Here is a 144179-nt window from a genome sequence, read left to right as displayed (position 1 = left end):
TGGGTCCCGGCACCCCCCCTGAGGCTGTAGGGTATTTTTGTTTCCACACCAAGCTTACTCTGTTCACCTTGCGCTTAAACAGAGGAGTGTGTATATTTTCCAAATTTACTTTCTGGGCTGTTTGTTCTCTAAACCTGTCCCTGTTCTGGTAGAAGAGAAAAAGGGTTCCAAAAAAGATGTGGCTGGGAAACTTGCCCTGGTTTATAAGTGGGGAAAAAAAGTAAATATACAAACAGAAAGAATCACTTTTATTTTCACCACAAAAGATGTTTTGCTATTCTTTTCCCTCAGCAGATTGTTGCATTTACTACACAGACTACAGATTGCATTTACTACACCAAGCTGCAGGTACTGCGGGTTTCTGCTCTTCCTCCTTTTGCCTTGGGGCAACACAGAAAGAGCAAAGGAGAAACAGCAAGGCTGCTTCTGAGCCTTCTGTGTTTGTGTCTCACCCCTGTGAGAGAACTCAGGTGACTTTGTTCTCCAGCTTCATTTGTATGCTTGGAGCCAATCCTGCCATGGATCTAAAAACCAATCATTCCTATTGATTTCATTGTGAATTTGCCATGTGGAACAACAGTCATAGGAGAAAAGGTTGTCTTATAGCTAGATGCACACAAAAACAAGACCAAAAAAACAACCCACAACCCAATAATAAAGGAACCCAGAACTCTCCTTTGCTCTAGATAAGCATCTTGGCATGTTACAATTACCTTTGAGCACCTCCCACTGAAAATTAAAAGAAAGCCTTGGTTTTGTCACCAAAGCTGAAAAATGTTATTATTTAACAATGGATTGTGGGCATTGTTGGTGTTATAATATATCTCATTTCAAATCATAACAGATGAGTGATCTCTAAATTGTAGGTTCAAATGAGATAATACTCTATGATGCTTTCCTTTGCAACACAAATCTACATAACTAGCACAGTATAAATACAATCCTGGCTGGTATAAAAGCTTAAAATACTATTTTAAATCCTACAAGTATGGCTGGCACTCAAATTGACAGCTCAATGCTCTGTCAGTTCCCACTGCCAATCTCATTATGGAAGTAAATGGCTTTATCTTATTTTATCCCGTTCTATACATGATGCACTTAAAGGGACTTAAAAAATCTAGTAAATGGAAATATATGGTACAATGAACAGTTAAAAATGTCAATTGAATTAGTTGGTTTTGTGATATCTTTTCAGCATACAATGTGAACACAGATGCTGCCTTTTATAGAGGTTTATGCATACGAGGAACCTGAAGTGGAACAAATGAGATTTGAATTTTATTATTCTTTTATAGCATTGCATTGCAGATAGCTTTTTTTAATTAGCTCCTATCTCAACACCTTTGGCAACTCTAAATAATTCAGAGAATCTTGTCTTCTGTTGTTGTTGCTGTTGTGGCAGTTTCTTTTGCAGAGAAGTGGCCCTCGTGAATGGCAGGAAGCTTATCTATCACCTAGTTTAATAACGAGCCTCCAATTACACAATTAATTGCACAGGGAGTGTGTTATGGCCCACTCAGGTTCTTAAATCAGCCACTAGATGCATGGAGTGACCAATCTATCCCTAACCCTAGGAGGTGCCTGGATTGCTGAAAGTTTGCTCCACTTCTCTTGAGATTTCCTGCACGCTCCACCAAGTGGCAGGCACACAGACGTTGGTTTAACATAGCAGGGCTTGGGGAGTCAGGGCCCCATAAACCCCGCTCAGGTCACATACAGAGGGACAGGAGGGAGCCCGTGCCACCACACAGCTTCATGAACCTGTTGCTGCCTCCTTCCCTGGTGCTACACCCTTAGCAATAAAATGAGATCTCGATATAAAACAGGCACAAAACCCATCGCTCCCAGGACTTCAAAGCACAAGGCGGTATTTCAGTTCAAAATAAATAAACAAATGCACATAGACAGAAGCTGATGTTTATGCTACGCTACACAATGTGTGAGTGTGTTGGGAAGGAGGCGGGGAGAAGTCTGCCCTGCTCAATTTCTAGACAGCACATCTTTGCACAACTTCTTTGTTGAAAAACTTCAGGGACACGGTGTCTTACAAGGATTCCCTCGGGCTCCCAGCCTCTCCCTTGCTTCACAATGTGTGGGCAGGATACAGCTGTTCAGCTTCACTGCATGGTCTTCTCATCCAAACTGTTCACATAATGCAAAAATTACGTCCCTCAAGGCACTATGGAAATTCACATCCTAACACAGTTTCAAATGCCTATTTATTTCATAGCCTAGTGCAAATATTACATCTGCTATGGAGTCCACTGTTTCAAACGATACCACAGTGCCTCAGATTAAGTCTGCAGAATTTCTTTTGTACCTAAAAAGGGACAAGGAATTCTTTATTCTCTGCAGAGAAAAAATAAAAATAAATAAAAATCATTAAAAAAATCACACTGACATCATTTTCCTTCTGGTTTCTTTCAAGAAAAATCCAAAGTTGAGGAAATTTCTGAATTGCATGAAACATCATTCTGAGAGTTTGGCCCAGCTCTACCAAAAGGAGGATTTGGGGTCAGATACTGCACTGTAGTCTGCTCACCTACTGCAGCTGAGCAGCCTCCTGCATCCAGAGGAGAAACAGAAGGGATTTCTGCTGCTCTACATCACAGAAATGCAACATGATATGAAATGTTTATAGGCCTGGATTTGAGAAATTTCTAATTTAAGCTTTTAGCAATGACATTAACTTAAAAAAAATAAAAATGGCCCTTTGGTATGTTTTTGGCATCCATTTCAAGCCTGGGAAGCAAGCAGAGCAGAATGAGCCCTGCTCAGGGGATCTCAGGAACCTCTGTCCAATATCAGCCCTGGCCCAGATCCTTGTGTGGCCCCAGGACAGTCACAAAAGGCCACAGCCACAAATGAAGGGGCTCACGTGTGCTCCCACTGACACCAAGAGCTTAGCTGAGACCTGGTTTTAGGGGGCAATGAGGCACCTCACAGCTAGGAGTTAGGTGGTTTCTGAGTCTAGGTTTCTGAGTCTAGGTGGTTTCGTGGATCTGATGCTGCTCTCTTTAGGTCACCTAAGTGTTGCATTGCCAAAAGCAACAAGTTTGGCTAACTCTGGGGAGAAAACTACACAGGAAATAGTCAGAAAGGGGGTTACAGCTTGTCAGGCTGAATTGCTTAGGTAGGTAAAAGTATATTTTTTGCACTACATAAGTTCATCGGACAGTGCTAAGGTGGCTGCCTCTGACATTTCCCCCACATCCATGTGACACTCACATTTCCTGCTAGGCACAGCTACAAACCTTCACAACACACCTGTGCAGTGCTCGAGGCTTCATCCTAAAGCTGGGGAAATGAAGGGAGACAGGTTTGCACCTTAGCCTCAGCAGTGTTGTTCATATGTGTTCTTCATGTGGCCACCGTGGAAGGCAAAACACACTTGCCAGGCTAAGAAATCGGGAGTATGGGAAAAAAAAAAAAAAGTGCAATCACAAATCAAAGCTATATGAAATGGTCAACAAAGAGCCCTGGCACAGGCACCCTGTGTCAAGCTCAGAATTTAATTCAATCCAACAGGGGAAAAAAAAAAAAAAAAAAAAAAAAAAAAAAAAAAAAAAAAAAAAAAGGTGGGTGAGATGTAGGGAAGAGGATAAGAGGCTGGCATTCTGGCAGCATCTGCCTCTTCACAGGACAGCAGGTGCTGCCAAAATATTAGGCTCTCTCATCTGCTTTCCTCATTGCTTTTGTGATGGGGGAGATTAAATCCTATAGATGCAAGTGAGTAAATGTGCCAATGCTCCTTCATGATAATTGGTGATTTTCTGGATCTCCTTTTTTGAACACGTCCTGTCCCCAGATGCCCATTGTCCCTCCCAGTCTCTTGCTGGCTCCTGCACCTTAATTAGATCTTGCAGGTTCTGCTTCTGTGGTGCTTTCCTTGCTACAGGTTTAATTTCCACTCCAAGTCTGCCTTTTCTTCAGGCTCCAGCCATAGTTCAGAGGTGCTCTGCTGTTTCCCACCACTGGTCACTCACCTGAACTACCTTTTAATAGTGGTGGTTGTAGCTGTTGCCCAGTCCTCTGTGAATGGTTGCTTCACCTCAGCACCCATCAAGTGTTCCTGATAGCAAAGGGCAAGTATGAAACAGCAGCCCTGGGTTAAACCTGAAAAAGGAACTTGGACATCATGATACAGCATAGAACGTAGGTACCTGGATCACAAGGAGTTGGAAAAACTAAAGGGACTCCCAGAAACACAGCACATTGCTGTGTTATGAATTTTCTAATGATTTTCTAATGTAAAGGACAAGGACCAAGGCAGAAGCCTTCTCTCCCATATGACAGGCTTTTTCACTTGCCCAGAGTTGTGTTCTCTTTGGTTTGCTCTTGAGGTAGTCCCGTAACTGTTTCCTACCTGGCTGCAGTTTCCTAGCATCAGCATGTTGTGCAAAAAGTGGTTTTGAATGCACTTGGCTCTCCCTAGCAGCGTGGTAGGTGTGTTCTGAGCATGTTTAGTGAACCAAGGCCTGCAGGGCAGGAGATTTTGGAACTGAGAAGTCTCTACCTGTAAGTAAGTCCAAACACACACAGGTAGGAGGTAGACAGGTGGGCATCTCTTGGCCAGGATGCCAGTACACCCACTCTGGAATATACTAGCACTAAAAACATCTATAAAAGGACACTTACTTACCTTTTTTTAGGGTATGTCAGGTTCTGAGTTGATAGGGTAGAGATTTGCTGGTTCACTAGGTTTGAGAGAGGCTTTAGAGAGGCTCTTCCTCCAGAGTAGTCAGGACGTGATCACAGACACGATGCACACTTTGTGAAGAGGATGGAGAAGGCGCTGTAGACAGACTTCTCCATGGAAAGTCTGAATAAAAGGTGGTACACTGTGAGGAGGATACTGTTCAAAGCAACCCAGATCAGATGTTAGCCACAAAATTCCCCTGCCCTGCAAGTTGCCAACTACTTCCTAGGATCCTGTGATGGGGTTTGACATTTTCTACTCTGGTCCAGCCCTCAGCAAGGAGAGAAGATTGTCTGCTGGCCGAGAGCCCCTCTGGAAATGCAGGCAGCTTCCCTTCTGACTTCCTTTCCCTGGTTCCCTGCCCTGTGTTTTTTGGCAGCAGACATGGCAACTTTGAAGCAAGCGGTGGGAATGAACTTTTAAAAGGTAGGCACACAGTCGCAGCCGCATTAGCAGCTGGCTATTTCAGAGAACTTATTAAAAGAGAGGGGCCTCAGCAGCAAGGGATACATTAACAGCTACAGGGTACTTGCAGTGCAGAGAGAGCAGCCTGTTCTTTATTTATCAGGTGCCACACTGGTAACTAGCTTTGGCAGAGTGGCAGACTAAGTCAGGAGTCTGGGGAACAAAAGAGGCAGATTTCTTTCTGCAGTGTTTAGATTCTGCATTTGCAGCCCATCTTGCTAAAGACACAAAGAGCAGAGAGAGATTATGGCTGTGATAATCTACACAGTGATGCTGGATTCTATTTCAGCGGGGGCAAGGGAGGTGATGCTGAAAGGTGTTTGGATAGCAAATACAGTGCCCAATTTTACTGCAAGTGCACAGGGCTAGAGCGAGACAATGAGCCATGAAGTATTGACAGGTACTGTAGAGGGGACAGCACAGGAATAAGGACTTTTAACAGCTCTTGGTGCTTGGGGCACACCCAGCTTTTCTGAACCCATTCAGCATAGCTCCTCACGCGATTATCATAGGCACATTTTCAAGCCAATGTTATGTCAGGAGCACTCAGTATATGGAGCTCTTTGGAAAATTGGCTCCTACTTTTTGGCAGTAATTGAAAGCTGAGCTCTTAGGAAAATGGGAGGTCTGAATGCTTGGATGACATTTCTCAACTTTGCTCACAAATAGGAGAACCTGTAAGTCACAAAGGCAATGCCATCAGCCTTCCTTTAAGGACATAACCCTCAGACAGACTATTATTAAATCCGTTCTTCTATCTCCTCATGGGAACTTTAAAGACAGAGGTAGCAGAGTGACAGTGCTAAAGCATTCAGATTCTAATATCCCCTGCTTTAATACACAGCTATATCTAAACAGAAACAGCACTGATGTACATGTAGGTAACCGTATGTGTAGTGCATGCTTGTTCCTTTAAGTGAAAGTAAATGCAAGGCAGTTATCTCCATCAGATTTTATTATGTGACATAGGATGAACAATTACATACTGTGCAATAAGCTAAGTGAGGTTTTAATCGCTGCCGCATTTATGGGTGGTTTATCTTGACCTTTCATAGCCTTAAAAACTAATAACTGAAGCAAAACGAAGTTTACCAGCTCCTCTCAGAAACTAGCCATGTGAGCATAATCAAATCCCAGGCATTAGTAAAGCCTGGATTCCTGAGCTGGTGAGGAACTGAGTCACCTCCCATGTCAGATGAGAGCACAGTAGTAATGTTTTTATGGTTAAGGCCAAATCATCACCTGAAGTAAATTGCACAGGATTTTCAGCTTTCACTGTCTGCATACTTTATTTATAGGACAATCACAACTGGTGTGATATCTCTAAGGAAGAATATTTATTTTAAGATATGCAACATAACTAAGAGTAGTTATAATTGAAATAATGCTAGATTAGATAAATGTTTTGCTGAAAAGGGAGGTCTGTGTCTCACACAGATACCAATTATATGGAAATATGCTGCTAAGCAAAGAGATTTGATGAGGTCCATGGGCAGGTTAGTAGCAGAGCTGTGAACAAAACCCAAAGTCCCACCTTTTTCTCCTTAGTCATCATACCACCATGGGTTTCTGGAGGGGGTGAATGAAATGACAAAGTATGAGAGGTAGTGTTTAATGCAGTTTTCAGATTTACATTTTTCACCTCATGCCCTGAAGACACAACGGTGTTGGGACTCTCATATAGATTTGCTTCATTCCGGAGAATTTGCAGAAAGAGTTGCCTTCCCTTCCCATGTCCTTTGCATGACATTGAGTTACAGACTGACATACTTCCTGCAATCAAGTTGTGCTTTGCAACCCCAATGAATCCAGGAGGTGATCATTTCAGGTAAAGAAATAAAGAAGCAGTACCACTAAGGCAACTAATGAAATCTCTTCTTTTCACCATAGCCATATTTGTAAACATAGGAATGCAAAGTTTCCCCATTTCAGCTTATTTCAGACATGAAGGAAACAAGATACTCTGACTCTCTTTTTCCTTTTTTTGTCTCCAAGACAGAAGGCACATTTGCAAAGTTTGCCTGCAGCAAGCCCTGTCTACCTGTGTTCTACTTCAGAAACGTGGCTTTTCAAGGCCTCTCGTAGGCTGCCTCATTCCAGGCTTGGTGACAAAATTGCCTACAGCAACACTTAGCCATTTTATTTGCCACCCTCAGCTGCAAATGCAAAGGAGCAGACATGCCTCAGATTAAACTTGCGGAGAAGTTAATTGTTATGATCCGACCCACAAAAGAGAGAGAAAATGCACATATCCGATGAATTTGCCGGCATCGTTCCTTGCAGCTGCACAGCTGTCCTTCACACATGAAAGAAGTGGGACTGGCTACCAAACATCTCTTTCAGTTTTTCCTTCTGTACAGCTACATTCAGGTTTCTCCAAACCGCAGCCCTGCACGACATTACAGCTGCCTGGGCCAGGTCCTCGGCAGTTGTAACCCAACCTGGCTCCCAGCTCCTGGATTTCAAACGTCTTTTCCACCCACTGGAGAATCCGTCTACAAGTTGAAAGGACTTCCATCTCCTCCCTTCCCCACCCGCCCCACAAACATACACACGCACATCCACATACATGGTAAATGGAATGAGTCCAAAAAGTTTTTCTCAACTCTGGTAGCATTTTTTTTTTAACTAACTTGGAAAGAAAACTTTGAACGCTTTCCAATGCAAGTGTTCCTGGGGCAAGAGGGCTGAATGTAAACAACAGCTAAGGCTTGGTTCTGCAAGAGCTTTTTACGTGGAGTCCCAAGTCAAACATCCCTTCCTCCTCCTCTTCTTTGCCTCCTACAGCTAATGTGTACTGTACACAGTTGTGCATTGCTCCATCAGAGACTCCTCACAGCTGCCAGGTCAGTAAGCACATAGCAGCTTCTGCCAGGGAAGTAGAAATGTGCTGGTCTGACATTTTTGACAATGATTTTTCCCCAGTGAGTGGTGGGAAGATAGCCATTTTCCCTACTTTCGTGTGGTTTGCTGAGGAACAGGTAAGAGAAGCCAGAGAAGCATCTCCTCATTGACTATGTGGATGTGCAAACTGCTGGGAAAACCAAAGAAAAAGGATCCTATCTTGTAATAATTAGGGCGGGGGCTAGGGGTGAGGGGGAGAGAAATAGAAACTTTGGTCTCTGTTTCATAGTTTCTCTGGGCCTTGAAGTGGTCAAATCAAAGAGCTTCTGACTTTCATAGTACAATGGCAGCCCTCTCAGATCAAACATCATTACAGTGGGAGTGATCACACGATAGGATGCTGGGCAAAAGGGTAAAAAGATAACCAAGGCTTCTGTTTTGATTTGCCGAAGAAAGTTAATCTCCAGAATCGAATCTGATGAAGTCTCTCAGTTGTGTAGACCTACCTTGACTCTGCAAATAGTGCAGCTTTCCACTAGAAGAACTCCTGGTGGGCTGGGTGAGATGAACATGCCATGAAGATTCCAGGCAAAGACCAAGAACTTCAGCCACTCCATCACCTGCTGCAAATTCAGAGCATCTCTGAGCATTTAGTGAGCTCTGTGTGATTGCCCAATAACCATCCCAAAGTGAATGCATACAGAGCCACCTTCTGAGTTCACGCAGCTCTGGGGCCAATATGATCCCATCTCAACATATGTACAACGTTCAGCAGATGGGGCTTCTCAGTGCCTTGCAAGACAAACCACAGTAAGACCATTAACGAGACATTATCTTTTAAACTAATCTCCCCATTACAAATTTGTTGGGGATAGGGTATTGATGTATTTTAGATAACCATATTACCTGAGTATTTTCTGGGTAAATAAAACTCAAAGTTAGTAGCTTTGATTTAATTGTTCTCCTGCCCCTTTTCTGCTTTGCAAGGTTTTAGCACTTTTTGGCATATAGGTTGCTGTAGTTGCAAAACTTTTGTTGATTTTTTTTTTAAATTGGTTGATCAATTGGATTTGAAGGACCATAAACTTATAGGATCATTTAAGTTAGAAAAGACCTCTGAGATCATCAAGTCCAACCTTTAATGCAAGGCTGTTGGATGAAAAATGTGCTCGTTTGACTAGATACAGTTGTGAATCACACTAATGTTCTCCACAGATTGGGGTGAATTCTAAATTGATATAAAAGTAACTCCACTTGTGGAAAAGAAGATGGCCTGTTGGAAACTCCAGCCATCTGCAAGGCTGGCTTTATATATGACTGTTTCCTTTCTTCAATAAGCAACACAAGGATTTCCAGATCCAGAAAGTCAGCGTCTTCTTGTAAAGTGTGCACCAAATTCGTAACATACCACCATCTGACTTTATTAGATTAATTAAAGAAACCTATTAATTTCCAAGTAAATGAAGAATATTTTTAATCATTGCCTGTGAACCACTTAGCACATTAACTTGTCCCTCTGAAGTCATTTACTTAAGTGTGCCCTCAGTTTGCTTAATCCATAACTGGTCAATAGTATATTAATATTACAGTCTCATTTTGGATCTAAGCATGTCTGAGCCTATTAAACTGTCACCCTGGATTTACTTGCAGGAAAAAATTATCTGCATTCAGAGATAGAGGCAGAAAAGTATTAAAGTGAATCAAGCACTAATGAAATTAATCATAATCATTGTAAGTACTTTCCACTGCTATCACCCAGTGGGAGATGCTGTTACAGGAAAGTCTTCCCGCTCTATTGTTTTTATGGCTGAGCTGTGGAGCATACTTCAGCTTTTGTTTGTTCCAAAGAGACCGATAACACTATTGTGGTTCTTTGGAATCATTCCTATTTTTTTTTAGTGAGAATCAACCTTAGAGACAACCTTGAAATACAAGCCACTTCATGCAAAGCTTGTTCTACTGAACTAGTTTAATGTAGGTCAGACCTACTGTAGTTTGTGTTATAATTCACTCAAACTGTGAGACTCCATCTCTTGCTGTTTACTTTTACTGCGCTGCTTGTGAACCTAATATATATAATTTACGGGGGCAAGACAATAGGAAAGAGCAAGTCAGGAGAAAAATGATCTATTTCCCTGCAGTGTAAGATACATTTAGATATAAGGAGCCAGATCCTGAGCTGAGTAAATCAGAATAGGTATATTAAAGCCAATAAAGCTATGCTGATTTATAATAGTGCTGTAAAATTATTCTTTACAGCACTATCCTTAATTCATGCAAAAATTTAATAATCCTTTAATAATACTTGAATTTTAAAAATGCTTTTTTTTTCTACTCTTACAAATGCTGGGGTCTGTGGTGACAAGACACTAATCCATATCCTGATTAATACTTCATGAAACTTTTGAAGGGTTCCCCCATATTTCTTCTTTGAATTCCTCAGTTGTCTAGAAACTCTGGTGTTGTATGGATTAAACAGTTGACAGAAACCTCTGATGAAGAGAAACATGACAATGGGGTAGACAAAAAATAGTAGCAGATCAAAAGCAGTTATCTCTAAAAACAAATTCTGTGCTATCCACAATTAAGCATAATTTGACATTTTAAAAATATTTGATCAGTGTTTTGGCTTACAGAACTGCTTAAGGGGCACTGTGATGTGTAAATTAAATTCAAATGAAGGTTAAATATAGTTCTTTGGGAAGACTGCACGGTTTAAATTACCTAATTATTTGGACAAAATCTGTTCTCCTGTAATTAAATGTATACAAAAGAATGTGTCTTTTTACTAAGTACATTTGGAGAGATGTTTATCAGCAAATCGTTACTTCCTCTTGAAGATTGTAGAGATACTGTCATCACTCAGAACCATGTAAGGAGTGAAGTTAGTTTATACATTTATCAGAGCTCTGCTGAGGTTGGATGGAAGTGAGACAGAGCACTCCTGTATTTTCCTGTATGCAGCCCTCCTGCGGCTTCTGCAAAGCCCTTTAACATATGCTTTGCTTTAAGTCTCTTCCTTGAATTCATACCTATGCAGGAAGGTATGTGCCAGTGCAGTGTGTCCGATGTGAAAAGAGCCGATCATTCATCTGATTCATGTCTGCCACGATGCAGGATCACTCCTTGCAGCACCCGGGACCAGATTTCTGCCTTGCATCCAGCTCAGCCCCTCTCAGCCCTCAAGGATTCCCAGGCTTCAAAAGGATGACTGCTGGAGTGAGTTACGGCCCCGTGTGAGTAAGAGGATGAGAGTCTGGCTCACTGGGGTTTGTTTAGTCTATTTTTAAATGTGTTGAGTGAAGGAATTTCAACATCTTTCTGAGGGAGACTCCTCCTGAGCCTAGCAGATGTCAACAGCAGGATACCTCTTCCATGGTATTGGGCATAAACTTTCTCTTCGTCTTGTCCATTTCTCTTCGTTATGTTCTCTTTCACTTTACTCCGTCTTCACCTATATTCACACCCTTCAGTTTTCTGCTTCTTTCTACAGAGCCCACAAACTGTAGCTTTTTCATTCCATCTTTGGTATCACTCCATCTGGCTCCTTTCTGCTTTGGGAGGGCACCCTTTTCACCCATTTCTGCCTCACTCCAATTGCCAACTCAGTTCAAATCTGTTGTGTGTGGATGACAGACAGAAATGTCAGCCCTGCTTAGAGCTCTATGCCATCAATTTAATATGGCAATACAGCCATAATGCACTTAGATTGCTCCATTCCTGCTCATAAACCAAAGTCTTGCTCTCCAAAGCAAAGGAATTTAAGTCTGCATGGCATGCCTAAACTTTACAATGCCATTCACTTCAGGAGATATGTGACATGGAACAGAAGATTCTAAGAAAAAATGATAAGGTTGTAGTAATTAAATTCAGAAATATCCAATATATACCTGGAACAAAGCAAGTATCTGTAGTTTCCCAGGCTGGAAGGAAAGCATCACTTTGCATGTCTGGTCCCCAGCTGTACTATCTGTCATAATTGCACTGCGAAAGAAATTGCATGTTCATTAGAAGAAGTGCACTGGTGCACAAAACTTGTGTCTGGTGGACCCAGACCATCTGAACTGCATCTAGGAGGAATTGTTTGGGTTTCAGACATGTCAAGGAGGGATTTTCAGTGTGAGTGGGAAGTTACAGGCAGCTTATCAAACTGTCCCACAAGTTATTTTACAGTCCACTCTCTTTATTCAAATTAATTCTGCAGAACATGAGGTTACTTAAAGGAAAAGGAAAAGAAAAAGAGAAGGGGAGGGGAGGAGGGAAGAAATAGATTTATTGCTAATAGTCATAAAGGGAAACCATAAATCTACTGGGGCTGTGCAGTGAGTCTCATAGTGAGTAAGAACACATGTAATCAATATGAATGTATTCATTTTTATTTTCTCTCAGCCACAATCAATATGCATGGTATCTCACTGCTGAGTAGGAAGGCACAGCTTTTGCCCCAGTGAGTTTACAATAATTCAGCAAAACTCCCACTGAGTTTTGATTGAATAATAAGTTTGACTCTAGCTAGACAAAGAGCAGAGGCAGGCAGGCAATATGCTGACAGGGAGCGAAACTGGGAGCCAGCACTTCTAGGGAAGAGCTGGGTGCAGGAAGGCAAAGGGAGAGTGCTGAGGAGCGGCTGCGAAGAACAAAGAGAGAAGTGCTGCCGTAATTTCTCTGGATGGTGGAAAAGCTCCCTTATACAGAGCAGAAGGAAGCTGTCCCCAGCCATTGCTGCAATCTGGAAAAAAAAAAAAAAGATTCAAAGGTGACCTTTGCAGCACTGCGGGAAGGAGTTGCTGTCACGCCAGGAGCTGACCTCTGCAGAGCTTCAGCCTCCACGTGACTCCTCCAAATATTCCTTTACTGTGTCATTATTAAATGTGCCCATAACGTCCCATGGTTACGTATACCCAAAGGGCATCAAACGGCACTGACGGAGCTGCCAACAGCCAGGAGGAGCCTCAGCCCCCAGGGAAGCCTGGGAGAGAGCTGGCTCCTGCTGCCTCTCCCCAGGTAAACATCTCCATGAGCAGGCATGCACGGACGGGGCCGAGCTGCTCTGCTCCCTGCCACCAACCCTGCTGAGCAAGCAGCCTGTTGCACTCTCCACTGACTTTTAATTTGCAAATAGCCTTAAAGCATTGCAAAAAACAGCATGAGATTTTTATTTTCATTTTTAATGATGGTAACAAAGGCTCGAATGTCTGTGTAATGCCTGCATTGTAATCACTGAACAACCAAAGAGTAGACAAAGTGTCACACAGAAACAAAGGAAGGGGTCATCCTGACCAGAGCAGAGAAGAAAATCAGAAAGAAATATTCACATTCATTAAATGTAGCTTCTGTACTATTGTGCTTGGACATTGGACTTACCTGGGGCACTAACAATAATCCACACAAATAACCAAAGCGGTTTAATGTGCTCCTGAGCTTACCTGCCAGAGCAGGGGCTGTGTCCTTCTGTCAGCCACAAGCAGGCAGCCTGCAAACCAGTCAAAGGGCATTCAGGTAACCAACTTTCACTGGCATTCAGGAGAGCTGGCCATTTAGCTGCTCTTTACCCTTTGAAGACACACACTCAAGCACACGCTACTCTGTGTACAAAGCAAGTTTCTCAATGGTTTGCTCTCTTTTCCTGTGAGAAGTCCCAGAAAAATCCCCCTGGATGAGCTCTCCAGGACTAATGTCTGTGCACTGCCTACCTATTCACTTCCAAGTCTGGTGAGACCCCAGGTACTCCACTGTGTCCTGTCATGCCTTCAGTTTGTTAGCCTCCTAATGAAAAGACCTAATTCCTTCTCTGAGCACATTTGACTGGCAGGGGGGCTTGGCTAATGGTGCTGTGCAAATGAAGAAGACAGTTATTACTGTGATTATGAGTGTTACATTAATAATAACCGGGAACTGTGGTCAGGTATTTCAGATATACAGGAAATGAGAGAAAATACCTAATTTAAAAACAGGTTAAAGAAACAACTGCTTTTCATGAACTAAAGAGAGAGATTTGCATGTTAAAACAGAACATGTTGAGCTCTGAGAAAAAATAGCTATTAGCATTAATTCCAATTTAAAACTGATTTAATTTTGCCATGCATTTTAGCCCAGAGAACATTGGCTTCCTGCAGGCTCATGAATTGCTCATGGGAACATGTACAGGAAGGGAAAGTTGAGCTCATACATTTGGTGTCCACATCCAGTGAGAATTACGCTACCCTGGACTGAGTGGAGGATTCAAGGAGAGAGCTCCTCTCCCGTGCCAGAGAGGCCAATGACTAAGGGAATAAGTAAAAGGCAAGTTAAGGATGGTCTTTCTCTACTGCATTCTCACAGGTTTTGACAGTCAGGTTTTCATCTCCCTGAAAGAGCTGCAGACACAGACTAATGTGTTGATGGTCCCATTAAAGGATCTGTCCTGTATGACCCTGTCTCACTTGTTTTGTTTGCCTATCTCTACTTTTGACCGTTCTTCAATGTCCAATTGCAGTGAGGTCCCCATTTTAACCGTGTGATGCATGTAACAAAAATCAAACTCCCTTTTGCCTTTTTTAAAGATGAGCATTTCAGTGAGCAGCCCCAGTATTTGAGTTAAAAGAAACAGGAAATAATTGTTTTTTATTCACTTTCTCAAAGCTATTTATGTTACTACAGACCTCAAGCATCTCCCCTCTCCCATTTTCAGCCTCAAGACTGAAGACTACTAAGATCAATCACATTATTATCATCCAACTGACACTGGAGCTAGCAGGTGACTTGCAGAAGGACAAGGAGAACCAAGCCACACTTCCAGCCAAAGGCCAAATTAATGGGCTGCTCAACTTCCTTCACTCTTGAGCTGTGGTGTACTTGTGCAGCAGGGCCAGATGCAGCCATATTTCATACAGAGGAGTAAGGGGAAAAGCAGTACTGTAAGTCCCACCTGTAGTCCTGGGTACGGTTCTCCATGGCAGAGATACCAGCGTAGCTACCAGTTAGAGGTAGGTCCAATTTCACTGGACAAGGAGGGCTTTGGATGGTAGTGATGCAGTTATCTCCTCACAAGTGAGCTGCAGGCCCCAAGTATTTAAAACGTGACATGGCAAATACTTTTCAAATAGCAATCTGTTCACAACAGCTTGCTTGCAAAGTAAGAGGCAGTATCTTTCTCCAGTGAATGATTTCTTTAAAGTCATGCACCAAGCCCCAAGCCAAAAAAAAAAAAAAAAAAAGCCCACTTATGCCATGGAAAACTCCTTACCAGCTGTAAGGGGCTATGTGTAAAGTCCTTGTCAAACAGCGAGCTAATGTAATCACTGCGTATTACGGACCAATCCAGGCTACTCCATTCCTTCAAATCCCCAACACACCAAAAAGATGCAAGTCAGAGAAATGCTGCTGGGTCCAAATTAAACATGGATGGGGAAAGAAATGCAACAGCAAACATATCAAATCAACCACTTATTGTATTGACTTGTTTATTGTTTTTAGTTCTGATGCTCATCCAAAAACCTCATTGCAATCTATCTATACCCTAAACACTGCTTGACATATTTTTCCAGAGAAAACCAGGAAGCTCATTAGCTTTCTTTAGAAGATACAAATCTGCAGCTCAACGTAAACTTCAAGAATACATACTTGATTTCCTGTACTGGAAGGTAATTTTTGCAAAACTAATAGCAAAGTAGTAGATACATCGTCAAGACTGTTGTTTGCTCACAGTCTGTGCATGGGACACCCCAAATATCTGAATGTAGCTCTACTTCATCTCCTCTGCAAAGCCTCAGAGGAAAAAAATACAGGAAGTGGTGGAAAAGGAAGATAAAATTATATAGAGTAGCAAGAAAAGCATAGGAATTACTTCAATTAAACAGTCAAATTAAAATAATAATAATAATAAAAAAAAGTTAGTGTAGTTTCTTCATATTTTTACAGTTGGATAAAGTTTTAACAGTGGCAATTCGGTGCTTGTAGAAAAGCATCTGCACAAACAGCTGCATTTCCCTTGTGTAAAACATGCTGCATGCAGCAGCGAATTTGCTTGAACTTGCTTTCACAGGCAGCCTGTTCTAACAAAGGAATGGTTAATGATTTCTGCTAAATAATGGAAAGCTTCAGAAACGTGGCAGTGTAGGATGCGCCCTTCTCTCCCTTTGTCTAGGAGCACATCTGAAACATTGCACAACCTCAAGTCTCATCTTGGGGGAGCATAATGGACAGGCCATGAAGAGAAACCTTTATTCATTTTGCATAGATGTGGAGTAGACCACATGGTTTATCTTTTTATTTATGTTTATTCTTCTATGATTACTTGTGTTTAAAAAAATAAAAAATAAAAAATAAAAAATATGCCTATCAAAAAGATTTACATGTAATTGTCTGTAATTGTCTTGATGCTCATCTTGAAACTGATGTTGGGTGGCATACCAGTAAGTTCAATTTAAAAGTTTCTATATAGGGCAGCACCCAGTAGAAGCTACTAAAAACTGAAAAACATTTACATTATTCAGTTTCTCTGTTGTTTCTTTTTTTTTTTATTATTTTTTTACTTTCTTCCTTTTTTCCTTATTTCCTTTTATTTTCTTTCATTCTTTATTATTATTTCCTTCTGCAGAAAAAAGGTGGAATATTTCTGGACTTGATTAAGACCAGTTGGTGGAGATTTATTGGAAAGTGTTGCTGTGTGGTTTTGGTATTAACCTCTTAGATCACAGCAAGTGACTTTTGAAGTTGGCTGGGGGCTGGAGTTCTTCAGTGAGGGACCTACCACACCTGCCTCCTTCCATAGCGGAGCTGTAGGGGGAGGAGAAAAGCGGGAAAGTCACTCTGTTCTGCCTGCCACATCATGCAATAAATATTAACCACTGATGGTTATTGAATGCAAAGAAAAAAATAATAAAGAGCTCTCACAAGCCTTACAGCTTGTATGTATCTTGCTAAGATGATTAAAGAAAAGTAAGTTTAGGATGAATGATTTTGCCATACGAAATTTCACTTATTTCCTTTCTAGCGGGGTTGCAAACAAAGTGAATTGATTTAGGGCTTTATCTGTCCTTACTTCTCCCTTTCCTTCTGACTCCTCCTGACCCCTTCCAGCACCCCAGTAGCCCTGTTCCTGGAACCACGCTGACAGGTCCCCCACCAGCAGCAACTGGTTTTCCTCCCTTCTGGGTGGTGCAAAAAGAGCATCAGCACTTTCACGGTGGGAGTGTGCAGCAGTGCCACTTCTGCTGAAAGGGGACATGAAAGCAAGTCCTCTCCATCCCACCATCCAGGTGAAGGGGGACTTGCACAAGTTGTCCCACAAGGTGAAACCTGGCTGCTGCCACTGGAACTGAGAGAGCACATTAAGCCTGTGGCGTTTCAATTTCCCTGATTAAATTTCCCTATTAAAACAAAAAGAGAAAGAAAAAGAGGTTGGGATCAGACCATGGACTTCATCCCAGAGGGCACATTCTTTCCAGGCAAGGAGCAAAAAGACCTGCAGCTTTACTTTTACAATTATTAGGACAAGGGCAAATTGACAAAATTCACATTTTTGTTCAGTTTTAGGTAATGAATGTGTAGTAAGATGCATGTTTAATTGACAAATCGCCTAATTCTATTACTTTTAATGCTGGAACAAACAATCAAAGAAACTATTTGTAAGCATCTAGAAGATAACGAGGAGATGAGTTACAGCCAGCATGGATTTGTCAAGAACAAATTGTGTCACACTAATGTAATTTCCTTCCCCCACAGGATAATAGACCTTGCGGACATGGAAGAAGCAGTAGTTGTCATATATCTTGACCCTAGTAAGGTTTCTGACACTGTCTCGTATAACATTCTGATAAATAAGAGAAGAAAATGTGGACTAGGGGAAACTAGTAAAGAGTGAGTACAAAACTGGTTAGAAAGCTGTACTGAAGAAAATAATTTCCAATGGTTTGCTGCAAAGGCTGCATCAAGTGGACTGCACAGAGGTCTCTCCTGGCCTGATACTATTCATTGCTAATGAACTGGATGATAGAAGAGAACATGGTGTTATTACATTGCACGTTGCACATCGATGGGAAGGGTTCCACATCTGCTGCAGAACAGGACAAGTACTGCAGAGGGTCTTGATTGTTCTGAAATAGTCTCAAAAAATAGGATTCAAGCCAATGATCCAGCAATAAATTGTTACATAAATTAAGAATAATTGGCATGTTACTACTTTGTAAGTAAAGATCTGGGTACTACAGTTGGCCAAAAGATGAACACAAAGGTGTAAGAAAAATAGAAGTTTTTCCTTTACTCAGTACCTGAAAGACCTCAAAGTGTTATATCCAGACTAGATTTTGCACAACTAAGTCTAAGGAACATGTAGGCCAATGAGGTCCAAAGAAGAGCAACATGAATGACCAGAAAGACTTGCATAGTCTAGGGAGAAAAAAAAACACTAATGCAAAACGCAACAGGGATCTTTGAATTTGTAAATGATTTTTTTTTTAAGAGACAGCAGTCTCTTCTCTGTAACTTTGCTACACAGAACAAGAAAGAAATGGTTTATAATTCAGAAAGACTGTTTTTGGTTAGGAAAAAATTTCCAGCATGATAGAGAATTGATCAAACAGACTCCTTTGGGATGCTGTGGAGGAGATATCACTGAGAGAAGATACATGTACAACTTGATGTTGTCCTGCAGTGGGGAATGGCCTAGGTGACCTCCCAACCCACTTTTCTATAATACCATGAATTCTGTGAACACTACAATCCATCTATGTTTAATAAATTAAACTGTAAAGGAGAAAAATAATCTCCTAGACCCAGAGCTAGGCCTGAAAACACTAAACATGTTGTAGTAATAGGCCATAAATTTGCTTCCATTCCCTAAGGAGATTTTATAGCCACAAAGACTAACATACCAGAAGCCTCCTCTAATAGTTAAGTAACTCCAGCACACTGGCAGGTTCTTTGATTCATATTCTGAAAGAAGTAGTTTATGTTTATAGAAACAAATTGGTTGCATCAGAAATACAGGTTAGGTCAATCTTCTGAGCTCTATATGTCTCCAAAATGTCTCTTTGTAAATCTTCATGTGCCTCGAACAGCAAACACACAACTCCAGACCATTATTAAAGGGCACTTTGAATTATTTTCACCCTATTCCAACACTCACTGCTTCCCACTATAACATTCAAATACCCTACCATCTGAAGGAAGACAAGTATAAAGCAGACAGGATGCAGTACAGCCTCAGCAGCTAATCAGAAAACACCACAGAACTGTACCTTTCTTCAGTGTCAGGCATCCATATTTTATAAAAAGCAGAAAGCACTTCATCTGTTAGTTGATGGAAGGGACCCTGCGAGGTTTCCTTTTGGCATCATGAGTATGACAGAAAGAAAGAAACTTTCTAATTAAAATCTTCCCAAGAAAGTGTGGTTTCACAGAAAGGAGTGATTATTGCTGTAAAACGTTATTCCAGCAAAGCAATCCAAGTTATCAACCAAGGTGTTAATTTTCTTCTTGCATCACTAGGCAGATTCCATGATCCAGTTTCAGATAAATGCCTAGTTTTTATTCTTTTTCACTTAGGCTCACTATGATGTTATAGGGAAATGAGCCCCCTTTTGCTCATTTTGATGTGCAAAACCTGTCGGAGGGAAAACAGAAGCCACCGACCACTTTATGTCAGGAGCGAAACTAAATAATTCACTCAATGAGACAGAGTTTAAGAGAAAAAAAAAGGTCATAATGAACCTCCCTTGTAAAATCCTGCCCCCCAGAAGCTCATGGGGTTCATACAAGCTGCATTTGTTCAGAACAGTCCCAAGAGGACAATGCAAGTCCTGTTTTACTACCACGGGATATGAGGTGGTATCAAATAATGAACCCAAGCACTTCCTTTCTGAACTCAGCCCAAAGCACTTTTAAAGTTTTAAAGTTTTCTAATATAAAATAATATACCGTGAAGTGGAAATCTTTCTGATATTTTGTCATTTTAAGCTGTAGTAATATATTTTCCTTTGGAAAATATAACACTGTGCTCATTGTATGCTTTTTGTTTTCTGTTTAATCTGTGATGCATATCTGAATGGAATTTTTGCCTATAATTCTATAAAATTTACTCTGAAGCGCTGCTTATGCTCTACTGATCACAACTCTGTTTTAAGGATTGGCTCTTATTTTTTAATCTTCTTTTCACTGCCCTTTTGCTGTATTAGAATATGAGGAGTAAGAGGGAAGGAATTTCTGTGCATTTAACACTTTGTTTCCCTTTTATTTCTGTCTAGGGCTATGAGGCTCTTGCTACCTCGCATGAACAAGCAGGAAATTATACCACAGAAATGACGGACTTGCATAAATCTGATAGATACACACACTTATAGATAATTTTGCTTTCCAAAAATTTCAAGAGCTATCTGCTATGTTTCAGCTGTGACAGTTATGGCAAATGTTATAAAAGAAAGAGGCTAGATCTTCAGCTGGTGTAAATCTACCTAACTGAAATCTTGAGTTATGGTTTACATACCTGTATGTCAGGTCAGACTTAATGATGGTGCTAAGACCATAACCTCTTGCCATTGCCCTCTAACAGCTGCTGGTTCTAATGAGCTTATCAAAATGACATTGATTGACGAAGCCCCACGTCATTTCATTCAGCTTCTGCAGGAAATGGCTTGATTTGTTTTCAGTCCAAATGAAGCCTACAATCTCATCGGGACCATAAACCGAAAAGTATGACAATTACACCAAGGCTAAATTTGACCCTGCACTTACAATCACTTAGCAGCTTCCCAGGTGCGGAAGTATAGGATTTCATTAGCTGCTAAGAAGATGGTGCTCCCTGTGGAAGTTTAACTGTTTACACAGTCTGTTGAAGCTGCCTCAACTGGGGACTCTTTAAAAGCTCAGAAGTCATAGGAAATGCCCTGCTTCATCCATCTTGAATAAGGTTAACCTTTAACCATCTTAGGCAGAAAAGTGATGTTCAAAGATGCCATAGAAGGGACTGGCATGGACTTCGAGCTCCTCTATGTCTAAACCCAGAGCCCTTGTGATGTGGACAGAAAGGGAAGAAAGACTGGGCACTAACAGGAAAGGTGACTGAGGTAAGGATAGGTTGGAGTAAGTAATCTCGGATAGAGTTGTGAGCTTCAAGTGGGGCATTTCATGGGCAGAGTTAATGCCTGGAAGCTCCTCACTGCTCCATACATAGGACGAGAATAAAACAGATGTCTGAAGTCCCCTGCCAGAAGTAAACGGAGGACATCTGAAGTTCCTCTGCCTTTGAAGTAAACATGGCTTTAAACATGAATACATAAAACAGAGCACAGCTATTTATAGGAAATCAAATGTAAATGAAAAGGGACTGGACCTCTATGAAACAGCAAGAAAACAAAGAACACAAAGCAAACAAACGTGAATGTAAGGAAAACACAGTCAACATTTGTAAGATGGTCATTAACCATGCTTTGTACTTCTGAACGCCCTTCATTTGCTGGTCTGTCTGCAAACATTAGGATTTGCCTGCAGAGGCATTGTGGTGGTATACGATTTTGGTGTAATGCGTATGTATACAGAACAAAACAAGGACTGTCCCACAGCATGCCCATTCATAAGCAAATGGACTCTATCTGTGCAATGTACAGAAGGCACATCCACACATCCAGCACTGCAACACAGCACCAACCCCACAAGCTGACTAATGACAAACTCCACACCAGCACCAAATCCTGCTTCACACAGGTTTTCCTAGAGACCATCCCTCATGAGCATCCATCGAGCTGCCTGGGGAATCTAAGAAGATCTGCCCCAAACCCTCCCCCGCTGGGAGCTGCCAAGTTCTGCAAAGCTCTACATCCTTTTCAAAAAGTCTGGGCTTTGTGCCTGATGCTGTGGGTCTGAGATGGTGGGGAGCTCTCTCAGCCTTCAGTTCCCCACTTGTGCACAGACACCATATTTATTACTTTCTGAGCATTAGGAGCTACGGTGAGGATTACTGACACATAACTGCACTGGAAAAGAGAAATTCTAAGTGATACCAGAAGGAGAGCCTTCTTTTATTTGTGTTGGCAGGTGTTGTGTTTTGTTTTTTTTTTTTTTCTTTCACCTTTTGTGCCTATGAGAAGGGCTCAGGTATCCTGTTTTTGTAAAAAGCAGTTTGAAAAAATCAAGTATTGGTATAATGGTACAGTCAATCCCAACAGGTCACAAAAGCCTTGTCACTTTACATTACATACCCTGATGAGACACAGGCTGGAAGATCTGTATCTAAATGGTTTCATGGGTGGTAAGAGGGTCACACTTGAAAGTAGTCCCTCTCCCTGCAAGGCAGCAGGTTCTCCCAGGAGATAATCAGGATTTTCTTCCTGAAACAGTCAGCGAATCACTCTGGTTAACAGCCCAACACACACAGGAAAAAAATAGGGACACATTTTTCAGATTTGTTCACTGTGAGAGATCAGGAAAAATCAGAGGACTTAGGAGACTGGATGCACAGGAGCCTATATTCTGATATTTCTATTTTGCCGCTACCTTTGTATTTGTGCTTCCTCTCCAACAGTGATGGATTCATTACGCTGTACCACCTGCTTTAGGCATTCTGCAGCTGCCACCGCAGAAAATGGACAGATATTACATTGTCACAGAACTTACGCAGCTATTGCTTACTGCTTCCTTCCTACAAAGAGGAAGACGATAGACTTGTTTCCCCCAGCACATATCTTACATTGAGATGGTGCTTTGTTAATAAGCCAAGCCCAGTATTTTAACAACTGCAAGGTGAAGGGTTGAAGCAGTAATATGCCTTAGGGTCATGTGGCACATGGTCATATTTTAATTACCACTGCCTGAGGCTATCTCCACAGGTATGTTTCCTTCCTGCATAAAACATGAAGCCGGGAGTGATTTCAAAACACCCTGTCAAATAGTCTGTGACTCCAACAGGATGTACGCCGTATTAGACTTTAATCCAAGGGCAAATTTTATTTCAGTATTTTATCTTGGAGGCTCAGAGGGGCAAGAGAAAGAAACACTTGTCTGTTGGTAAACTAATAATGTTTAGCAACACAAGGTGTATCATATGTTCTAGAGATCTTTCATTTCCTTAATAAATATCTAAGCATAGCAAGCTCTCAACACCAATATCCTTTCAATAAAAGGTAACCTTATATGGTCACTACATGATACATGATTTATAAGATGTCATGTTAAAGTAAACTCAAACTCACCAAACACACTGAAGGAAGGAAATGGTTGTCTGGCTCCATATGGTGTTTTCATGTTTCTATTAAAACCAGACTATTCAAACGCTGTGGATACCGACACAGGTTTTAGCTCTAAAAGAAGGATAAAGAGAGTCTTATCCATACCATCTGTATCAATAGCATAAAACTTGCTGGCAGCACATGAATGTGGTTAAAACACTTAGGGTCACCTTACTGATGGGGATTAAAAAGACATTGCTCCCGCAGACTAGTTTTGCACAAAGAACTATCCTGAAAGTGAATCACTGAACCTTTTTCTAGCCAAATATCATAGAAGAAAAAAAAAAAATAGGGATAGTTAAACTTTTCTCAGAGACAATGTCCTTAGGATAAAGCATTGCAGAAACTGAAACTTAATCTTTGTTAGCATACCTGACACTTAAATTCAGGGTCCAGATTTTTGTGAAGTCATGCTCTCAGCTGTTTGGATTACAGATATTGTACTGCTTTTGCAAGCGTCTTCAATCTACAATGTTATCATATTAAATAAATAAAAGGTTGCTTATTTATAATGGATGACCAAAAAAAAAAATCTAGGGCACTGAAATCGTTTTTTTCTCTAGCTGTTCCCTCTGTTCTCATTCCCTGGCGGATCCTACAAGGCATGCTCTTGCAACAGGCCACTTCTGGGACTCCCATGCTCAGCTTCTGCCAGTCTCCACCCAGAAATCAACAGAAGAAACCTGATGTAAATGGAGGAGGTGCCTGAATTATGTTTTTCCTTCCCTATAGGGGGCAACCCTTCACCACAGCAGTGATTGAGGGGCCACAGAAAGTCTCAGTTCAGGCCCAGGCACATGCTGCATCACAGCAGCGTAAATGAAATCAAGGAGGGGAACAGATTTCAGTGCACGTCACAGCAGGTCATTGCATCTGCTTGGTAGCGTACTGCATGAAGTTCACATAGTTGCCTTTTAAGCTATTTTTGAAACCGCTCCCAAAGCATGCTGTTGTAAAGCCCAGCCGAGCTGAGAATCTGCAATAAACTCAGTGAAGTTTAAAAAGACACAGAAACTCCTGTCTTTTGCAGGGGGACTCATCCCACATATTTTCAAGGTGGTCATTCACACAGCACCTCAAGTTACACTAACACTTTCAAGCATTCCTCTTTGCTTAGAGATTAATGTATTTGTCATGTACTTTTGACTCCACAAGAGTTTGGGTTCATTCACTTCAATAGATTAGTCTTTAGCCTTGGTCATTAGCCTTTTGTGTCTACTACTACTTCTACTTTATTAACACAAGCACCTTCAACAACTTCTGTTAATGAGAATGGCGAAGACCCAGAAAATGCTCTTGATTCTTTGAACCTCACATCATATTACAAGGCTAATAATGTCACTGCTCCATTAAAATTTTAAGTATTACAGCCTTCAGAGCTAGCAGCACTTAATGACTTAAAAACCTCCTCCTCCCCTTTTTTCTTCCTACATCAAACACTATAGTATGTGGCAGCTTTTCTTTGAGTAGAAAATGCCATCTATGTTTCTAGTGTGTAATGATCCAAATGGTTTCCATTTACCTTTCCACAAACAGGACAAGTTACATGCTCACTCAGAGCTCACTCAGAAGGCAACACATCTCCATTCTCACTGCCATCTATGGCACAGAGGCAGGGGAGCTGAGTGTATGTTGATATATGAGCTGCAGCAGGCCCAGTAAAACTAGCTGCCTTCTTACTATATTATATTACAGGTCTTTCAGCTTTTTAGTTCCTACACCATTGTACAGATCTTTAGAGTTTCAGCAAGACGTTGGAAGAGATTTTGAGACATGTCTTAAAGTCTCCAATTTTGATAGTGAAGTATCTGAAGTGAGACCCCAACAGGGTGATTCAAGAGAATGAAGATACGCACATGGAGCATATCATAAAACCAACGAGGAGAGCTGGAAGGACAGTGAACAGAGCTATGTGTGGAGCTGGAGCTGCCTGGTGCTGGGCAATAGGAAATGCTGAGCACAGGGCATATCTGAGCTCCTCCTGTTTTTCAGGAGCATTGGTATCCCTGTCCACAGGATTAGGATACATACCTGGGAACTAGGACAACTTGTATTCAAACTCCTCAGAAAACCACAGGCCATAAGAAAATCTTCCTGTTACAGATGGGTTGTCAGGCCAAGCACAGGATTCCTGGGCTAAAAAAGCTCAAGCAAGAGGGCCCTAGGCTGTAATTTGTGAATTGCAGGTGGGAAACTTATGTCGCTCAAGTGACAGAAATTTGACACTGGTGAAGATGTGGCCCTGAGTCTTCCTAAGTAGGTTTGTGAAAGGGCGTACCAGGAGCTAGGGCACTTACTGGCATGTTAACACTGAAATCTCTATGACAGGGTGAACCTAGGTCTGTCTCAATTGCCAGCATAGTTTCCCTGATTTTCTTTTAATTACCCTGTGCTCTGACTGATGGGGCCACTACTACAGAGATGGGCATTTTAGGTGGGCATTGTTTTTTCAGGCTAACTGCTGTGGTCTGTTGCTGCTGTTTTGTCTATAGGCTTCTTGTGCAAGAACATTTTCCCTTCTCTTCTAAACAAGTGGCGTAAGTGGGGCAACAGAAATCTCTATGAGCTGCTGACAGGGTCCTTTATCACTTGTTCTGGACAGGACACGAGTGTGCTGTGAGCTACATTTGCAGCCACACTCACCCACCCATTATGTAAGTTAGACTAATAAATTTCAGCACAAATGAATATGTTCATCTGAACTTCACACCAATTTCATCGCAATGACACAGAAATAAAGTGACAGAGGTGCCTGCCATCAGTCTCAAGCACAGGATAACAGTATGCACAAGCATTTGGAAGAGTTTTTAAAGAATAGTATTATTCCTTAGCTTATTATCTTGCTGTTTACTACATTGGAACCGAGATTAAAATGCTTTAGTGTTTACTGAAGCAGCATATATGGTATCTAACAGCATGTTATTTTGTGCACACTGTTTAACATTCTTTATTGCTCCAACTCATAAGGTTTATTTGAAATCAGTGGAGGAATTCATCCCATCTACTATTTACTCAGTTATTATCAGCTACTGCAAAAGCGTCGTGTGGAGGGGAATAAACACCAGTTATTTATGAGCTTTTGCAAGCATGCAAACTCCTGACAGAAAATTACATTTTTAAGATCCACTATTATTTATGGCATGTGTATGTCCCTAAATACAGTTGCATTCTGCATATAGGTTGCTCCAGAGCTAAGCCTGAGAAGAACCTTATCTACCAGGTTTTACTCTGCATTCCGATTGTTTTATGTTTGATTCTACACACACACATACCCACACACACCCACACACCCCTCTTTCCTCTCTCTGCCCCTGTAGCAAGACCACTTTATCTTTTCTGGTAGCTACAATGAACATGGAGCTGATGGAGGATTACACTCTACCTAATGTTTTGATCAAATCTTAGCCATGTCAATAGGAAATCTTTCTGGGGAAGAGGGAAAGACCAAGCATAGAAAAATACCCCCAAAAGCCAATTCTTCTGGACCAGATACATAAAATGTTTGGCAGAGGCTGGTCAGGAATAATTTAGAGCCCGTTTACATAGATGTGATCGAGATGAGAGGTTCCCATGAGCCACTTGACATGGGGACACCGCTCGACTCGATCTGAGCCACAGACAAATGCCCACCTGCAGGCAATTCTTGACTGTTAGCACAGCGAAGGAAACTCTTCAAAATTCTCAAGTTAAATATGGGAACTTCGGACCTCAGTGCTCTGTATTTTTCCTATATTTCCACTTACTCCACCTGACTTTTTAAGTCTGCGTTTTCCTCCTCCACGTTTGTGAATTTTTTTCTGGTCTTGCTACCCAGCTAGAGACAACTGTGCATTTAATAGCTAGTGATTGCTTCAGATAAGCAATTTAAGTGTAAATGTTTAGCACAGCTTCGTGTTTCATCTTCCCAAAACCTTGGTGACATCTAGTCTGGAATACATGGTTTGCATCATGCCGCTGTACACGTATTCCTTGGTTTGATTATCTGAGCTCCCAGAGAAAATAAATGCCAAGAGCTATGTACCTTTGCTAACTGGCATTCATGTGCTGGTTTTGCATAATCAAGCAGCACCTTTCATCCAATAATATATTTAAAATATCTTTTAGACAAAGCTCAATTTGATGAGGCTGACTCTGCAGCAGCAGGGAACATGCATGGTACATTGGGCATTAGAGTAATGGTTTAGATCTCTCTACAGCATGTAGCACACATAAGCTTTGAAGCATAAAAATCATAAATGATTAACCTACTTGATTTCACATAAATGACAGAAATATGCTCTTCATGGTTTATTTTAATGTCTAAAAACAAAGGCATTATGTCACCATGTGATGGGGTCTTTTTATGATCTTCAACTATGCTAGTCCATTTTGTTTTAATTGCCAATTTTTCACTGTATTAATTGCTAATTATTATATATTTGTATACGTGACACTTCAATTATCATCATGTGATCATAACTGTTTGGACTGGATATTGTGTTATCTCCATGAGCTATTTTCACTATAAGCTAGGAAGCCTTAAAAATTTAGCATCCAAACATTTCTCTTTTTTTGGATTAAAAACACATTTCAAATAAAAAACAAACTCACTAAAACATCTATTTTGCAAGAAAACAACAAGAGCCTTTGTAAGAAAATCTAAAACAGTATTTGTTAACTTTTCATTAAAGCAACTGTTCAAATCAAAATTTGAACATGATTCAAATTATGATTCAGATCATAATCAGATACAATATTACTAACAGAAAAAAAAAAAAAAAGTAAAATAAAAGGTTAATGCATGCCAATATAAATATTTCCTATAGCGATAAAAAAAAAAAAAAAAAACAAATTACCACCCACTTCCCAAGAACTTCTCTGAGATGTACAAGCATCTTAAAACAAAGCAGTGCATATTTTTATATTTACCTATTTCAAAAGTAGTCGAGAAGCCTCCTTTGGAGCTTCAGGTAACGTTTGAAAAGAGGAGTGATCTTATGGACTGTTGTTCTGTTGTTTTTCACAGGAATTACTGGCTTGTAAGACATGCCAGGAGTACACTACAGGTTGGGCTCAAATAAGAAACAGAATTTGGGGGGGGGGGGGGGGAGAGAGAGAGAGAGGGAGTTGTTGGGTGGGGTTGGTTTTGTTTGGTTTATTTTCTTTGCAACTTGACTACATAGTTCTTACATTGCAATAAAATTATTTTCAGAGAACAATGACATTCCTGAGGAATTTTTGAAGCTTTACTGCAGTTGAATTTAATACCAATCACAAATCGGATTCAGTGACTACAGGAATGACGAAGCTAAGCTGACCATTTAAGGCCTAGTTTAAATACCTTTGTATGGTTCATTAGTTTATCTCCCTGCCAGGCCAGAAAACAGGTTGAAGATGGCCAAGACAATCATGGGACTCTGGAGACAACCCAAAGATGGCTCAATGTCACAAAACACATGAACTCACCCAGACAAATTATGGCAGCATCACCTACAAGACAAGTTTACTCATACATAGGACCCAAGAGAACATCATGGAGCTGGGACAGAGGAGGGTCAGGCTGGGTGTTAGGGAGAGGTTCTGCACCCAGAGGGTGGTCAGCACTGGGACAGGGTCCCCAGGACAGTGGTCATGGCACTGTGCCTGCTGGAGCTCCAGAAGCATTTGGGCACTGCCGTCAGACACATGGTCTGATTTTTGGGTGGTCCTGTGTGGAGTCAGGAGTTAGACTCAATGACCCTTGTGGGTCCCTGCCAACTTGGGATATTCTGTGATTCTATGACTCTATTATGTGTTGGTATACCTGAGCCTTTTCTGGAGGCATAATCTAAAATACACATCTCTCCTGCAAAATAAGAAGCAAAGATAAATTCCTCCACTTTGTTTAAAATGCTGTTGTTCTTGACCTCTGGGATACAGAAAGATTTATATAAATAAAATTTCTATTTTTGCTTGCTTCCCTGTCCTGGAGAAATATGTATAAATAAGAGATCAAAGATCCTGCACAAACATTAAACATAAAGCTGACAGGCTGCAAAAGCAGAGCTCCTTCCTCAGTGTCTCCGAGAACGGTGACTAAGTAAGCCCCTGGGACTTGGCAGAGCTGCTTCCTCCACTATGCCCTGTGAGAGGGGCCCTTTTTAATAATTTTAATACCTTTGAAAATATAAATATGTCAGAATGGTTAGGTGGTAAATGGTTTGTATTAGTTGCTGCAAGATATTTTTGCAGCCTATTTGGAAACACATGTGCTATCTGCTACCTGATCTTGTCATCTTTCTGGAGGCTGCTTAAATCCCACGCAACAGAGAAGACAGTGGACCGCAAAACTTTAGCTTTGGCTAGCCCCACAAAAAAATACACCAAACTTTTTTTATTCAATTGTTCATTTTAAGTTAAAATATATTCCGTCAGTCAACATGACTTTTCCTGGTTTATGTTATTTTATTTGAACCTCTCATCAGTTACCTCCTAATATCCCAGCCAGCTGTGCAGATTCAACCAAGGAAATAAGGTCCGGTAGGAAGTTATTGATGGCTTTATCAGTATGAAATAGTCACAATGCATCACCTGCATGCTTAGGAGTGTAATGTTGACAATAAATATGATAATAGTTGTCACACATCAGTGAGAGAAATGTTGAGCTTCCAAAGCACTGAATAAATTGCATTTCCTTTTATTTATTCAGTGCAATAGATGGCACAAAGATGGTAGAACCAACCAACCATTTTGACATGTTTACAAGGCTTTTAAATCATGAAATGGATTATTGCAGTGCTGAAAATATTTGGCAAATGCATTTTATGCACAGCACATTCTGCTTGAAGAGGCAGGCTTTTTAATTTACATTTGTTAGAAGTGCCTGTGAGGAAGAAGGATTGTATGTCAAAGAAGCTACACGTCTGGTAACAAGCAAAGTAACCTGCAATGTTGCACCCATGCTTCTTCAGACACAGCCACACAACAAAGCAGAGAGGATATAAAAGAGTTAATTTTGGACATCCATCTCAGCCCAGTGGGATTCAGGTGCCACAGCTGTGGAGTGCTACAGCAACTTCTTTAGTTATCAGAGCTACAGGACAGCCAGCCTACCTCACAGCACCTTTTTGGGGCAGCAGTTGCAAGGCAGGCAGCCACAGGCACCTATAACACCACCATATCCCTTTGTCAGGGCAACAGTCCCACCCTGGATGTCTAAGGTTTGATACGGATGAAGTGAATCCCTATGCAGTATCTCTGCCCACCACTTGGGATCTATCCCATACAGGACTGCAGTTCTTTAAATGCTTCTGCCTGAAAACTCACTGAATCCCACTGGTGTTACTTGTGGCAAAATCTGCTGAGCAGTCTCTAAAGAAAACAGTTTTCTTTCAAGCATTTCTTGTTCCCTTCAATTTCTGGATCAAATAAACCAGATCTTCAGCAGCTGTAAGTCAAACTCATTTCATTTCTTCTGGTTTAGGGCAGCTGATGGTGTGGTCAAAGTTTCTAAATCAGCATTTTGGTTTTATTTACTTTTTGCTCCTCTAAATATGGTGTTCAGCCATGGGAGCAGTTAACTTAAATGTGAATTGTTTGGGGAATTAAGAGGCAGAAAACAAACCTAACAAGAAACAAAAGGAACACTGTAAGCTGTTGGAAGACTTCAGTTGTACTTACAGGCTAAGTAACAGTGGCAATCTGCCAACCAGAAAGCTGTGGGTTTACAGAAGTCCCTTGGTTTTAGTTAGAACAAAAAAATAAAATAATTATATATCAAAAAAAAAAAAAAAAAGCCTTACAACAGGGGGAAATAAATTCAATATGAAACGGAATGAAAAAGGACTAAAATCCCTAAAACTCAGTTTAACAAATGAACCAAGAGCAATGGAATGTTAGGGAGTTAGGGATAGGTCAAAAATTAGAAAAATAGCTAGTTCTTCATTCCTGTAAACCAGAAATTAAAAACCAGCACAAATTTAATATTTTCCAAGTTTAGGTATGGTACTGTTCACATTGAATTAGGCATGTATGCATTATTAACACACAAACTACATTAAAGTAAAATGAATGGTCTGAATTAAAATCCAGGAATGCCTGGCATAATATATCTTCACATCAAGGAAAGAAGTAAGCAGAAACCTTTCCACAGGTTTCAAGTTCTGCTTAATAGCATTATATCCTTTGAGTGATTTCAGGGCACACTAAAATGAATTTCTCTTCTAAGTATCTTTGAGATTATGACTATTTTCTTGGCCTTAGCTTTCAAGGAAAAGGGAAATACTACCAAAAGAGTTACTTAAGGCAATGTTAGAAACTACAGGTCATTGGCAGGACAGAGAAGAGCGGCTCTGAGCAAAGCCAGTGGCTGCTGAAGACCTTCCTTCCACTGACTCTTGATGTAACAAGCAGTGAACATCTGAACAAGCAATGTTGCACAGTCTGTGTACTCTGCTGCCTGTGCACAGCAGGCTCTTACTCTAAATGGTCCCAATAAAATACTGTTTGTGCATATATTGTGCATCTATTCAAGTTTGAGATTTACTGGGCTATATGAAGGTGCAGGGAACAATTCCCTTCTCCCCCTTTTTCTCCATGTTTGCTCTGCTGCATGTGCTAGGATGCAGCCTGCACTTCACTGCCTTTCTGTAGTCTATTCAGCTACTGATCCAGAACCAGAAATTTTTTGTTTCTACTAAAGGAAAAATTTCCAGAAGTGCTCTGATAAGGAAAGATTTTTTTCATCCCTAATGCAGAGTGTGACAGTAACATTCAAGAGACACCATGGAAAAATCTGTTAAAGCAGGAAAGTACTAAATAATGGAATGAGATCCAAGAACTGTTTTCATGGGTTTCCAAAAGAATAGAAGCATATTTAATTATGTCATCTGCTTGTGTGTGCATAAATTGGTCTGTCTTTTCTGCACATTAAACCTGCTAGATACCTTCAAGTAACTATGTCTGGATGGCAGGGATCTCAAAGACATGCTTCTGCAGCTATGACAAACACAGGTAGCCAGGTAAAGAAAGATCTCTTTTATGCTTCCACTGAAGAAATGACATAAAGATAAACAAAACCATTGCTAAACAATAGAGGATAAACAAGAGAAAACAGTTTTAGTTATGCTCCAATAACAAAAGTCATTTCTGTAGGTGATCATCTTGAAAAACAGTGGAGAATCCAACACAACGCTGTAGGAAACCATACTTTATCCATTCATCTCATGGAACTGCTTATTGTCTACTCAGAGAAATGTCCTTAAACTAATTTAGAACATTGCACAGGGGAGCTATTTTGCAAGTTTCAGTCTACTGAAACAATAGCAACAAACTCTTGGAAAACACAAAAACCACAATCTGCTATTCACATACCAATCTTTAGATTTTCTGTGTTTTCTTGCAGTACCCAGAAAGTTTATCATTGCCCCTTTTGGTGTAAACTAGCATAATTTCAGGAAAATGGATACAACTCCACTTGCCTACATTAAGCAAGGCTCTGGGCTTCAGTTTGAGATACTTGGCAAGCAATCACATGAAACAGTATTAACAGGAGGTCTTTGACCTACTGGAGCTCATGTATTAGTGGCTTCGTTTGCTTTAAAATTTAAATTATGTATATTATTTATATTTTATTCTTAATTTAAATTATTAAAAATACCCCTGAAATAGAGAACAATTTGAAAAATAAAATAAAATAAAATAAAATAAAATAAAATAAAATAAAATAAAATAAATAAGAGCAACCAGCATTGCTGCTAAAGTATATAGAAAACATTCTGCTTCTCCTGGCATACTCCCCTGAGGGCAGGGGCGATGGCTGTCCTTCTAAACCCTAGTTTCTCCTGAACAGCTTCTTGCAGCAACAGCGAATCAATTCCTTATGTGCAGTTTCTTCAAGTTTTGATTCAACACAGATGCCTGATTTTCCATTGTTTTAAATTCTTCTTCCCCCATGGACACATTTTTCTTTTCCTTGCCTTCTATGGTATATCTTCAATAATCTTCCCGTTTTTTTTCAGTAGCTTTATCCCATTGCTTAATTCATTGCTTTTTTCAAGTCACATTAAACTTTTCCATCACCTGTCTGTCCAGGGTCTTTGACAAGACAGAGATAACCACCTGAGGGAGTCTAGATATCTGGATATATATGGTGCTGCCTCAGGTAGGAATTTGAAGATGTCTTGAGGTTCCTTCCAGCTTTACATTTCTGACATTTCCATTATCCTTCTTTCCCTGTTGTATTTTATTTTTCAATAGGTGACATGACCCCAAATTCAGCAAAGCTCTTAGGTACAAGTCCACATTTCTGTCTAGAAAAACAATCAGGAATAAACTTGGATCCCACTGGAATGACTTCCCAAGAACCTAGGTAAAGCCTTTTCTCTCAGTTCCCCCCTTTCCTCCTGTTGCTTCAAAGTGTCTCTCATCCCCAAATCAGTTTGTGTGTCAGACCTTCCAGTCTTGTTCACAGCCACTTTCCACTTCCTCCTTTTCCTTAGACCTCCTCTCTAAGTCCCAGAATTATCTGTTTGTACCCTGAATTAGTTCACATATGTGCTCACTATTCCAGTTCTGTTGTGCTCATACTCAGAACCTACAGGTGAGGGATCATTCAGGATTAATGTAGTTCCAGCTGTGCAATCTCTACCAAGCTGCCCTTTCAGCTTTCTCACTCCTCCACTGCTCCAAACAACAGGTTTGGTTGTTAGTGCCCAAGAAAAGAAAGGAACTGCAGAGATCTTCAAGCTGAATGTAAGCAAAGACTCTGAAGGCCCAGAAAGTGGCAGGAAAAAACTGAGGACCAAAAACCAAAGCCTGTGGTATAGGTTTCCCTGTATGGATGCAGTAAAAAAATGATCTGTAGTTACCTGCCTCTGTCTCAAGTGATGGCAATGTTTTGTTTTGCTTTCCTTTTCTTTTCTTTTAAAGCATTTAACATGATAGGAACCCAAATCTAGTAATAGTAAATAATATTCCTGTCCTAAGCCATTACATAATAAGTATGTCACCCCAGAATATGTTTTTATGGTTCATTTTGAGATGCCTGGCAATAAGATTTATAATTTAAAAGGTAGAGATGGGAATGGCACTATTGATCATTGTTATAATAACGAGGCTTGTGCTTGCAGGTTAAATCATTTTGCGCTAGGGAACAAAGACTTACCAAAGAAGAACCTCTATTGCCAGCATAAACACAAGGACATTACACTGATGCCAAGAAGGCCTGGAATCTGGAAATACTTTTCAGAATTCGTAGATTAATTTTGCTGCACCTGTGGGTTTAAGCTTTCAGTTTTAAATTATTATCATTAGATTCTTTTTTTTATGTTTTTTTTCTGAATCTGAGATGAAAAAATAGTGATCCTTCCATCTAGCAAGAATGGGCTCGTAATAGCAAAATATCAGGAAGATGATAACATGTTATAGTAAGTGACTGATTTACCCTTCTTCATGTGGACCAATTGCTTGTAATTAAAGATTGCCACTTTAGCACAAAGGTCAAAGACTAGGGCTTGTACAATCATTTTCTAAAGAAATTCTGAAGAGATGGGAGAATGAGCTCTCTGCTCTCTCTATCATTTTGTTCTGCCTCTGCATTGTTAGCAAAGCTTGTGGCTAAAATGCACGATTTGCATGCACACAAGGAGCTTAATTCCGAACTCAGTTACAGATTTGTTATTACATTCAGAGTGTATAAAAGCTGCTTTATGTAACCAAAGTTTGAACTGAGTCCTGAGGGCCAGTCCTTCAAGATGTTCCTCATATGCATTTAAATTAAACTGACCTGTTTGCAAAGGAAGATGATAGTACAGACAGGGTCATATAGAATTGGCTGCACAATTGATGCTAAAGTGCCAGGTATTCTGCTTGGTTTCAGCCCTTACCTGCAGGAATTACTCACTACCATACCTACAAGGAAACTAACTCTGAGGCACAGCTCACAGTATCCTGACCTTTGCTTAGTGTTGTGTCAAAATTATTTGATGATGTTGTCAACACTATCCCATGATGATGGAAGTAAAGAGGGATGGTATTTAGGAATTATATTCTTTGAAACCATCAGCTCAGTGTGCAGCAGCAGCAAAAAAAAAAAAAAAAAAAAAAAAAAAAAAAAAAAAGCAACTTGGGCATCTGCATCTTGAAGCAGGTTATTAAGAACAAGACAAAGGGAATCATTTTTCTTGTGTTGGAACCACATCTTGAGGATCAGTTGCTGGTCTAGTCCTGCATCTCCAGAAGGGTATAATGGAGTTAAGGAAAAGGTACAGACAGGCAGATAAATGATCAAGGAAGTGGAGCAGCCTCATAGAGAGAGATGAAAAAAGCTGTGATTCTGGTTTGGGGAGGGGAAAGCCAAGGAATGTAATCAAGGTTGTCAAAGTCTTGAAGGTATAAAGCTGAAGGATAAGCTGAATGCAGAACTCATTCACCCATATCTGCAGTATGAGGGATAGGGGTCATTCACTGAAACTAATGGTATCAGTTTAAAGGAGGTGAAAGAAAGCAAGTACTTCTTTGCGCCTGGGTAGTGAACTTGGGGAACCTGCTGACACAGGAGGTTGTAGAGGCTGAGAATATCTGCAGGGTCAGGAAGGGATTAGATACATTCATGGACAGCAGGTCCAGGAGTGGATACAAAAAGCTCCAGGCAAGGACATACATCCTAACAGAACAAACCTGGATGCTGGGAAAGCAGGGGGGCAGACCACATAAGATAGCAGATGCCAGTGCTCATCCTATACAGCATCTCCAGCCTGCACTGCTGGAGGGACAGCCTTGGGCAAGATGAACTGCAGCTCAGATCTATTTCTTATGTACTTAAAAATCAACTCAAAAGGCATATGGACAGCAGTCTTAGAAATCAAAATTTTTAGCTAAAGAGGAAGCAGTTACTGCCAAAGCCAGTCTGAGTCAGGGAAGAATTGCAAAGGAAAATAAACTGTTTGTGCTATTCCTAACAACGAAGAAACTGCAGAAATTTAAATGGAGTGGTTTATCCTGAGGATTACTGTATCAGCCATGAATGTGACAGTGTATAATAAGTCCCACAAAAAGGATGGTGTTTCCACAAGATGCAGTACTACCATAGGAAGCACTGGTTAAGCCTTCCTACAGCTCTCCCCAACCTTAGGTATATATATAAAAAAAAAAAGTGTTTTTTTTTTAATAAAAAAAAAAAAAAGTTACTTCAGTGGGTATAACAGGGAATGGAGAGTCTAAATTAGGGGATGAAAACAGTATGATGAAAAGTATGTGTTGGTCAGCCCAGCAAAACAAAGCCTGAGAGGTGAGATAATTTGTTCTCTATAAACATATTAGTGAGGTAAATGTCAGAGGAGGAAGATGAGGTAATTAAGCTAAAGGAAAATGTTGTCACAAAAACTAATGAGCAGAGACTAACCAGAAATATCCTCCGGCTGGATTTGCTAATCTTCAGAAGAGTTCAATTCTGGAAGAGCTTTCTGTTTGGAGCAGAAGGGGGGAAAGAAGTAGTTTTAAACTGGTCCTTGATCAGCTAGTGAAAGGAATAACACACGGGGGTGGTCTGCAGTAGCAAAAGACTGGACTTGATGACTCAAGAGACCGTTTCCATTGCTCTCTGTGTCCCTTAATTGTTGAGCACGGACATCAAATAAGAGTGGTGAGCCCTCTGGGATTCCTTGGGTCAGGGACCTTGAGGAAGGGGAGGAGCAGCTGCCCATTATTTTGCACAGCCCCACCATCAGGTCAGCAGCACTTCATGATCAGCAGTGTCAAAGGCGACAGACTAATCATGCATGAGACTTTGAATGGCCCTACCTTTTGCAAACTAAAATGGGGCTCGTTAGCAGGAAACTGTAGCACAGAGGATGTGGTGTGGATGGAGGACACCAAAAGCACCGGACATCACATTGTATTCTTTTTCTAGATCCAAGGTCACAAATCTTATTGAAAACCTGTACTGTATTTTCCACTGGCTATTTCACTGTTGTCCTTCCTATTGTTTTGCAATTTGCTTCACTCAAAACCTTCTATCTATTCAGTGCTTTCTCATTCTCTATTCTGAATCACTATTCTGAGGTCTGAATCACTGTCCACCCCTTTTTATCCCTTCCAGTTCTGCATCCAGAGGTAAGCAGAGATGCACTGAAGCAGCTACATCCTGCTTTGGTTCACAAACTTCCTAAGCCTTCATTTTTACATGCCAAGAAACAGAGAGAAACAGGTGGGGAATCTGCTGGGGAGGTACTTAAAGCTCACATTGCTAAAAACAGAAAGCAAAATATATGGGATATTGGCAATATTTAAAATGATGATAATTAAAACTTCACTGCTGTCTCCTGTGTTCTGCATCCCCTTTACAGGAAACCAGAGTTAATAAAGTTATCTCAAATATGGAAGTTCCCATTCTTCCAAGTTACCGAACGTAGTCCTTTGATTACTGCTGCTTAAACACATTCTAATGCAGACCATTTAAAATCTACAGAACCATTCTCAGTTTAATCCACATAACAGTACTTCAAACACCAAAGTGACAGAGAATTATGAAAAGGCCACACATATATATCTAATTAACTTTAGGAGTCTAAGAAATCTCATTAATACTATATTATATTAAGAAACATATAAGAAATCTGTTTAATATTGTATTTCGACATTATATATTTAATAGTATAGCCAAAATTTGAAAGACAAATTTTCACTGACAATGTGTCAGCCTTTCTGATATTCCTGTTACAGTCCCAAGAATGACATCTGCCCAAGTCTGTCTAAGGTGTCACTCCAAAGAGAAGATGTGCAGAAGATATTCCAGCTGACTAAGTCATTCCTCTGCAGTCCTATCTGTAAGGCCATTTCTGCTCCACATCTCCCAGGCAGGAAATGAACAGCCTAAGGAATGATGTAATGAATCTATCACTGATGCAACCTGTCAAAACAAATGGAGGGCTGAAAGTTTGCATCTGGTGCCATCGTTGCTATTCAGACTGTGTGCATGTGGTCAGAAAACAAATGGAGCAAGTATTGACATGTAAAGGTTGTGAGTACCTCTAGCCCCTAATAAAAAAATGGTATTAGCAAAGGTGTTGGTAGATGTATGGATCTAAAAATGGAAAAGCCTTGTACAGTGTGTGAGTACAGCAGATACTGGAAAACTACCAAGAGGGTAGAAGGGATAATTCTTTTGCCTGACTTCATAGATGAACAGATCTGTGATGCAGCTGTTTTCAGCTCCCTGGCAAATTGTAAAACCAAAGTTGTCATACCTTTAGGGATAAGGAGAATAACAGCCTTTTAAACTCTACTCAAAGTGTCAGGGCCTTCCCCCTCATCTACCCCCCCCCCCCCCCCCCCCCAAACCACCCTACCTTTAAATCAACAGTAAAAGGTTCACTGATTTCCAGGGTAATAGGTATTTGCTCTTATTTGAATGTGACATTAACATGGATATACTGTTCTCAGGAGAACTGACTGCTATGGGCCAGAGCTGGCCATTGATTTCACACCAAATTCTCCATTGATCAGGCATGGTAGGAAGTCTATTCATTGAATTGATAGCAGGATATAGCTATACAGTATTTGTTTTCCTTTTAATATACAGCTTCAACAGCAAGCCATGCATGAATTTAATAAAAGAAGATAATAATCTATCCATTCTAGGAGCTATAGTCTGAACCTGGGTGGTTATCAGACCTGCCCTCACTGCTATAAATCATGTCAAATAAGAGACTCATTTTAGCTTTGCGAATGAAAAGAATTCTCCTTTTTTCAATATAAGGAATCTGTGCTTTCTTCTCACTCACATTCAGTAAATCAGTAATTGCATTCAGTTATGGGTTATCAATGTAAAACCGTCAACAGAAGAGAATCAGACCTATTGTACTGCTAGACACCAAGCATTTGAGGGCAACAAAGTAGCTCTAAATAGTGCATAAAGGTATTCGCAGGATCTGTTGCAATCATCCTCAGTTGTTCAGTATGCTCTTTCAGTTGTTTCTTCATGTTTAAGACTGGAGATTTTGTTAAGGTCATCTTACAAAACAATAGAAGAAGATGCTTTGAATATGCTAATACCTCCCACAGAAGGAGAGCAGACACTGGTAATAGAGAAAATGGGCTGATATAAAAGCCACTGACAACTATAAGGAAAACTGAATGGGCGGTAACAATTGTTAGCAGACTGCTGTGTCCACTGTTCAATCTGGGAATAGATCTTCAGAACTCATTTTCTGCTAGACACATGCTTGTAAATGATGGAAGATAGGCCGGGTGAATTGCACTGATAGTGCTTTCCAGAAGAAATGATCTCTACTTTTAAACATGGGTGGAAAGTTACATTCGACATGCAGAAGTGGTGCAAATTCAGCTCCTACTCCATTCACTAAGCATCAGTAAAGCCGAGAAAGGGACACTGGGTGCAGAATGGCATAAATGCTGGACTGGTACATGTGAAGAGTGTTGTCTGGCAGACAGCATTCTCATTTCATAGCACAACAGCACAGCACAGCTGTTCCTACTACCAAAAATTAAACATCAGAGTTTTGGTAAATTATATCATTTGATTTTTCTCCTTTACCAACTCATGTGGAAAGAATTAAAGATTTGCTTTCTACTTTACCTGACCTGGCAAGTGTGATGCAGGTTTTCATAACGAACCTCTCATAACAGTACTGAATGGCATCAGACAGATGTTAAAAGTTAACTTTGGAGCTTTAAAGGCTGCTTGCTCTTACCCTAGGTCATGGCACATCAGAAACTCTACAGTAACAAAAGTAGCTTGGAAACCTGATTATGAGCTTTGCTGAACTATCTAAAGTAACCTATGAGAAAGGTAAAGGAATAAAAGTCTTTCTAACTTTCTCTTAATCATGAAGTTTTAGTAATCCTTCATAATTATTTCAAACCATAAAAGATAGAAGTATTTGAGGAAAAAATTCAAACTCACTCACAGATTCATATATTCCCTCACCTTTAGCAGATGACTGTTGTTGGTTACATGCAGTGCATTCCCCTAGTCAGCAAAAAGCGCAGGACAAGATGTTAACAGCCTAAAAAGAAGGAACAACAAGTGAACATAAATGATACAGGATGGCAGAGCACAGGACACTGGGACAAACTTACTAGTTTCAGTGCGGTTCATTCTTACCTGCAGTAACTCCAAGAATAGCTGAGACTTTGGAAAAGGTGAGGTAGGGCTCTTTGAAAAACATTTAATTGAAGGAAACAGTAAAGGCAACCTGTGGAAATCCTGCCCCAAAGTTGAATGGCTGGGTAGAGTACAGAACAGGTCAACAACATCGTGGGTGATAGCACAACTCAGAGAGTCTGAAAGATGAAAGGGAAAATCGTCTAAGTGAGATATAAGATAGAAAAGATCCTCAAGACAAAGGGGAACCAAAATAAATAAATAAATAAATAAATAAAAAAGGAAGATACAATATTTCTTAGTACTGAATAGAAAATCAGTTGCTGTAGGAATAAAAATACTTGTTTGAGACAGATACATATCAGCAGCACCTATGGCTACCAGTGTTTGCCAGACAAAATCAAAAGACATTTGTAAAACTACCTGTGTCCTCACCTATGTAAGAGCTTTAATCTATACAGCTCTAAGTGCTACTTTTTCAAAGACTCATAGTGTTTGAGGCTGGAAGGGATCATTACAAGACTTGGCTATCCCATTAAATTTTATCTAGTTACTAAGCCAAATACCTAGTGATTGTGTAAGAAATAACTCAGCTAAAACAGAAATTCTCAAAAGATCTCTTACCTTGGACTGAAAACCTTGGAAAATAGAGAATCTGTCTGTCCTGGGGGCATATTATAACATTTAATCATTCTGACAGTTAAAAAATTACTCTTAATCTAAATTCATCTAGCTACAGTTTCCAGCAATTGATTCTTCTCAGGCTTTTCTTAGATTGGCTAAAGAGTTCTTTAGTATCTTAACTTTCTCCTTGTGAAGGTACTTAAACACTGCAATGAAGTCATCTTTATCCTACTCTAATAAGATTCAGCTCTTGAAGATCCATTATTATAAGTAGGGCTGACTGGAAATGAGATCTGTGTTTTGTTAAGTGTTCAGAATTCGGGTATTTTTTCCCTACTATGAAGTAAAACAAAATCTCTGTCAGTCACACACTCCCTCTGTCACCCTAAAAGAAGGATTTTTTTCTACTTATTCCCAAATTATGGATGAACTGTTTGATAGCATTAGAACTGCCAGGAATATCTACATCCCTAAAAACTTCCATTTACCATACTTTCCCTTTGATGACTGTCACTGAAGATGAGCTGTCTGCACAAAATTGACACTGTATGTTTTAGCTTTGCAAAAACATATCACTCTCTCCTTTTGCTAAATAAAGGGATTGAGGTACAATGTGATAATGCACCAGTGGCAGGAATTTAATAGTAATCCTCCAATCCATTTGGCCTCTTGCAACACATTAACATTGCTGGTTCCTCCAAATCTCTTCCTCATTAGTCCTCTTACTTTCTCTCTTCCCGTTTTGTATGCTGACATGTGCCATTGTTCTTTATCAAGTGCAACTCAGTTCTCCTATGGAGCAGTTGTAAAATGATTATAGTTAGGAGCTAGTTCTAAGGGAATAAAGATTAAGATTAATATAAAAATCTGTAATTTAGATATGCATCTTCTATGAACGTCAGTGGGAATGCAATGAGATGTTTGAAATATTATGAATTTCCAGTTTTTAGTGGATTATTTTCCCCCAAGAGTATGATTTTGCCTGAAAAAGGAAGAACTCTATTATTTTCTAAAATGACATAGGAGTGCAGAATATAAAGACTGTTTCAGCAGGTCATGAATTCCCTATTATTTTCAGAATATCAGTTCTGTTGATTCTGTTAAATTCTGATAAGTTTTCAGAAGAATTTGAAAAATTCCCACCAGTTTATTTTCTGAATTTTTCAGAATGCTTCAGAATTCCTTTTGCAACTCAAAGCCAATGAGGAATCATTAAAATAAATAAATCTGCACAACTGTTCTGAACATAGAAACAGAGCAAGAACCAAATTCTTCTTCTCACAGATTTCAACAAATTCAACTCTTAATCATTTTTGTCAAAATAAAGTACCAAAATATTAGGATGACTAAATATCGGATGACTTCATTATTGACCTTTAAACAAGAGTGCAGAATGGGAAACAAAACCACACAATGGGAACTGATAAATATCAAAATGTCTTTTTAAAGAAAGAAGTATTTTTTCTGTTGATAATTGAGGTGACTTATGAGCTCTGAACAAAAAACAAGCTAATGCCTAAAAGCTGTTCTTACTCACTTGGCAAAATAACCCTGAATAATAAACAAATCACAATATTTTCAGTGCTGTGACAACTGGGGGGGGGGGGGCAAAGAAAATGTTAAGTGTATTAATACCCATATTTTACATCTACTTAGGCATACTTAGGCAGGAGAAAAATCTCTTCATTTCAGATTTGAGTTCATACTGAAATGCAAAATAATTTATTCTCTAGAGTTTGGTTCCAAACCATCAATATTAAAAGTAAAACAAATTAACCCTATTGAAAGCATACAGGCAAAATCATTTGAAACCATGTTTCTCCTCAATACTCAGTCCCAGACGTTAGCACTACTAAAAATCACAGTACCCAGTGGCATCAAAGAAATAGACAGAAAGAAAAGGTTTACAGACGGAAAAACATAAGATCCCTCCAGAGACAGGAGACAGGGAACAGGAGGCAACTGTAGCATGCAAAAACCTTGGCCTGTGTCAGCAGATGCTGAGAACCAGAAGCAGTTTTCAGGGGTGTGATGGAGAACAAGCTGAGGGCAATGTGTTTACCAGCTAGATTTTTGTTTTCTCCCTGCACTACAAACTAGGATAAAGTTCTGTAAAGATCATTAAAAAGCATAGGGATTGTACAATTGAAACTTGAACACTACCTTTTACTACTAGTCTATTGCTATATCGGTTATGGTTAAACCAGGAAGGCACAGTTCTGGATCCATGCTGTTGTTGCCTTCAGTTGGTGCAGAACCTAATCAAAAAGGCCGGACTTTAGAAGTTCTTAGGAACCTAAATAAAATACATCAGTATTTAACATCTCTCATTTTCAGAGTTTGGCACCTTTGAATATCATTCTTGGCATTTATCTGTATCTTCATAATGCAAAATTTCTTTTAAAAACCTAGTCCAATAAAGCGGGGGGGAGGGAGGAGGAAGAAGAGGAGGAGGAGGAGAGAGTTAAATGATACCTCAAAATAAATGTTTAGAGGAATTTATAATCCTGCCACACACTGTCATATCCTGGGCAACTATGGCTCACCACAAGCAGGTCTTCTGCTGACTGACAAGGGTTTTTTGTCCCAAAAACTCTTCCTTTCCTGAGCTGTCTGGGTTTTAGAGACTACTTGTGCATGGCAAAAAGAGTACAGATCCTTTTTTTATTGTTATTATTTTTGTTCTCTGGGGACACAAGAAGAATCTCCTGTCTTGTGCTTCTCAAGAGAAAAACAAAAACAAAAACCATTGAAAACAAAAACCATTGAAAACAGAAAGGTGCTTTGTAAAAAAAAGGGCTATGAAGAACTCTGTCTCATTTCCTATCTGTGCAGTATAGAGAATCTTATACTCAAAAGCTAGAAACTCTTCCCTAGTTCTGCTAACTTGTAGCTCTTTATGCTAGCAGAGTTCATTCCAGCAGGAGTTATTAAGAGTTGATATAAAACAGAATCTTAGGATCCTTAGTGAAATATAATTCCTATTAGTGAAATATAATTTTCCCACTGTGTAACTGTTTCCCTTAAAGAAAGCATCTATCTTATCAAAATAATTGCTGGATAATACCAACCAGTGTCCACATTTCATAGTTCATGGTATATGAGCTGAACTCAAGTATTTAGTAATCTCAGGAGAGCACCTTATCCATCTTCTGCTTCTTGTGTGTTGGGTCATTTTCATGATTGATAAACCTCATTCCTCAACATTTCTGTATTTTACAAAACCTTTCATCCCAGCCCCCTGCTTTCTTCCTGAGAAATTAGCACAGCATACACTTCTTGCAAGGAAGGACACCTTATATTCCTTTAAATGTCACTGAGAATGGAGTTAAGGTTTTGCAACATAAAACCTACAGGATTATAACTGGTCACATCAAACTCTTAGCTTCTTTTTTTTTCTTGTTTTTTTTTTTTTTTTTTCCTTAGTTTTCTGCTGCTTGCAGAGATTGGTACTTCAGCTTATGTTATAAACACGCCAAATAATGGAGTTGCTCAAAAACTTCTCTGAAAGTCTTATGTCCCAACAGCTATATAGTGTATGAACAACTCCTACTGCATAAGTTTCTTACATGAAAACAGGAATATCACTTTTCCAAGTCACCATCACACAAAACAACTTTACAGTCTATCAGGTCTGTTTCTCAGCAAAAGCATCCTGGTCAGACTACATTAATTTAACTGCTAATGAAGGTAGCAGTCAGTGGATCAGCATGTGCTAAGAGAGGAGAAAAATGGAGAAAATAAATGAAAAATACTTGAAGAAGAAACTTGTTAAAGTGTGGATTTTTTTAGAGTGCCTCCTTTTAATTATTCTTACAGAAAGCAATCAGGTTTAGACTCATCTTTTGTACTCAACCTATATTAAGTCTTTCATTTTCCTCACTGACTTAAAGCAATGTTCTTTATTCTTCCCACTTCAAATGAAATATCCACATCATTTGTTAATGCAGGTTGTTGGTTGTCAAAGCTTGTAAGGGTCCTTCAGTTTTGGGCAACTCACTTACAGAGCCTTAGGCTTCAATCCATGAGATGTAATAAGGCAAACTGTAATATACAAGCCATGAACAGACTCATATCTATGGAAAAAAGGTTTCACTTTCTAATGCTCATATAGCTCAGGGTAAATTCAACTAAAATCCCGTCTGACTCTGACATAGCATGAAAGTAATTCTTATTCATTGAAAATTAGATGGTAGAAGGAAAAAAAAAAATCCTTATTTTATATAAATATAAGTTTCCTCCAAAGTGGTTTTCATTTTTGTCCTGGGGATCCTATTCCATTTTTTCTTTCTTTTTTTCTTTCTGTATTTATGTTACTAAGTTTTTTTCTGTAATTTAGGAAGGGGAAAATTGTTCCATAACAGTGTTTTACCTAATTTTACACCCTGATCTCAAAGGACAAACTAGTGTTCATGGTTTACTATTTCTGCTTCTACTTTCATATTACAAATCTATAGAAAAAGGTTTCATGATCACTGGATGTCTCATACATCCTGATAAAGAATTCAGCCTTAAATTCACTTCTATGTCATTATTTCTGTGTGCTTTTTAACCTACTGTTCAAAGAAAGACTAACCTTCTACTAGTCACCAGTGCTAACCTACAAATTAAATCCAGGTTCCTGTTACCTGAGTTGAAAAGAGGCAGTTTCCCACTGTCAATTTTCATAACAAATTATTTTTCTAATTGTTCTTGAATAAATATTGATTTTTTAATTGCTGTGTTCTTAAATCTCCCTACTGTGGTTTATTTCTCGTATCAGGTATTATACTCTGCCCTTAGATGTCCCAAGCCATCACAAAGGCTTGTCTGGTTGTTCAGCAAGAAAAGAAATTCCCCAGAGAATCAGCTCTTCCCAAATGTCTTGACAGTATGCTCCTGTCCCGTACTGCATCCAACATGGAAGAAAGACACATAGTCCTTTATATTACAGAATAGACAGTAAAACATAGGTTTCTAAAACCAGAAATAAATCTAAGATAACTTTAGAGTCCTCAAAGCTTTGAATTATCTAGATGAAAGAATGCCAACACTTAAATGTTGATGAACTGGGAAAAGATTTGGGTTTAAAGTGACAAAACTAGTTTCAAAGCATACAGCAAATAGTAAAACTGGTTGAAAGTAATACTTGTTATTACATTTCCAGAAAAATAATATATATACATGTATATATTTCTTGGAAATTAACCAGTTTTGACCAAACTCTCTTGACTCTAACTGAAATTCACTTGAAAGAGTCCTGCAAAACCAAGGATAGCCTTGTCAGTAATGAATTAATAAAATGACATGGATGGCAACACCCCTGAGTTAGGAGCATGACTCTATTCAGCAGTGCAGTGAGCCTCCCTAGCTCTTCTGGGAGCCATTCCACTTCATTACATAGCCAGATACCATCCACAGGCAGCAGCTGCCTCGATAGTCCTGCCACAACAGCTCTCACCTGGGCCAGCAGAGGTGCGTGTTTGCCTTTCTTCCAGATCCAAAAGAGCAGAGACCTGGCCCTGCCTCTTCACTGCCATTTGAAGGGTCATTATCACTACTTGAAGACATGACATAAAGTAAGGTTTTGTTTTCAAAAAGAATTTTTAAGCAATAGCAGCATCTTCTCAACAGCAAAACTGAATTCATAGTCAAGAAGTACATGGGAAAATATGGCTGTGAGCTCAGAGAATAGTGTTCAGTGGTAAGACACACACATATCTGGGAAGTACTATGAATATTCCCCAAAATCAAGTGCTACAGCAGGAGAAAGTGGGCTACACCCTGCTGAATTCATTCACATGAATAATCCCAGGTCTGTCCATGTGACTGTTTGTGTCAATAAGACAAACAAGTTTTGGCCTGTCCTGAATACTGTTCACTACAGATTGCAATAGAGGAGATGTAATTATGTAAGTGAGAGAAAGGCAGCAGGAGCAATTTCTAAAGGCAGGACATCATTAAGATTTCACAACAGACTCATTTTCCCAAGGGATCCAAAGGAAACTAGAGCCATGGATTTCCTTAGGCCAGGCTCTATGTTTGGATTCATACATCCAAGTGCATTCTTAATTTTAATTCTTAATTGCTGCATGCACTTAAGCATAAGTTCCTTGGGAAGTGAACCAGAGTCAAGACAGGTTCTAAAAGCACGTCCAGTCCACTATCCTACACAACCTGAAGCATGCACTGGAAAATGCATTAGCTTAGGGATATGGTTTAGTGGGGACTGCTAGCGTTAGGTCAGAGGTTGGACTCGATGATCTTGAGGTCTCTTCCAACCTAGAAATTCTGTGATTCTGTGATTCTGTGAAAGAAAATCCCAGCATCTAGAACAGCCAGCCCTGGAGATTTACCACACACATTTTCTCTGGATAATAGACAAATAAATGTGTGCATTGCAAGGGGAAGCAGTTGCTGCATACCTTCAGGACCAGGGCACTGCCAATGAGAAGAACCAAGTCTGCAGGACTCTGAAACAAGTCAAGAGACATTAAGAGCGAAAGCAATCAGAGTTGGTCTAAGAGCTTAACACATCCAGCAGGAATGGAAAAAGGTATTGGCTGGGCTTGGGTTCGCATTCATTATAAGATGAGGAGTAAACAAAATACTTTGTTTTGTCTCAACATTATGGCAAATTCTATATTGCAGGTTGGAATTGGCACTCAACTCACACCCTTGGGTGAGGAAAGTTAACGTATACAGTCAGTCCAGGTATGGGTTAGATTTATTTTTTTCTTTTTTTTTCTAGTGAAAACTGTTTAGACATTTAGAAAAATCACATGGTGAGTAGCTCTAATTAAAGGAGAATGCTTTAGAACTTATTCCCTGAAGAAGGAAATTTCCTGCTGGAAATAAACCTTGAGGAAAATTGTTATGTTGCATGTCTACGTTGTGGTAACTGAAATTGTTCATATATCACAATATAACACTACCACAATGCCAACTGAGTTGCTTTGCTATAGGTAAATCAATGTTGTACCTTTGTATGAAACTGTGCTATATAGCTTTATGAATACACACACGTATACATAAGACTAATACAGTCCAGGAGCTAGAGCCCAGTTCTGGTGTGATAAAGAGAGAGCAGCTCTCTTTGGATTTAATGTGGCAGAACTCTGTGTGTGAATCTTGCTTAGCTCTGTAAGGTGGTGCTACTATTTCTGAATTGCTCCACTTCAAATTTTAATCAAATCCACTCCTTTGTGACTATAATACACTGCTTCATAAATAATGAAGCTTAATGAACAGAATTAAAAGTTGATTAATTGTAAGCATAGTTAAACACAGAAATGCTTTGCTTCTTTGCCATAAAATCTGTCTACTGTAAAAACTCGTCACTTTCTGTACTCTCTGTCTTTGGATTTTTAAACAGCTTTTACAGAGTTTTTAATTCCTGTCTACAGTTCAAATACGCTTTCGTTTTTGTCCTCCTTGGCCCTTCTACACCACAGGCAGTGAGCAGATAAATGGCTGAGGAAGCTAAAATATTTACAAAGGATGATAAAGATCAACTCTGCTGGAAAAAAATATTGAAAAAAAGCACATAGGAAATTTTATGCAGGGGTGTGTGTACGTACATTTGTGTCTGATTTAATCTCTCTTCAGTGGCCTCACCTGGATCCTGTTCCTCTCCTGGTCCTATAAGCACCAATGCATCCAAAGTTTCCACAGAAGCTTACGGAGCAGACCTCTCTCTCAAAAACAGCTGTTCTGAGACATCTGAGTCTATGTACATGCCTGGAGACTGAAGAGTTGAAGTTAGGCAAATGCTACCAAAGCCCTCTTATATACTTAAGAATCCTCATCTTCAAAATACTACCCCTTGAATGCTAAATACATTTGACCATTTAAAAATGATATTTAAAGTTCCTAAGTTACACAGCCTATCAGGAAAAGGGCTATTTTTCCTTTATAGACAGAAATCAGCAACCGTATGTTCTACTGTCTGTTTTTCAGGAGAGAAATGATATTGCCAAATAATTTCAGTGTCCAGGCATCAAACAGAGAACTATTAATTTTAAGTAAATTATTTTTATTCTCCTTACCAGATCTTCACACATAGTCAAAAAGATTTAAAAGGATTCAAAAAGATCTAAAAACTTAACCAGTAGAATTAAATAGTTTTAAGTTTAAAATGATATATTGCAATAGACATTGCTTATTTTGTGTTTCATTTATGTACTTCTCAAAGCTGTGAAAACAGATTATATGAAGTCTTAGCAAAAACATAAATGCAGTGTGCCAAGTGAAAAATAATAGTGATTAGATTAACAGCATCTTCAGTATGTATCTACCATAAGACATGATGCATTGAAAGTGTGTTTTACTAGGGCTACGGGCTACGGAATTAAACTAGTAGGAGGTCTAGTTTGAATTAATATCCAGGTTCACTGGGAAATATTGATAGACTTAAGTATGATTCCCAGTAATATGCTGTTCTATACATCTACAGTTTGGTCAGTAGGGAAAATGAGCTGCTACAGTAAGCATATACAGTATTCTTGAAACATTTAAAAGATGTTTTGAAGAAATCACAATACAACATTTGCTTTTATAAATCCAGACCTCAGTTCATGTGGCACATGAAATTGCTGTGATTTTCCTTACTGCGCGCTGTATCTTTACAAGTCTTGGAAGCACCTGTCATTTTCCAAGACAGATTCAATGGTATGCACTGCATTATCTCCTGCAAATTTGCTTTTGTTCTTGTTTTGTTGCTTTTATCTCTGATATACATAATGCATCTCCCAGGAGAGGGGGGCTTTCAGGGCAGTGAGGACAAGCAGACCACACTGGTGGCAAAGCGGAGGCTGTCCAACAAATTTCATGCAGTTCCCACATCAGCGACAAGGATATTCACCTAAGAGCACCACGTATTTCTGGGTAACATGAATCCATCTGTCATGAAACAAACCTAGAGTAACCATGAAGTGTGATAGACTACATACTGACTCAACTACCACAGAGGATCAGGAGCCCTTGCAGCACAGGGAGTAGATTGCAGTCCAATCATTGGTAGCTCTTTTCTGTAAACTGTCCACACCTCCCCTTCCCTTTGCTCTCTGACCTCAGTAGCACAAGGTTTGCAGCTATGAACTTGACGATTTAGCTAAGCAGCACTGAAAGCTGGTTACCTCTGAAGGTTGGTTACACCACTACAACAGTGCTGAAACCCATCTTTCCATCCCAGAGATCACATTTCTTTCACAGTTCAAATACCGAATATTAACACACACCCATCTACTGGCACTGAATACCAAAAGGGCTTAAAAATCAGACCCCTAAATTGAGATGGAAACAGCAGCAGCCATTACTCCGTAAAACACTTTTAATCGTCTAATTATCAGGAACAAAAGAACACAGGGATAGCACTGAGCTCTTGTCAGCCCGAGTGCCAGGTTGGAGTCAATCTGCAGCTATAGAGAAATACTGCAAATTTGCTCTAACAAAATGTCCTGCCTGCCATCAGACAGCCTGGCTGAGTGTTTCCTGTTCGGTTCCTCTCCTTACACTTGCGAGTGCCATTGTTATTTGGTGGGAAAAAAAAGAATTCATGTTAAGTGCACAAGTGAAATGACAAGCATCTCACTGTTCTCTAAAAACCCTCCCTGATTGCATGTCGCTCACTTTAAATTCTGATTAAAAGAGGGCATTGAGAATCTCAGCTGGGAATGCAAAAGGATAAATAGACTTATCATCAGCTAGATTTTGCACAAACTACCAGGCTGGGTAGCTTTCATTTCAGAGCAAAGTACTGAGGACCACCACTACCCAGGTGTTAGTGTATGGTCTCACATAGCATTCTTTACAGCAAAGCATTATTTATTCTTATTTTTTAAAGAAAACCCACCTCTCATGCAAATTAAAGTTCTCTATAAAAAACTAATGGTAATATCACCATACAGCAGTAGGGACAGTGTCATATATACCCTTGCGATGATGAAACAATACACATGGGAAACTGAGAAGTGTAGTCAGTACTGAGAGTTTAAAAGCAGGAAGACGATGTGAGTCCTGTCTTGGCATAACTTTGAAAAATATCTTGTTAAAGCTTAGAGTTAGACACTAAAGAACAATGGAGGACCAACTGGGGACAAAAGAGAAAAAAGCAGGACACAGACATGCTAATAATCAGTATAAATGGATATCTGCCATTTTTCAATTTCAGATGATTCGGAGAAGATGACATCATTTATCTACAGAGGCCAAAATGCAAGCCTTAGATGTGGTGAAGGCCAACATGGGAAGATTCATCAGCCAATATGAGCTTGGCCAAAAACTGAAAATAAACCTTCTATTGAACAAGTGTTAATCATGACTGAGGTGCAAAAGTAAATACCAAATGACAGAGGGCTTTGAAGGTGAGAAGAAATGCAGATTATCTTCTTAAATGTTCAGATCATGCAACAAAGCTTAAGTAGTTTGTTACTAAAGGGTAGAATAAGGCTCTCCAGGATGCCATTAATTGTTATTGTTATCCTCAAGCAAGTGCTTCTACACATTCACTTGATCTCAATCTCTTTCTATGCATTATGTTACTACACTGACACCCCAGCTGTATTTGGTGTTCATTGTCATTTTCTTGTAGTGAGCTAATGACACTACTATAAAACAACTAGCAGCTGGTGGCACAGTACAAATAACTATTATTCAACATGAATTATGAATAGCATGGAAGCACTAAAGAAAACTTCTTGAAATACATGTGATAATGCATCCTAACTCTTTTCCCCTTCCCAGCTGCTAACTCATCTCTGAATGCTGCTGTAGTTCAGATGCCTCTCCACAATGTGTGTACATGGCACTCTGGAGCAGTTCACTAAAGCACCAGCTTGACAACACACCACCCCAAAAGACTGATATTTCTCACCCTGCTTAGTTTGTGTGCCACTGGAGTTTTTTGCTAATATTACACCTGCTTGTATTTGGGAGTAGGTAGAAGAGGTGCTTGAGATACGGACCTATAATTGTAGAGTCCCTAGACTATTCCAGAGTCAAAAGTCAGGGAGCCATTCAGGGTTGCCCCACACAAACAGGCCTAGCAGGGAAACACTGGCAGAACCTCAAACCACATCCAGACTGCTGTGTACAGTTTTGGGCTCCCCAGTACATAAAAGATACTGTCTTTGAGCAGGATGAAGAGGGAAATCTAAATCCACCATTACCATGGAAGCAGGCATGAGAAACTACAGGCACGTTAGAGTACAGTCACAACTGATCTCTTGAGATTGGTTTCAGAAGAGCTTTGGTTTGCATTGTGGGATTCACTCTAATGTACATTTGCCGTTCAAAGGTAAGAATGGAGGTTTGAAGAGGGGGAGAGCCCCATCTGCTTTTATGTTGGCAAGTGCCACAGAGGGGAGTAATGAAAACCTTGTCTGTATAAACTATTGAACAAGGATATGTTTAATTTCAGTAGCTACTAATGACATTTAGGGAAAAGTAAATGCACCTACTTATTTGTAGCATGCCATCAGGCCTTTACACCTGGTAATTTCTTTGAAATGCATTAGGTTTGCATTTTGTAAAATAAACAAATAACTAAATAAGCTTCCCAAGCAACTTACAGTTTGTTAACCTCTAGACAATAGGCTTTTCATGATGCATAGGGTTTTTGTTTTTGTTTTTTTAACGAAATTCTGTTTTAGAAAGATGGAGAGAATTCAGGGAGAAAAAAAAAAAAAAAAAAAAAAGAAAGAAAGAAAGAAAGAAAAAAAAAAAAACCAAAAACGGGGGAAACAAAGCACTTTATTGATACAGTCAGAATACAGTCTCAGTTAAGTCTTCAAAATGGAGCCTTTAAGTTACACACTAAGGCCTTCAGCCTGCAAGGACTTCATGTATATACTTGTCTCTGTGCACTGCAGTTAGCCCCACTGATGTCACTGCAGTTACTTTCATGGATATAGTTAGTTATCTTCCATTTCTCTCAATGGATCATAGCCTGCATGTGTACACAAATACTGCATCACAATCTCGTTTATATACACAAATGGTAAAACAATTCCCTGTTCACACATTTAGATAGCCAACTCAGATGAGCAAAGATTTAATTCAAGAAAAGCTAAGAGTAAATGGGGTCTTTTACAAATGTACATCTTCCAAACAGAAATCAACTTACAATTGAAGTTGAAATGAAAACTGCTATTCAATTTGATAGCACATAAAGGGTTTCCTGGGAGAAAAGAAGGGTTTTTTTTGGTTTGTTTGTTTTCCAGATAACCAGGTATAGAATTATGTCCCATAACAGTTCTCTCAAGCAGAGATTCAGTAAGCAGCTATAGGGGAGGCATGCTACCTTCATCTGTAGATGCAGGACCTTCCTGAAGGCAGAATGAAGTACAGGTGCCTCCCTTTCCCCAAGACATTGGTATGAGCTCTGATACATTCATAAAACAAAGCAGAGCTTGATTACCACGTAGATAACACCAGGCTGCCACTGACTCTAATATAGTTTTTGTTATTTTTACTGGACCACTGGGGTACCCAGAAGTCAGGGAATTTCAATACCCACACATCCTCATTGAATATTAATGCCACAACCATAACAATAGTGGCTAATAATGAAGCTTTTCACTGCCATGTGAATTACACATCAATATTAATGAAGCCTTTGTTAACATTCAGTGTTCTTCCCTCTTTGCGTCTCTGCCAGGATTTTGGACTGGTTTATGCCAACAACACAGACTTAGATGTCAACCCTGAGTGGGTCCCAGACACTCAGAAAGGGCTTGCTTTTGCAAACATACATTTAAATTAAGAAGTATGCCATATCAACATTGGTTTAAATTGATGGTTGCTTAGTTTTTTTCTGCTTATACAGGACAGATATTGCTTTATATGTTTGCATATCCTAAAAGTAACACACAGAGGAGTGTCTTTTTATCTCAAAATGTTATTACAACAGCCTTTGTACACAAAGTCTGACAGAACCATTTACAATCATTTATGATTCTTGTTCTTCCCAGAATCAGACGTATTAAGAAAAGGCAATGGTTCAGTAATGAGAAATGAAGACAAGTAGTTTTCAGTTCTGTAACAAGTCCATGATACAGATCACTAAGCAAGTTCACCCTGAATTCTGCTCTTCTGCACAGGAAATTGTTCCAGTGCTTTGAACCTTCATATGAAATTTAAATGTAATTGCCAGAAGCATTACCTTATTAATAAAAGTAGAAAAGCATCATTACTAATTATCGTGAGCTTCATTTGCATTTTCTAAACATTTACATTATCTAATCTAACTATGTAACAGATGCTTGCATGATTTCTAACTCAGCTCTTTTCCAAAATGAATATCCGACACCAGTAAATAATAAGGGTTGCTTTGGACTCTTCCTGTCAGATGCAGTGTCTTACTCAAAAAGGAAATTCATCAGCCACAGAAGCAGTCCATTTTTAATGAATACCAAACCACCAACTTCATTTCAGTACAGCTGATCAACCTTGTTGAATGCTGTATCAACTGATCCCATTTCAATAGTAGATCCTGCAAGATATCTGCAACAAATTACCTCTTTGAAAGAAAGATCCAATTGATTTGCACTAATCTAATTTAGAGGAGGCTAGAATAAAATCATACTGGGACTTAATCTCATCTGAATACAAACAGTACAAAAATGCTGCTGATAAGTAGCTGATGTAATGCTCCAACACACCAGGGGGCTGATGTACCAATCCTGCTCCCATTGAGGAGAGCACTCTGCAATTCCCAATGGTGCCACTCAGATTAAGACTTGAAATTGCATGTTTAGCATAGAATATCTGGAACTTTATATCACAAGATAAAGAAGGGAAAGAGAGGAGAGAAGAGAGGAGAGAAAAGGCAGACTATTCTTTGCAACAGTTGTCACAAAAGGGACATGGGATGCATTGAACACAGCATATCCAGTCAGTCCAAAGAGATTATTCTCCCACTATATTTAGCATTGGTGCAATCTCACCTTGAATATTGTGTGCAGTTCTGGGCTCCACACTACAGAAAGGGTGTTAAGGTCCTTGAAAGCGTCTAGATGAGGGCAACAAGCTGGCAAGAGGGCAGGAAGGCACGTCCTGTGAAGAGAGGCTGAGGACACTGGGGCTGTCCGGGCTGGAAAGGAGGAGGCTGAGAGGTGGCCTCACAGCTCTGCACCTCCCTGAGGAGGGGGAGAGGGAAGTGCCAGTCCCTGCTCCTGGTCAGCAATGGCAGGAATAGCACAAATCATAATGCCCTTAATAACATGTTTTAAGTTTTGGTTAGCCCCGAAGTGGTCAGGCAGTTGGAATTGATCATCTCTGTAGCTCCCTTCCAACTGAATCATTCTATTCTATTCTATTCTACTCTACTCTACTCACATCTAGATCTGCAATACACAGCACCAGGCCTTTGGTGAGACAATGCCCAGGAAGAAAACAAAGCTCTACTCCTCACAGTCTAGCAAAGGAGCCATAAGTAGTGCAAGGAACCAAACCTAAAAAATCACAGGTGGTTCTTAAGCTTATTGTTGTAAGCTTAAGGTGAGAGTGATCTAGTGTCATAACTAGCAATCATCAAAAGCAAATGAAACCACTAGTGTTGCTTTTCCTTCCTTTAAAATAAGCCCTCCAGATTTTGGTAGACGGTCAGGCAGCCAAATTTCAACAAAACCACCATTTTGACCTGTGCCATCAAGTCCACTGCAGAAAAGAATGGAACCAATTTTACAGCACAGAATAGGATGCTCTAAAAGCCCATGTCAGGAGTAACTGGACTTTCAGTCAACAGATTTCATTTATAGACATTTATTTGCTGATTTACTGTGTAGATTTCGGGTAATTCAGCCCACCATCTCACTGTGTCTGTAAAACGGTGATAACAATCCCACCTCCCTGGGAAGCTCGAGGTTAAACTTACTAATATTTGCAAAACACTCTGAGGTGCTGCAATTCAGGCAGTAATATGAATATAAAACATCAAAAAACATCAGCAGCTATTGTATTTAAATTCATCAGCTTCAACCAGAAACATACTTATCTAAGGGGAAATACAATAATTCCTCCTTATTCTACACTACATGAATAACTATGTAATTATGAGGGAGCAATTATAAATGAAAATAATTGCAGCAAACTTGGAGAACTTAGAACTTGCAATAAATTCTGGTCATCTGGGACAGGAAACAAGAATAAATGGATGAAAAGACAAATAGATACAGGGATGCATATATAACTAAATTATGAAAGTGGAAAGGATATTTGGATCCAACCTCCAACCATACAAAAATGTTTTGTTTGTGACTGACTTTCTGGTTGTTCACTGTTCTGTTACTTCCATAAAATATGCTAAGAAAACAAAATTAAGTTGGTAATATCTTCAAGTCTGGGGACAGAATATGTGAAACCATTAACCACTGAAATCCTCTTCCATCTCTAAGCACACATATTCCCTCAGACTTTTGCAAATAAATGTATCTGCTATCCTATTTCTATGTTTGGATTCCATTGTTCCTAAATTAGTGTAAAGTTTCCTGGATGACCTGAAATCTTAAACTATGTTTCATGTCAAATCCCTGGAATGAAGCAAAATAGTAGATTAGCTTTCTACACAGACAAGAAGAAGAATGGAAACAAAAACCCTCATCTTTATAGTTCAAAAATGAAAGGCTATAACATTTGTCATTACTATGGCTGCAATTCAGTTAGTTTTCCTGAGTGGGAAGACAATATGGTTTCTGACAACAGGCACTGTTTTGGCATTAACAGCTGTCCAAAACCAATTCCAGTTATAAGCTCTTCATAAATGTCTGTCTTCCTGGAGTGCTCACATTTGAAATCTGTATTTTACCTTCAACGTGATTTCAGTAGCTGTTTGGAAGTATACACTCAACAGACTGACTTCCTGCTTTTATTCAGTATTCATGTATTTGAAATATACTACTGGAGAAAAAAAAAAAAAGATTTGTGTATTAAAGTGTTTACATTATTTTCATTTCTATTTTCATTGCCTCAAATAGAAAGCAGAATTTCCTGATAAACAATCCCCAACATGGACTAAAACAATTCCCACTTATTATTCACAGCAGAGGTAAAACAGGATTTCAAAGGCTAAAAGATGCCCTCAATTTGCATCCTGCTTCATTTGTCAGTAAATCTGTTTGCTGTTGGGAAGGCGTTTGCCATTCTGTTCTATTAGTCATTCAGTTAAAGCAAGGCTTGTAATTAACACTTGTGATAATTAGGTGTTGGTTTGGTTTGGTTTGGAATCAACCTCTGAGTTTTAATTAAATCTCAGGAATTGACAAAAACGGATATGGGTTTTTGTTTAGCCAAATGATTAAGCGGTATTTTCTTTATCATCTTTTTGTAGAAGCCATACTATTTTCTACCCCAAGCAAGCAGGGATGTTTCATTGTGGGTTTAAATGAGCAGTTTACAAATAATTACTATTTCTCTATTTAATGTTAATAGGAAACTCATTCTAAAAACAAATCACTAACCTCACACAGAATGCTTCCCTCAACGGACACATTATCTTTATGACAACACTAGGTCAGCCAACAGTACCATATATTACACATGACTTATTCTTTATTGGAAGATAGGGAAAAAATATCCTCACATTGAGTTAAACCTATCCCAGTAAACCTGTTACATGAACATTTTGTCCACCAGCAAACAGACAACCCAACCTGCCATGACAGATTCCAATTACAAGAAAATATATATCTTAAACAAATGAAACCCTTGTGTATCTAATGGTGCAATACAATAATTACAAAGACGATTGGACCATCTGTGCATCAGATTTATGGCCTTATCATGTACAGTCAGACCTTCCTAAAGTAGCCTGTCAAAGGAGTAGAACTTAAAAGGAAAGAGCTGAATGCGTGGCTACATTTTAAAGTAGCTTCTAAACAAACAAAGACATTATCTTGCTGATCAGTTTCAGAAGATGAAAATTCTAGGTCAAAATTGGTATGGAACTAAGAATCTGGTATTGACACCATTTTTTGCCTGGCAGAAAATCTGGTGGTAAAAGATGAGTGGCAGGGATGAGGGGATGTACCCAGGAGGCTTTCTAAGAATACCCTGCAGGGCGGTTTAGGGGCATCAAGCATCACTTCTCCTGTAGGTGGGGATGACCTGGGGAAACTATCATGCATAGAAGAGGGGTTGAAGGAGACAGAAAAATGAAGAATTTCATTTTGGGTTGTTGTTGTCATTGATGAGGTTGGAAGAGATGGAGTTTAGGAAAAGCCCAAATATCTCCTCATCAGTGACTGCAAGGGGGGACCTGGCTACAGGTGATTCACATTGTAAACTGAGCAATGTAGGGAGCAAGGTTTTGTTTGAACAAAGTAATAGTACAGTGCAGAGTACTTCTTAGGACCCAGCCCAGGTCTTTGTTCTCAAGCTGAATGTTCTTGGGAGCTACACAGCTGCAAGTAGAACTGAAAATCTTAAAATACATTTTGAAGAAGTCACCAAGCTGCACCTTGTTTCCAGAATTTGGCCAAGACTGGCAGCATTTTATACCCAAAGTTTCTCTTTTTAAACTCTAAAAAAGGCAAAATACTCATTGTTTTAGAGCAAGAACATTATAAAGCAATGGGCTGTTGCAAGAAGTGGTATACACAAGGTCCTTCCTTAGAGATGCAACTTGTCCAAGGAGGAGCTAGTATTTCAAAACCAACCAGTGCCACGTGGAGGAAAGCCAGAGTAGTAGAGCCCATCAAGCCCTTACAGCAAGTTCATACTCCAGGATTCATTACAGTGCCTCTCTAAATGGCATTATGGTGAAGACAAGGAGCCCACATAGAAAGATGAGGAAAAGATATTCTTCAGATGGGCTATTCTGCAACATCAAGCAGTCCTGTTCTCTTCCTTCTCCTTCCCCTCCCCCCCACCCCACCCAAAAGAAGAGATTAAATAGTGATGTTTCAAGCACATACTACTGTTTCTTGTTAAGTAATTTTAACTCAGAAGTTATAAATATGCCAATGGATTAAGGGACGCATGGGACAGCAGAACAATGAAAGCTAATCTGTGCACAGAAAAATGAATAAAGGCAGTTTAAATTCATTGGAAAAAGATAAAGCAAACAGAACCATCCCAGCCTCCAATGCAAATGGTTTACAGATGCATAATAAGCATAACTATTAGAGGGAGACAAGATTTCTAAAAACTCAGTTGAGTTTGCTGTAAACTCCTTTTACTTCTCTCAGTACAGTTATCAATGAAATGGAGCTTTGAAAGAGGAGAAAAAGAGAGGAGACTGTGATAAAACTAGGAGCAGAGGAAAAGAGCTAATACTGAAAAATAAAATAAAAGCAGGGAAAATACAGGAAAATCAAAATACCAAGAAAATGTACAGAAAAGCAGATAAGAAATTGGAGATAAGAAGAATGAAGGAACAGAAGCCAGAGCCAGAGATAAAGCATGGAAAATGGAGAAAAAAAAGTAGAAAACCCGGGTTAAATAAGATAGGAGAAGACATAAAGTGCAAAATGCTACACTAAGGCTGAAAATACTCCCCCTCAAAAAATAATCCAACAATAAAATCATAATATAAGCAAAAAAACATACATAATAAAGGAATAGAAGTTACAAGAGCAGCATGCCCAGAAAATGCCATCTTTCTCCAGCATGCAAGTCCTGTTTTGCATAGGCACACTGAGGCAACCGGCAATAAGGAGGCTTGCCAGTATCTTGCAGTAGTGCAAAAAATTAGACTTTTTGCTAACAAGTCCCAGTCCAGCTGCTGCCAGCCTGCCTTTGGCTGGGACTTGCCAAGAGGATATCGTTCTCTGACAAACTCTTATCTGAAAGCAAGAGGGACAACCACCAACCACTATGTGAAAATGAACCCACCCAAAGGTGGAAATGACTTAATGCCTTCTAACTTCAGGCTGGTCATGAGCTAAGCAATAGTTTTACTCAAGAAGAAAAAAGAAATAAATGACAACATTTTGGAATATGTAGAATCTATTTTCTCACCTGCCCTCTCCAGTAAGGAAACTGAATTCCAGGAATTTAACTTTGGGCACAGGTCTTTGTCATTCTTTGCTACACTCAAGGGCTCGATGCTGAGGACAGATGGGTTTCACCAACTGTTCCTTACTGTCACAAAGCTTGTTTGGATTTCTGAGCTTGCCCCCTCAATTAGACAGCAATAGTCTTCTTCACAGATTAGGTCATTTTTTTAATCATCTTTTTCTCTAAAGGACAAGCCTGTTTTATTATGTATGAGAAGATAAAGAAGCCCTGAAAAAACACAGAAGGCTGACAGAAGTGGGTGGCTTTTACATTAGATGAAGTCCCACATACAAAATAAACCTCCCGCTGACTATACTAGGAGCAGGACTGCAGCTAACGTTCATCCCTGCTTTACCTTTTCTATCTCCCTCCTTCTTTGTGTTTGATACTCAGATGCCCAATACAGCTAAACCCCAAATGACATCTTTGCTCCAAAGCTACTTTGAGATACATACATGTAGAGAGAGACAAAAGAAAAAGCCCTATACACATTTAGGAGAGTTTTGTGTATACTGCATAAGAACTGCAGCATGGTATCCCCAAGATCCTGTGCAAAAGGCAATGAATTCAATGAGACTTTTTTGCTTGCCTTTGAAGTGCTTTCAGATGAGGCTTCAGAAGAACTGTAATACTGCCAGCTCTGCATGCTCATTGTACATAGAGCAAGAGACAGTAACTTTTCCATCCCTGCGTTTGTCTTAACTTTCATACAAAGCAGAGAGAAAGCAATTATAATCTTGAAATCAAGCACAGGGTAGTGCCACACATGCCACCATTTGGGTCTTTTCAAACAGAAGCACGTGAAAATTGATATTAAAATATTTTGGAGGTGTTTTCCTCTCAATCACATTCCAACCTGTTTTTGGTTAAGAATCTGAAATCTTTAATTAATTTTTTTCACTCCCAATTGGAGAGAAATCTTTAGAAACATGAGCTAATCATGGCATGCATTTCCAGAAGGCAAAAAGACTTGAAATGACTGATATTTTAATAGCTCCTTTGTTTAAAGTCAGCTGCAAGAATTTTTGTGGCTTTAATACTAAATAATACTATGAAGAAATGACAGCCCTTTTCCCTTTCTCCTCTTATGGGTTTCAGGCCACAGCTTATCAGTGCAGAGGCTGCAGAAACGAGGGCATTTTTTAACCTGCTTTAACTTGGCTTTAACTTGCTTACCAGTAGGACAGAAAGATGCTGTTGGTGTAAGAAGAGACAGTTCCTATGCTCCAGTCCTCAGCTGTGCCCAATGGCGCTGACTGGAAGGAGTCCAACAAGATTGGGGGAAAAGTTCTGTCTGCAAGAAGCAAGAAGAAAAGGGTGGGGGAACCAAGTCAGATATGTCTCCCTCACCATCTCTCTGCCTTCTGAAATATATGTTTCTAGCCTCAGTCATCTGAACCTAAAAGAACGAGTCCACAGCACGTGGTTCTTTGTTACTTGAAGATCAACCAGAAGGCAGTACTGTGTTCTGGCTAAGGTTGAGGTGACATCCATCACCTCACTTGTTGGAAATCGGCTGAAATTGCTGGATGGGCATGTGGATACAGTGGGGTAGGATTAAAGGAGCAGAATTTTCCCACTCTGCAAACAAGTTTTAGACAGAAAACTTCATAAAGCAGAGCAAAAAGTTGTAAATTAATACTTAAAAAAAATATAAAAGTATCTCTGAGGATATAGTCTTTGGACCATGTTGTAACTTTTTCTCCCTAGCTATTATTTCTTAAACTGGAGTTCAGGGTTGCTGCACCCACTTCACACCAGCTAGGCATAGCAGCTGTTCTCTTCAGCTATGTCAGTTGGTTTAACAGAAGATACCAACTTTTTATATGTATCTTGTCTCACCACCATGATCAAAGCATTTTTCCTATGGGTATTCTTATTTTTCTTCAAAGTTCTGACAAAATATCTTAAAATACCATGATCAGTTTATGTTTCAAAGCAAAAAGTTATTCCAAAAAAGCGTCATACTAAAGTAACTTCACAAATCTGTAAAATTTTCCCAAAATACTCTTAAAACACTGTGCCTTCTAATAGCTACCACTTTTTGATATGGAATGAATTGACATTAAAAACAACCAAACATTAAAATGAGCAATTTCAACAAAGGGATTTTTTGTCTGAATAGAGAAGGAAGTAGAGAAGGATGGAAAGAAATCCTGCATCATCCTGGGAAGTAACAAAAGGAAAGGAAAGGAGGGAGAAGGAATCTCCAAAACTTGTGCTTGTCCAAGGGAAAAAGCACATAAAACATACATGTTAATGAATAACCAGATGTTTCTACAAGCCAGGAAATCTACTCTTCCCCTTGGCCAATTTCAAATTAGCATGAACTCCTTTTCTTGCTCTCAGTTCATCAGTGAACACTGGATACTCAGATGCTTTATTTGTGCCTCCTGCAATACTCACTAAATCCAAGGAAAGTCTTTGCAGTTTGGTTTTGGAGCAGTCTCTAAGCATAGCAATGCTGTGGTTAACGCAACACTTCAGTTTGCTCTGAGACGTGACACCAGATTTTCCATTACAATAAGTTTTCCCAATTGTCTTTCTTGTGGTAATTTTAATTATATACCGAATAAACTGTTCTTTTAGCTATTGAACCAGCGTTTCAGAAGATTCAAAACAGTATCCAGTATTCAGTCAGTCAGTTACTCTTCTAAATTAACATCAGAGACTGATCAAATGAACACCCCTACCATTTTTTGTTTACTTAACTATAGACTTGGGCAGGCCTGCCTGTGTAAGTTCAGCATATCCCTAAGTGTTTTCAGATCAGAGCTTCTATTTAGCATGAGACAGCAGTCTGAGGAATTAGCATGTCCTCATCTTCTTCGTGGTGTTCAGCAGACAAGATGGGTCTGTAGTATAACGTGTCAGAGAACTACAAAGTCCCTTTGGACAAGCTTCTGTGAGAATTAGATCCTTAGAATAGCTTGACAAGCGTTGTTGCTTTTTCTTTTGTTCCTCCTGTTGTCCTCTATGGCAGGTAGAAAATGAGCAATTAAAAGGATCTTATGTCTTCCTGTATTCAATAAAAAGAGATGTGTAAGAGGCTGTCATAGTGTCAACCCATTTCTTCATCACTGCCTTAAAGATGTGCTTTCTCATCTTCCACCCCAGCCATGCTTTCTCATCTCCCACCCCAGATATTAAAGGGGCAGAAACTAATTTCCTGCACAATTTCTTTGGCCAGGCCTAAGCGGCTTAAAGAGCAGACCTGGAAATGCACTCAGAAAGAAGTTCCATAGCTTCTGCCTAGAAAGGAGTTCAAATAAATTAGAGCTCATTGAGCATTATTACAGCTTGTTGCCTATGGTATTTCCTCCCCCCAGGGTAAAGGAAATAATCTTGATTAATGACACCCAAAAAAATCATTTTTCTCTTTAATTCACTAATTGGTTAATCTTTTGTGACATCAAAGAAGGCTGCAGCATTTGCAAAAAATGGTCAATGCAAAAGCCAGATTTCCTGTGCATTTTCCATGTGTGCTTTGTTTCCTGATGTAATTTCTAACTGAAAAGGAATGAAAAATTGAAATCTCCAGTTTACATGAGAAATGGCAGTTTTGAGCTCCCTATCAGACACCTCATTTTCTCTACATTAGTCACAATCAGACAGACAAGGCTCTGTCTTGTTGAGCTACATTTAGTAGTCTGTCTGAACTGCAAATTTAGATGACATCCAAATTACACAGACTCAGCCAGTAGGTTACACTAATGCAAACTAGGAGAAAAAGAATCAAGACTATTGATTTTTTTGGTCCTTTCTCTGTCATATTCCCTTAAAGGCATTTACCAAGGCTTTTAAGATCTTCAGCATTTTCACAAAGGAACAAATTACGTGCAAATAAGACTGCCTTAATCTATTCTTCCCTGCTTGGATTGTTCTTTCTGTACAGTCATTATGTGGTTTTTACGCTGCTGCTGCAGTTTACTTGATCCACTTTCATGCACCATGTGGTCAATATATATGTTGAAGAGTAACTGTGGAAAAGCACATCTCTTGCACCTGCCTATGATAATCAAAATCTTGTTTGTTAATTCCCTGCAATCCAAATACATCACACATCTCTCTGCTCTTTCTTGCAGCTGTTTCAGCAATTTGATGTCAGATTCTGCAGAAAGCTCTTCTGATCGCATTTCCATTTGCAGACAACCTGATTTTTTACAATAAATATTTACAGGGGGGGTTGTTAGAACCTCACAAATGTGAAAAGCAAAGACCACAGATTCTACTGACAAATAGAGCTGATTTTAAAATTATTGAACCTTCACAATTCTGTCAAAGCCAAACATCCCTATCCCTCTGACTACTCAGGTTAATATGACTCTACTGAAGACACACGTAGCTCTACTGAACTCATACAGTAATGTAATTAGCTGATGTGGATGGCTGAACTCCACTGAAGGCAACAAAAGTATGTATTATTTTTTGCCTACCAGTCTCTGCAGAGGAGACATAGCCAATATCCAGCTCAACATAACTGTACATTACTGAGAAAGAAACGCTCAGAAAGCACACTCCTCGGAGCAGTCAGTGCAGTTCAGTTCAGGAACAACAGGCAACACAATCAGCCAGACTTAAGTTTCCAGCTGCTATGAAAAGTAATAGAAATAATAAGAGCTTCAGAGAGTTTAAGTGCTTCCTTCTTTGAACCAGCTACCCACTGAGAGAATTAGGAAGAGCTTTTTCTATCTGATCTCACTAAGCAGCTGTATAAGCTTTTTTAGGCATAGTTAGCAAACTACAAACTCATTAGCCACTACATATGGTACTGTCACTTTCCATGAAATCTGAAGCTCACATACTTTCCTTTAAGGCTGTGCACATGCTTCCTGTCGAAGTTGAACGTATGTGCCATCAGGCAGTAACATGCCCCTTATGCATTACCATTTGTGTTTGTTTGACTTTATTTTTCATAGGCTCCTAGGCTTCTGACATTATTTGAGCCTTCAAACTTATATGCCCTGTGTTTTCTTTCCTGCACCTAAGGAAAGAAATTGATACATTTGCCCTTTTTTCCTCTTTTTCCTCTTTTTTTTTTTTTGATATGCCCACTAGGACTCCATCTTCCATCTTCTTTTCCCTCTCATATGTTATTAATCCTTATTATTATAAACTGAAGTTTAGGCTGTTTTTTGGTGCCTTTTTTTTTTTTCACCTTTACCAATTGCAGGGTTCGAGATGAGTTTTTCACAAGCAGGTAAACTGGCCAAATGCTTTCCTAGTCCTTTTTTTTTTTTTTCCCCTCTGGGAAGGCAAAGCTTCCTTCAAAGCACTAAGAAAGCCAGTTCAGCATGCTTTTCTTCCCTGTGTAAAACACAGAGCCATTTCCACCCTTCAAACTCACATTTTCCTTATCATCGATTTTTTTTTTCCCCTGATATTTCTGTACTATTAATTTTACTACTGGGCTACCCCTTTGCTAACTCTAATGGAACAAAATTGAAGCAAAGACCCAAAATTCCTTTGACGTTTGTCCCTCTTCCTTCCTTCTTTTACAGTCCTTGCAGTCTTCCTTCTTTTGCAACCTTCAACAGGCTTTTAACAATGTTTCATTCCCACTGATTTTTTCTTCTAGATCTCATTCAAATCACAGAAATAGCCTGTTTAAAGTAACTGTAAATTTTGCTGGCTTCTTATCTTCCTTTTTAATCAAAACTTCAAGTTTATACCATTACTATGGGCTCATGTAATCTCAGAATCACTGCAAGATAATGCAAAGATTGAGTTGAATTTGAATAAGCCCTAAAACTTAATTATAATTACAGAAGCATTCAGAATCATCCTCTGAACTTTTTTTTTGAACTTTTTTTTTTGTCTTTCCCAATATGTTTAGTCTGTATATTTCCAATAGAAGAGAATTTGAGCAGTTGGAGAAGACATATGAAGAGAAAAGGGATGTTTAAGTAACCAGAAATGGAAAAGATGTGGCAGCTCCAGCATATTTGACCGGAGAAAGAATGAAAAAAAAAGAAGTTGCCTGCCTACAGTAACATTAGTATTCAGAGGACTACACTAAGGCCAGTAGTTTGAGTTCTTGAGTTAAAACATAATGTACAGAACTACCACTTGTCACTGCCACCCTGAGAATTACTTAAGAGACTGGAAACAATGCTGCCATGGTGAAAAACAAATCAGCTGGCAACGGGACTTCATAGAAACACAATTCAGTAGATATGGACTGCCACACTATGGAAAAATTAGAAGTAAACCTTACTTGGATAGGGGATCCCCTACCACTTGCCATGGAGATAGGAAGTGTCACAAATGGAAAAAGAAAGCATTAAATGAGCTGCTGATAAGGATGATAGCATTTTCTAGAGCACCATTTTGGGAGAGAGGATAAGCCTCAGAGAGGATGGTCAGCAAATCCATTTCACTTCCAGCTTAACACACTGCTAGCCATAAATGGTACGGATGGCTATTGCATGGGACTTTGATACTACCTATATCTGCTTAGCACCAAAGTCAGTGATAAACCTCCATTTCAATACCAGAAGGTCACAATTTAACTCCTGCTGAATCATGAAAAAAATGCCTCAATTCTTCAGTTCCTATAATAGTTCTTCAGCACTCACAGAATATCCCATTTTACACCTTCAAAGCTCTTTGGAAAAAATAAGTATATACTGACATGGATGTTCTCTGGAGACAATTAAACGTTATTATCTTCTTTTTACCGGTGGAAACACCAAGACACAGAAAGGTGAAGTGACTCTCTATGTGCCAGAAGTTTTAAAGATATCACAGCTGAAGATCCCAAGTGTTCAGAAAACTAGTTTAATTATAATACATGTCCCAACACCACCAAAAAAAAAAAAAAAAAAAAAAAAAAAAAAAAAGGCTTAATTTGGGGGTTATTTTGAGGCCTTCAGAAAAAGGGCTAACCATAAGCAGAATTTTACAAATTATTCCTTGCAAATTTTAGAGATAACGTGCAAAATCTAGCTCCGAAGCAAACAGAACAAGTCTTAGTTTCCGTTGTTTATATGTAACAGGAATTACCTTGCCATGAGTGAATGGGGGCAGGAAGAACAATGGAAACTGGTGAATGGAATATTATGTTTCAGATGTCCAAATGTGACAACTAAGTCTTCTGATGACACTAATTGATTAGCTACAGATCTGTACAAGAGACCCCTATTTCATGGAGTATACCAAGTCTCTGAATGAAACATCAGCCAAATTAAACACCGGACTTAAAAAAAAATGTATATGATTGATACAATATATACTGTGGTATCTTGTGTGTGTCACTAAAATAATAGTTATTCATACTAAATTAAAAAAAAAAAAAAAAAAAAAAAGGAAAAAGTTCTCTTCATTTTCTAAGGTGAAATAAAATCTGTAACTAAGTAAACATTCACATTTACACTTGGTGGATGACCTTTAGTATTAAGAAGAGGTCACCTGAATCACATTATCCATATTTGAATGGTTATATAGGACTTACTTCACACAGAGGTCCCCAGGGTAATTATTTCATATCAGAACTGGGAAAGTTTAGTATCTGTATGCAGTATGTATTTACACTTCATGCCAATGCATTAAATAAAATTCTATCACATTCTGTCTTTGTCTTTGTATTTTCTTCTTTTCAAAGACATAAAGTACGTGATTGGATTACCAATTCCCTCATAGTCTGAAAGGCCCTGTCCTGTTATTGTTAAAACAAATATGAAAAAGTTGGCAAAAGATGGAAAAAAAAAAGTCAATAAAGAAACTGGAATTGTTTTAGAACAGTGTACAACATCCTCTACAACCACTTTGTCATAATTGAAAAGGCAAAAAAGAGAAAATGCACTATTATACCATTAAGGAACACACATACTTACATATATGTGAGAAATGGTAGAAAAGAAAACTTTAATGAAAACATTAGTTAAGAGAAACATCTGAGAATGATTTAGTTAAAGGCCAAGTTCAAAATCCTTAGAAGTCAATGGATATTTTTCAAAGTAACTTACACAACACTCCAAGATGTACTCAGCACAAAAAAGAGGAAAACACAAATTGAATAGCCTGAAACAGAGGGTGTTAAAGTCCTAATCAAGGGATCTAAATACCACTGCTAGAGCCAAACCAAAAGGCCTAAGACTGACTTTGATTCTGGAATGTTTGAAATCCAGATCCAGACACATCTGACTTCTGTGGGTAATGCAGACTCAGACTTGTTACGAGAGCTTGTTGAAGCACAATGCAATTTCTAAGGAGGCTGGCATGAGTGTCCTTTCAAAATTTTGACACCTGAAAATCCTGAAACCACACAGGAAATTATTCATAATAAAGCAGGTATGGTTAAAATATAAGTATCTCTTATCAAAATTTTAAGAAAGCATCTTCCTATTAATCTTTATGGACAGGAAAAAATGTCTACTGTGAGAAATACTGAAATAAACATAGCATTTTCACATTTTCCAAATACTTTCTACATTTCTTTCAGGCAGGAAGTAGTAAAACAGTGGTCAGGAGTTTTTTTCTCCCTTCTTTCTGCTCCAGTTTTCTCACCAGTTTTCAGAAGTGTCCACGTGGAAACAAGTTTTTAAAAATGAAGGATTTTTGTCAGATTCCTTAACTCCTTTTCCAAAGGAAGTTAAAGAGAAAAATAGAAAAAAAAGTAACAATAAAAAAGAAGGAATGAGGAAAACACCTACTCTGTTCAAAACATGCTTATCCTGTTCACACAAAGACACAGAGCTTTGCATGGTGACAATGCACAGCCACAAATCTGCTTCAATCCTCTCAAAATTCAGATAGTGTTTAGCAATTGGGTCACAGCTTTTAGCAAAGCCAGTCTGCAAAGAAGGGGATGGTGGGTCTAGATGCCCCGCAGGGCCTAATGCAGCTGAGCCATTTAGAAGGACAGGGTTTAGATTGCTGCTGCAGTGCTTCTACTACTTCAAAACGTAGGTGGTAACATGTAAAACATGCACAGTCCATGTGAAAACAAAATTCACCTGAAGAAAGGCCATAATCCAAAATGCAGCTGCTTCCACTGTACAGTAGCAGAGGCAAGGCATCCCAGGCTTTGGAAGCCAAACATCCTTTCCAACTTCATTCCAGCTGTTGTGTGCTTCAGAAAAACAGGAGCCCGTTTGGCACAGGGCTGGTAGGATCTGTTCCAGAGAGATGGGAAATGGGAATAGAAAAGGTGCTGAGGGTCAGGACAGAGGTATGTTCACAATGTTGACATTTGCACAGTGCTTGCCAGCATTGTGCCTGTTCTAAGCCAATACCATTAATCATTCACTAAACTCACTTGAAAAAAATTACAAATAAAAATAATTAAATAGTGTCACGGCTTTGTGTTTTTGTACCACGATCCACAAGCTTTGACCTTCATGTGCATATTACATGCAGACCATGCCTGCTTAAATAAAGTTTTGTAGCAGACAGAACATCTGTTAGGTCTATTTCATATTCATGTTTAAGATGGGATTAGTCTCTAGGCTTTGTCAAATAATGAAGAAAAACAAAAAGGAAGAAAGAAATTAAAATCTTAATTCCCCTTTGATTTAGTGAAACAATTTGAATTTGAGCTAATTAGTACAAATGCTTATAGGAAATTCTGTAAGATCTTTGCTTGAAATCTTCCAACCTTTCAGAGATTAACAACCCATCTATAGCGTAAGCCCTTTCAGAAATGCAGCACGTGTACGACTCCACAGAACTACAAGGAAAGGTACTTTTAAGTCCAAGTGCTTATGTGGTGTTAACTGGTACAGCTGTGTTGAAAGTAACATTGTTAGACCTGTTTTGCACTGGACTAGGAGCCAGCAACAGCTAAAATATTTATTTATTTATTTATTTATTTATTTTGGTGTGCAGAAAGCATTATAGCACTGTGTTTAGAAGTGATGCTGAATTAGGGATCTCCTGATTTTAAAATAATAGCCTCATAACCTCAAACTGCTGGTCAGTGCCTTAATACCCCCCTCTGAAGAGTTCACATGGTTGAGGGCGTAGAGCAGAAGAATACCTGACTGCTCAGTGGGGCTTTCAGCTCAGCAGCCACTTCAAAGCTGGTAGCAGGAAGCCAAGTGACAGGTGAGCCACTGACCATCACTCAGAGCCCACAGAGGCGGCCAAACTTGGGTGAGAAGCTGAGAAGTGTAGGTGCCAGGTAAATTGTACAGGCTCCCTGAAGGACTGGGTCTGCAGCAGGGCTGGGAGCATGTGTTGGTAATGTTGAGTTTAAAGGTTGCCCAGGTGAATATTGATTGACACGTTACCAGGAAAGGCACAGAATATCAGGAGCATGAGACTGGAAAAGATGCATCGGAAAGAGACACACAGGTAAGAAAGATCACACCCAGCTGACCAGAGAGCTCACACGGAGGAGACACCAGAGAGCTGGAGGCAGAGGAATGAGCTGTCTGCAAGCCACAGATGAATGAAAGGGTTGACACAGTGATTCTTCATCATCCCCAGTACAATTCCATTTCCCATCCACTGGGAACCACCTCCAGATCAGCCTTCACAAGGCTAGACAGGTTTCCTGTGTTAGGTTCCTAGTTTGCTAAACTGTGGGATACCAAGAGAAGAGAATCAAGCAGAAAGGGCAAGAAAACCGTCATTTTACACCACCTCCAAGTATCCTCCATTGTACACTCTGGGAGGCAGGGCCAGTTCCCATACAAGCACAGATCTATGAAACAAAACAGATTTTCACTTGCATAATCCTTTGCATGGCAGGATTTACCGCTTCTGCTACATGCAGAGCTCTGGAGTCAAGTTCTTTTCCAAGCTCTCCTCTCCCTACTTAAAACCAGGCTGGATATTCCCCAGTAATGGCTTTTACAGCAAGCACACGACAGCCAATTTGGAAGGGTCACTTCACTAGTGGGGAAGCAGATGGGAGCGAGCAATTATCAGCGGAGAAATACTGCACGTAGATAAATATCTACTGCTAGGATGACACCAGCAGAGCTCCCGTAAGAGTTAATCGTGCCCCTTCGCCTTCTAGACTGTGTTGCAGAGGTTCATAAAATACTGGGTGTAAATTATTTGCAATTTCAAAGGGCTTTTGATAGGATCCCTCACTGGAGATTATCAAAGGGAACAAATAAGCATGGGATAAAGAGCAAGTCATGTTAAGGATTAAATCCCAGTTAAATAATAGGAAACAAAGAGTTATAACTAATGGGTTTTTCCAAGAATAAAGAGAAGTTAATAACAGGACACCCTTCAGAGCATTACAAAAACTATTATGGTTCAATATAGTTATTAATAACGAAGGAGCAGGACTGTGGGGTCACAGCATATGCCTGAGACAAGAATAACCTGGGATCTTGTCTGCTGCATTTTTTATTGTGTGTGTGTCTGTTGTATTTTTTTTTTTTTTATCCCCCCGAAGCACCCTTTGAAATCAATGGGAAAGTGTGATCATGGCTCATGAAAACCAGCTCCCATTCTCAGACCTCTGTAAATAGCCAGTCATACTGGGACAGGCCGTAAATCAGTAAAAGGAGCTCCTGAAGACTGTTGCTCTAATAGCTAACAGCTTATCTGTATTTCAAAATATCTCTGGCTAGATAGTGACAAATGGGGTGTCATAGCTGCCTGGGAAAGCATAGCTGGGATGCTATAAACCACACTGCGAACATTGCATCAACAAGCACGATGCAATAATTGTTTTGCAACTAACTTTGATCAACGATTAAACTTAACACAAGAAAAGTTAGAGCTTGGGGGCATTGTTTGTTTGTTTTTTGATGCATGAGGAATTGATTATTTAAATCAAAAAGACTTACTTGTCTCTCTTTTCTGGTCCCGCTGACAATGGGAAGGCAGGGCTCTGCAGGGCTCTTGTAACCAGATACTTCGCAGTGATCCTTGTCTAGCACTTTAGGCAATTGATTTTTTCCTTTCATTTCTTTCACATACCTAAAGCTACTTTGAAGGCAGCAACCTCCCTTACTCTGTCCTCCTGCTATTCCCAACCTTCTGCCCTGGAGAGACAGAAAAGCTGCAACAGCTGCTTGCCGCAAATAACTCTTCACATACACTAATTTTAGTGTAGAGTGACTAAAGTAGCTGGGCAAGACAAGCTAGGCGTGACCTCAGATGTCACGGGCCCTGTCAAGAGTAACACCAAAGAAATGTGCTCCTGCACATCAACCCCTACATGCACAATCACAGATAGAGGAGCACCGAGAGCAAGAATCCAACTCACAATCAGTCTGAAAACTAATCTAAATTAGAAGCAGGTTAATACAGCAGTCTACAACCAAGAGAAAAAACAGAAGCAAGGCGCAGTATTCTGACTTCATCAGCAAAAGGAAAAGAATTTTAATGGGAGGATTCCCAGAAGCACTGACCGGTGCCTAAGTCCTGTTTACATCTGTGATAAAAACATCAGCTCCCACCAACCATTTCTAATATCTTGCCCTTGGGATATCATTTGTAATGTGTCCTTGTTATTTAGAAACAACACTTCCTAGAGAAAATACTGCCCACTTAAGCCCACAAGTCTGGGTCAACAGGCAGTGTAAATCATTGTTGCTTCCCCACAATTCTAATGAACAGCATCTGAAAATAGCAAAAAAAGTCACGTCACATTTTCTGAAGCATTTTCTCTGAAATTCTATAATACTGGTGGTAACTATAGTTTAATCAAATGTCTTTAAAAGTATGTTTTTAAAATTTAACTACAGGATTCAGAATCACATAGGTAGTAATATATTGATATATATGCCTGTTGACTTCAGCACATTTTTTGAAAAAGATTGCACTATTTTTGACAGTTATTAATTTTAAATGTCAGAGAGAGTCTTTAACCTGGAGTGCCTAGAGATGACTGTTTATAGTTTTCAGTGATTTTTTTTTTTCCCTGAAAAGGAATGATGAGAGCTTGAATTCTGGAATGCTAGACAGGGATTATATTTTTAGCTGTGCAAATAGGCTTATGATACTTGAATAGTATCAGCACAAAAACAGAGTTGTCCTCTTTGTAAAAGCTTTTAATATACAGCACCAAAGGTGAAAACCTTAATTGACTTTCCTATCTTGTATCTTGTGTTCCAACCAACTGTTGGAAATAAATTGAAAAGAAACAAAAGATATTCACCAGAAACAAGAGATCCTGAGAATCGTATGATAAGATTTTTTTTTTCACCTTCAAGAGAAAGTTGCAGCAGCAAAGCTTCCCTTTCCATGTCATGCTATATGTTGCGGCTGCTAACCTCTGCTAGTCCAATTCCAAATGTGCTGTTGCACTAAATAAGAATCTGGCCTTCACATTAACAATTTATTCAGATCGCTTCACTAACCAAGCGACCATTACATATACACAAATCAGCAGAAGAGTCACGCAGAATTAGGAAATGTCTTCTATTGATCAAAACAAAGCAAGCTAAGGCAATTCCAGAATAAATCACCTAGAACGTGCTGCATTTTCCACAAGCACCAATCTTCACCTGTATTTAGAAAAGTTGAAAGGTTCATTCCTTCAGTTTACTTAAAATATTTAAAACATGAAAGAGACTGCAAGATGTTTGCAAAGCAAAGCTCCTTTCTGTGGGGGTGGATTTCAGTAACTCCTATTTCACGAGCAGTTACATTGATGGGGGAAGCTGAAACTATTGGAAGAAGTAGCTGCAATAGCCCAGGAATATAAAACTGAAATAGCTATTTGGAAAGGCAGAAAAAATTTAAGAACTGGAGTTGGAGGCATTAAAAATTCATACGCTCCAGCACTTTAATTCTGATGCATTTGAAGCACTGAAACAGTTAAGGTATTTCACCAAGGCACAAAATAACCTCATTATCATTTCTAATACAGATCAATACTCTAGACTGCCCTTTGAAAAATACAGCGCTTGCTGGTCCGCACATTTATTGTGATCCTTGCATTACCTCACTAACATTAAAGCTTTTGCATAAGCCCTTTGCTAGCCTCTAGAACATGCCTCTTTCCCCCGCCCCCCTCATTTGATCAGCATATTCCTGTATCAAATTGTAAGGGAAAGAAAATGCAAATCAATACCTAACGTATTGATTATTTCTTTTCCTTTCTTCCTTGTGACATTTTGTCAGGTGGGTTTCTCTGCTCCTTGGGGCTGCCTGGTGGCATTAGAGGGCTGCTCCAGTCAAGACTAATGGCACAGGCTCTGTCCCAGGTGGACGCCGGGTATTGTTTGAAGTAACTGATTGGTGTGAGAGCCCTCTAGCTCCCTCTCCCCAGCATGTGGTCCAAAGCACAACATATGCTTCCTGCTTGCTAGATTTGTCTCCAATAATAAAAACAGGATTTCTTTTCAATTTTAGTCTTGTGCCCAATTTATCAAGCAAAATAACATCAAGGCTTCAAAAGGCTGGGTTCATAATCTGGTTCTGCATTGGATTAGTGGGAAGAGGTGTAGCACAGTGAATAGAGAATTACCGAGATAACATCTTTGGTTATACCATGAAAAATATATGTATGTGTGTACGTGTATGTGGGGTGCGTGCGTTTGTGAATTCTGACTCATTATGAGGGCTTCTCCTGCACAGAGCTGGGAATTGCAACCTGCAGCTCTATAAAATGAGCTTAAAAAAAATAATAATGCAGGGGGAGGAGAATTGAAGTCACAGTAATGTTGAGATTCTGATATTTGTTCTTTTCATTGTAAATGCTGATAAAATACGTTAGCTCCCTGGGGCGTGGGGGGATGCAATTGTTTGGTGATGTTTCATTCATGCTGCTATAGGTCTTTAAACACAGAACGGGAAGGAAAAGGGGCCCAGCTTTCTTGCTGGTTTTTGTTTGTTGTTTTCTGTTTGTTGCCTTTTTTTTTTCTGGAAGCTTGAACCATGAGAATAAAAATCTACCCTCTCAATTAACACAATGGCCCAATTTAAAGAATATTGTCATTGTTTGCTAAAACAGTAATGAACAATGCTACAGATAAATTTAGCATTTCTCCTGACAGTATATTATAATAAATAAGGCAATAATGGAAAAAGCAAACTTACTCATATTAGAATATAGCATGCAAAATATTTATCCAGGATTTTCTTAAGAAAAACAGATTAGACTTCTAATAAAAGCCCATTGTTTGGTATATGCAGTAAAGATGCACATAACTAACACAAGATGTATTTTATCTCAAGTTGTCTAGAAATCTCTCTAAATACTTTGTATTTAGATTAGAAAAAAAATGCTTTTATTGATAGAATGAATTTGGGACCAATTAGACTTCTTTTTCTTCAGTAGAGCATGCAATTAAACGTATTGCTTCAGGGGAAGTTTTAATGCTGGGTGCACATTAGGTGAGGTAATGCCAAGCCAAACACTTTCCAAGCTGCTCAAGGAACATGCTGACTTCACTAGCACTCGACTGCACAAGTATCTCAGTCTTCCAATGCAGCCACATTTGGTTTGACTGAATGAAAGCTGGAACCAGCCCTAGACATTCACTAAGCTCAATTTTAGCATGCAAGGATACCAGACATAGCTCCTGCAGAGCATCAGGCTATTCAGCGGTTTATGCTTCACATGCCATATGATCTGTCTCTGTTTGAATATCTGATTTACTCTGTATCAGTCACCCTGCGCAATAAAACTTTACCATCCCTGTTGTTCTTACGCAGAGAACTGACCCACACATGCCCACGCATGCTTTCAAAACGGCCCCATTTAAATGTAGATTGGGATTTTCTGTGCAAAGGGACTTGCAAAGTCTTTGCTAAGTATTATATTTTACTTCATCTTTTTTTTTTTTATTTTTTTTTTTTCCCCTCTAAGAAATAAGAGGTCTCCCTTGTTTTTCTTAACGATTTTCTCAACTGCTTCTATTACAGTTTAGCCCAGCAGGCAGCTCAGCACCACACAGCTACTTGCTCAGTCTCCCCAGCTGGGATGGAGGAGAGAATCAGAAAGGTAAAAGTATGAGAATTCATGAGCTGACACGCAGGTAGTTCACTAGGTAAAGCAAAAGCCACGCATGCAAACAAAGGAAGACAAGGAATTCGTTTGCTGCTTCCCATCAGCAAGCAGGTGTCAGCCACTCCCAGGACAGCAGGACTCAGCAAAAACGCCATCGCTCCGAAAGTCTCCCCTTTCCCCTTTCTTTACCCCAGGTTTTTATTGCTGAGCGTGATGCCATGTGGCGTGGAATGTCCCTTTGGCCAGCCCGGGCCAGCTGTGCTGCCTGTGTCCCCTAGCAGTCCCTAGTGTACCCCAGTCCCCTCACTGGCTGGGCAGCACAAGGAGTAGGAGAGTCCTTGGCTCTCTGTGAGCCCTGCTCTGCACCAACTAAAACACCCGTTGTTAGCACCACTATTTGCATCAAAAATCCAAAGCATAGCCTCCTATGAGCCTCTACAAAGCAAATTAACTCTACCCCAGCTAAAAGGATGATGGTATCTGATAAAGAAATGACTCCCGGGTAAATGGGGGAAAGTCTTAACTTGGAGCTCAACTATTTTATGACAAGTGGGCACAAATATCTGAAAGCTCCAGGATTGACATTCCTCTCAAGAAATAATTCATCTCATCGTAAGACTAAGGATAAAGGCTGTTTGACAAGCTTTGTTGATGCTTTGCTAAAAAGTTCAGAAAAAGTCAAAATTCTGAATTTTTTGGAACATTGCTTTGAGTCACATGGGGCATTTTCACTCACATTAGGAACTGGTTCTACACACATTTGACAGCAGACTTAACCTGCTGCAAATGGTCAAAATCACATTTAGGTTGGTGGAGAAGTAATGGCTCTGACCAGCAATACAGCTCGCATTTGGGTACTGGATACCTTCCTGCTGCATCCCAAAAGATGACAGGACACACCAGAACATTCCTGCAGATATTAGTCATTTCTCTCAGATTTTCTAATGGCCTGTTTTGCCTGTGTACAAGGAGTCTGACTTGCTCAAATGCATGCCTGTTTTTTTTTTCCTCTCAATCAGAAATCTTCACCAATATTAAAAATAAAAAATTAAAAAATGGTAAGAGAAGAGCTCATTGTGCTATGAAAGGCGTTGACTGAATGGCTTTGTATCCATGACTGTTTTACAGAAAATGGGCCTTAATCGTGGGGCCAAGTTAAACCACAGTTGCAGAGGAAAGGCATTATCCTTACTAACCATCCCTGCTCAGGCAACTGCAAGCAGCCTCGGGGTGCTCTCACTAAGCAAAGCTGTTGCTTTGTGCCATTGTAAGAGGAGAGCGTAGAGCTGACAGGGCAAGGTCCAGCTCACCATGACACAAAATAACCCAGTCTGCAGCGGGGTAATACAGAGATACAGGTGGATATAAAGGAGGTTGCAACAGCAAAAGGGTAATATTTCTGAGTGTAGTCCTGTATACATCTTGCAAAGAGAAATACTGTGATTATATTCCTGTATCGTATATAAATAACTGCACTTCATCCCAACATATCTTCTAGGAAAGGCAGGCAAAAAGTACAAATTTACAGATGCACAATCAGATGGGAATACTACACACTGAATAAAAATATTCTGCTTTGTCTGCTTTGTTTACATTTAAAAATAATGCAGAGTAAACATTACAGTGGCTGAGTTTTGAACACACCATGTGATCTATATCCAAGCTATGCTTGGGGAAAGGTTGTTTATAGTATTCATATCAAATGCAGTAGAGCAATATCCAGAAACACAACCCAGTCTAAAGCAAAGCACTACAGAGAACAGCATTCTTGTCTTTTAAGTCTCTTCTGTTCATACGTGCATCACGCAGAATCATGCATCAGAGACAGGGTCAGAGAGAAATTTTATGGGGGCAACGTGAATTATTTGTTCATTTCCCATGAAATCTAGAGTATTGTATTAAAACCTATGGGATATAGCAACTCCACTGGAAACAATTACCACTGCATGATTTGAGATATGCATTATATTTAGTTAATATGATTATTTGTTCCCAAGGATCAGCAAGAGGAGAGAGAATGACCCCTGCATGAAGGAATTTATGGTACAATAGCTACTTTCCATGATTCTCAAGCACATAAAATTCCCACTGAGTATGATAATGCTCCATGTAGTTAGGGTGCACTTAGGGATTCAACATAGGTTTATTACATGCTGTAACTCTAGGAATAAGAGTTATTTTGTGAAGTGTTGCAGGCACTACAGGTTTATATTACCGAATATTCCAAACATTCATATGATAAATGGACAAGAGTCTATTTAGTCTATAGCCTTTTAAAGGGGTGGTTTAATCATAAGTAATGCATACTAATTGCCCTCTTTATATGGATACACCTTTCACTTTGTACCTCAGAAGCTGCAGAAACTAGAAAACTATATATATATATATATATAATAAAAACACAACATATGTGGACGGAAAGAGCTAAGGAAAGAATGAATGGAGTTCCAAATTCAGTCTGGTCACTCTTACATACTACTTAACACTGTGAAGATTCACAATAATCAATCATCTGTTGCAAAGAAATGGCCATCCAGATGAAATATAAATATGTGTACATGCTAATGTGATAAGAGAGGAAGTCTTTTTTTGCTATTCCCCTTTTTTTAGGCAGGTGCATTTACTTTAATCTGCCAGTGGGTATCTTCCCCTATTGTTCTGTAGATGAAAGGTAATAGAGAAAAACCATGTACCCCCTCAAATCCTTGGATGTTTGACAATATTTCTTTAGAATAAAATATAATTTCAGTACCAAGACTGCACCCCCAATAAATTTTGAAAATGAGGAAAAATGTGATTTCATTTTGCATACGAATGCACACAGCACAGAATTCATTAACCACTAAGAAGACAAAAAACATTCTTTCCACTATTTCAAATACTAATAAGCTTCCCTTAATTTCTCTGAGATAATATTAGTCAAAAAAATGGAATATAAATGTTAATAAGACAACTGATGTCTCCAAAGCTTTGTTAAACACAATAGCCTGGGAAATTATAATTTATTTTAGATTTGATGAATCTGGTGAACACAGGCACACTAGGGAGAAGTTGCAGTCTTTAACTTGCAAGCCACATGGCAATATTTTGAGTTTGCCTCATCCTTTAAAGGAACAGATGCATGTCCTTTTTTATGTGCAGTGAAAATATTTCCCCAAAGCTTTGCTGATCACAGAAAACACTGAAATTACCAATTTGACTGGTAAGAAAGGATGTCATTGCATAAAGGAGATAGTTCAGCAGAAGTTTTCCTCCCTTGCTGTAACTGGCCTGTAAATCCTTCAGAAATAGGCTGTTTTAGAAGCTCAGTTTTCTAGAGCTTCTTGATTATATTTTTAAGATATGCGTAATGTTTCATAAGGTCATCAACAAAGGGAAGAGATCTACTAATGGGAAAACACAAAAAAACAGGCCACTTTAATAACCGATTACTCTTCCAGCTCTGCCTGCAATATTGCTGGAATCTCTTTTCTTTCCTACGGTGGAGAAGTTGCAGCTGAGACTGGTTTGAGATATAGTGGTAATGGATATTATAACCAAGTGCAGATATTTAATGGATGCCACCTGTTCCCAGCTATAAGGGAGTCATAAGATACAGTATTAGGGCTCCAACTGCATTCAGTGTTTGCTGTGGATTGGATGTCTGGTACAACAATATCGTGCCAAAGGATCATGGCACCACTATCTTGCTTTCTTCAAAACCCATGGACCATAACAACCTAAATGAAATTATGAAATAAGTACAGAACTCAGTTATCCTCATTGCACAGACAGCTACTGTTTCTACATGCTGATGCGCAGAGCAGGATATAGGGTGAGCTTTTGGCCACAAGAATTCCTCTAGACATTGGACTTCAGTGTAAATTAGAAGCTAGTGTCTCCAACAGTGTATGCTTCTCAGAGCCATCCAGCATCAATAAGCATCTGAATTCTGGAATATAGATTTCCCTGGCTATCTAAATGCAAGTGTTTTCATGCACTGGAAAAGAAAAATAGATCCAAGCAGCTAGATGCTTTAGTTTAATAAGCAACAGGATTCAGAGGTAAAGCAGGGAGGTGACCAGATGAACCCCTTGAAGGGCCGGATCCATCGGGCATGCTTAGACCAAGCTCAGCAAACACTGGATGTGCTGTGCTCAACATAAAGCACTGCATCTCAACACTGATTACATTTTTTTCCTCTGGAGACTTTTTACATTCAAAATGCATGAGCAGGCTCAGGTGTCATGGCTGGAAAACACAACTTCTTTTCCTGAACCCTCTCACTGCACTGCCCTCAAAACGCTGCCTATACAAACAAACTCTCTTGCTTCCTTTCACTCTTGAAATCTATTCTGCACAGTTTCAAAAGGATGGGTAGAGGTTGGCTGCCTCACAGCCAGGCCTATAAAATAGTAAATGGAGTCCTCTCTTTGGCCCTTTTCATGCCAGCAAATGAACAGCACAAAGTCTCCACTTCCTGAGTAACTGCATTAAGCACAAGGCCGCCTGCTAGGTTATTTCTGTTTACTGACTGTACAAGGAGCACCAAATGCCTAAAACTGGCTCAAAAACTTTCTTCAGAGGGAGAGGGAGGTCAGAGAGGAGTCTGTCTGTCTGGTAATTTTCCAATGAAACAGTTATGGTGACTGTCCCTTGAACATCACAATTTAATTTCTGCCAGCGGGGATGACACAGGCTATTCTAAAGCTCAAAGAAATGCAGCTGGCACCAACCAATTCACTATCCTTGAATCAAACCTAATTTATTTCTCCAAAAAGGAGCATTTATTTTGAGTAATGATGCATGGATGCATCTGTAACCATGAAGGTGTTCAATCAAGGCAAAGCCAGAGTTAGCTAATCCACCTCAGAAGAGCGGCAGTGTAAACCTGTCAGTTACAAGATGCACTTAGTAGCTACAGCTACTAAGGATAACAAATCTGAATTAACAGCCAAATGCTCCAGCTCACTCATACGGTGCCAGAGTTTGATCCACTGCTAATTCCAGGGCTTTTTCAAAGTTAATATATGGGGGGAAAGGTTGTGGACTGGGACGTAGGGGGATTTGGAAGGGATTGAGAGCCCCAGATGGAATTTTGCTGAGTCCTGATCAGAGAGACAGTGCCAACACTTTATGTCAAAATTATAGAGGACAAAATAGATTTGCAGCTACGCTGAAGGAACGTGATTGATGAACGCAACTATGAAAAGCTAGAATAACACAGGGAGGTCACTGGAAGTCTTTGCAATAACTCCAGTGAGGCCAGGATCAGTTAGCAATCATAAAATTGTGTCCATCACAGTGCTGATCAGCAGTTATTTATTTTTATCTACATCTAAAGCTTCACTTTATATTAAAAAAATGTCACTTAAAAGTACTCCAAAAATAGAGAGAAGCCAAGGAACTAAAAAACACAATGCAGACAAATATGCCAGATTAATTCCAGGTGGAGGTGATGTATTCTTTGATATGTGAGAAGAAAAGTAATCACTATTAGGCAGAGAAAAGTAGAAGAAAAGACAACAAAGACCTTGGGATCTTCCCAGAACAGAGAGAATACAGTATAATCAAAGGAAGATACAGGCAGGTGCAGAAATCAGAATTCTGGTGTGTGAAATTATTAATAGGACAATCATGTCTACGCCATTATTGCCTACAAACTTTGGCCAAGCAAAGAGCTCTACTGGAAGATTTGTACAAAGAGACAGTGGTCCTATCCAAACAGTTTATCATCCACATAGACAAAGTGAAGGGAGAAAAGAAATAAAACATTACCTTTACTTTGAAAATTGGAACTCTATAGATTTTTTTGGTTGTTGTTTTGTCATAGATGACATAGGAAGTTTGCAGAGAAGCTGGGATTTAACCCCTATTACATTCCTCATTTCCCAACAAAGCATTCCTCCTTCTCACACACGTGTTCAAAATCATAGTTCTTGTGGAAACAGAATTACAGGAATGGAAGAGACCACAGAAGGATGATAGATTTGTTAGAAGTACATACTCCACATAAGCCTAGTATAATACTCATACTATTACCGTTCAAAAATTGTTTCTAATGTGTAGCCTGAAATTTCCTTACTTCAGTACAAGTGCATCAATTCTTGTTTATTGCTATCAGACAAGAAGAGATAATTTCCTTCCTCCCTCCAGCAGAAGGGGTTTTATGTATTTGAAGACTATTAGCCTATCCCCATTGGACTTTTCTTCTGTAGACTAAACAATCCCTATTCATTCAATTTTTAATCATACTGTCTAGCTTGCTAATTGCTGTTTTCTGGATTTCTTCCAGTTTATCCCCTACTCACTTGTAGTAGAGAGCACAGAACTGAACAAAGTCCTGAAGCTAAGGCCTTCTCAGCACATCTCCAGAGCAACAACAAAACCACTCAATTGCCCTTCACAGAGGAGGAAGCTACACAACTGTTTTTTTTCTGTTAAAGAAAGTTAGGAAACAAGCCAGTGTTTAAGGCCAGCTTTTCTTGTACAGCATGCCTGCCTTTAGCACAGGTCAAAGAGCAGCTTGTAACAAGCTAGATGTAAAGCCAGCCCTGGCAGCTTCACTGAGACTTAAAGCTTAGTAGATCGGAAAGCCATCATACCCATACAGTTATATTCATTCCAGCACCCTGAAAGAGCTGCAGAGTAGCACACTGTGCTGTGTAAAGGTTGCCAGTATTTTGGAGATTGTTAAGAGCTGTGCTGCACCTCGATTTATGAGCTTTAGTAACCCAAAGCTGATATAACTGATGGAGAGAGGGGAAAGTGAACAGGAGACAAAATCTAATGCTGGGTTCCGGAAGCTGCAACATTCAAGTATATGGCTTTAATATCACTGGTAACTCCCATAGCTTGTTTGTCATGCATTAAATATTGTATGTTAGCTATTGCTCTTTTTAAAGAAATAAAACACCATTAATGGCCAAGCACAACTTCAAAGCTCTTAGTCAAAATCTATTAGCACATGTTCACTCTTCCCCCTAATAATGCATGTATGCAAAATGTGAACATTTGCTTTCACTGAAATTCTATTACATTTTAAAATTGTTGAGAGCAACAAAATGCACAGAGGCTGTGTAACATACATGGAGTCTCTGAGTGTTTAACAAGTCTGTCTATAAGTACTGCAGGACCGTATTCTACTGCCTTTTGTTCATCTTAGAATCACAGACTAAATTTGAGCAGGGACCTCTAAAGGTTATCTGATCCAACCAGAGGAGGGCCAATTCTGTTCAGGTTGCTGAAGGGATCATTCAGTCAACTTTTGAGCATCTCCAAGGATTGGGATTCCACAACCCCTTGCATTTATTCAAAAGTATTTCTGTTGGTTTCAAAGGGTCTTGCTGGCTAAAATATTGCTCGATACCCACAGCAGAATCTTATGTAGCCCTCTTATGTTATAAGCAGTGTCCTGGTCTGTAGCTGCGCCTCTCTTTGAATAAAAGAATTTCACCTTTATGTGTAAAGGACCAGATGATGAACTCTGTTCCCACAGCAGACATTTCAATGCAGTCAGTGAATCTCTTCTGGGGAGCATCTGGCTGTTAACAGCAGCAAAACAGACACACTTTGGCTCCTGATGGTTAAAGGAAAAAATACAATGTGTGATGTAGCATGTGGGGAAAAAAACACAACACAATGAATTAGTGAAACAGTTGCTTTCATTGTGATTCTAGAGATAGAAAGCACAAATGAAAAGCCAGTCGAAACATACCTAGGCCACAACTAGCAGCAGTAATCTTGGAAGAGTACAGTAATTCAAGTGTCCATAGTTCAAGCAATTTCAGAAATAATTCCAGCTTTACTTTTTCCTCACTAATTTCCTCCATACTCAATGCCAGCAGTCCTCATTGTTATACCACCCCATACAGCAATTTTCATCAGCAGATCTCAAAACATATTATGAAAGTGCTCATTAGCATGAGAGTCCCTCTTTCAAAATCTACCAAGATCAATGAAAAGTACGCTTTGCTGATGTCTCCCAGCTTGTTTCAGTTCTGCTATCTAGCAAGAAGTCTACTTTATCTAACATCCAGAGGGTGTAAAATCTCTTTGCCCAAGCACTACAAAATTTATAGTTTGCAATGTAATTTGACTGTTGGTGGAGCAATATGGAATAGCTCCATGAATGTCAAAATAAGGCTGAATGTTACTTTTCTGCTAAGACAGTCAGAGGGCCCTTACAAAGCCATCCACCCATACTGACAGTAAAACAACTTTGAAATATCAAGGTCAAAAGATATCTCTATCTTTCACTGTTGTCATTCTAATGGGGTGCCAGTAAGTCCAGTATCTTCAAGATTGGCTGTGAAGGACAAGTCTGAGTCCTTTATTTAAGAAATCATCCATCTTAACTGGACCAGACTTCCAAAGAATTAATTACCTTTAGATTCTGAGCATTTGCAGAACACCCCAGCTTTGGCCCGGGAAAAAATGTACAGTGTCACTGTATTTGATAGAAAGGGTCAATAGTCCCTTTAATATAGAGGGTACATTCTCCATTATCAGAGGCGTCTAGTATCAGCTGACATTTTGAATAATTACAGAGCTTGCCACCAGCCTCAGCTGTGCACAGCTCTGGATTTTTGTGCAACTTTTATCTTACAACCACTGTTCTATGCTCTGCAACAAACCGTCTAGGCAATAAGTGGCCAAGATTTCCATTACCTGGGAACTGATTCAATATTTATACATCTAGCTAGAAAAGCAGAAATACGGAGGGAAATTGCTGGGGAAAAAATAGCCAAGCAAATCTTGATTAAACCTGTATTAGCCAACTCCCAGGCAGAGTTCTAGCTGCAAAGGTATTCTTAGTCAATGGTCACCTCTTCCTAATCCGAGTTAAAAGTGTCTTCTCATATTTACATACAGAGCAAAAAGCAAAAAATTGCACTGATAACTTGGATAAACTGAAGTAGTGGATTTCTGTGTAACACTAACTTATTTGGTCTATTCATACAACAGTTAGTTTGAGCTAATCAGTCTGCAGCAAGGGTTGCATGAAATTAAGCTGAGAATTTATTTTATTGGCTACTCCCCCCCTCCCCCCACGGCATTTTTCTCCCTTCTAGATGAAAGGGGATCCCTAAGCATCCCAAGAATTGTCAGCATTTTTAAGCACCATGCACAAATATGAAGTTTGGAAAGTGGAAATCTTCTAGAAGACAGACCTTCATGTATACAGATTATTATGTTCAAGAGTAAAACACTAATCAGCTGGTCTAAACAAATATAGCTAAAAAGTATGTTTAAGGGGAATTTTTTTTTAATGGGAAACAAGATCAGGCACATCTTAAAACAAAAAGCTCTAGCAAATGAATCAGTTAGAAAATTAATCTAGAGTTGAAAGTATCTATTTACTATAATGTATAGAAACATAAAACAGTTCTGTTTTCCTGTATTTGTTGCTTTTTTTTTTTTTTTTTTTTTTTATTATTCACAAAGTATTCCAAAGCTAAAGCAATACTTTTGTCCACTGTATATCTCTGCATGTATCAAAGTAGTGGTTCACAATACAAATACAGGGCTCAAAGCCAAAATAGTTCTTATAGGCATAAACTGAGCTTACAGCTCAGGCCTCTGTATGGAGCAATCGTAACAAAGACAATGATGGAGGAAAACGATACAGTGAAAATACTGTTTTCCCAGCAGGCATCATTTCCCCAGATTTTTCTTTCACTTGATGATTGTACTCGCCAGTACAAGAGGCTGTATTCATGCTATTAACTGGTAGCCAGTCCTCTGGACAGCATAGAGAAGAAAAACCAACCACCACCACCACCGTCTCTGGTTTCCTTCTAGATTTTCACAGTCTATTTGAACATTAACATAAACATCTCTTGATCTTGTTTTAGCCCATAGACAGACAGGCTCTCACTGCTTTTTATGGATAGTTAGAAAGCATTCTCGTTTCCTTGTTTTGCATTTCTCAGTCATGCTGTGAAGATACAGTGAAAACCAGCGAAGATGCAGGGTGGTCAGGCACTGGGACAGGCTCTCCAGGACAGTGGTCGTAGCACAGCCTGATGGAGTTCAAAAAGCATTCGGACACCGCTCTCAGACATGTGGTCTCATTTTGGGATGGTCCTGTGTGGAGCCAGGTGTTGGACTTGATGACTGTGGGTCCCTTCCAATCCAGGATATTCCATGATTCTGCCATTCTAAGAAAATCTTCCATATCCACTTCCTTGACTCTGAATATGAATTCTCTCTGGCTCTGTTTATTTCATAATTGTGTTTACCTCCATGAAAAACAAACTGACTGCATGCCATCATTCATCAGCTCAATATCGACTTTGAATAAAATACCACAATACGCAACACTGTTTGTAGAAACCTAACTTCAATTTTTGCACGCAAGTATCCACACTGGTTGTGACACTGTCCAGTCAGACAAAGGAAAAAACACCGTATCATCTATGTGGCAAATTACCACTAATAAAACAGAAGTGCCAAATCTGTCCTACCAACAAAACCACACCTCTTTGATGCACTTCCAAAATAAAATGTTTATAATCATCTTCTGTCAAAAAGCTAACTATGTTTAAATAACAAGCACTGTTCAAGTAAATTACCTTCTTCTTTTTGATATTGTTCCAGAAGAAAAGCAGGACTCAAATTGTTTGAATGGATTATTCCTGGTGCATTATTTGTACTACCTGAGTGCTCCCTGTTTGCAAATGAAATAGGTAAGATTGCAGTCTTCTCGAGCCTAGCCAGTAATCATAGTTTGATTCCTTTATAAATATAATCCATTTTTAACATTTATATTCTTTTCTTATGGCACTTTTTAAAATATACCTGTTTTTATTTCTTCAGAGATAGAGGAATAACTTTCCTTCAGGCAGACCTCAGGAACCTCTTCTTCAGCTGTTCCAAGTACCCACATTCATCAAAGAGCTTTAAAGTCTCAATCAAGCAGACTCGAACAATAGTCTGATCACTGGATGGAAACTGCCTTTCGTCTACTGCACTAATCACAGATCATCACAAGATACACCAGCCTGGAATTCATTCCCATTGCAGACAGGTTGGAGGATTTGTTCCTGATTTATACCTGTGTAAGTAAGATCAGAACTAGGCCTTTCCTTCTGAGCTATTTTCTTATTTAACTGAGGCTTGATTCGAGAATGAAATTAGATATATAAATAAGTATGCAGAAAGTGAAAGAAATCCTTAGGCACATGCCCACTTCTGAAGAGCAATACAGACTTCTTAAAGGGAAAGCTCTGTATGTATCTGTGCCATCGATGGAAGCACTGCATTTTGAATCAACTCCCATTTTCCCCTTAATTGTTCTGTCAACCTGTTTGGGATCTCATCTACCTTCCTCATTATGGCCTTCAGAGGGAGGGCTCCTACCACACTGAGAGTCAAGAGCAGATCATGTCCCTCATTTAGACCCAACACATCTTTCCACAGCCCACTAATTGCATGGCAGCTCAGGCTCATTTGTCTTCCTGGATCGTTAAAATTCATCACCATGCTCTGTGAGCTCTCACTCCTGCCCTTGGATGGGCAGCTGTAGATTATTTAGCCAGACCAATCCCTAATGTTTTTAACTAGGAACTGACCCCAGCACCTGAGCACCTGCTGGGCTCTTAGTCTCTGTCATGTTAAAAGAGTGCACAGAAGGACCCAAGCCATCAAAAGCATCCTGCTGCATTACATTAAATATTGATAAAAAATATGCAAATTGTTTATTGATCTTCTCCAGGAAGGGCTGAGATAATGAGAGAGGGACTGTTTGAGATGATGCTTGGGATTTTTAACTTTAAAAAAAAAAAAAAATAGACAGTGTTGTTGATAGCTGAAGTTAATGAGGTCTTTTGGTTCACTCAGTATTTCAGACCTTACCACTGGTTTGAAGATAAAAAAAGATCAATGCACCTTTATTGTGCATCACTGCCAGCAAGTGCACTGAAAAGGGCAGGAGTATTTGTACAGGTGCAGTGCCATCACTGCTTACTAACTTTACCTGTACTGCCCTGGTTAATGTTAGACTACTCTAAATTGTCTTATCCTTCGTTGTATTTGTCTTCCAAGGCAGATATGCATCAAAAGTTGATGCTCATGCTGTCTCCAACTTATTAGCAGTTCAGTATATAATTAATACCGAGAGACTAGTTGTTTTGAATTTCCCCTTTGCTCAGAGCATTAACTGCGTTATGTATGCTTCCTACCCTTTGCATGATTGACGTGTGACAGGTTTTACTGTCTTTCTGGTGCTTTTATCCTCATGGTAGAAATTTCTTCACATTCAACATCCTTAGCCTTTTTGTTTCCTTTCTATCCCTTTCTCCTATTTTTGGGTGCTATCTGATGCCTCTGGGGAGTACGCAACAAGAAACCCAAAGCAGCTGGGCCAGAGCACGGTTGCCCCAGTACAGACCATCCATTTAAAACCATAAATCTGCAACCTGTGGTTTACCTGCAGGATGCTGCTTCTGTGACTCCATCAAGCCTAATTCCATACAGAAACACTGTGGATGTGGCTGCAAGCAGCCACCATCAGCCACTGGGCCCCCATTAAAGAAATTCCTGGAGCATCTGCAGCTTGTCCAGGAAACAGCAAGAGGCAGGTCAGGAGGGTTTGCCAATACAGAGTCCAGGATGCAATGACTGTCTGTCTAGACTGGCACTGATTTGAAAGAGAGCTTGCTTTCCCAAAGCAGCCAAAGCTTCAAATTCTCACCATAATTATTTAAAATTCCTTAGGATTTGGATAACACTGTCTAGGCCAAGATTGGTACTGTGGTTGGAGCTGTACAAACTCAATATATATTAAGTTGCAGTCTTTTCCCCAAAGAGATTACTGTTCTTAGATGAACAGAGAGGATACGGATTTGATTTGAATATGGAAGAGTTGGTAGGAGTGAAAAGGACTACACTTTCTTCTTTGTCTTTCTTTCCTTTCCCCTTAATAACCTGTACTTGGTAACACCAAAAAAAGGATGACAAAGCAAGCAAAAGCATGGAGAAGTAGGGTGACTTACTGTAAATCACAACTGATTAGTGGCAAGACTGCAAGCATAACCCAAATCTCACGGGCACCAACAACATGGGATGCCGTCCTGACTTGAACTCCTAAAAGCAAGTCTATTTTGTTAATGCTACTAGTTGGTATTTCCACACACACAAAAAAAAATATATATATATATACACACACATATATATATATTTCCTGAGAAAGGTCCCTCCAACACAAACAGAGAACAATAAATAGAAATGGAAAAACACTGTCAACAACAAGGGACAACACCCGGAGACAAGGTACCTAAATGGCACATCTAGATAAAGTCCTGGATTTGTCATGCCCAAGTTCAGGACACTACCATGTCAGATTCAGGGTAACCTGGAATTAAAACTTGGCTGTAGCTTGGTCCAAGGGTCTGATCCAGGACCTACAGTATACTCAATACACCTGCTACATGTAAATGCAGCTCTACAAATACTACTAATTCACCTGATAATCTGCAATGTGAAAGCAAATACTTCTACATCATCATATTTTTGTTTAAAATTTCTAAAGATTTGAATATACGAAATCTTGACCATACAGTCTTCAAGTATTTTCTCAAGTATATTCAGGTATATAATTGCATTCTATCCCTAGAAGCAGTTACATCCCAGCACTATTAGAAAAAAAAAAAAAAAAAAAAAAAAAAGGAGCAATTACTAAATATATCCTAATCCATACAGTGAATATGTTCTGAGATTTTTTTACCATTCAACATCAATTAAGAATATAGGAGAAAGGATTTTAATAGAGCTTTGCTTTCTCAAGGGAAAATATTCCACTGAGAGCTTGAAGAAGTTGATTTTCCAGGGCAAATCAGAAAAATAGAAATAAACAATTATTCAAAATTTGATGGAAGAACAAAGTGATTGATGGACTATGCTTCCCTCTGTACAATTACTAGACTGATGCCATACTATTGTGTATGTCAGGGTACAACAGACCTGAATTATTAATTGATTCCCATTCTGAATGATACACTCCCTCAGTGCTTCACTGAATGTATATTCTGTACATGTAAAACAAGAGCAAAGGCATTGCTGCATTCCCAGATAAACATAAGCATTTCTGGGTCTGACAGCATTTCACTGCCCCCACCAACAGAAAGAGCCAACCAATTTAGAATTGCTAAGCAGCAGGGAAAACATTTTTTCCCCTTCTATTTCACACCAGAGTATTTAATTATGAATTTATGCAAACAAAAATTTCAGAGCTCTCACTGCTCCAACAGTCTCTTGCCTGAGGTGCTTTCAAGCCCACAACTGCAGAACAGAGGGGGCGGAGTAGAGCCCCAGCATTTCAGACAATCAGCTTTGAATGCATGTTACAGCCTGTTTAGTTGCAGGGCCCTATTCATTTTCTGTGTTTCAAACAAGAGTCGTTTGCTTGAACACTGCTTTCTTAAAAAAATAATTAATTAATTAAATTAAAATAAATCCATTTATTCAAAGAAATGAAAACATATGAAAACAAGAACAAAAGCTAAATGTAAGGAGGAAACAACAGAAGGAAGCTGTTGTATGTGACCAAGGAAATCATATTTTTTTCTCTACTGGCTGCATCAAAACTGAAAACACAGACAAAGAGCCTCTTAGCTACACTTCTGTAGGCTGAGAATAAAACAATGAAGTCATAGTATCTTCCTCATTAATAAACCCAGAATAGACCCAAGATATCTTTGTGTTTCTTTACCATAGTAAATATATTTGCAGTTCAAACCCTGATTCCCATTTAAACAAAGGCCACTGTAAACATTTCAGGTGATGCAAACAGACCTCAAGGTAGGAACAAATTTACATTTTCTGAATAACCCCTTTGAAAAGGTATAAGGTGGACTTCATGACGACAGCAATCAGATCGTAAGTTCTGAAAGCAAAAAGGCAAAGACATCACTAATACATAGCTATGACCAGTATTTTAAACAGATGCTTTTAAATTAAATCTTCCAGATACTCTTCCAGGTTACAGTTTACCTTTACAGGTGGTTTAGGTTTTTCAGGTACTGGTCACACATCATGGAACAGGCTGTAGAGGAGCACACCAACTTCACCTGCACATCTGTTTGGGCAGAGGTGAGCCCATTTAAGAGAAGATTTCATTCCTGTTTGGAACAAAACCTTCAAGCCTTCTAGAAAATAGACAAGCTCCAAGTCTGTACACCAAGCGGGACAGTCTCACTGGCTGCCCAGATACCACTGACTGGCAGCAGTGGGAGCACTTTGCTGGCAAGGCCAAAGCCACGGGCCCCACTGGACCACAGGCCATCTGTGGGGTTGGCAGCTGCCCTCCGGGAGCCCTGCCCCAGTATCAGAGGTCCTGCACTCACCAGCAGGCCCCTACTCTGAGATAGCCTCCCACAGATGAAAACTCAAAGCTATGAGCCACGTGAATCCTAGGAAACAGAAGTCACAGCAGTCCCTCTGAAAAGCTGCTAAGGTCTATGAATTCAGGAGAGTCACAGAGCTGATTAAGATGATTTCTTAACTTGAAACAAGACAGCCTGAAGGGAGGTTGGAAGCCCAGCTGCAGCACAGCTCCAGGATCAGTAGCTAGCAGTCTGGGCTTTCAGGCCCCCAAACCTTTTAGGTCTCTCTGAGACAGATCTGGGCTGCTACCAGTTACTTATGGGAGCTAGGGAACTTAGTCTCCTCGGCTCTTACTGGGTGGTCAAGCTAGCAGGAAAGCAAAAGTTATCAAAACTCTTCCTGTGCTCCTCCATCTTCATAGATTACTTTGAATTTGACCAACAGGAATTTTCAGGGCAGAAAGGATTCTCTTGGGAAACACCCAGTAGAGTCCGATTTCCACTTCCCTCAAGAAACATAGCTATCTCCAGCAAACACAGCCTCAGACGCACCTGAAAGCAGAAAGTGAATGCTACTGAAAAGGCATTCCTCTCTCAGGATTCCCACACTCCTAGAGAATTAGTGAGAAAACAAACCATATCTGACAGATATTAATCACATCACTTAATACACGCACACCAGGTGTGCTAGAGATGAGATGGCAAAAGAAATGATACAGAATAAATTGTTTTCAAGTGTGCTTTTCACATCAGAAAATCCTGTAGCATATGTGTTGTTGTTGTTGTTCTTTTAATAATTGTTAGTCGTTCTTTCATCAATGAATTTTAAGTTAATATTCTGATGTCAGTTATTTGGAAAGAAGAAAAAAGGTTTGTTCAGGAATGACAAAATACTGCTCAGAGAAGAGCAGTGACAACACACCTGCAATCTGCTTTGAAAAATCACCTACAGCCCACAAATAAAGCTCTTGAGAACAGATATATAATATAGCCAGTATCACCTTTAATAGCAGGCAGCATTCCCATATCAAACACTTTCTCATCACCCCAGCAGCCCACAAGGAGCATTGCTTATCAGGGTCAACCCAGAATTGCAGGCCAAGTTTGGGTTACCAACAAGGATGTCAGAAGCCACAGCACAGGATCTGAGGCACTGTGCATTAGCTCCCCAACAGCAGGTGGTTTTCCAGCACTCCAGTCTAAGTAACTTAGCAGGGAAAAGGAAAAAAGGAAAAAAAAAAAAGTTATGGTGTGAACATTCCTCCCCCCAAGGAGACCTTTCTTGACTCCCTGGCTGAGCACCAGCCCATCTGTTTGTTTTTGTATTTGCAGGTAAGCATGGCAACAGCTGGAGTGAGGTCACTGAAGAAACGTTTAGGTTAATGTAATCATTTCATCCCTTTGAAATACAGCATGTCTTGCCAGCAAGGCCACACACTAGAGAGACAAGATATTTGTTTAAGAGCAAGGGACCTTGCTCTTCTCTTCGTTTCTGCTTGTTTTGTATTAATGCATCTCAGTACATTTCTGTGTTTGAAGGAAATTTCTAGAGACAGGCAGAGGCCCAGTGATGCCAAGACTCAGTAAAATCTATACCAGCAATACAGGTGATTGAAGACGTGCATGCAGGAGAAAGAGAGCTCTGCCACCTTCTCCAGCTGCAGCTGCAAAGAGGAGGGAGCGATCTGGCTGATCCAATCCTTGACCTCCAATAGCTCCAGATCAGCATCAGCTCCCACCTAAGTACCTGGCTACACCATCCATGGTCACAAAGATGGGGTTGGCCCCATCCAATCACAGTCTCCAGCACCCACACCACACTGTACCTGCACCATACCTGCTCACAGGCACTCTGCTGCCCCATAGCCAGCAGGACCAGAGGCAAGGGGACCTAACAGAGCACAGAGGAACTCACTCAGGTGTGACCTAGAAGCAGCAACATCCCTGAGCTCTCAGACCTGGATTTTATCTATTTATAGGCTGATGCAAACTGCATCAAGACCCATGGGAGAAGGATTTGGGAACTATGCAAGAAAATGATGGATCCTACTTTTGTTACTTAGATTTCTGCTGTAATCTAGCAGGCAGTTTCAACACTCAGAACAATGGAAGTAATGTACATAGTTTTCATTGCACTGTCCAGAAGAAGCATGTTATTTATCGACTGGGAAATAGAAAATTGAAGCATATCAACTCTCTTAATACTGCAAGAACATCATTTGATATCCAATGAAGTTTTTTTATTATTATTATCCTTAATAAGTTTTAATAATCCAGATCCATAGAATTACTTTATTAAATCAATAACAGAACTACAAGCTATTTAGCAATAGTACTGGTAGTGCTGTTTATTTCTAACCACTTTTTTCTTTTCTCTCTCCTTCCTCTTCTGTTACTTTCATATTTGTTGTCAACAGATCTTTTTTGTATCTATAACTCTGGAATGCAACAAGTCAAACCACTGATTAGAATCAGAAACTAATATTTTAATGATAAGCATATTTCCTGTTTAATAAAAAGCAGATGAACCTTTATTTGAAATATATATATATAAATCACATTAAAGGTCAAAACAAACATCCCCTTCATTATAGACACTGATAAAACCACCCATGATTTTCAGTGGCATCCAGATTCAGATTTAATGATCAAGCTGATAACCATGCAACAGAAGAATATCAGGATTTGTACTGGAAATTCAAGCCGACACTCTGACCTTAACTCATGCTGTGGTGCTTTTTGAAAGGGAGGGGAAGGAGCAGCTCTTCTCAACAAGATGAGTTCATACTGAAGTGTCAACCTGTATTTTCCTGTCCTTTGTTACGTGGTTTTATTAAACATTGCTTGAATATGTTCCAAGGTGGTTAAATATTTAAAAAGAAGCAATTCCTTGCATTAGGCAGAGTGCAATCAAAATTATTCCATTTCAAGGGGACAATGCCTTTACTCATGCAAAGTCTGCAAAGGCTTGTTTTAGTAAGAACTCATTGCTTTTCAAGGAGGGGGAAAAAAAAAGAAAAAAAAAGAAAAAAAAAAAAAAAAGCTTGTATTGCCTGTTGGTTTATCTCCAGTGATCCTTAAAATAACAGAAAATGTATTTTTCAAATGCTCAGTTTCAACCAGAAACTAGGCTTGCCAACATGAGCTCCTGATCTTGCAAGATCTAGAGATCTTGAATATATGTTTTATTTCGATATTGCCATGAGTTGCTTAAATGCATAATGCTGATGAGATTGTTTGTCTGATTTTAATGCAGGTAATGTACTTGGAGCTCAGTGATCCAAGAGAAAATTTCCCAGCAGGCCACACTTGACAAGCAGGTGTCACTCAATCATGCACGTTTTCACCTCCCTGAGAGGACAGATGGTCCCAGCCTACTTAGCAATTCCATCCTCTGTTGGCAGCCCCCTCTCCAATGCAGTGCCGTAATAAAGATGCTCTGAGATTTGTGCTAATCTGTGGTCTTTGGGGTAAACTGTAAACAAAGTGTGTAGAGTTATCGTTTCTCATTATGAGCTGGACCTCTTATCTTCTTCTCTGCCTATAGCATATAGATATCTTTAATAGCCTATACCCCTGGACTCAGCTTTCATGGAGATTAGTTTCTATCATTTTAAGCACCACAGAATTACTTTGTCTGCAGAGACTTGACCTAATCTGTTTGAGGCTTTTACTATAAAGACAGTAAGACTGCCTTTTTTCTCCAAATTAGGAGAACAATGGCTTAAATTGGCAATAGCTCCTGTTGCTGAATTTTATGCATATGCATGCATTATACTTGCTGATTTCCTGCTCTAAGATAGAAGAGGTAGTGTTATTTCTCTCATCATCATTCAGCAACAGGAACAGCAAGGACTGGGAGGGGAGGAAATAAAAAATCCTTACATCTGAACATCATGTTGAGGGGGGTTATTTGTCGATTCCTTTTTCACTGCTGTGATACATTTCCACTGCATCCAATTCCCCCCGTGTAGAACGAAGATTATCTTCTCCTCACAATCTGACAAGTGCAGGAGGGGAAAAAACAGACAGAGAGAGGGAGTGTGTGCAAGAGTTCCCAGAGTCAAGTCTGTGCCTCCTATAATTTGTGCCATTAGGGAATTTTCCAGGACTTTCTACATGCAGAAAGGAAAAAAGAGGTCAAAGGTTCAGAGTCCTTGTAACACTACTCAAAGCAAAGCCAGAGCTGCTTCCAGCACCACCATGTGCCACAGAATGAGGTTGGAAGGATATTACATCATTAAAATGAATTATCCAAACACATGCCTCTATCACAATTTTAAGTCCCTTAATCTCACCCTTCACTTGTAACAGAGATTACATGAAAAATGAGAAGCATCGTACTTCAGCTTTGGCCTGTGCCAGACACCTGAAGGGAGGGGTCTAAGAAGGATTTACAGTGATTTTAGTGTGCTTTGGATCCAGTGAGAGTGCTTGGATGGACAGAACTCAATTGATGTAAAAAGGGATTTTGTCCACAGCTTAACTGAGAAGGAAAAGGAAGACTTTAACCTGCTGAAGCTAGCATAAAGAACTAAACAAGATTTAAATTGTGTCATTTCAGAATTTCTTGGGTTTCTCATTCTTAGTCACCAACATTGAAACTCATACATAGTCCTGGAAGAGAAGAATACTTTTACGTATTATTTTGTCAAAGGTAACACTAAATACCAAATACGAGTTGAGAAGAATCATCTGACACACAGTGGCGTTGATTAGATGACAGGGGAGATGTCAGCACACAACTACAGCAAGCATTTTCTTGCTTTCTTAGCACCTACATAAGCATTGCTCACGTTATTCCTCTTGGGGAAATAGAGACTTGCAGACCTCACACAAGCTAGTTCTTACCAACCAGCAGGACAAAAGCGCTGGAAACAGCCAAGAGGGGACCGCTTAACCGACTTCATCCTCATCGCTGACCCCAAGCCATTAAAAGACTATCAAGCAAGATAGAGATGGAAATTGAAGATTTAAAAATAATAATCTGATTAAACATCTTGTATTAAAGTCTCAGCCTGTATTGAAGACTTGGCCCAGTGGTCAGAAGGACATCACACACCCCAGTGCCTATCTTCAGAATTGAAAATCAGTGAAAGGCCTCTCCAGAATAGCATAATATTTTATTAGTACAGTGACTGAGCCATTGTATCCCTCTCCATGTGAACAAATTGCCTGGCTGTTATCTGTGTTACAGTGGTGCCCAAAGGCTTTAGTAGAGGTTGGAGATTCAAGAGGCTCAGTGACATCTGGAGCAGCACATGGGGTTGAGGGCACATCGACACGAGCACATCTAGCAGTCGCAGCCCGGCTCTGCCTGATTGGTAAGGCATAACCCAGATCAGGTCCTGGAGCTATGCAGACACTTTAATTCCCATGCTGAAATATCCTGCCCTCTCTGACTTGCTTATTAGTCTGGGCTCACCAATAGCTGCAGGACTGTGCAATCAGAGCTGGCTCAACCTCAGATAGTGAGGAGGGAAGGAGAAAGGGCACCAGACTTTCCTTTCCACGTCTGACTGTGGAGATATTCCCTGAGACTGAAGACACTGAGGTTTCTTTTCCAATTTTGCTACCCATCTCCTGGGTCATGGAGCAGACTATTAGCAAGTCATTTCACTTCCTCCCCTGTAACTGGGAATGACAGAGAACTTCTTGCAGACAAAAGACACTGCCTCCCTGGGATGCTCACTGGAAGTAAAAGAAAATAAGAAATAACAGCACAGAGTAGTGACATACCACACGTGCTAGAGTATCAAGACTCTCACCTCTCAGCTCAGTGCACTGCAGTCATAAAACTGCGCCCACAGCACTTCTGTGCCTGGTTCCTCCAGCACTTTGCCCACACAGCTCAGTAGTCTCCAGTTCTCAAGAGCCACAGCACTGTTTTCACAGACATCTTGGGCATATGTTCCTTTCTTATTTTTCCTTCCTAGAAATAGAGCCTTGCTCACTTACTGCCTTAAACTTCCAAGTCCACAAAGCATCCCTGTACTTTGCAAACTCAAGCCATGTGACCAGCCTGTGAGTATATTCTGGATAAACCACTTGAATTTTCTCCTTCCCATCATTAGGAGAGCTCACAGGAAATGAGAAGCAAAGGACTCACAAGTTTATACCACTTCAAGTTGTTGCCAAATATGCCTTTCATCAGAAAGAGGAAATTATTATAGGATTATTTCCTGCAAATTCAAACCATTGTGAAGTGAAATATGAACACAAGATCAGCTACACTGGGCCACACAAAATATTTGCTTAGACATACCCTGTCTCCAGCAGTAGCTGTAAGCAGATGTCCAGGTAAGAATATGAATAAGGCAAGTAAATGGGACACTTCTTCCTGAGAGTCTCCTACCTTCAATTAGTTCAATTTAGGGACTTCTACAACTGGGAGAACAGGATAGAGGATGAACACAGAAGCAAAACCAGCAGATTCACCCTAATAGGATGAGGTAGTAAAATTACTTTCAGACATATTTGAAAGGACATTCAGAGTTTAAATTTGCAAAAGAGCTAGCATCAACTCACAGTTTGTCCTAGGATATTTTTTTTAATTATTCAGTACTATCAACAAAAATCTGTGTTTTTTTTTTTTTGTGTGTGGTTTTTTTTTTTTTTTGGTTGGTTGGTTTGTTTGTTTTTAAATGTTATAAGCTATTTTTCAGAGGAAAGGACTATATCTTTGTTCTATGTCTAGCAGCATTCAAAAATATAGAACACACCTAGTGAGAAAGAATAATGCAATTTCAGAAGAAACATGAATGAAGCATGTCAGCAATAATGTACAGGCAGCACTATACCTTCAGTAATAGGCTTGCACCCTCTGGCTCTGAATTAGAAGCTGTATGTGTATGCCTGTGTGCTAACATGCTCACACAAGTACATTTTACATGTGCAAAACCTCCTTCTATCATTGAAAGAGGCAGGGCAAATATATTCTTGATCCATTGTGCAGAACAGCATTTTCTTTTTATCCGTACATCCTAGGAATGGGGTACATAGCAGGGCAATTGTTTCTTTTCCAAGCTGTTATTCTTTTTTCCATTCTGACCAGTGCCCAATTCACTGAAGCATCTACTGACAGTAAAAACCAACTGTCTGTGATCTTATTCTGGCACAAGCAGACGGAAGGAAGCAGTGCATGCCGTAATACATTACTCAGTTGCATATGCTCTCTCTAGCTCACTCACGACCCTCTTCCCCTCCCCAAACCTCTCTTCAAATTGTATTGAGGCATGGAAGCAGGCTGCCTTCTAACACAGCTGGATTCAGTGACAGCCACAGAAGTGAAACATAACTTTCTTCTCAAACTTATGACGTCTGCCCACTTACATGGAAAGAAACAGATAAATTACTGAATACGTTGGTATTGAAATACCCCCTTATGCCTTTGGAACGAGTCATCTGAGGACCATAATCTGGCCTATGAAACAAGGCACAATGAAACCAATGAATTTAAGAGAGAGAAGAATCCTGCAAGACATTGTTATATTTAGGACTGGACCTGGAGAACACAAACGGGAAAGAGGAAAATGTTTCCTGCTCCTTAAGGACTTGCAAGGGAAGAGAGAACCTAGATTAGAAAAATGTTAGGCAGAACTGCTTCTTCACTCCTAAAGCTCCCAGGGAAAGTTACTGCTAGTAGAAAGGATCAAGGTGAATAAGGGAAGCTTTAAGATACAAACTGAATAGCTGATACAGAAATCTGCTAGACCAGAGGGAAATAAGAGACTTGGCTGTTGAATTTATTTGTGAAGTCATGGGATCTGAGATGATATATCCAAGAAAGCACAAGGGAATGCACTATGTACTAAATGGGGAGTCTAAATGGAGAGTCTGGCAAGGACCAGCTCTGGCTGTTACAGATATTGGTGGGCTCCCCAACTCCTTAACAGTGTTGAGGGGTGAATCAGTAACCAGAGATACCAAAACAGCCCCAAATCCAAGTTCCGTCCCTTGTGAAATAACGAAGTAATTCTGGGACAACTCTTACTAGAACGAATACAATACTACATATTACAGACCTCATTTCTGTTGACTTCAGAGTGTTGTCAAAGAAGCAGTAAAAATGCAGTACTGCTGGTTAGTGAAGGAAACATATAATCCCCTTGTTTGTTGATCTCTTTTTAAGACAAACATTCCAATACTTGTGGATACAAGGAATGCAGTAGCTACAATTGATTTGGATGTAGTAAAGAACTGTTTTTCAATAGCTCACTTTCGTGAAATATCAAACTACCTAAGGAGCTGGGTGGCTGGCTCCCAGATTTCCCCCTTGCTCCCCTGTGGTGCCCATCACATGGTCCATCAACTGGAGAGCTGCCAACTGAGTTTCAGATCTGCAGGCTGGAGCACAGGGGGGATCCAAAAGACAGGCCAGCCAGGTGGCTGCAGAGAGGTGGTTTGGGAGAGAACAGGACCAGGGCTGCAGCCTCAGCAAGAAGCAATTGGTAAGGCAGCACAACCAGCAGGAACTGGGGGAGCTCATAACGCTGGGAGCTGCTGAGCCTCAGCATGGCTCTGCCCTTTGTCAGGGGGGTGGATAGGTGAGTTTCTGAAGCAGCCCTGTAGTTCTCAAAGCCGTGGGCTTACTTCCCTCTTCACTACCCAGATCTTCTTGCTTGAAGACCACTAATTGCTCTCCCTCAGACTGAGGGAGTCCTGAAATAGACAAAGTATTTACTGAATCTGAGATAACCTTTGTACCATCCTTCAAAGATTTAAAACTGAAAGAGCACTGGAAATTCACCCAGAAGGCAAAAACTGTATCTAAAGCTGCAAGCTACCACATATTAGCTGCTCTCCAACAACTGCCCTTGGGCTGGAACTTTTCCACTGACAGATCCTCCTGCCTATGAGGCCCGTGGAAAGGGCAGGATCCTTCACACAGGTGATTCCAGTGGCAGCTTCTTCCTCTGAGACCTAAGTCATCCTCACCGCCTTGACCAGAGATAGCACAGCGCTCACAGCTGGTGCTGAGCTTACTGACCGAGCTCCTTGTACTCCTGTGAACAAGCACTGCGTGTAACAGAGCAGGATGATGTTTTTCTTGTCTTTGTTGTTTTAATGCAAACTGACTTCTCACCCGCCAGGGTTTTGTTTTAGTCAGAAGGTATGTTATTTGTGTAATTCCTTCTAGCAACTTTTTTCCCCCCAAAATATCTCATTTAGCTTTTGCTAAGGGAAATCACCTTATCATTGTCTTTTTATATTTTTTTTTCCTATGCTTGTTCTTCACTCAATACAGAAGGTTTTCTATGTGGGAATATTATTAAAAGATACTAACAACAAGAAAAATAAGGTTTTCTTTTTTCCAAACTACAATAGAATATAACTGTTAAAAGTAGAAAAAGCATCAAAACTATTGATAAAACTAATTTAAAACATTTTCCTTCAGCTAGCCCTGAGAACTTATGAAGTTGTTTCAGATTTAAGATCATTTGGGATTCAGTTAAATACAGTAATTGGTTGTAAGACCAGCTCATCTATGCTAAAAGCATTGCTGGAAACTCCTCATGTATTTGAAAGGAAGAAGTGAAAGAGAAAGAATAAATTAGTATATAGCTCAGAGGTATCATTAGTAGCGACAGCGTGATGTTAAGAACAGGGAAATTTAGGTTAAACAGCAGGAGAGAAGGCTGAGAGCAGTCACGGGTGTGATAAGGGGTGAGAGCCAACCTGTCATCACACAACCCCTGGCATGTTACTGCCAGGGGGCTCTCCCCTTGCTCAGCTCTTCACCTCCTTTTTCTCTACGGATAACTTCCTGCCAGTGTTAAATTGCAGGATAGCCCACAGCATTTTTAAAAACAGATTGCTCAGAAATGGGAAGTTGTCCTGCTACACTGAAAAAACACACACTTGACAAGAGACTCTGAGGTAATTTTCCTCTTGCTGCTGCCCCTCCACCATGATCACTGCTCCATGTTGACAGGTCCCTAAGTATTTCACAGATGTCCCTACCTCTAACCAAAGGAACTGGAGAGGGGTTGAAGCTCACCTGCCAGCCCTTGCTGAGCTTGCTCCTCCTCCCAATGCAGAGCAGGAGATTTTGAACCTTCTGAACTTACTAGCTTCATGTATTTTAAGACTTAATCACTTTAACACCAGATGTTGAAAAAAATAATAATAATAAAAAAAAGACAATTATCTTTCCTACTTTAAAATATTTGCACTTTTTAACAGGCAAGATAGTATTTCACTGTTGGCTCTTCTTCAGAAAAAAATAAATAAATTTAAGCACATCAACCTGACATCCACAAAACCTGCTACAAGCAAGGAAGGATTTAAGCACTGCATAATCTTTCCCAGAGACTTTTTCAAACAAAGATGCTGTGGTTTTATTTGGTTTCTATTTAACTCTCCTGAGAGGGCTCCCTTTAAATCCAGGCATGAAAAATACATTCTCAGTCCAGACACAGAGATTTTAGAAAAGAGAAATGCAGTGAGACAGCATTTCATTTGCAAGTCTTTTACATTTTAACAGTGTCTACTGCTTTCCACTCAGCAAACACTACTGAAACCACTGTTCCCTACAAAAAAAAAAAAAATCTTTTAAATTTAAATATTTTAAATAGTGTGTATATATAGTATATATGCAATATAAACTGCCTTAGCACATTTGCTAATGTGAGCACATAGGATGCATGTATTTGTGTCTATGCATGATGTATATGCACAGACACACAAACTATTCAGCAACATATATTCTATATTAACGTGTGTGTCACTGATTCTAAAGATAACGTACATAATTTCAGAAATAATGTTGAGAAAATGAACAGCTGAATACAACCAGCAAACACTTATGAATAGATACTTGGGAACATTAGAAGGGGAAAAAAAAACTTAGAGATGAGTTGTGATACATGAGGAACACAACGATATTAGTCATAAAAATAATTCAAGTTTTTCTAGCATTTAGTCATATTATTCAGGTTCTAAGAAAAGAAGGAAAATTGAATAAAAATGACTAGGGTTTGTTTGCATGTTTTGGTGAGCTTTTTTGTAATAATAAATGTAGCTCGGACCCTTTTAAGCCAAGTAATTGTGTCTGGGAGTTCTGTTTTAAATATGCTCTGGGGCATCTCATTGTTCCCACTGAGTGTAAAGTAGATTGTTTCTATACTTAAGGAACTACAGTGTGTGGGATTAAATAATACACTTAATGAAGAGGCTGAAATGACTGATTCTTGCTATTTCAAAGGGATTCCAGGAAAGAAAACCACCCAGGATCAGTGAAAACAGACTTTTACCACCTCATATTTTATTAATACACATTCGGTAGTGCTCCCTACTTAAAACTGCACTTAAAGAGTATCTAGCTATGAGATTACACACCACTGATTTCCTCGGTATAAATCTGAACATCTCATCTTTCAACTTACTTCTCCTTCCAACACAGTCCTGGCCAGATGAGTACTTGAGGTATGAAGAGAGTGAGTCACATGCTAGTGACCTGTGAAAAAGAAGAAAATTGAACCCCTGTCTCTAAATCCTAGACTATTAACCTAATCATTCAATTATGGCTACAAAAATAACAGGCTCCTGTCTCAAACTTGGTCATGGCTTTTGGCATGGCAAACAAAACTCAAACCTTTCCAGAATCCCAGACATGTGATGCCTTCCACAGTCCCACGGATGAGTGCATATTGCCTCCCATAGCTGTAATGGGGGTGCTGTGGCCATTTTTGGCCACAAAAAATGCAGAATGGCTTCTGCATTTTTTTTGTTAGGTCGCATTGCCACCAATAACCTTTGCCCAACTTGGGCATATGGGAGAGCCCCCAGCTCTGAAGGTGGGAGGCAGCCTAGCAGAGATGCACCCAAGCCACTGCTTCTCCCCAAGCACAAGGGAACCACAACTCTTTGCCCAGCACTGCACGACCATGCAATGCCACAAACATACTGTTTTGTGGGGGTATTACATAGTTGATTCCTGCAAGCCATTTAGGAGACCCTATTAACCTGCACTACTTGATAAACAAATGCTGAGGCATCAGTGGATTAATGGCCAGGTTTGGTCTATAAAACCCTAAATGGCCTGGCTTCTGACAACCCCAACTCGTTGTCCCATCTGAACTTTGTTGCCCCTTTGCATTTGATATATCACATCAAAGAGGCATGAACTGCTGTCATGTCTATTTCAACCACATTTCCACTTTGTGCTACCATCAGCTTCCAATGTTTCTTCAACATACTTTCCAATTTTCCTGCACAGTGTTGGTTTAGGGGAACTCAAACTTTCTTCATATATGGTAAAGTAACAACTATTTCAAAACAGTGGAATCTGAGTTCCTTCCACACCATGCTTGACTCCAGGTGGAGAAGACAAGGACCTGGATTAGCAGCTGTAACACCACGGGGTAGGGGAAAGAAGGTGTTTACCCCATGTCAGGTTTATGCTTCTTGATGGTGCTGACTTTTGGAAAAGCTGAGGATAAGGCCAGCTCTTGAATATCCCTTCTTGTCATTTCATGGCATGTAGCACTGTTTGCTCAAGCTTTTTATGACTGGGCATGTGCTGCATGCTTTGCATAGCCCTTGTGCATGACCCCACTGGCATTTGACATGTTTCACAGACAGACTGGCACTGGTAAACATACAGATGTGCTTGTGTTTAATGCTGTCTTTGCTACCAAGCAAGCCAGAAGCAGACAAACCCTTAATTTTTTCGAAGGGGAAGGGGTGGCTATGAGAAAGGAGGAGCTGCCAAATAACTCTACCACTGGCATTGGAACTTCTCTTCCTTGCTAAAACACATGGAGGGCACAAGCCAAAGCCATTTAGGCTTTCTGCCTGTCTGACTTTTACCCTCTGTTGGGTCATACAGACAGTGTTTAAAGAACAGCTCTAATGATCTAATTTCTAAAGCTTAATTCCTCTCAGATTGTAACCCAAACTGTAGACATCTGATCTTTATGTCTTTCTCAGTATGTATACAGAAGTAAAAAATTTATTTATGAAACACCATTCTTAACGCATTTATGTGTGAAAAATATTCAAGCTGTCTGTCCAGCATGTGCAGATAGTCTCAGTAATTTGTCTCTGATGGCTCAAACTACTGCAATTAGCAAAATCAGACAGTAGGATGGAGCCAACAAAAAAGAAACATTACCCTCTGCTGCCAATGCTTGCATCATTCTGCTGAGCTCATTTTATAAAATACCTAAAAGGTGAGCCAGTTGCTCAGGGTCATAAATTGTGCACTTTCTTTCCATAATGGCTACCAAAGTTCATTGTGGATATTGTCCCATTTCTGTTACTCTAGTTCATTTTTCTTTATTTTCTGTTTTCCCAAGGGCACAACTTTGGAATTCTTGTATAGCTCTTGCTGCAATACATTCCCTGCTCGGTGTGTGGTCACTGACCAATAATCCCTGGCAATGGAAGAAAGGGCAGTTGAGAAGTCTTCTGCTACAATCCACATGTCAGCATGCTGCAAGGACTGCTCAGTCCAGGAAGAAAAAAGGAAGGTGAGTGTGAAGGAAAGGTTCATACCTTCCTGCCCCTGTGCTTACATCTGAGCCTAATCCTTGAGAATTCTGCACGAAACTTCAGGTCACAGGGAAGTTCTAACTTCATGTAAGTCTACCTAGACTTAAAGAAAAGAAAAGAAAAGAAAAGAAAAGAAAAGAAAAGAAAAGAAAAGAAAAGAAAAGAAAAGAAAAGAAAAGAAAAGAAAAGAAAAGAAAAGAAAAGAAAAGAAAAGAAAAGAAAAGAAAAGAAAAGAAAAGAAAAGAAAAGAAAAGAAAAGAAAAGAAAAGAAAAGAAAAGAAAAGAAAAGAAAAGAAAAGAAAAGAAAAGAAAAGAAAAGAAAAGAAAAGAAAAGAAAAGAAAAGAAAAGAAAAGATCTCCTGACCTGTATCTGCAGAAATTGCTGCCTTGTTTCTCAACTCCTGTCATTCCTTTCAACATGTATTGTCAAAGCTGCACCCACTATTTTTTTCAGTTTGAGGGGGTCACACAAATGAATGATAAGCCATGGACAGGTGGTAGCAATGGAAGATATTTTTCTTCCTGAAGTGATGAAAGAGAAATGAATCGATCTGATTGTACATCTGACTGTAACTGCACTTCCTCAGATGCATCTGCTTCTTCCTCTGTTTGTGACTGTCCTCCACTCTTCAGACTGCCTCATCAGCACCAGCTTACTTCTAACACAGAGGGGTCTCAACTCCTTTTTCCAGACCAGAGGCAGAAAAAAGGAACAGAGCTGAGCAAGAGAGAAGGACAGCATAATAAAACAAGTGGAGGGAGGGAGACTTCATTAACTGGGGTGCCAGCTTTGAACTACAGTCTTTAACAAGGCAAACTCCAGGCTTGGTCATCTTCTGTCATTACCTCAGAGCGGGAGCCAAGCAGGCCTCTGCATGTGTCCATATGCATATGGCAGGGCGGCATGGGAAGCCTTTAATAATTAAGTTCAAGTACATTCCTGCTCCCTTCTGAATATGCCCTTTCAGCACATTATTTTTGGTGAAGCTGCCAACCCTGTCCCCGTGCCTGTTGTTGACCTGGCCCTTGGGTAGACCCCGAGGCCTCCCGGCAGACCGCTCCTCCTGCAGGGCCATGGGCCTCCCAGGCTCCCCGCCACCTCCTCAGCACAGCTCTGGCAATTCCATCTCCTTCCCTCTTTAAGTCATCTCAGCTGCAACTGCTGCCACCACAGACAAGTGCATGTTATTATTAATGCATTATTAAATTTTCTCACATTTAGAGCCTTGTCGATGGTACTCGCTTATAGACACTGTGGTGATAAGCACTATAGGAATGGCTATAAATAATGAATACTACCCTTCTCATGTCTCTCCCAGTCTCCCAGCTCAGTAGGTATTCGCTGCAAGGCAAATGCAGATCAACTCCATTTCTTTTTTTTCCTTTTTTTTTCTTTTTTTACTGATTAAAAATATCAGGGTGGGTAGTTGCCACAAGGTAAGCAAAAGACTGCTTCTGCTGTGGGAGGCAGCCCAAGATACTTGAGAAGCTTCTGTTCTCACCAGGGTACCTTCCTCTAAAAGCAGAGCTCTAACTCTAATTTGCCTGCCATGTTCCTGCTCCTTGCAGAGCTCCAGAAATTGGACGAGAGATTGGAAAGGTAGAGAAAGGGTCCAAGGGTTCTCCTGGTGTTTGCTCTTCACAGTGCAACTGCACAACACGATTTTTAATTGGGGGAATGCATCATCTCCAGAATTTGCCTGTCATCCAGCAAAGTTCAGACACCCACTGGTTCCATCAGAGCCCAAGAGCAGAGTGCCACTGCCATTTCAACTGCAGCCTGTCCTACCTCATTAATGCTCACTGCTCATTTTTTTCTTTCTTCCCCTATTCTGTAGCTCCTGCAAATTAATTCTTTGAACACTGTTAACATTCCTGTGCATCTACACTTCTTGATTACTTGACCACTGAAAGATGTAGGGGATATTTGTTATTACCTAAGCGTCTACAGGAGCTTAGAGAGGAAAAAATTGAAAATAAAAGGCTTCAGGGGAATACTGAGAGACTTTAAAAGACACAATAGTAAACCTAGTAGTAGTAATAGACCAAGTAGTTTTGGTCTCACAGATGCCCAAACTAAAATCTAGACTAGCATTCTGGACAAAGATACCTTAAGCTCTTCGTAGCTTTATAATGGACAAAAGTTCACTACATGCTTCAGATCTCAAAGGAAATTTTAGCATCTGAATAGACAACCAAACCAGGCTCTACTCTGAGCATCACTGAAGTTAGGAACATTTGGAACAACTGATTAAATCTGATTAGATTTTGCTCATCAAGCAAGTTTTGAGCTGACAGTTCAGATAAGATGTTCAGACTTAGACCTAGAATGGGCAGAAAATGGATTTTTAAGTTGTAAAAAATATCTGAGATACTGTAAATACTTCTTGTCCAAATGAAGTTAGAATGCCAAAAGCAAATTTATTTTCATCAGCAAAGCTCCAGAGGGAAAAATAAATAAATAAACGAACAAACAAACAGCTTGGATCAGTTACAGCATTTTCCTTCGTTAATATTACAATGTTTAATTTTCATTTTTACTTTTTTTTCCAGTTGCATATAGCTAGTTTATTTGTCAATACATCTTTTTAAAACAGGAAATGACTTTTTTTTTTTTTTTTTTTGCTGAAAATATCCCAGTATTTTCTCAAATTAACATCTTGGGGAAGGAAAAAAACAACAAACTTTTCTAGCTTGAAGTCATATTTCAGTACATCCTTGGCTTTTGTTCATTAGAAACACAGATTGTAATGAAGAAATTGTCATCTGCACCATCTCAAATACAAGCCCTGGAGGCCAGTCACCTCCCATGATATTAAAGTTACTACTGACTTCATCAGAGCAGGAATAGACCTTATCACAGATTCCCTTAGTGTTACCGCATGAAATCCGAAGGAATCCAAAATCAACATCTCAGATTTCCCATGCTTGAGTCCTGACTTCACTCCAACCCAGATTCATGCTTGCCAAACATTTGACCTAGGCTCATGAAAGCTTTTTTTTCCTTAATATAATACCTTTGCTTGAGCTGCTTCAAAACCTGAAGCGAGCTTGTTTAAAGTTCAGGTTCCCTGTTGCTAAACTTTTCTGAAAGACGAGCTGAGTTTTATAACATTATCATAATGAATGAATCTGTCTCAGCAGCCATACTTTGCACTGCTTGGCTGTATCACAATGCACAAAGAATATGTCCCACCCTGATAGGTTTAATCACCAACATGTATTATATCACCACTCAGGGTGTATCCTCCTGTGAAGCTAGGTTTAGAACTAACATGGTTCCAAACTTTTGGTCAGCCTAAAGTAGAAGAAAAATGAATTTCTGCCTGCCTGCAGAAAACTCCTTCAATGCACCCTCAGGAATACGTAATGAAAACCACACAGAAATTTGATAATGAACCAAAGCATCCAAGCTTATTTAGCACATATACTCACCCTGATGTCATTTACATCTTTGGTCACCCTACATGAGTACCATACATGTTTATTAATAAATTTTCTTATTTACTGTTGTGGATCTCAAACTCAAACCCTCAGTACCAAGACTAATTTTCAGGGTCGCTCATCACCCACATTCCCCACTAGTTTCTGTTTCCCCAGTGTCTCCACCAATAGAGAGAGTTTTGGGAGTGAAAACTAGTTAAACATATCAGCTGTCCTAGAGTTCCTCCAAAAGGCAAGGTACTAACTCAGCAGAGAGAAAGAAAGAAAGAAGAAGAAGAAAAAAAAAAAAGTAGTAGCAGCTGGGCTCAGTGAAATAATGCTGTCAAGATCCCTTTCCTAAAGTGGAGATGGCAATCAGTCTACTCCAATATTTACTTTGTTATCTGCCCATCACAACAAACAATAATTAGATTACCATGGGTCAGGCTTTTTTCTGGAGAGGTCACGCAATGGTATAAGACGTCCCTAGTGCTGTCTTGATAAGACAATCCCAGCATTTTCCATTCACATTGGAAGCATTTTCCATTGCAGTTTTATTGAAAGTGTTTCACCATCCATAATTACAACAGTTATTGCACAATGTACAAACCAGTGCACACAACACAGGGCCATGAGTTATGCAAAGTGAAGGCAGAAAATACCCAACGTTTTGCACGCTCAACTCAATGCATAAAGGAGGAATTGCAGTTGCATTTTTCAACCCAAAAGGGGAATGGCAGACTTCTTCAAGTGTACAATAACCCTCTCCACCCACCTCTTGTTTGTCAGAGTTTTCCCTACACCTACACTTTTCTCAGGATTAAAGAGGATTAGGTAACTCCTTCCTCAGAAGTTTCCACCAGCTCACACATGTCAGAAGGCCTCAGAAATCATATAAGCTGTAAATGATGATGCTCCCCATGCTGTACTTTTGGGAGGCAAGCTTGTCTGAGATACATGTTGCTTAGAATACAAGTAATTTCTGCCCTTATCAAGGAAAAATTTTGTATCCCGAGGATTCCCCCATAAATTAGCCAAGCCCCACTGCTACACCCACTGCTTCCCTACAGCAACACAAAGAATATGGTAACACTCATTAGAGCACACCACCAGGGAAAAGTCTAATTGCTGGATTTACATTTTGTAGGCAACGTGTATTTATACTAATAATTCTATTTTGTGCTGCTTTACTAGTCAGAGAAGAAAAGAGCATATTGTATTAAGCTCCAGCCCCCAAGCACTGAAATAACACTAACAGATCTAGAGAGACGGGCTTTCATATAATTGGCATCTACCCACAGAATGCAGTTGATGATGAAGCATATTTCCAGCAGTTCACAAGAAGGGCATGTGATTCCCTGAGGATTTTCAATCTTTAATATTCACCTATCTTTGGGACCATCTACTCATCTCATCATTACAGCAGTGCTCATCACTTCACTGATTGAAGTGGGACTGGAAAAATCAGCACTTTAACCTTGCCCATTTGGATCATAAGCATTATTACCCTCAGTGGTCACCACCAGGTTCCCACAGATCCCACAGAAAAAATGTCCTATCCACTGTTTATGGAGAATATCCATGAAAATATTTTTTTTTAAAAAAGAATAAGAAGCTGTAAAACTCACCATCCAACCAGAAAGAGTACCATAACCTGAGACATCCAAATATTTAAAGAGAGCAATACATTTTCTGTTCATTTTACAATGGCCTCCATTCTTGGTCTCTTAAGCATTAACAACAAAAAAAAATAAATCCTTCTTCACCATGTTCCACAGTGTGCCTGCTTCCAGCTCCAGTTGACATGAGGAAGAAATGCTGTTGGCAAACCTGCTTTTTTTTTTTCCCCCTTCGTAATGGGCTCATCAAAACATTTTGCAACGTACAGAAGGGATTAGATTTGATTCAAGATTTCCACAGGCTTTTATTTTATCTGAATAAATTCAACTAGACTTAATATTTTCTTTTAATACTATAAAAGTGGGAGTTCCAGACCCATCAAACCAATGAAGGACAAGACAAGGCTTAAAGCTAGTATGAACTTTTCTAAAGATCAAAGATGTCAGATGCAGGGGTTTGGCTTGGGACTGTCTTGACAACAGCTAATAAAAAAAGTTAAAAGCAAACAAAGAAAGAAATACTTGTCTTACTCATAATAGCTTCATATAAACTTAAGTGTACATAAAAAGTAATTAAAGGCTTCTACTAAAAGGAGCTGGAAGCCATGGTGTTATGTCTCCCTTCATAGTTTCTTTATCTGATTGAGCAAACTCAGAAAAGCTACTTTGCACGTCTTTCTAAGTTACAGTTGTTTAACATTATCTCACATAGCTGTTTTACCAGCACACTGCACGTCCCGCTTCTGGCCTTTTTACCTGGAAACACGTTCCCACAAATTAATGCTGTGCTATTAATGCTTTTCTATTTGATGTTCTCCTCACCCTCATTTTACATAACGTCGCCAAATAGAAAGCATTTATTTACATGCTTCTAATTGCAAATCAGCCTGCTCCCCTTTTAGACCCACTCAGCTCCTGCAAGAACATGTAGGTGAGAAGAGGCGAGCACTTCACCCATGCTGCAGGAGCTGTACAGCGTGGGGAGGAGGCAGTCTGGTCTGCTGGACACAGATCAGGCCTGCCACAAGCAGCACATCCATCTTTACCCTTCCAGCACACCCTCAGCTGCCCAGCCATGAGCCTTCTGAAAGCAAAGGTGTAGTCATATGAAACAATTCCTTTGAAACGACAGACCCTCCTCTTCTTCCAAAGGGGAAAAAAGGGCACAGATGCGGTTTGCACATTGAGCCATAGATGTCTGGTAGCACAGCTGTTCTAGGTGCAAGATGGGAAGACTGTGGAGCACATACCAATTAGGTATATGGCTCCAAAAATACCACTTGGAAAAAGAAAATACTTCATTACACTGCCATAGGAAATATGCTGGGACACAAGAAAGCCAAGAACAACTCATTTGCTAGATGTCCTTATCTTTCCTTTTTTATTCCTCGTATAAATACTCCTTAAAACAGTCACTCTGGTATAGAGAAAACAAGGAGAGAGCACAGAAGGTCAATGTTTTTTCCAGCTTTTGCTGGAGCTATGACTGCTAACAGCATCTTCCCTGGCACTGCACTGCCCATGCTACACAGCGCCCAGGGTTGTCAGGGGACACAAGAAATCCCAGGGGCTGGAGCAGACACCATGGATATTTGGGGGGACAGGCTGAGGGAGGGTGGGAAGTTTTACACCATTACTTGATTTTGAGGCAGAGAAACCTATGTAGACTTAATTCTTCATTTGTAAAATTACTTGTTTCCTTGAGACTTGCTGATCTTAATTATCTTAGGAACCCTGCATCGATCAGGGATTCCTATTTGGTGTTTTAAAGGAGGAGAATACCAGTAGTTCATTGTAGGCTGTTGTATGCAGCAGCAGAAGGGTGGTGAGATCCTTACTTGGCCTCCTGACGATTGGATAAGGCCAGCATGCCATCAACACCCTTAATTCAACCTGCACACCAAGTCTAAAGCAAGGGCAGTTTGCAGGGCAGTGGCACAGCCCAGTTCCTAGGAAATCCTATAAGAGGGCCAAGAGGCTGCTACGCTGGATTAAATCCTTCGTAATTTCATGTATGACTGCTAACATCGTCCCATCTTCAAGGTCTTGTTCCACAGTGAGGAGTTCCCTGCATGGCCCCTACCCAAGACACGATCCCACACAAAGACCCCTGGCTGTGACATAATCCAGCTCCCAATGTGATTTCAGGACATGAAGAGTGGAGGCCTTACGCATTAGGAAAACAGCAGGTAGAGGAGTCTGCCCAAGGCCTGGACTTACTGTTAACACCAGGCTTTGTGCATGGGACAGACCTGATGTACGCAGAGGCAGACCTGCATCCTGAAGAAGTGATGGCTCTCGTCTAAGCAAGTGTAGTTGTAAATCCTTGGTTTCTTCTCCTAGCTGCCCAGTGACTGAGCTTGAAAGGCACTCTCTTGCTCTCAGCATTAGCTGATAGCAGAGGGTCCCTAAGTGGGCTGCACACTGGCTTGTTTTATACATCAAATTTATATGAATTATGTTTTTTAACAAGAACTAATTTCACCAAAGTAAAGGAAATAAAAACACAACTCCTTTCCAAAAATTTCCTGACCATGATCTCTTGTTCCTTTCAAAATAATTAAGAGCAGGAGCTCATCAGTGAAAATACCTCATATGTGTTTGTCCATAAGGAGCTCTGAATAGCTAGTCAGTATAAATACTGCATACAAATAAAAGTAACAAAGGGAGGTTTTTTTCTTCATTTGTTATTTCTGGGGAGAAAAACCAACCATCTGTGTTCCAAATGTGTTGCTTTGCAATGATCCACAAGCTGTTTCTATGGTTTTAAATTATTTGACTTTGCTCTTCTTTTGAATTCTTGCCTTCGCCATATTAAAATACAGTGCCTCGTCCTGCTGAGTGCTGTGTTATTTGTCTGGCTGCTCTGCTAGATAAGCATTGTAGAGGTCTGGAAATGATAACCTACGCAAGAGGGCAGTTTGGTTTTCACTGTTATAGTGCAGGAAGGAAGGCAGAAAGCAAGGAAAGGTTCACATTGCCTTGGTGATTCTACCTGAAGTGCAATTTTATGTATTTTTGGTGACAGGGAAATTGTTTTAGTTCCTGTCTACAGTCATCATGAACAGTTTCTCACCCTCCCTGAGCTAGTTCTAAAATGCCTTGCACGTATATATTTAAGTGCTTTAAATGGGATATATATATATATATATATATATATGCACATATAAAAAAATCTTCCATTTACATTACTTGTACAGAAAGCATTTTATTTTGATTGAGAGCAGATTGTTCACTCCCACCCTCAATCTGAGGCTGGGCAGATCCCACTCTGTGCCCATTTCCACATTATAATGGTCTTTATGTACACACAGATGTACATACACAGATATACACATGGCATTTTTGTAAAATTAGCACTTTTAATTGTTTTAAGTTTCAAATCTGTACTTACTAGTTAGCTCAGCACACATTTATGATTAAGAACACTGCAGATTCAGCAGTTATTTATTAAAGGTAGAAATGCAAATGAAAGAAGATTTACATAAATATCTGCAAACACTACACATCATTCTCTTTGTCTTTAGGAACACAGCCACTTGCCAGGTCTTTTGTATATTAAATGACCAAATGCACTTAAATCAAATAGCAGTTCCATTCAGTCTGTGCTTTCCACAAGTCGTTAGACATGCAATGTTGAAACGAGTGACTTGGTGCACACTCAGCTTTTTCAAAGAAGCAGCTGTGATTTAATGACCAGATCTAAGCCATACAGAAGTCTGAACTCTCGGAAACTTTGCAGCCCGACTGCCATCCACCCAGGAAACTTCTGCTATAAAAGAGTCTATAAAGATGCCATTCACACTGTCAGTCACCAGGGCCCCAGTGCATAACAAGCCTAAAGACTTTAACTGAGGTCTGTCCTAGAGAAACTCAAACTGACCCAAGTATGGGACTCATCGAGACTGCTGAAAACAAAAAAACTCTTCCTCTGAGACAGGCATCTCTTAATGAGAGCAAACATTCCCCTCTCTGAAGAAGGCAGCAGGAGACGGATGTGTGCAGGGACCAACCTCTCTCTGTCTATTGTACTTCCACGGTTCCCATTACCGCAGCATTTTAGAGCCTCATGGTTTAAATGTTCTCCCCAAAATGTCCCTAGGAGGAAGGGAAGTGCTACCATAATTTCGGACAATAATTCAGGTCAGGCTAAGAAAATACAGATGACCTTTCTAGCTTTAAAAGGTCTGCTTTTACGTTTCTCATTCACATCAAATTTACACCAAACATTTGTCAATGTTTAAGAACATTTCAATTTAAATCCACAACATAAGCACACTGAGATCATGTACAAAGATATGCCCAAAACGCTCTATTCTTCTCCCCGAACCACGTCCCTTTCCCAAGTTATCTTCTTTCTTCCCCACACAGACCAAAAGGGCTCATATTCACTTAACACAGAGGCACTGAAAACACCAAAAAATTTAGAGAATCTTCTCAAAGCTATCTAAGCAAGCTGAACATGTAAAAATGAACTGGAAATCTCATGAAAGCTTGCATACCTCCTCCTGACCTTTGTGGTACATCAGATATCCCTGCAGTACTTTAGCTCAGGAATGGAAATGAGAGAAATTGTGCTCTGTGTCCTGCAAACACTTGCATGTGTGCCTGGCTTAGCACCCTCAGGGGAGCAGGGGTCTTCCTCCGGACCCTGATGTAAGTGCTCTGACTAGCCCTCTGCAGACATACCTCCTCTCCTACACTCCAGGCTCCTCCTAGACAGAGACCTCAGCACCTGAGCCTTTTGTCCTCAGTGACAGCACCGGCCATCTCCTGCCTCTAGGTTGCTCTCATGGTTGTGCCAGCTCAGCTTCCTACATGGAAACACTGAACTGTGTCAAGAACTGGTCCAGCTAAAATACAATGTATTCTTTCATCATCATCCCGCCCTCCTTTTTTTCTTTTTTTTGGAAAGCTGTCTTCCAACTGAATCAGTGCCCTGATGTATTTCACTGCACAGCCACATAAACGTTGTGCTGGCACCATGGAGCGTAGAAGCATTGGGCAGAGACTGCTAAAACCAGCTTACGCAGCACTGCTGTCTAATATTTAACCACAGCTGTAAGCTCCTAGCTCTGGTCCTCTGAACTGCAACCAAATTAGATACAGAAAGTAAAGCAAACAGTGCAATCTCCTGCACCTCAGTCTGGGGTTTTCATCATCAGTCACCAAAAACAGTTGGAAATATTCACAGCTTGCACAGTTTGTCCATGTTCCACTTGTGCAAATGAGAAATCCTGATAAAAAAGTGTCAACAACAAGAAACACTTGCAGGAAAGTTCAATTGTCTCTACCTGAACCGCTGCCAAGAGTCTGAAACATTATCAAAGAAGAGAGACACATCTAAAAAATATGTTTAATACACTGAAATGAGCTGCAAACTTTCATGGGTCTATGTATAGTCATATACTCAGAATTTTTTTTCCAAATACATACAAAATCATACACATTTTCCTCAAGAATCTTATTATCTCTGATTTCTATTTAATAGAAATATGACTCCAGCAGAACGTATAGTAACCTGGCACCATGGTAGTTTTCTAAATTTACATCCCAAGATTAATTTCATGATCAGACCCTCCAAGCTTTAAAATCTGTCAGAAAAAAAAATGTATGAAATATCATTGCCTTGACTTTTACTTTCATAGCTCTGCAGAATTTTTGTCATCAGAGTGATCATTGACATTACAATGACAAACATTATTTCCGTTGTCCTTGCATATATGTTGCCAAATGGTCTTGGCTCTTGGCCTACAGTTTGCAGCAAATGTATTTCCCTCAAATACTGCAATAAATCCATTCACCCATTCAAGCCCACCATAATGCTGGAATACTGCATCAGAAAGTAAAAAAAAAGAAAAAGAAAAAGAAAAAAAAGAAAAAGAAAAAAAAAGCATACCACTGAGGTGTAATGCAAAAATGTGGTTTTTAATCCCAAGCAGTATGCAACAAGATATCAAGAACACTACTCACATTAAATGAGACAGATTCCATGTTTCAGAGGGGTTCTATGCAGGGCAGGTAACTATTTCTCCCCTGAGCTCGATGGAAATCTATGTAAGTGCCCTGGCCCTCCAGTCCCATTCATCCCTTCTCCATTGGAGGAAGCCTAAAATACTGGAATCATTCTGTTTCCTGTGTAATTAATATTCACTTGATTTCACTTAACTGTATATTAACTCCAACTTAATATGATTTCACTTAACTCTAGCAGATTAAATCCTTAGGGCAAGTAATACTGTGCCTTCCTAGGTCTGGATGGGAGAAATGACAAGGACAGGCTGGTCCTTTAGAGCTGTCTTTCCCTAGAAGTCCTAAACTGAAATGATAGGGAGGCACCAGGCAAAATTTTCAATGACTATCAAGAGCAGGCTCCAAGCAAGCAGTTTTCCTGCTTGTGAATAAGCAGAAATAGAGGTCTGCCAGATCACTCTGCTTTGGATCCCTATGTACAGCCATAAATGACAGCATCCACTTCTTCCCCTAAAGTTTGATGTTGCTGCCAGCTTAGGCACCCAAGAGCAAGAAAATTTGGTCTCAGGGACACCCTTAAAGTCATAAAACTTATTCTCACTTTCAGTTTGCAGTTAATTCTTCAACAACCCCTTGGTATCAAACCACAGTTGGTCTCTATCCCAGCTAAGTCATACTTTCATTGGATGATCTACAGACAGCAAATCTCTTTTGTGAAATCAAAAGGACTTCAGTGGTGAATGACAGTTCAGGAGTTATCCCGAGCTATTCCCTCTCTCTGATCAGGGCAGGAATCTCCAGAGTTCAGTGCATCCCGAAGAAGTTACAGTATTGATTTTACAGCTAGGGGCTGTACCTATATTTTAAAAGCAGGCAGATGACTTTGTCTTTCAATATGTTTTAGTGATGAGACATCACTTGTGTTGCAACAATTAGGAAAAAAAAGAGCAGTTATTGGAGAAAACATCAGTATTACTCATTTTTACAGTCTTTTACAAAAGGGAAATGATTTTTTCTTTCCCTTGACTGAATGGTAAAGGTCAGCTCTTGATTTCGGTGCCAGTGCTGAACTGCGACTCAGCTGTCTGCAGTAAGAGGTAGCTTCAGGGAGAAGGTCCCTGTTTAAACATAACTTTCCTTCAAGAATTAGCAACAACGGCAGGCTAAGTATAGCCAAAATAAAAGTCCTGTACTTGTTCCTTTGCTGTGATCTGGGAATGCTCCTTTCATAGGATTTCTGTCTTTGTTAGTCGAAGCATTATTCATCTTTTATTGGAACAAACATTTCAGAAATCAATTTGCTCTCCAGAAGGGACCCTCAATCACCATAAAACCAAATGCAAACCACAATATTTCCCTAAAAGGCAGAGGGTTTATTTCCTTAATCTGTCAGGTTTCACAGGGAAGAATTTGACTGGGATAACAAGCCATTTCAATACTTTTTTGATGTTTCATTTCATCCAGAGTCGCACTGCAAATGTCAAGGTGTGAAATCCTAGGGTTTCACCCTAAAACGTACAAATCACACTGGACCTTCAAAACCTGATATATTTCATGCTACCTTCCAACACAAATCTCCACTCCTATCACTCCGCCCTCCACGATACACTTGATATCACCTGAGAGGAATTTATTTGGAAAAGGTGGGAGGCAGGAAAGCTTTAACAGTCCCTATGGTTCCCCACAGCATTAACGCCTGGGATTTTCAGACATCTGGTCATCCCAGCCTCATCCAGGACCTGCTGCAGATATCTCCAGGTGCCCACCCTTCCTCAGAGACAGCCCTCACCTCCTACTGCAGCTCCCAACCTCTCCTGGTGCAAGAGGGTAACACAAGCAAGAACAGCATAGCTCGCAACATAACTCTACAGCACCATCCAAACTTTTTCCTTTCATCTTTCCTTCTCTCAGAAATGAGATGCCACAGGACTCCCTGACTTTAAGTTTCTTGAAGCAGCCCATCTCACAGACCAGCCCACACAGCTTAACACCAGTTTCTCAGTCTGCAGAAAAAGCAATATGTACCAGAAATTTGTTAAGCCTTTAAGTAAAAATAGTGGTGTGTAAAGATAATCCAAAGAATATTTTACTGTTTAACTCATCTTGTCATAAAACCACAGTAAGACCTAACTCATAAAATAGAAAGTTCCCAGGTTCTGCATGCACTCAAGACAATTTTAAAAGCCTAGCTACACAGGGCATCCATTTCAGCACAGGAGAGCTTTTATATATATATATATTTAAGCAGCTAAGACAGGGAGTAAAGACAGGGTGGTGGGAGCTGTGTGAAAGAATGCCAGCCCTGCAAAGAGAAGGCGCTTAGTACACTTTCCTGCCTGGGATTGATGGTGACATAGGATAAATAACAGCTACTGCATGTTCAAAGCTTCTGGGTTAAATTCTCAGCCAACATAAATCATCTAAGCTTTGTCTCTGTCCCTCTGATGTTATGAGGGAAGCTTTTTATTCCACAGTCTATGAACTGCAGCGATCACATCATCCCAGGCAGCTGGTCAGAGAACTGTGTGTTCCTCAGACTGTGCAACTCCAGCAAAAAAAAATTAAAATTAAAATTAAAAAAATAGAGTTTTACTTTGAAAGAAAGATGGAATAAATATTGCAATCCAGGTAAAAGAAGAGATGAAATGTGTCAGGGTGATGCATTTAAGGTTTTCATGTTATTTTTTAATGGGAAGATGCATTATATATTATTATTTACACTTTAAAAGTTGTGTATCTTTATATAGAGAGAAATGAAATGAAGCGTTATCCCTGTGGAAGGAAAGCTTTTGAATTATTCAAAGTGATGAGGGGGATTTCCCCTACACACACCCCTTAATGTTCTGTGGAAAATGTTCGTTACTTATCTTTTCCAGTTTTCACTCCAACTCATCACAAAAGTAGGCTTCACCATTTTAAAGGGCATTGCAAACAGAATTCACACTATACAGTTATCTGTAGTTATGTAGTATATGTATATGTAGTTCCTTTAACTAGAGAAATTAAATTAAGCATTTTGGAGTATAATTTCCAACTGCAAGGGCTATCAACCAACAGTCTTTTTTTACTGAACACTCAGTATAACAGAGACCTCAAGCTACCTTCAAGGAATTACAGAAATCACTATCTAAATAAACAAGAATAAACCATTTTCACAATCTGTATTTTAAAACAGCAGGTTTTCTCTCTTCTTACTTCCCTTTTATTCCTCCATTCTCTTTTTTCTCTCTCCTTCAGCATCACAAATCACACCACCACCACCCTACAACTTTGACTTTTCTGACCATGTATTTGCTGACTATTCCTGCTTCTCTCCCTCCTTTATAGCATTGCCCCTCAGAGAACAATTTTGTACTCCAAAGGATGAATGTTCTCAAAAAGCCTGTTTCAACCCAAAGAGTAGAAGGCAACTAGTGCTGGGAAGGATATGTGAAGAACTATCAGTGCTTCTAAACTGAGAAACTCTAAAGCTAGGGAGGAAGAAAAAAAGCTTAGCTTAGAGGAGTAAAAGAGAAAAGTATAATGAGTTCAGGGTAAGATACACAGAGGTGCTATAAATCTGTCAAATGCTAGTTTTGTGTGAGAATCTAATGACTAATCTATGCAAGGATGGCTCCTCTATCCCAAAGGAGGAGCTTCCATGAATCGATTAATTTCCAATGATGACACCTCAGGCTTTGACCATGATTCCCAAGACCTTAGTATAACTTGTGTGACCACATTCTTGTCCATCCAGAACAGATGCTGCTCCATAATTCTGCGTGTCTCCAATTCCCTACAGGTGTAGATGTGTTCACACAGGTGCTAGACCTATCAAAAGACTTGGATGGGACCATTTCTTGCCATTTTCCTTGTCAAGCAAAGGAGCCTTAATTGTTGAAATCAGTTACTGTTACCAAACCATCATCATGTTTGTTATCAGCCCCAACTCCCTCCTGCATCCCTACACCACATTGTCTGCACCCACCACGGCAGGCAGGTCCTGCTCGCTGTTTCTCACAGCCAGCAGACAGAAAGGAGCAAAAGACAGATGGACTCTGACTGTCATTCTGACCAGGAAAAGTGAGGGAAAGAGAGATTAAATTTGGGATTTTCGTGGTAGCCCACACAGACTCCCCTTCACTGCCTGCCTGTGAAAATCAAAGACTGAATCTCATGCTCGAAGTCACACCAGGATGTTATGGCAAGGCTAGATCTTAAATTCCAGTTTTTGTGAATTCCTCCTCTCCATGGAAAGGAGTCAAAACTCGTGTCTGTGGAAGAAAAAAAGAAAAAAAGAAAAAAAAAAAAAAAAGGAAAAAAAAGAAAAAAAAGACAAAAGAAAAAAAAAAAGAAAAAAAAAGAAAAAAAAAAAAACACCCTTCATGGTCTGTTTGTTCTACTCTTACTGGATTTTCCCTTAGAGAAGCCAAAAGCTAACATTTGTCCTTCTCTGAGATCAGTGGCAACCACTCCTATCACAGGTTAAATAAATTCCCCAAGTTCTTTCCTTAACATGTTTTTTCAAGATTCCTGTACATGTCTTTCTTTGTTCTCCTTATCACCAATAAGAATATGCTGAACAGAGAGCAAAGTTTTAACGGCTTTACTTTCATGCATAGATCTCACAATAATTTCCTGAATGCTTCTGGGATGCTCTCACCCCACACTGCCCAGCCCCAAATCCCAGGCACAGTGGGTGTGGGATATTTCCCCCCCCCCCCCCCCCCCAGTATTCAAGTAACCTTGTATCCTGCTTGCTTCACCACTTTCTTTGAAGGCCTATAACAAACATAACAGCATTATATCATCTACTTAACCTTTGAAGCTGTTGAAGCTTCTCTGAGATGGATATTCTCTGATTTATACTCTAATGTCCTCCAGTCTAAACTAATGTAATTCTTTCTAAAATGCCCAAGTTTAAATTATGAGATCACAGTGTCCAGAATGCTGCTGCAAAACCTCTCAACTTCTCTCAAACTCACTGAGCATTTTTTCCCACGTTGTAATCATTAAATTATCTTTGCTTTTGTATCCATTTTAAATTGGATGTCATAGTTTTATAGTCTAGTATATAGATATGTATAGTATAGATAGTATATATTAGTCTTTTTAACTTTAATATTCCTGACAAATTTGAACTTCAGGAAAAGAAACCTTCTGTGCCTGCCTTGCTCTCTCAAATGCTTTGTCAAGCAAAGTTTGCCTATTCCAAGACATCATCAGGAAAAAAAAAAAAAAAAAAAAGAAAGAAAAAAAAAGTAGAGTCCCACCTGACTTTTTTTTTTTTTTTTTTTAAATCAAATTCTTTGTTCATGGAAGCAACAGTTCTGACACATGAGAAAGTAAGCAACCTGGCTTAGGCACAGTATTATAAACACCAGAAAAGAAAATGGACATTCTGACATTCCTGAGATCAATACCTCTTATAAGACCAATCACAGTGTGAGAGGCATGGTCCTTGTTAAAGCTATGACGGTAATTCCGAGTCCTTTGATTTCTTTACTACAGTTATCATTGCAAACATTATTGAAATCCATTGGCATTGGACATTTGCACATGAACTGAGGCCAACAGATCAATTTAGAGAAGCCACAGAAGAGTCACCAGCCAGTGGTAATAATTTCCAACTCTCCACATCCTGGTTCCAAAGACAAAGCCTAGATGTAAAAGCCAAAAAGCCTCATTATAACGTGAATCTATCACCAGGCATTATCCAGTTTCCCATGATAGCTTGTACCCAGACTTACATTTCATTGCCATTTTAAAACATCTTTCAATCTACTGCATAAAGTCTGCAAAGTACCTGCCAAAGGAGTTGCATCATTAGATGCCTGAGATTTTAGACTAAGTAATTTCAGATAAAGTCAGAAAGGCATCTGGAACTTTTCACAATTTAAAGAAACCCCTATTGAAACATTCACCTGAGTTACTTGCTTAAAATTGTTGAAGGTATCCAATTCTATGTCAAATTGAATGAAACTCAGGCATGCAATTCTGCAGAGGCCACAAAAATATTCTTTCTCTTTCTATAAACTGATGAGTTAATAAACATGGCCCATTTCTGCAGTGTGCTCCAGGTAAGTAGCCAACTAAACCTCTCTGACCTCAATAGGCACAGCAGGTTGCACACATGGAGTTGATTGCAGAGCCAGGACCCATGATATGACACTACATCTATTAAAAAAAAATAATAATAATAATAAAAAAAAACATCCTGTCAAGCAGAAAACAGATTTAAAGCAAATCCTATCAAAAGAGGAAGGAAAATTTACTAGACAAAATCATCATGCATTTTGTCCCCATATGTTTTGTGGTTTTAACAACAGCTTTACCTATCAAAAACTTTGATGGATAAAGAGAACAGAGTGAAGAGTTAGATCCATCCCTGCAGAATTAATTAGTTGTGGAGAGTTTTGTCCCTATAAAAAATTCAAGCAAATTGGTTCTGTTAGCCCATATACAGACCCCGGATGTAATTAGTGTGATAATCAATATATCAGTAGGAAACAGCTACTTAAGTGCACCCAGTGCAGTTGTAGATTTAGGACAAGTGAAAGGGGCGTACTCAACAACAGCAGGGAAGAGTATAAATGCAAATGAAGCTCATAAAAAAGAACGAGTGGTTATGGCTCTGCAAGCTGCTCAAAATTCATCTTTTGTTATTGTTGTTTGAAATAGAAAAAAAAAAAAGAATAGGCTGTTGTGAATTATCCATATTTAGTTAACAAATGTCAATAAGTACCATAGATCTTCGTTTTCCCCACTTGAAGACTTTTTTAAAAGTGTTAACTTTCTTCTCTCCACGAATGCACAATAAAAAAAAAAAAAAAAAAAAAAAAGTTCTAATAAAATGTGCACCTGTCACACTCATATTCTTAGTGTTAAAAATACTCCCTGTTGTGTACACAGGACCAGCTGTGCCGGCAGCTTCAGCACATGCATAACTGACACTCTCAGAGGCATCCATGGCTGAAGGTAGCTTGCCTCAGCTCTGGCTCTGAAATTCTCTCTTTACAACAGGGTTTCACGAAATGCAAGCTAGACACTGACATGCTGAGAGGTCTCCGGAGGAATGTTGTCTCAGAGCTGAGTATTTAAATACAAGTGAGAGAGTTGGGATTTCTTCTAGAGAACCAGAAACGGGTTTCCAGAATCACCCTAGATAGCAGCTTTCCCTCAGGGCAGGGAAATAAACTGGGAACACCTAATGAACAAAATGAAGATGCAGGTTGAGTAGAGCTTGGGTCCTGCTTTTCTTTAGTGAGTGAATCATAGGACACCATTTGGCAATGTATTTGTGAAGCCACAGTGAAATTTATCCTACCATCCCTTAAATATTGCATTAAAATAGTGAACTGAAAATAGCTTTATGTCTTGGATATTATTCTTTAGGTCATGATACTCCTTTAAGGACAGAAACATCTGATTCCTGAGATTATTCCCACCACCAAAAGCAATGGGAAAGTAGACTCTGGGCACTTCCACTGAGCAAGAGGATGAGGTGGTAGAAATAAATATAGCTCTAATAGAGATTCACGTTCATTGTCCCATTTGAAAATCATGCTCCTCAGAGCTATGTATGAAGAAAAAAGGGGAAAAACTGGTTGGCATCAGCTTGTCCATTGCTCAGTGGAAAAGCACAAGGGGCCACGTTTTTCTTAACTCACTGGCATGAAATTGTTTCCCCAGACTGGGTCCTTAGTCATATGTAGAGGAATCTCAAACAAAATATCCATCTCAGTGATGGTTATTTTGCAGCAAGATTTCCAGGAACAGCTCCACGAGTCAGAGTCTGCTTCAACAAAACCTTAAAGCACTTGCTTAATTTTTGCTCTCTGGGCAAACTCTACACATAAAATCAAATTAATGCAACTGAACTACCAGATTCATCCACACACTCTGGCATAATGAAATGTAGACCAGAGGCTAGCTCAAGCAACCTGCAACCAAACAGCCAGTATCAGGATGCAAAATCCACAAAGCACTTTCAAAACCAAGGTGCCTCAAATATTCCTTTGTCAATGTGTTATTCATAGCAGTACAGAAAGAAAGGTCAGAGGCAAAAAGCAGAGCTGCCAGTGTTTAGGGCATTCTACCTGTGAATTTCCATATTTTTTAAAGTTTAAGAAAGGCCTTCCCTAAGAAACAAAGTTCTTTAATATACAGCCTTATAATGAATACATTCTTTCAAATATTCTTTACCCTGCAGTTAGTGGTAAAGATTTATCACCTCATGTGAAGCTGAATTATGTTTTTGCCTGGAAATATATACATCCACTAGAGAGAAACAGACGGTGTGTATTCATATATTTCAAAACAGAGGATTTAACCTCTGAAAAGAGATATCAAAGTGGCACTGAAGCGTGGACCTGCATTCAGCACTTTCACATTTGGTTCACAAATACCCAATTAGGTTTATATCTGAACCCACAGTACCTCAAATTTATAATTAATCATCTGTCAAAGTTACAAGGGCAACAGAGCACCATGTTATTTTGAACAGTGATAAAAAAAGATGTTGAGGTCTTATGAGAGAATATTTTAACTCTGAACTGCAATATCAGGCTCTTCTTCAGTGAAGAGTTAATAAAGACCAAAAAAAACATCTCCACAGCTAGCTCAGCAGCCAGTTTTAGCTCAAAATGAAAACAGAAGGGACACACAATATTTAGTGTAAACTGAAAATGTATTTTTGTAAATGATAACTAATTTTGTAAAAAGTAAATTTAGGTTAGGAATCAACCCACATTTCTTAACCAATTCTGATACTAAGATTGATTCTTTAAAAGCTCAAATATCTTTTGAAAAATACTTTTTTCTTTTATTAATCACATCTGACTAATGACCTCTCTTTGTCTGGGTATGTGAGAGCCTGTAGTAAATTTTAACAATGTTAATTAACACCTCCATATAAAGGAACAAATGTTTATAACTGCAAAGGATGCAGAAACCCTACCAAATCAAACAAACTCTTTTGTCCTAATTGGGGATATAATTGGAATTAATCCCCTAGGAATTTTGCTGTTCCTTCTACATAAAACCCTATTACTGGTTGATCCCCAAACAAAGATACTTTCCTAGAGATCCCCATAACCCTAATCCATACAGTTCTGTCCCTAGCGAGTACACAGGTGCTCATAAAAAGTGAAGGTCCCCATCTTTTTAAAGATGCTTTAATTGATAAGACACAGACAGACTGCAGACAAACACAGCAACATAGTAGGAAAATGACCTCTTTCCCACTTTTCCAGTGGGAGAAAGATAGAGGTTATTTGGCTCAAAGGGTAGCTGTAAGGTTAATTTCAGAAAATGGGATCTGTCTAAAGGCTGAAATGATACTCTCGGTATCAGCAGCCACATACTGCTATAATTTGGGACCATATTCTACTCACTATGTATTCTCATAAACAGATCCACTATCCATGAGGACAGCTGCCAGGATTTATTCCCTGATGTTATCTTTACTATTTCCCTTATTTCTAGAAACGTAGACACCTTCTTCCTTGCAGCACTAGGCAGCCTAACACAGAGCTTGGTTTTACACTGCATTTACACGGGAGTAATCCCATTTGGAAAAAAAAAAAAAAAAAAAAAAAGACACAGAGCAAGGGGAGAGAAAAGGAGAAAAGTGTGTTACAGGAAAGAAGACATAGCACTCAGGCCCACAGCCTTATATGGCATAAAATTTCACAGAACCACCAAAATCCAATCCAATTCACTTTTTAGCAAAACAAAATATCTCAGAACCAGTCCAAAAGCCTCCCTGTGAAAGAAGCAAGTACATTTAATGCCTCTGGTACACAATCAACTGTTAGTTTAGTCTAGTATTTTACACCTTGGGCATATGTAGTAGGATACCGAAAGGGTCCATCATCAATCCAGTTACCACCTGCAGCTCTTGCATTCATTTGCCTTCCACTCAATGAGACAAAAGCCACCCAAACTTCAAGGCAGCTCACAGTGGCTGGGACCCCACCAGACATTATGCCACCAACTGGAAGTTCCTAGTCCAGCCACAACCCAAGTTAAAATGGTGTTGAAGTCTCATTTTGGGGACAGAAGAGCAAAACTGAAAGGATAAGGCCTACCAAACTGTTGAGGCAAGAGTGCAACTACACTGTGATTCAGATTGGGACTTTTTAATTGGATTATTAATATTCAGTCTTTAAAACACACCAGCAGTAACAACAATTACCAGAAATAGGATGTAAGGATACCCTTTTAAAACACAAAACTCCCCTGACCACACACATTTGCAGACAGGAGGAGCAGACAGACAAAAGGTGTCTTAATTAGTTTACTGTTTTATGGCACTCTCAAGCCATGAAACACAATTTGTTTTACAATGCATCATTAAAAATGTACCCTCCAAGGATTTCAAATCGTTGGAATCATATAATTATCAACGTTAACACTTTCTTTTATTGTTTTGACAGTCTTGATTCTGCTACAGTCTCATTTGAGCATCCTTCAGCCAATAAAGGAATGAGCATTTCTTACTCCCTTTCCTTCCCCAAAAGAGAGGTACAATTTAGAGAGACACAACTTAGTTTTAGGCATTTTTACAATCTTGAAATTTTACAATGAGATTTTAAAAAATCTGAAATCATAAAGATGAAAAAGGAACAGAAAGAAAAATAGTTTGGGGAAGTCGGTTTCCATTCAGGCCTCCCATACAGGTTAAATCATGCAGGCATGTATTACAGCTCCACTTTTGACACTGAGCATTTTCTATGGAAATAACAGAAAAGAGGACAGTCTTAAATTCCTCAGACAGTTTGCTCTCAACTGCTAGAACAACTTTATGAGCAAATCCTCTTGCAAATGAGCTCACTAGGATACCTCATGCCAGGTCCTCAAATGGTGTAGCACAGATGCTCCATTAACACTTTTCTGCTGGCATCAGGGAAATCACACAAGTGAACATCCACCAAGCAGTAAAATTTTCTCATCATTTTAGACCCTCTCCTCCTTGGACTGCTCTGAGGTCAAGTCAAGTGAGGAGTAACCTTGAAAGGTATAGTAGCATTTGCAAATGCAACATTCCCTTCTATTTCCCTCATGTGTATTTGGTTATTACACACTCAGCATCAACATGTGCACCAGTGAGTGAAAAATGAGGCTCCTGTTTGCCCAGCAGCATTATGACCTCTCTCCTGACTGCACAACTATCCTTCCTCCTGTGACCAGTCATGCCAGGGCCACACAGGTTTCCCTTAGTCACAGGCAAAGCCTGAGATCATTCAGATAATGGGCACTCAGCATTTTTCCACAGTGTATACAACTTTGCTGTACAAGTCCTGTCTAGGATGGGCTTCTCAGGCCAATGAACCTTTAAAGCAGTGGGAAAGCACAACTTGCATGGTATACAAGAGAAATGAGAGGTTCAGACAAGTCTTTCACAGTTATACACAGAGTTTAAGATGTTTATCATCTTTTCATTTTCAGACTCAGACACTAGCACAAAATCCATGCGATATCCCAGGGGATGGCACAATTAAGGTTTCTGAGTTAACCACATAAAAATCACAGCAAAACAGCAAAGAAATCATACCTAGTGAATTTACAATCATATGAAAGGAGTGAGGGAAGAATCAGGCCCAAAGTCTGCAGCAGAGCTAAGCACAAGACCAAAGTTTCCTAACCACAGCTAAGTGCCTGATCCACGAGCATTGCCCTCCTCTCCATTACACTCCGCTGCCAGTCATTCACATTTGGGGCTCTAAACAGTTAAATCAGAGATTAGTAAACTGGCACTAAATTATACTCAGATGACTTATTGAATGGAGGATATTATCAATATCACATCTGTCACAGATGAAAAACTACATATATGGATGAGTACTGTATAATCCGTTCATTGTTTCAGAAATGCAGAATTCCCCAGAGAAGAGCACAAAATCCGCGTGACATCCCCGAGCGTGGAATTTTACATTCAGATGTCTGAGCTGGCTGGATGTGGAAAACCACGGCTGGGCAGCCAGCTCCCCATGGGCCACACCTCTGAGGAGGCTCTTCTGCCTTGTTTATCCCTGCAAGAACCTCGAGTACCTTGCACTCACAAAACAGGTCACAGCAGCACTTGTCTGCAGCAGCACTACGCACTGTTGACACACAAGGCAAAGTTTCCACCCAGAGGGAAATCAAGTCTTTTCACGATGTCTGAACAACAGACATGTTGGATCCAGACGTGGCTTTCAGAGCTGATGAAGCTACGCACAAGCTGCGCCCCTTCCCAAGGATAAACACATGCAGAACCGAGTCCTGAACTATTTACATACACGGGGGCTCTTGGCACGTTAGGTGGCCAGCATCTCCCCCAGGAGCACGCTCCGTTGAAAGGCTCCAGCTGGCATCCTGCTAACACTGGTGCTATAATTTGCTGGGCCTGGCATTAGTGTCCCTGCTTTGAGCTGTGCAAAACTGTTTCCCGACTCCTGTCTGCATTTTTCCAATGTAAACAGAAACACACAAATGTATAAATAAACAAATAAAAATAATGGTGATTTGGCAATACTTGGCACTTCAGGGCAAGAAAAAAAGCCAAGAGCCAGGTTATATAAGATACTAGCATAGCTGCTATATATAGGTTACTATGCTACTGTTTGGCCCTGTGTAAACATTCTCTGTCACATGCAGCAAGCTGAATAGTCAAGGTGGCATTATCCAGCAATATCAGTCTTAACTTGCATGGTGAGATACGCCATGCAAGATGCCAAGGGCAAGGACTTATTTGAATGCTGGAAAATTAAAAATATTTCCTATTACATATCAAAATAACACATCAGAGCTGCATGCTTCCTTGATCCTTTCCAGTAAGTTCATTCAGTACCACAGTGAAGTGCCCAACTCTAGCCATGAACTAAGCAAGCTCCGTTGGGACTCGAGATCCTGAAGTATCCTACTATGTAGTGTCCTCCTCCAACTACCTTGGTGTAAGACATCTACTTGGTCCTCCTGGATACTGCCAGCTAGCTTAATTTTCACAAAGGGCAGAGACTAATGCCAACTCATGTTACTACTACTCTGGCACTTTTGTTATTCAACATAAAATTTCAGTGTAATTCCTACTGACTACAGCCTTGGTTTCTGGGACATCTAGGACTACAGAAAAGAGAAGAAAATTTATCTTTAGAAAGATCTTCAGTCCTACCCTTTAGTTCTTTCCTACAATTTAGATGTGTGTGTTCTGTTCCTACCCATGAACAGAATTCCTAAATGTAAACATATTGTTAAAAAAAAATGCCAGATCATATCCTATTAACGATGCAAAGATAATTATTTTTCTGTGACAAATAACTTGCAGCACATAACTAATGAGGTTTTGTGTTTCTTTTTTTTTATATAATGTTTTAGAGAAAAAGAACTCTGAAAACCATTTATACCCTTACACATGCACACTGCTAAATCTAGCTGATCTACTCTAAAATACAAGAACAAATTACATGTTGTATGAAGGCCTATTTTGTCCTAACAATTTATTATCTCTTAATATTTAAAACAGCCTGACAAATGAAGTTTCTTTAAAATTAATTTGTTTCTAGTTATCATAAGGAAAAACTTTCTATGTAACAATGTTAATAATTGCAGTCTATGTGCACATTCTGAAGCACTGCAGAGGATAATGTCAAGGGGTTCACTATTATTTTTTAAAAAGCAGCGATAGACACCATTCAATTCAAAGGTAAGTTTTACATATTTATCTTTAGCTTACAGGCATGTCTCAGATAGGATTAGGAAGCCATTCTGTGAAATATAAATGGAGAAAATTTAACAGAATACAAAAATAAGAGTTTGAGATAAAAATTTTAGTCAATCAATTCAGGATGAGTTCTTTTTTGCATCTATTGCAAAGGCAAAGAAAGAAAGATTTCACAGGACAGAAGTTAATATGCTCAAAGATTTCTCAATATGCTTTTTCAATTCTCTCGTCAGAATAACTTGTGGCTGTTCAAAAATACTGGGATAAAAAGAAGAAGGGAAACAGATTAACAAAGAAAAGAAAACCAGGTCTGGTTACCTCAGCCCCAGTTATATTACCACGCAATTATTACTTTATTGATTCCCCAGTAAAATTCACTTAACTAGTTTTCTGGTTTTTATAGCTAAATAAATTGCTTAATCCATTGCAGAGGAAAAACCTTATGCTGATGAGTTTATGTTAAAGATGTCATAACCCCTTGGGTGTTGCTCACTAACCGCTCATTCACGACTTCTCCCCCTTGAGACCACAGTACAGACATCAAAGGCACAGCTGGATAAACTGTATAGATTGGATCCGAAGCAAAAATTATCATAAATACTAAGAAGCCACAAAGTATGTGGAAGGAATGATCATTTAGATCCTGTGAGTTATTAAAATTCTTTCAGTCCATCTGCTTATTGAGGTATGCGACATTAACCAGCAACTGCATTATCACTCGCAGTTCAAAAACTGCTTGTGAGGGAATGATTTCACAACACCCATTCCACAACAAGAAGAGACCAGACTCAGAGCTGACTTAGTTCACACGAAGTTGCACTGTCCTAAGTGGGATTTCATGACCTGTACAATCACTACATAATCAGTGACTGAATAAATCTGCTCTTTCAAAGATCTGGAAAACGGACCCTATATTATTCACCCCACAACATTTACCACTGATGGACTACTTATGGCTCACAGATTTCATTATGGTCTCTAAGGAATTTCCCAAACCTAGGCCAAAAGAGAAAAAACATTTTTTATCAATATTCTTGCAATATAAATGAGTTCCACTTTTACTGGTTTCGAGCCAGCTCTAACTCTCCTGAAGCAAAAGCTTTCAGAGAATACGGCAATATTCTTAATAACTCTTGTAAGAATTAATAGCATGTATAGTAAAACAACTTCTTAGTAAGTTTATCAGGAACACGGAATTAAGTTGTTAGGAAAGTTACTTTTAAAGTTCCTCGTACTTCTAGGATGGTATTCTTCTCTTTTATAGAAAATTATTAATGCAAAGATTAAAAATCTATTTTCTATCATTATTAACATTACCTTCTTGCAGCCTGCAGCAAGTTAATTTTTCAAAACTGTTTAATAAAAGAGTAAAAATCCTTTCAGTTTCATATGTAACACTGATTAACCTTGATTAGACTAAAACCATCTTTGCTTACTCCTGAGTGATCCCCCCTATTTTATTCATCCTAATTATATAGGCAATATGAGCTGAATCAAGTCTTTTCAAGTGTACAGAAACTAGAACATAGCAGTCTTCTTGGATACCCATACATGTTACTGACAGCCCCTTCTGTGCACTCACACTGTGCTCCACTCAAAATGAGGTATCATTAGTACTCTGATTTTCCACCATTGTTCTGTGGGCATCCAGGAGCTAGCCTGGGGGATATTCCTAAATCTTGTGAAAGGTGTCCAGAGAAAGTGAGCTCAAGTTAGTGCTAGAGTAATCCGTGTACAGGAAAACACAGCATCTTCCTGGAAAAACAGTTATTGGAACAACAAATCAAAAATGGTTGGAAAAATATGGTATTACTCAACAAAAGGAAGCACAGTAAAATCTCGCGTTATATGGAGATTTTTAGATTATCCACTAGGTCATACATTCCTCCATGTGGAAGAGAATAAATGACAGTGACCTGATTATGTCAGCTCAGCAAACCATCCAAAGTAACAGATAATTGGGGGGAAAGGGTGCTTTCACTTTTCATAGCAGAAAGATGCACAGTCAGGGTGGAATAGTTCCTATCTCAGTGTACATAACCACCAAAGTGAAAGGGAAGCAGAAACACTGTGACAGCCACCAAACACAATTGTATTTGAAGTCGATGCAAATAAAATCTCTACTATCAAAACAGAGGAGACTTTTGAACTAATATACCACATAGAAAACAAGGAGTTAGAGAGCTGCACATTACTGTTTAGGAAAACACTCCACACCAAAACTCTCTAGTTCTCTGCTCTCTGGAAAAAAAAAAAAAAAACACTGGAAGGACACAAGTGCCAGTCTGTCCAATTGCCTCCAAGCAAAGAGGCTGAGACACGCTGCCAGCTGACTGGCTGAGGAAATTACTCTATTTCTGAGCTCCAAAAGGCCCACCAATATGCTTGTGAACATGCTGAGAGAAAACATACAAATGTTCCAAACAGATTAAACATTAATTAATCTCAAGATGGGGACACCCAGCTCTCTCAGATAAAGACACCACCCTATTTTGCTGGTCTTAGCCACTAACATCCAATGTTACTTATCTCACCCAAGGAGGAAGGAACTGTGAGGAAAGGGTGTATCGCTGGACTGCTCAACAGGATTACCACCTCTCCCATTTCCCTTCAAGCCCAGGCCTGCTCTTTTCCCTACAAATACTTGGAAAGAGGAATGCCTGGTTTTCAGACCACTGCAGCTTCCAAAGATCATTCACAGAACCTGAAGAAGCATGGTCCCACAGTCCTTGAGGGACCTCATAAGGCAACTGAGCTGTTCTTCATTACTATCTCCCTCTTTTTCTTTACAGGAGGGGAAACAGAGAGATCTGTAAAGCTTTCCTAGGAAAACCAGGATCTTTGCTAATAGCTAAAAGGGGTTGTGAATTTGAGCCATATTTAGATCATGTTCTGGGATCTCAAACAACATTTTCAGGTGACTCTACTGCTTGCCAACAGAAATTATATGATATGGCTCTGGTTTTCCAAGTGAGATCTGGCAGCCATCAGCCAAAATGGATCTAAATGTTAGAAAACTATTTGCTGAAGGAGCCTGAGAAGAATTTTAATATTCTTTTTGACATATATAGGTGAAAAAGTGGTAAGGCTTTATAATAACACAGAGATTACTGGGTAACATTTTCAAAAGCACCTGATTTTTACGAGTTTCTTATCTCACTTAGGCACTAAAATTCCAGTTTCATTTTTGACTAAGGCTTCCAAATAGCTTTGGGCTTTTAAATCCCCTTTCAGCTACTGATGCTATAATTGACTATTTTTCCTCAATGCTGTTCCTATGGCTGTACACTGTCATAGTTGTATTGGTTTGGGGAATTTGGGCCAATCATTTCAGAAACTGGAGCCAATAGTTACAGTTCCTAAATCCACATGTGACTACCTGAATAAGTGCTTTGCTTTTCAAAGGCCAGAAGCACCAGAACAACTACCATTCATTTCCAAGGCTGCCGCTGGATGCCCAGTGCTCTGGCATATCACCCCAACTACTCCAAAGCTGTAAACTAAACCTGCAAAGCTTGTAGGCTTGTCAGCAGTTATCCATCACACCAAGCTCAACTGAGAGGTGCACTAAATCCACTCTCACCTTTATTCTGTGATTGAGTTAGAGGAGGAGGGAGAGAGAGAAAGAGTTTAAGGTAGTTGGGGAAAAAAAAAAAAAAAAAAAAAAAAAGATAAAAGAACACACGTGTTAAAGAATGTGGTATGCAGAAGATGTTGATGCTGTAGGAAGCAGCAGTGGGCTGGTCTGCCTGGGGACATCTGTTTGTATTTGTGAGGGTCAGGATGCCAGAGGCTTCCAGGCTATAATGAGAAGGAAGTTAATATCACGCAAGCATGCAAGCTGCCTGCCATGCACCAATGCAAACACAAACCCTCCTTTTCTTCTCTTCCTCCCACCATCCTCATGCTTGTTTCCTATCTGATGTTCTCCTTTCCCCAGCCTGCAGCTACAGCAGTTTTGTTTTCTCCAGTGATAGTCTCCATTCATCTCAACTCTTCTTTACTCAACAATAGATCCAGAGCTTCCAGAGGCAGAAGAGAAAGGCTGGATTAGCTAATAAAGTAGCTACAGAAACTGGGAGCAGACGAAGGACAGAATTTTCTGCAATGCTAATAGAGGAGAGAAAACAAGTGTCCCTTGCCCCTACTTTGAGCATGATGCCCAGGGGGTGTTGCTGAAAACAGCTAGGTAGCACACTGGTGGAAACTGTGGATAACCAAGTGTATCATTGCATATTTATTTTTTGTAATTTATTTCAAAAGCTCAAATCCAACAACTGAAAACCATTTAGGCAATCTACACAATGCTCTTACACCTTCCTCCTTCCACCACATGGTTTCAACTGGACTTCAGCCTCACATGAAGAGCAGCCAAGCAGCAAAACCACCTTGATTCCATTCTCAAAGAGGCTGGGAACCAGAAACCTGTGAGGCAAGACCAAAGGGAGCTAAGCTCTTTGCAACATACTGTTTTCCTTGCTGCCCAGTGGCACTTGGCTGACAGGCACAAGCAGGCAGAGCAGGAGCTCGCCCATGCTCTGCTGCCAGGTGATTTACACACCAGGACACAGCTGAACCCAAGACCAGCAGCCCTCTAGCCAGGTCTTGAGGATGCTTCTCAATTACAATTCCAAGTCATGGTAGCTGGACTGCTCTAGCTAAAGCTCAGCTGCTAGATAAACAGAAATTACCAATATATAGTTGCATCAAGCCTGCCACCATAGGGCCTTCTCCAAATGCAAGCATTTACACCCTGACAAAACAAGAAGGCAATGTTTACACTGTTCCTTCTGTATTAGAGGTTCCTATTGTATTGCAAGTAGCTGTTCTTCCCACCACAGATTATATAGGACTGTTAGATAATCTCTCATGTTTCTCTTAGTAACCAAGTGGCCCAGTAACCTCAATTCAACATGAATAGCCCCATTATTTAAAGTGAGAATATCTGTAAGCCTGAAATGAAAATATTTTTCTGAGTTGGAGCTCAGACAGCCAGCCTGTAAAGCTGCTTAATGTACACTACTACTACCTATGAGCAGCATCATTAACTTTTCTCTTTCTCAGAATAACTTTCTGACAGTGGAGTGACTTATTTTAAAGACTTTGATTTCCACTTTAACCAGAAGTCATTGGAAAGAAATTGTCTCACTATATGACGTTTCCAGTTTACAGCTTATATGATACATCTTGATCAAGCTTCTTAAGGTTTTGGCAATCAGATGCTGTATATACCCCTGCAGGTGTATGTCAACCCATTTTCCTTCAGTCTGCATCATGCGTTCAAATGATCTTTACGTTATTGATGATCTTTCTTTAGATCAATGGAATACTCAAAATAATCCATCTTATTTTTCTGGCAAGCCAGGTGTTATTCTGAATCTTCATAGTTTTAGTGTTTCCCTCCAGGTGTTTTGTTGTTGTTTTGTGTGCATGTGTGTTTGGTGTGATTTTTTTGAATAACTCTAGCCTTTTTAAAGTAGAAATATAATGACTAAGCCTAGTCATTCTTGCCTGAAAAACATCAATAACAATTTTTAGTCTACAAGAATGTTTCTGTATGAGATACAGATTTTGGATGTCCTGGGTCTTTCTAAATTGAAAAGGCTAAATGACGTTGATTTAGTCTTTTTCTGCACAAATCACAGTTACCCACATATACTTTTTTTTTTTTTTTTGGTAATAACATTTGTTTATTTCCCAAGGTCTATAATTTTGAAGCTCTCTCTGACTGACGTTTCTATCACTTTTATCAGACTCATTGTTTGTTACCAGTTCTAGAATCTATTGATGTTGTGACCCATTACAGTCTTTCTATGATTCTTATGCATATTTTTATGATGAACTCATGGGATTACAGCAATTTATTATTTATGAAACTCCCAGCCACTTCCCTCTAGCAACTGCAGATTCTGCAATCTCAAGAAAGAAAAGGCTCTCAGAAAGCTTGTTGGAGGTACGTTCTCCCAGTTCGTCCTTACAATCCTTTCAATCATTTTTTTCTTCTTTTTTTTTGTCTCATAATGACAAAAATACTACTTCATATCTTTAAGACCTTATGTAGGCTTGCTACTTTATGCCAAAGAGAGTTCCTTGATTTATACTTCCTGAGGTGAGCTACTACCATTCAAATACTAAGGGCTGTTGGCTGCCTCTAATAAAAGCAGTACCTTCTTATTTTAGAATCGGGATTACTGTTTTGTTAACCTGTTAATTAGCTCTGTTAAAGAGCAGACCATCTGTCAACCATGCTCAAACTATGAACTGTATTGGCTTCATCTGATGATGCAAGTCAAGCACACAGGCATCAAACTTTCCTTCCTTTCCCAAATCCCATCTCCTGAATGAGGAAATGAGTTTCCCACATGCAGGTGATGGCCAAGCAACATTGACATGGAAACCTTACAAGACCAATCCATAATTTTTATATTTTACCTTCTAAGCTCAAGAAATGAACCCAAAATATTAATCAAAGCCTCTCTCAGAAATGTCTTCTTATACAGTAAGAAAAAATATTAAAAAAATAAATAAATCAGTGCTTGGAAACCAACCACCGTCTGTCTTTATATTTCAATCAAATGTAATAAAAGGTTCTGCTTCACTAGCACACATTTGTGAACTTCCATTTTTTGAGGTATTTCAAGTCCATATAAAGTACAAAGTGCGGGATAATTCCCAGTGTCATGGTCACTATGCACATACACAACTCTGTCAGTCAATCTGGACCCACACATGGACTTGCTGAGCATCATCTAAAGATATTTAGGTACAATTGTGGCTTGACTGTTGTACATGAGGCTGTATGACTTCATGTGTGTAAAGTCTGGAAACCACTACCTGAGAACTCTGGGACCAGACACAAGTGTTCTCCTGCTGGATCCAGCCCCTGGAGCAGCAGCTGGACATCCCTGACTTGAATAGGGCTGTCCATTTCTAACCAGAAGGATCTCTCTCTATGCCTACAAAATGTCTCCCAGTAAGAGTTCCCACATCTGCTCTTGCTACTCTTTAGCAAAGGTGAGCCCATTGAAGAAGGCACAAACAAACCAGCCCATGGCATTCTTACTAGTTATGGCTCCTTGGTATCCTAACGATATTGTTGGAACAAGAAAGTGTTCAGTGTTCGGGCTGCTTTTAGATAACAATCTCTCCTTTTCCTTGCATTTATACATGTGGAAAACTGGGGCTTCATCCCCAGGTGCGAAGCTAGGTGCCACAACATTATAAATGATAATAATCAAGGACATCAAGGGCCACCAAAAGCAGAGACGCCAAACAATTGGCCCCAGTGCTCATCTTTCCCCTGAAAGATGCTTCATTTCCAAGTCGCCTACCTTCATGCCAGCTCAAGCAAGAGGCACCCTCTCCACACAGGTGGATTTGCAGTCCTCAGTATGCTTGAGCGACCCTTTGAGTGCTGCAGAGCCTTCAGTGGCTTGCAAAATCACAGGCGGGTGATGAGTGAATGCCACCCCAGAGCTGACACCTGTGTGGCAGAGGCTTGCGAAACACCTGACACCTTGGGGGGCTGTGGCTTGTTTTCCTTTCAACTCCTCAATCAGCCTGACAGGAGCTCACTTGGTGTTTGCGGTGTTGGCAGTGCCAATAAATTCCCCTCGCACTGGGAGATTTCAGGCTCTGTTCCTGCTTGCTCATGACTGTTGCCTTTGCACACCAGGGCAATTACTGAGGCTGTGTGGGACACATTAAATTCCTCATCAAGGAGTGTGCAATAATATTGCTGCTGCAGCCTCTTCTGCATCTTCTCCATGAAAGAGGATGCTCTGGGGCCTTGAGTTCATTTCATTTGTACTTTCTGATTAGTTCAGACATTTTCCAGGGGTGATTTTCATGTTGCTATAGGACATCTTTCTAGCCAGTTCCTCTTACCTTCTCTTAGAGAAAGAGCAGCCCCAAGAAAAGCATCAGAAATATGACAGTATTTGCAGACCTCTCTTTACCAGTACCTCTCCCTCTCCTCCCAGTATTTCACTGGATATTAATGAGCCAGAGTATGAATTCACCCAAGTGAATAGTAGTATACATTAGATATGCAACATGTTTTCAGCATACAAAAGAACCTGTTTTATCATGTTGAGGTCAGCGAGACTTGAATTCAGGGATTTCAGGGAATGCAGTTTAAAGGGATCGATACACTCTCTTCCAAGCAGGGAAGAGGAGGAAAACTGCCTTTGCTAACTGAGTTGTCTGAAGCTTGTATTCACTCTTGCAGCTGGTCTGGGTTACCTCTACATGGAGTCTCCATTGTGATTATTTTGCATTAATATACCGGTCAACAGTGGCATGCTTCATGCAGTGGCCACAGGCTATTTGTTTTAAACAGCAATAGCATGCTTCTTTTATATTTTCACTTCCCTAATTTCTTCTCTTTTCTTCCCTGAGAATAACCAGATTTAGCTGTCACTGCCTGTTCTTACCAGCAGCTCAGGTGCTCTCATCAGCTCTGCCTGTCTGCCCCGAAACACACAGACTGCCACAGGCAGCCTCCAGCAGCCACTGCGGACGGTGTTTTTCCCGACAGTCTATGCACACTGCCCCCAGGATTTGTTTTCTTCTAAATTCGCTTCAGCAGAGAGAAATCTCTTTTGCTGTCATAATGAGACATGCTGGTGCATCAGCATTTCTGGGTTTAAAAAAGAATAATGAACAGTGACATTTAAAACACTGGTAGGAATACCAAATATCACCCTCATCATTTGCTTAACTGTTATTTGCTTGATGGGATGGATCTATTGCTTTTCCTAAGAGAGGTAAAGTCTCATTTGATCATTTCATTTTTTTTTTTTTGACCCTTCATTGAGGTTTTCTTTACATTCATTTCCTAATTCTCCTAATTTAAAGTCACTGTCTCATAGGATGATGTCTGCCTACCTACTCATAATAAATCCCACCTTCCTGAAATAATAACATGGGAGAAAAGATTCCAGCATTTCAGCCCAGGGTGAGGAGACAGTTATGCATTCAAAGAAAAAAAAAAAAAAACACTCTTATTTCTGCCTGTTATAATCAGCCTTAACTCCACACAGATCTAAAGATCCCTCCCTACAGCAGATGAAAATCAGTCCCAACATATTCGCATCAAGTCTCATCTTGTGAGACAGTAACATGCAACAAACATTCAGAAAGGAGGCTGACAAAAATATCTAAGAGATGTAGGAGCAGTGAATGAATTGCTTCGTATTGGGTTTTGGAATCCTACAGCCTTGAATTGTTATGATAACCTCCCTCCATCCTTATTAAAAAACATCAGGCTTCCAGGACATGAGGTTTCCCCACGCCACTCGAATCTTTGTAGAAAGAGCTACATGACTCCAAGTGTAATACATCATCTGCGGAGAGGTCGACATACATTCATTCATTCTTTCTCCCTTTCATCATGTGAAGATACAGGAAAGACAGGGAGCATCAATTCAAGCAATTCCAGGCTCATCAGGTTTGTGGGGATTTTTAAAGCTGTCTCTTCACCTTCCCCAAAAAGATTTGCTTTCCCCTCACCATCTGTGCAGTTCTGGCAGCAAGATTTCCTTAGCTCTTGCCGTGGCAGCTATCCCCTCACAGAGCATTAATTTTAGACTTGCACCAAGGGGAGGAGAGTTGGTGCTTCTCTCACTGCTCATTCTCTTGGTTCGTGCAAATTCTACTCCAAGTCAAACACTCCCCCTGTTAAACATCAGCTGAGCACTCACTGTCGGAGCCTCTGTCTGTCTCAGAGCAGAGCATTTATTTTTAATTTGTGTAGATGTGATCAAACTAAGTCCTGAAATTACATGCCAGAATTCGCCTGCTTGCTTATTTTGCTGAGACATACCACTTGCAACCTTTCCCCCCGACTTTATTATTTAATATTCTGTAAGATAAACTTTCTCTTCAGGAAGTAAACATCTCTTTGCTAACACAGACCCCCAAGAACCACCAGAGGCAGCTGACAGCAAAGAGGGCTTTGTGAATTTGCCTGGTTTTAAACACTCACCCCCACGTTTGCCCTCCTCCATCCCAGGAGCTTCCGGCCAGGATCCTGCAGCCGTGGGTGGACCTGCCCTGCAGCTCTGTGGTGCGTGGCTCCAGGCACGTAGTGCAAAGCTGGCACAGCCACCAGGAAGAGCAAGGGAGTTTTCAAAGTGCCACTGGTCTGATTTAAGGACCATTTTAAAGTTAGGCTCATAGGTATGCGTAGTAACAGTCCCCAGTTAGTTGCTTTTCCACAGCAGCACCCATCTGCATGATGACATCTAAATGGTACAAATCTAATTTTGTTTGCTCCATACTTCCCAGTCATTTCACAGACTTAAAAAAATACTGCAGGGAAAATATTTTCATTCTAAAGTGGATATATTTACAGGCATTAAGGAAGCATGAAAAGGACACTGTAGGACTACTGAAGTCAGTAAGAGTTTCTGTTGACGTCAATGAGGTTTTGGATCAGATTCTAATTTATTGGCTAGATTATTTGTTGACAAGTCTTCATTCATCTTTAACAGGAACAGACCATGACACAAATAAGAATCAAGGCAGAGAAAATGTACTTGTATGAAAGCATTAGGAGAAGTGTTCAGACCAAATAAATCAGCAGGGTGAAATGTGACGCTTCTGTGGACAGAGACATATGGCTTTTCATATAGGACAGACCAAAGAAGGACCCACATGGAAAGACGTGCTTTTAGCATTTCCTGTGACATCTACTGCACATACTGTTACAGCATGGGGTAAAAATCAAAAAGGAGTAGAAGGTACAACAGCAGCAGCTGCTTGGCAATGGTTTCCACTGCAGTCAATGGTCTGACAGCACAACCTGGATTCTGGGACTGCCAGCCTCAGGAAGCTGTTTGGTATCTTCAGAGCCACCTGAAGCATGGCAATCAGCAGGGCAACCTTCAGCAAGGTGGTTTTCAGAGACTAAAAGATAACTGTGTGCCCCTGTCTACATGTATAAGGTGACAGCAATCTTATTCTCTAGGAGCAATATTTTACTCCTGACTCAGCCACCTGATTTTCAGTGGAATGACACCTCCAGTTACCTGTAGACACTCAGATACAAAGTGGTAAAGGACAGCAGAATCCGACTTTCTGACAGCTCAGGAATAGTACACCATGTATGGTGCAATTTATACAAGCATGTGTAATAATACTGTTATAGCTCTATAAAGGTATACAGGTACCTGTAAAAGTAAGGTGCTGATATCTAAGGGGTGTAAATGGGAAACAGCTGCTTTGAAGTGAATGGAGTAACTCAAGTACTAAATCTCTACTTACTAACAACAAATAGGTCACATTTTAACAGTCAGAACTCTTTTCACTTTTATTATTAATATTTAGTTAAGGCAAGACATCTCTGAGCCAAAAAGCATGTGTATAATACATACACCAAGCATTTTGATGATCTTTTCTATAATTTAATAGGTACCAGCTTCACAAAAACTATCCCCTTCACACATCCATGAAATTCAGTTTTCTACTTGAAGCTGCAGTTGGTTTCCATTCCTTCTCATGGGACAGAAGAGGCAAGCTCAGCATTTGAATCTTTGCACATTCCTCCCCAGCTATGCAAGATCTGAAAACTTCTCTGAAAGTTAGGAAGAAAGGAGCAGGATGCATTGGTCAAACAGTCTCTCGCAACCAGTCTTGGTACTATTGGAATGGAATCCAATCCAATCACCACTGGAAATGAAATTTTACTGCTCACAGAACTACTATGAACTCTGGAAAGTAATGAGCCTAGCCTTGTTCAAGATCATTCTCACTAACTCCCTGGCATATGCCTTACACTTAAGTAGTTTTAGTTTTAACTCAGCTGTCTGCTGAGGACAGCCGGAGTACACAGCAGACTTTCTTTTTTTAAATAATGACAGGCATTAAACAACTTTTATTTATTAAACCAAACATAATTCATGCTTTTCTTAGAAAAGAAAGAGACATATTTTGAAATACACAATAAAATTAAAAGCAATTCCAAGCAGAAACTATGTATGACTTCTAAAACCAAAACCCAACAAACAAGCCACTCCTTTGGCTGCTAAAGCCCAGCATACAATTTAGTAGGTAGAGCTTCTCACCTGATAGCCAGACTCCCATTAGACTCTTCCCACTTGAAAATCAAGACCATGAATTGTATCAGAGTTCATCTTCTCCAGGGAACGTACACCAATAATGTATGAGGGTTAGTGCCAATGAGTCTATGGATTTAGCCTTTATCCTCACTACTTCAAACTAACATGAGTGACTAAAGACAGATCAAATCCAAACTATTACACCATGTTATTTACAGAATTAGCTACTCTTCTCCTTGTAATAATCAACTGTGTTTCCAGTAGCTGCAAGTTCACATGGGCTGTTTCTCGTTTCCCAGCCAATTCTTGTCTTTATGGTATCAACAGAGGCTTCACACTCTGGCCTAATTCAGCTGACTCTAAACACTGCTTGATGAAATCAAAGCATGTGGCTTGCAGGATATCAGTCAAACCTTAGGCGATCTGTGGGAAGATAAAAATGACCCAGCCACATAGGCTTTGGTGTGTCGGCAGCTATGCAAATTCAGATCCACGCAGTTAGCACAGCTGAAGCCTTTCCACATCACAGCTGGGCACACCTGGGCAGCTTCTCTTCCCAGGCTGGTGTTTAAGCACTCCCAAATGTTACACAGCAAACAGGACAATGCTGGCAGTACTTGAACTGACTCACCATGGCCACAACATTGTACCCTTAGTTAGGTGAAAAGAAAGCTCTCCTCCAGTACCCCCACCTCTACTGAGAAGGGGCAGAGCTGCTCTTACCCCGCTCACCTCATGCATAGCAATACTTGTCATACTGCCTCTTCAGTCACAGCTCACGACAAAACAAGATTTACCTGGAAGGGAAGAGCTCATCAGCTCTAATGTAGACATCTGAAAGGCAGCTGTCTCTGTAAGAGATACAAGTCAATTCCCGTAGTGATTCATCTCAGCCTTAAATGAGGGCTTGATTTCTTGCACACTCATTCCTCATCCCTCTAGCCAGATCAGGATCTGCACAGAGCATACAAAGGCTCCTGTTTGCTCTGTGCAATTGCAATCCATCAGGTGGAACTGAGAAAGGGCTGGTGCTTACCCCAGTCCTACCCCGTATGGGTCAAGATGTGGCTGAGGTGCCTCAGGACCTAGGTTCTGCCTATACTGCCTCACAGAGCATCAGTTCTCAACACAGGGAAAATAAAGCATCTTATGGTGATATTGTCATCTTGCCAGTTAGATAAGGTGTAATGGTGTATCAGTATATAGAAAAATCCAATGCTACGTTACCTTTGTGGTGATTCCCCCAAAAAAATCACAAAGGGAGAGCACAGATGATCTTTAATCTTTTTTCCCCCTCTAGGAATTTCTTTATCATGAATCAGGAGTAGTGGGAGCCAATCTAGTGGTATTTCTTCTAATTAACAATTCAAAATATGTTCCAGCATGAATTCATCTCATTCAGCGTTAACTACAGCACACTTCATATTAGCTAGAACAGAGGCAGAAATGACATCAGTTTTCCTTACTGATAATTTTTCCCAACACAAGAGGACATTTGTCCAGATGTGGCACATTTCAGTGCCACATTGGCAACGCTACTATATATTTTTATATATATAGTCTATATTATATATATCTATATCTATATCTATATATATATATATATATATAAGAAAAGCTCAGCGTGCTTGGGTTGCTCCTTGTATAGCACTTGTGTGAATCAGGCACAAATGCTTTCTGTGGTCCAAGTAAGAGAAACCCTCATTAAGTTACACATGTAATGGCCTCATAAGGTACATGAGTAATAGACACGAAACCTGTTCAGATACGCTGGCACAATGATTTTTTTATTTTTTTTCTACAGCAAGCATTGCCCCACCTCACAACGATTTATTCAAAATATCCTTTAATTCAGAGGTAAGAATTTCAAGTGCAAGGAAAAACGAAAAGCCTAAAATCCCACTGGTGCTAATAAAGCCAAAGCACAAGGAAGCAAATCCCTCACTAACTATATTGGCCAGCCACCATTAGGGAGCTAAAAATATGGAAGAAACACAAGCTCAGCCCAAACACTATACGCTCCTGTTGATGAGCACACAACATAGCAGTATTTCCCCAGTAGATTCACAAGGAAATGAAGCCAAAACACAGTACAGCAGCTTGGCCCGCAGATTCCTACTTTGTGATTCACCAGTACAAAGGAGGTGATCCACAGAAATGGCTCCAGTCACATCACTGAATCCCAGGGCATGGCTCTTACAGCCAGTATGGATGACTGCCACGGATAACACTGGAATTCCTTCTGACCTGCCTGAATCAGCATCATTCCTCTCCATTATTAAGCTTGGACATGAATCCGGTTAGCCTTCAGGCTGTACCCACTTTCTCTGTTACCTCAATATTCAGAGACAAAACCAGGAGTGCTCATTTTATCAGGATGGAAATTGTGTTGCTGTTTTGCTGCAGATCAGCCATAGCAGTATCACAACCAGGGCAAGTGCAGCTGTGTTACAAGACACTGTGAATCCTTACCTAAAGGCATACAAGGAGCACTCCCAGATGGAGACCACAGAGCAGCAAGGTCCTGGGATAAGCTTTACATATTAGCTAGCTCTGCTGATCTGAAGGTCCTCCAGTGCCTCCAGCTTTGGGTCGTTCATCCTCACCTCTCCTTTACCACTGCCATTTGTGGTTTTGTTTGTTTTTCTCCTCAGTAAATTGTTTTAATACCAACTACCACATTCAGCAGACTACTTATGCTACCACCTAATTCAGCAAGAATAAGACACTAGAGGAAACGGTCAAAGTTTGCTCAACTTCACTGCTAAATGTGGATGGGACACGAGCAGAATCTCAGATCCTCGCTTCATGTGTCATTTCACATTCAGGTCTCTACAAAGAGCTCCTCATGCTACAAA

Source organism: Netta rufina, assembly GCF_964035555.1.
Source record: "Netta rufina genome assembly, chromosome: 5".
NCBI classification, from domain to species: domain Eukaryota; kingdom Metazoa; phylum Chordata; class Aves; order Anseriformes; family Anatidae; genus Netta; species Netta rufina.
Note: the sequence above shows the minus strand (reverse complement) of the source record.